Source organism: Schistocerca serialis, chromosome 4, assembly GCF_023864345.2.
Source record: "Schistocerca serialis cubense isolate TAMUIC-IGC-003099 chromosome 4, iqSchSeri2.2, whole genome shotgun sequence".
Lineage (NCBI taxonomy): Eukaryota > Metazoa > Arthropoda > Insecta > Orthoptera > Acrididae > Schistocerca > Schistocerca serialis.
Genome location: NC_064641.1, coordinates 579,663,294 through 579,807,472, shown reverse-complemented (window position 1 = coordinate 579,807,472; position 144,179 = coordinate 579,663,294). Strand labels below are relative to the sequence as shown.

At 41.6% G+C, this 144,179-nt stretch overlaps 1 protein-coding gene across 1 annotated transcript; it reads right to left on the bottom strand.

Moving 5' to 3' along the window:
- Positions 1 to 47,123: 47,123 nt before the first annotated feature.
- LOC126474030 (solute carrier family 22 member 7-like) lies at positions 47,124 to 142,698 on the bottom strand. Its single transcript, XM_050101437.1, has 9 exons — positions 142,569 to 142,698; positions 105,112 to 105,386; positions 104,630 to 104,857; positions 100,573 to 100,730; positions 93,363 to 93,531; positions 71,161 to 71,382; positions 63,087 to 63,301; positions 48,828 to 49,015; positions 47,124 to 47,405 (listed from the first exon to the last, which is right to left on the bottom strand). Exons 1-9 carry the CDS (start codon positions 142,590 to 142,592, stop codon positions 47,223 to 47,225), a joined length of 1,662 nt encoding a protein of 553 aa, XP_049957394.1. The 5' UTR covers positions 142,593 to 142,698; the 3' UTR covers positions 47,124 to 47,222.
- Between the last annotated feature and the right edge of the window lie 1,481 nt (positions 142,699 to 144,179).

The window sequence follows — 144,179 nt, the reverse complement described above, 5'->3', positions numbered from 1 at the left end:
TTTCCATTTTCAGTTTTTATAGCATCCAAAGGTCACCTCCCCCTTGGCAGCACACTCCTAGATATCCAGATGGGGAACTAATGAGGAATCTTGTGCCACTGGAAAGATCGTCATGATACCTTTTTAATTACAGACCAAATGTCCTACGAATACATTAAGCGTCTTTCATACATTTGTTTCCTTTGCCTTCTGCATCCACATGCCTCTGATCATCGCTGATTCTTCCACGTTCCAGGTGCATTTGCCTCTCGAAAGGCAAGAGGTTGCCCTGAAGCCTTGTCCGCTCCCCCACCCTCTTTGAGAAAGCCGTTGGCAGAACAAGGGTGATTTGGTATGTCGGTAATCTTCTGCCTGCACTGCTGATGATTTCTGAATCAAAACGTAATTAATGGCTGGAACCCAAGGCCACAGTGACGACCTTAATTTTATAGTCATGACAGCAATTTTATCATTTATTAAAAAATTCATAAATTTTTCATTTGTTGCAGAAAGCTTCTGTATGACTTTAATGTTCTCATTTGCAACAAAAATCTTATCCATAGCTATTGTTTCTTCCATTCATCACAAAATCCGTCCTGTGTTTCACTCATCTGAAAACTTATCACTTCCCAGTTTTCACATAATCCTGTTACTCTTTGTTCTCAATATGCCTTTATTTCTATCATTCATAATCAAGTTCTTATGACGTTAGATATTTTATGACCTGTAACAAGTCTGTAAACCAGTATTTTTAACCTATTTATTACCAAATTTAAGGAAAAAAATGGTTCAAATGTCTCTGAGCACTATGGGACTTAACTTCTAAGGTCATCAGTCCCCTAGAACTTAGAAGTAGTTAAACCTAACTAACCTAAGGACATCACACACTTCCATGCCCGAGGCAGGATTCGAACCTGCGACCGTAGCGGTCGCGCGCTTCCAGACTGTAGCGCCTAGAACCGCTCGGCCACCCCGGCCGGCATTTAAGGACAACTTGCATTAAGTATTCAGAAATGTAAAATCGTGCGCAGCACAAAATACAGAGAAGTAATATACTATGACTACAATATCACTCACTCACAATTACAGCGTATCAACCAATCTAAATAGGGTGAATGGGTAATGTGGCCACCCTAAGGAAATTTTATTTTGCTTTGACATCTACATACACTACATGATCTACATCTACATGATTACTCTGCAATTCACATTTAAGTACTTGGCAGAGGGTTCCTCGAACCACAATCATACTATCTCTCTACCATTCCACTCCCGAACAGCGAGCGGGAGAAACGAACACATAAACCTTTCTGTTCGAGCTCCGATTTCTCTTATTTTATTTTGATGATCATTCCTACCTATTTAGGTTTGGTTCAACAAAATATTTTCGCATTCGGAAGAGAAAATTGGTGACTGAAATTTCGTAAATAGATCTCGCCGCGATGAAAAACGTCTTTGCTTTAATGACTTTCACCCCAACTCGCGTATCATATCTGCCACACTCTCTCCCCTATTACGTGATAATACAAAACGAGCTGCCCTTTTTTGCACCCTTTCGATGTCCTCCGTCAATCCCACCTGGTAAGGATCCCACACCGCGCAGCAATATTCTAACAGAGGACGAACGAGTGTAGTGTAAGCTGCCTCTTTAGTGGACTTGTTGCATCTTCTAAGTGTCCTGCCAATGAAACGCAACCTTTGGATCGCCTTCCCCGCAATATTATCTATTTGGTCTTTTCAACTGAAGTTGTTCGTAATTTTAACACCCAGGTACTTAGTTGAATTGACAGCCTTGAGAATTGTACTATTTATCGAGTAATCGAATTCCAACGGATTTATTTTGGAACTCATGTGGATCACCTCACACTTTTCGTTATTTAGCGTCAACTGCCACCTGCCACACCATACAGCAATCTTTTCTAAATCGCTTTGCAACTTATACTGGTCTTCGGATGACCTTACTAGACGGTAAATTACAGCATCATCTGCGAACAACCTAAGAGAACTGCTCAGATTGTCACCCAGGTCATTTATATAGATCAGGAACAGCAGAGGTCCCAGGACGCTTCCCTGGGGAACACTTGATATCACCTCCGCTTTACTCGATGATTTGCCGTCTATTACTACGAACTGCGACTTTCCTGACAGGAAATTACGAATCCAGTCGCACAACTGAGACGATTTCCATAGGCGCGCAGCTTGATTAGAAGTCGCTTGCGAGGAACGGTGTCAAAAGCTTTCCGGAAATCTAGAAATACGGAATCACCTCATAGATAAGTATATGATATATATCTGTATAAACTGTACACATTCTGTAACTTTAAACCAATTGTATTGTTATTGAAATCCTTCTTTAGCAGTAGAAAAGTGAGTTTAAGTGAAAGTCTACAAAACGTCAGCTTTGGCCCTCAGGTAGAGCAAAGAGGCCAGAGACACAGAAAAGGGAAAGTAAGACTCAAAATAAATAGAATCTGGTTTCCTAAGTGTTATGTTTGGATATCTCTTGCTAATATGTGACACACAATCCTTGCCTACCAACTTTTTCTCTTTACTCCACTGATCAAGCTGAAATGACGGGTGTCTTAAATTAGTTACTGATATGCCATAATATCCTCGTTCAGTATCAAAAATATGGTTAGTGAGTTCTTTCTCGTGCTCGTGGTTGAACAGCCGTCTGAAGTTTGCAAGAACCTTCTTGTCTTCAGTAGCGTATCGGTTTTGTTTTAAGTGTTCTTCGTTCGTGATTGGTTCTTGAGACACTGAATTATTTGGCTGCTGTACCATGCGGCATCTTAGCTGTTCTTACAGCAACCAGTGCCTGTTGGATAGCTTGGGAATCTCATGGTTTCTGTAGCGATTTTATTAAAAAACTTGACGGCAACTAAAAGGAACCTCTGATAAGAGAACATAGCTTTTCACCAAGTTGTGAATACAATAATGTCGTAATACATTTATTTTATACAATACTCTTACCAATTCCGTTGTCCTGAAACTAGGTAGATGTTTTGCAAAATATATGTTAGGGAAAAGTGTCCAGTTTGTCCCGTCAGCAGAGTGGCCGCTATCTCCGACTGGACGCCAAGATGCTAAATGTTGTCTGAATACGAAATTACATAACTTAGAAAGTTCTTAAACTCGCGATTCTGAAGGCTGAAATACTATACCTCACCGGTATTGTACCAATGAAGTGCCGCAATAGACATTCTTTTAATACATGAAAATGGATTTTTTACTTGCCTTGCAACAGACGTACAGAAACACACAAAATATTTCACTGCAGAGGAGCGCTCGCAACTATTGACAAGAAAATTGTTAGCGAAACCAAAGAAATTTCTTTAAATAATTTTAAATGTTCGTCACTAGGCTGCAGAAATCTCCAAGAAAATAAAACGAAGAGGCCACTTTACCCTCCCTGGCCAGTAAAGCCGTCGTTATCCCACTTGCTATAAAATGTACTGTGATGCTGTAGTCAATGTATCTAACTCGTGAAACAACTATAAGATAACAGTGAATGATAGTGAGGCCATTCATTCGTATAATGATACCTTGCTTTCACCAATATTGTCCATATAACATTTTTCATAACACAATGTGAATCAAAATAATTACTAGCTTGATTTTTCTGGAGTAATTTCATGGACAAATAGTGTAAAAGTATTTTAACAGGATTAACACGTTCGCTGCCATCGGCGCACCAGCGCGCCCGGCCGATACTGGTGCACATGCCGTGGACACGCCTGCGCGGCGGCGAGAGACTCAGATGTTGCGAGGCACCACGGTGTAGTCGGGCACAGCCATTCGGTGTGGTTTATTGCGCATGCACTCTTAAGATCGTATTCTTTTCAGTTTTTACTGGAGCGGTTACCATTTTTTTCCCTAAAGTTTTTCTCTGTTGTGCGTCTGAAAATGGAAAACAATCGTGACACGGCGGGCCCTTCAGAACCAAAGAAACGTAAAATACGGGACACAATATACGTACAAAAACTAACGGATGCGGAATTATTATGAATGTCAGAAGAAAGCGATTCGAAAACGGAAATGACCAGTGTGAAGGACGGGTGGGAATCCAGTGAAGAGTCTGACGGAGCCGAATTTGCCTTAGATGAGGCTGTAGAAATGGCTATGAATCCAAGCGACAGGGAAAGGGCAGATGGGGTGGTAACAAGTGGTAACGTAGCTGATACAAGTGTTGCATGGGAAAGCGAGTCAGTTCGAATGGTAAATTGCCCGTTTATAAGATATGAGGGACTGCTAATTCAACCAACGCGAAACACTCCCTTAGAGTATTTTCATCTTTTGCTGACAGACGAATTTCCATTGAAAGTTGTAGAAGGAACAAATCGAAACGCAACTGAATTATTCCTTCCTGTGAGAACCAAAGAACAATCACGAATAAATTGTTGGAAAGATGTGACGGTTGGCGAATTGTTAGTGTTCTTGGGAGTTTTCCTGCACATGGGAAATGTTAAGATGAGAAAGTTGCAGGACTGTTGGAAAAAGGACCCTTTATTTCACGTGAAAGGAATTGCCGATAGTATTTTACGAAATAGTTTTCCTCTAATACTACGTACATTGCATTTTTCTGAAAATCCAAAACAGGGCGAACCAAAACCATCCGACAGGTTGTGTAAAATACGTTCAGTTATCAGTTTTTTCAATGAAAGGATGTGCCAAGTGTACTACCCTGGACGGAAACTGTCACTGGACGAATCAATGATCCTTTGAGGTGCAAGATTACTCTTCCGCCAATACATCAAAAATAAAAAGCACAAATATGGCATAAAACTATATATTTTGACAACTCCCACTCGAATGGTCCTAAAATTCGCGCTATACACTGGCATGCTGGACGATTTAGGAGGAAGAGGCCATGCGCAAAAAATTGTTCTTCATTTACTGGATGAAAAGTTGAATGCTTGTCACGACTCGTACATGGACAATTACTATAATAACTTCGCAGTTGCTCCCGGTTAAGAAGACTCACAGCACGGGAACTGCCGGCCGGGGTGACCGAGCGGTTCTAGGCGCTTCAGTCTGGAACAGCGCGACAGCTCGGTCGCAGGTTCGAATCCTGCCTCGGGCATGGATGTGTGTGATATCCGTAGGTTAGTTAGGTTTAAGTAGTTCCAAGTTCTGGGGGACTGATGACCTCAGCTGTTAAGTCCCATAGTTCTCAGAGCCATTTGAACCATTTTTTTGGACGGGAACTCTGAGGGCGAATAGGAAGGATACAGCCAAGGAACTACAGAAGGCAAAATTACGAAAAGGTGAAGCCGTTGCCAGATTTGCGGAAGTAGTTATGATAGGTAAATGACGTGATAAAAGGAAGGTTTGCTATATTTCTAAAGAATTTACAAATGAAATTGTTGAGGTTGAAAACAAAAAAGGCGAAGAAATTTAAGCCCTTGGCCATTGTAAACTACAATACATTTATGTCGGGAGTTGATCGGCACGATCAAATGTTATCATATTACCTCTCGGAACGAAAAACCATACGCTGGTACAAGAAACTTTTTATCCACGTTAAGGAAATGGTGCTGACAAGCACACATGCCCTACACAATAAATATTCTGGCGCAAAAATGCCCCTCCAAGGATTCAGAGTTAGTATTATAAGAGCACTATTGCCACAAAAGCAGGTAGAACGGCTAGTCAGAAATCCCTAACATGTTGTGGTAAGACGAAAATGAACTGGAAAATCGCCGGCCGGAGTGGCCGAGCGGTTCTAGGCGCTTAAGTCTGGAAGCGCGTGACTGCTACGGTTGCAGATTCGAATCCTGCCTCGGGCATGGATGTGTGTGATGTCCTTAGGTTAGTTAGGTTTAAGTAGTTCTAAGTTCTAGGGGACTGATGACCTCAGATGATAAGTCCCATAGTGCTCAGAGCCATTTCAACCACTTGAACTGGAAAATCAAAAACACCGAGAAAAATGTGCAGATCGTGCGGCACCTGAGGACAACGAACAAACACAATTTACGAGTTTCCAGATTGCCCAAATAAAGCAGGGCATTGTTTGAATTGTTGTGTTATTCACCACCTCTGAAGGCAGATAGCACTTTCGTTGTTCTTTCATTTTTCGACAGTTATGTGTAGGTACTATTCTTGAACTTTGTATTTATTTTATTTGTTTGAGTGTAATCGGTACAGTTCTTTTCTGAGATTTGACATACATTGTACGAGTATTTCAGAAGTTTCTCCAAGATCTTGTGTTTGTTTTTGAATGCTGTTTCTACTATATTTTTTGTTAAATAAATATGTCGTTTGTCAGTAGGGTGTTTCGTTTTGTTTTTGAATATAAAATAAAAATGTATTACTCTAAACTGTCACAATTTTCAGGAAAAATGAACGAGACGCACTAGCGCGTCCATGGACACCCGATACAGAATGCGGCCTGATATGTCACTGACGCATTAGTGCGCCCCCAAAAAAATTGATTCACGAAAGTAAATTTTATCTTATACTTATAAAATAAATACATTTTATATTACTTTTAGCAATACAGTTTGAGATTGTATTTAAAAAATAATTGGTTACGTAGCAACGCAAGGCCAATTACAGTGGCAGCGAACGTGTTAAATGAATTGTCTTGTGCACGTTTTTCCAGTTCATAGTACCATCGAAACGCGCACACAAAGATTTTTTAGATTCAGATTCACATATTAACTTGTGTTTATGATGAATCACTTGTCTTTGGCTTTGTATCTTATACCAGCAAAAACGGAAGTTTTCGTTTCGTTAATACGAGAGAGAGGGTTGTTTTGTGGAAAACTAGACAATAATTCGTACAAGCACTTTTCTTATAATTTTGCCTGTTGTCTAACTGCTGTGTGTCAGCTCCAGATAAAAAATATATTCTGCTCTATTTGTACTACTTCAAATAGAAGACTTACATATTTGACAAAAACAGTAAATGTAGGACAGAAACTTTTGGAAGCCGTTTCATAGTGCCAAAAATGATATGCCTTATCTATAGTTGTTCAATATTTCGCACGATTTTCATATTCTTCTTGTGCAGTATGAGAGGAGCTTTACTGCCAATTACATGCGGTACGACCTCAGCGATTTTAAGAAATTTTACAAACCGACACACTTCGTATCAAACATAGAATATGTAAAAAAGTTATACAAAACTGCAACCAGTCGCTTCTTTGAATAATTTTGTTTTTGAATAATTAAGTTACACCATTGATGTAACTTCCCGAAACCATCTGAAGATGAACCTGAAAAGGTTCGAAAACCAGTTCATGGAATAAAACATAATTATTCAAAAAAGTGACTGGTTGTATTTTTGTATAACTTATTTACGTTTAATATACAGTCACGGTTCTAAAATATCTGTAACGGATAAGCATAATCTAAGACGTAGAAAATGTTTACCTGGGCTGAAGCGGTTCCATTCTTGTAAAATTTGGTGAGTGAATTGCTAAATAACAATATCAGTTGGACAACACTTATCGAATCTGAACTGGTTGAGAAAGTATGTTGTTGTTGTAAAGGAAATAAACTATTAATGCAAGCCTTTATGTCACAAAATGTTCAAATGTGTCGGTCGCAGGTTCGAATCCTGCCTCGGGCATGGATGTGTGTGACGTCTGTAGGGGTGTTAGGTTTAAGTAGTTCTAAGTTCTAGGGGACTGATGACCTCAGAAGTTGAGTCCCACAGTGCTCAGAGCCATTTGAACCATTTTTTTGTTCAAATGTGTGTGAATTACTATGGGAGCAAACTACTGAGGTAATCGGTCCCTAAGCTTACACCCTACTTTATCTAACTTAAACTAACTTACGCACACATACACCCGTGCCCGAAGGAGGACTCGAACCTCCGATGGGGGGAGCCGCATCGTGACAAGACGCCTTAGACCGCTCACCTACCCCTTGCTGCCTTTATGTGAAAAGAAAAAAAAAAAAATCAACACTTTTGACAATTTTCTTGTAAATTTGCTTAAGAACTGCATATTTACATCTCCAGGCAGAGACGTTAAGTATTTGCAAAATGACTCTTTTTTTACATTACTTCAGCTCTTCATTAGGAGTACCATCAACTTTGTAGGACCTTTTATTTTTGGTAGAGTTTTTGTTCATTTTATTGAAACAGATTCGTGATAGTACCGGATGATCACTGAAATCCTTCACCTGTTGCCTCTAATAAGATTAAAAAATGATCATGAAAAGTGTTGAATAAAGCATTGGAGATTTGATCTCAGTTCCTGTGCTTGCAGAATAATAAAAACCAATTAAGGATGGCTCTGTCTTTATGCAAGTACATAAATTATTGGTTTGTTTCATCACAAAACCATTTTTCACCACTGTTGTGGCCTCCTCAATGGTTTTTTTCCTTATTATTTTCCTGAAATACATACATATAGTTTAATTTTATGATCAAGGAATATAATACATCACATTTTGTTGTCATTCAAATTTTACGTGCCCTTTACCTTTTATTTTGCATTGGTGTGACCTGTGGCTCCCACCCAAAATCAGCCACAGGTCTAAATTAGTACACCATGTCGTTTGGAAAAATGAGCGCGTTAGAAAATCTTCTGCAATTGATTTATTTTTTATCATCCAATCTTTAAAATGTATATATTTTATTATAATTCGTGCCATATGCTTGTTTTTGGCCTTCCCTCTCTAGTGTTTTGATAGTACTTAGCTGTGACTTATGTACGAAACATGGTTTCGTGTAATTGAACTTGAGGACATCGGTAAAAGTTTTATGAAATAGAGGCGTGGCGAACTGTTTCACGTTGTTTGTCATTGTTGGATTATATTTCATATTTTGGCGATGTTTACACCATTTCTCAAGCTCGTTTCCAAATAATGCGTCCTGTTACGTTGCTGTGGCTTGGACACATGTTTCACTGCACAAATTTACGTCTCTGACGCGGTTCCGACATAGTGTCATCCGATAATTCATTTAGAGCGTTGAATAGTCTTTTCTTTCTTCTCTTTCTGTAATAATATTTTCTATTGTTCTTTGAGTGGTATGTGTCTTTAGTTTGTGTTTGTGTCCCTTTTGGAGTAGTTCTCCTTCCTCTGCTGAGAATTTTACCTCATTTAAATTCGCACCTCTTTCGTAGAATATACAGGGTGGTCCATTGACCGTGACCGGGATAAATATCTCATGAAATAAGCGTCAAACGAAAAACCTACAAAGAACGAAACTTGTCTAGCTTGAAGGGGGAAACCAGATGGCGCTATGGTTGGCCCGCTAGATGGCGCTGCCATAGGTCAAACGGATATCAACTGCGTTTATTAAAACAGGAACCCCCATTTTTTATTATATACATTTAGTACGTAAAGAAACGTGAATGTTTTAGTTGGACAACTTTTTTCGCTTTGTGATAAATGGCGCTGTAATAGTCACTAACATATGGCTCACAATTTTAGACGAACAGTTGGTAACAGGTAGGTTTTTTAAATTAAAATACCGAACGTAGGTACGTTTGAACATTTTATTTCGGTTGTTCCAATGTGATACATCTACCTTTGTGAACTTATCATTTCTGAGAACGAATGCTGTTACAGCGTGATTACCTGTAAATAGGACGTTAATGCAATAAACGCTCAAAATGATGTCCGTCAATCACAATGTATTTGGCAATACGTGTAACGACCCTTTCAACAGCGAGTAGTTCACCTTCCGTAATGTTCGCACATGCATTGACAATCCGCTGACGCGTGTTGTCAGACGTTGTCGGTGGATCACGATAGCAAATATCCTTCAACTTTCTCCATAGAAAGAAATCCGGGGACGTTAGATCCGATGAACGTGCGGGCCATGGTATGATGCTCAGTTTCCATGCTTAGAGAAAAGTAATAAGGAATTATGGGTGGGTCCAGCTTTATGCAAGTTCACAAATTATTAGTTTGTTTTAACCATCAAACATGTTTCACCACAGTTATGGCATCCTCAGTACGTCTTTTTAGTGTTTTTCTTGATACATCAGAATTTGGGGTCATTTAAAATATATGTGCACTTTACCTTTATTATACACTCCTGGAAATTGAAATAAGAACACCGTGAATTCATTGTCGCAGGAAGAGGAAACTTTATTGATACATTCCTGGGGTCAGATACATCACATGATCACACTGACAGAACCACAGGCACATAGACACAGGCAACAGAGCATGCACAATGTCGGCACTAGTACAGTGTATATCCACCTTTCGCAGCAATGCAGGCTGCTATTCTCCCATGGAGACGATCGTAGAGATGCTGGATGTAGTCCTGTGGAACGGCTTGCCATGCCATTTCCACCTGGTGCCTCAGTTAGAGCAGCGTTCGTGCTGGACGTGCAGACCGCGTGAGACGACGCTTCATCCAGTTCCAAACATGCTCAATGGGGGACAGATCCGGAGATCTTGCTGGCCAGGGTAGTTGACTTACACCTTCTAGAGCACGTTGGGTGGCACGGGATACATGCGGACGTGCATTGTCCTGTTGGAACAGCAAGTTCCCTTGCCGGTCTAGGAATGGTAGAACGATGGGTTCGATGACGGTTTGGATGTACCGTGCACTATTCAGTGTCCCCTCGACTTTCACCAGTGGTGTATGGCCAATGTAGGAGATCGCTCCCCACACCATGATGCCGGGTGTTGGCCCTGTGTGCCTCGGTCGTATGCAGTCCTGATTGTGGCGCTCACCTGCACGGCGCCAAACACGCATACGACCATCATTGGCACCAAGGCAGAAGCGACTCTCATCGCTGATGACGATACGTCTCCATTCGTCCCTCCATTCACGCCTGTCGCGACACCACTGGAGGCGGGCTGCACGATGTTGGGGCGTGAGCGGAAGACGGCCTAACGGTGTGCGGGACCGTAGCCCAGCTTCATGGAGACGGTTGCGAATGGTCCTCGCCGATACCCCAGGAGCAACAGTGTCCCTAATTTGCTGGGAAGTGGCGGTGCGGTCCCCTATGGCACTGCGTAGGATCCTACGGTCTTGGCGTGCATCCGTGCGTCGCTGCGGTCCGGTCCCAGGTCGATGGGCACGTGCACCTTCCGCCGACCACTGGCGACAACATTGATGTACTGTGGAGACCTCACGCCCCACGTGTTGAGCAATTCGGCGGTACGTCCACCCGGCCTCCCGCATGCCCACTATACGCCCTGGCTCAAAGTCCGTCAACTGCACATACGGTTCACGTCCACGCTGTCGCGGCATGCTACCAGTGTTAAAGACTGCGATGGAGCTCCGTATGCCACGGCAAACTGGCTGACACTGACGGCGGCGGTGCACAAATGCTGCGCAGCTAGCGCCATTCGACGGCCAACACCGCGGTTCCTGGTGTGTCTGCTGTGCCGTGCGTGTGATCATTGCTTGTACAGCCCTCTCGCAGTGTCCGGAGCAAGTATGGTGGGTCTGACACACCGGTGTCAATGTGTTCTTTTTTCCATTTCCAGGAGTGTACGTTGTGTGTGTCTCGTGACTGCCAACCAAGATTAGCCACAGGTCTAAATTAATGCACCAAGAGACTACAAAGGAAATGTTGCTCCAGGGATAACCAGAGAACTAATAGCAAGAGCTACCAAAGAACATCACACCTACCCTCTCAAAAAGTCAAGTAAAAAGAACGACATAAAAGAACCCCAGGGCACTCACACTCAGAACTGTAGCAAAGATTTAAAAGACTGATACTCCAAACAGGCCTGTGATGGATTTCACAACTGCACCACCGCGTCATTTAGCCAGGCACACGCATATATTTCTATAAAAACACATAGAACAGCAAACACCATGAGGCAACAAGGTATAATGTGGCATATAAAACAAACAACATTCTGCAGAAAAGAGCAAAAATACGTAAATCACTATAGAAAAATTAAAAAAAGGACTATTCAACACTCTAAAAGAATTATTGAACAACACAAAATAAAACACACACACACACAGAATGGAAACAGACGGAACAGATTCAAAGTTCGCTGATGTCAAACCAAAACAAAACAGTAAACGTACGACAATCGGAAGAGCATCAGAGACGTAAATTTGTGCAGTGAAACTTGTGTCCACAGCCGCAGAAAATAACAGGACGCAGTATTTACAAACGAACACGAGAAAACGTGTGTAAAGCCTGTCAAAATATGGAACATAATCGATAAATAACAAACTACACGAAATAGTTCTTCATACCGCAGCATCACAAAACTTTTACCAAATTCTTTAGGTTCATATCATCCACACATAATCGCATTTGGCACGTAAAAACAAACTTGTTAGAGGTAAGGACTACCAAATACCTCAATTATAAGGCCAAAACCGCTCATATGCCACGAATAATACCAGAATATTCATTTTAAAGATCAGATAATAAACAAAAGATTCTATGCAGACAATTTTCTAACACCCTCACGTTTGCAAATGTCCTGGGTACTAATTTAGATTTTGGTTGGGAGTCACTGGACACACACAGTATAAAACAAAGGGTAAAGTGCACATACAATTTATATGACAACAAATCTGGTCTCAGATTTCTTAATCACTAAATTAACATGTATATATGCATTTCAAGAAAATAACAAAACACCCAGTCAGATAGCTGCAAAAACAAACCAGTAATTTGTTTATTTGCAGAAAGGCAGACACATCCTTAATTCATTAATACTGAATATGTCTATTTAACATTTACAAATTTCGATACCTTATATTGTGATCTGCTTTTCTACGTCCAAATCCAGAACTGAAATTCTCAAGTCTACTTATAAAGTGTGTTGAAGTTACTTGTGAACCACTGTCTTGTTCCTTTCCCCCACCCCCCTTCCCCCCATTTCGCGTGGTGTAGCCATGCGGTCTAGGTCGCCTAGCCATGGTTCGTGCGGCTACTCCTGTCGGAGTTTCGATTCCTCCCTCAGGCACGGGCGTGTGTGTCGTCCTTAGCTTAAGTTAGATGAAGTAGTGTGTAAGCCTAGGGATCGATGACCTCAGCAGTCTGGCCCCATATGAACTTACCACAAATTTCCTCCCCCTCCCATTTCATTTCCCTGATCCATTCGCAAATGGGGCCAGGGGATAACAGGTGCTGGTAGGCCTCAGTATGAGAACTCATGTCTCTGGTTCTCTAGTCTTGGTCACATCGTGAGACGTAATTGAGAGGTAGTGATATGTTGTGTACTCTACAATGAATGAATGCTCTGTGAAATTGAATAGTCAACCTCTCTGTGATGGGCAAAATTTCCATTGTATTGTTTACTACTAGAGCTCTTCGTCGACTCTTTGAGGATTTCCTGATTACTAAACCTACGCCATTATTGGGTATTTTCTATTTGTTCTGTAAATCAGCCTGTAAGGATCCCAGACTGACAGGCAACACTCAAGATTAAATCCAATGAATGTTTTATGAGACATTTCGTGTCTATATTTCTTAAAAGTATTCCTATAAATCTCCGCTTCACATATGATTTCTCTGCGATAAGTGTTATGTGATAGTTCCACTTTAGTCATTCTGGACAGTTACTTCTCGGTACATTATAGCTGTTATTGTTTCCAGTGATTTACCGTGAATACAGTGATCAACTGGTTAGAAGGCAGCTAAGAGGAGGAGATATTCGAACAGATGTACTTCGTGTAACACCAATAGATTTGACCATTTGTCAGAGTTTAAAGGAGAGGAGCCTCTTGTAGCTGTAGGTGTAGGAAACATGCAGCAGACCTCAGGACTTAGGAAGAGTAAGTCAGTTGCAAATTCTAATAGAAAGAAGAAAGCCCTGCTAGGTAGTTCCCATGACAGGGGTGAAGGATAGAAGTTGCAAGAAGTTTTGGGGAGTGAGTACCATGCATTACCGTATAGGATAGGGAAAGTTAGTTTTGTGCAACATTTTGAGCAAAAGTTACAGCTAGGTGCATGCCGGATTGCAGTAAGTTTCGCATGCCAACAGTTGCGAAGTAGAACTGAGGCCACAGGGCCATCAAATTGCTGAAAGAGTAAACATATGGTTTTGCATGTTGCAAATCACAGACAGAAGGGGCTCACTGGCCAACCTAGCATGTTATGAGTACGTGACATAAAGCAGTGCATATGGCAAAACAGAGGCGCACAGCCATGTATAAATAGGTGCGGGTTTCTAACGACATTCATTCAAGTGTGGCAGCTCTCCTGGATGGCGGGATGTGTCACACCACCAGCTACACACAGCAACAGATGGGGCACCACTGTCCCAGTCCACGGCGGGTCGTTGGTTCGACCCTCTGTGGGCGACATGGGGTCTGTAGGCAGTGAGCCAACAGTGGGCCACTCTTCAGCTCACTACCGCGGGCAGTGTCCCGGGCTCCAACACGCACTGGTGGTCCAGGGCGAGGGTCGCTAATTCGGCTGCAGATCACGGGCACTTGTTGTCGCCGTATCCTAAACCACTCTTAGGAGGGAACACGGCGCAGACCATCTTGCAGTTGTCAGCAGGCCGCTCGGCGGCTCCTCGGAGTGGTGCGGAGGCAACTAGGATGGTGACAGCTGAGCCTGCAGCCGGCGCATCCTGACGCCATCAGAAATCCGCGGCTGGCCAAGGCTGGCCCGACACAGCATTGCATTGGACAGGCCGCTGGGGTGCTTCTTCAGCATTGCGGGGCCCTGTGACGCAGACCAAGGTGTTCGAGGGAACTGTGGTTGGAAACAATAAATCATTTGGAAAGCTGAGACGAGTCTTAATACAGTGCCTTATACCTCTTCCCACTACATTTGGCCATCCTGATACATTCGGTGGCAGATGTTGCCACTACATTTGGTGTCAGAATAGTGGACGTCGTCTGTGCAGCATGATGTTCGAGCCCACCACCTGCGTTACATTCATATGATGTGCTGAGTTTTGACCAATGTTGTTTTGAGTATTGGATGTTTTCCTGCCTTTTTTGTTTTTGAGTATGACTCATGGCAGGCCATTTTAGATGCTTTGCGTGGGCATAGTATTTTTTTGTCAGAATAAGTGTTAGTGTACTTGGGGTAGTAAGATTTATCATTTTCTGTGGCATTTAATTACTTTTGTATTGGTCTGAGCATGATGTTACTGAGTATGATGATACTGAGGTGTGGGGAGTTGGGTAATTCTTGTACTTAAATGTTTTGTTTCGGGGTTAACTGGGAACAAAAGCAACACAATGGCAGAGTCAGGGATGCAATGTGTGTCAGAAGCAGAAGTGGTACGGATTTTGTTGAAAAAAGTAGCACAATTGACAGCAGACAATATGCAGTTGAAAAATGAATTAACATCTAGAAGTGAGCGGGGAACTGCATCTGATCAGTTGTTGTTGCCTAGGGTGCAGGAGACTGATCCAGCTGCCACGAGTTTGATTATTGCGTCTTCTGGCAAGGCATCTGAAGTTGTACGTTCGTTTGTGGAGGACTTGGAGACTTCAGCGGTGATGAGTGGTCTGATGAGTAGTTAATGCATATAGCCAAGATTAGATTAACTGGTGAAGTGAAAACATATGTAAGGTGTTCTGAGGCCTTAAGGAAGGCAGGTCAGTTTAAGCAGTTAAAGGAAGTGCTTTTAAAAACATACAAAAAACAGAATAGTGCTCGGTACTTCAGAGAGAGGTTAAGTACAATGTCAAAGAGACAGGGGGAGACGATGGAGAAATTTGATGACAGGATAAGGGAAATTAATGAGTATACTTACGAGTTGAGTCAGAGGTATGAAGCGAATAGTGTTCTGTAGCAGGAGGCTGAGCAAAGGGCACTTGGTGTATTTTTGAGAGGGTTACCGGCGCGTATGTCACGGAAAGTGCTTTAAGGGACTGTGAAAGATTTGCATTCGGCCATTCAGATGGCATTTCAATGTGAGGAAATAGATGTGTCAACAGGGCTAAACGTAGTGTTGTGAAACATAGTGTTGTACGTGTACATGAGGGGAACGATGGGCGACTAGTTCCCGTGAACGTGAATAATTTTAGACCTGTAGACGCGAATATAAGGAAGGGAGTTCTAGTAGCAAATTTGGATGTGCCAGATGATGAAGACTGGTGTTCGAGAGATAGGCGAAGCGATTAACTACTAACTGCCGATAGAACTGCATTGTATGACAAAATTAAGCATTTGAAAGGAGGAGAAAGAGAGCATACAGAAGAATTGTTGTGGGAATTTAAGGATTTGTTTTTTCCACAAGGGCCATTACCAGCAACTCCATTAGTTCAACGTAGGATACCTACAGGGAATGAAGCACCTGTTACGGTAAACCATACCAAATACTGAGGCATTTGCAGCCGATTGTGGAGGATTTCACTGATCAGGAGCTTGCGGACGGTATTATGGAGCATAGTAATACACTCCTGGAAATTGAAATAAGAACACCGTGAATTCATTGTCCCAGGAAGGGGAAACTTTATTGACACATTCCTGGGGTCAGATACATCACATGATCACACTGACAGAACCACAGGCACATAGACACAGGCAACAGAGCATGCACAATGTCGGCACTAGTACAGTGTATATCCACCTTTCGCAGCAATGCAGGCTGCTATTCTCCCATGGAGACGATCGTAGAGATGCTGGATGTAGTCCTGTGGAACGGCTTGCCATGCCATTTCCACCTGGTGCCTCAGTTAGACCAGCGTTCGTGCTGGACGTGCAGACCGCGTGAGACGACGCTTCATCCAGTTCCAAACATGCTCAATGAGGGACAGATCCGGAGATCTTGCTGGCCAGGGTAGTTGACTTACACCTTCTAGAGCACGTTGGGTGGCACGGGATACATGCGGACGTGCATTGTCCTGTTGGAACAGCAAGTTCCCTTGCCGGTCTAGGAATGGTAGAACGATGGGTTCGATGACGGTTTGGAGGTACCGTGCACTATTCAGTGTCCCCTCGACGATCACCAGTGGTGTACGGCCTGTGTAGGAGATCGCTCCCCACACCATGATGCCGGGTGTTGGCCCTGTGTGCCTCGGTCGTATGCAGTCCTGATTGTGGCGCTCGCCTGCACGGCGCCAAACACGCATACGACCATCATTGGCACCAAGGCAGAAGCGACTCTCATCGCTGAAGACGACACGTCTCCATTCGTCCCTCCATTCACGCCTGTCGCGACACCACTGGAGGCGGGCTGCACGATGTTGGGGCGTGAGCGGAAGACGGCCTAACGGTGTGCGGGACCGTAGCCCAGCTTCATGGAGACGGTTGCGAATGGTCCTTGCCGATACCCCAGGAGCAACAGTGTCCCTAATTTGCTGGGAAGTGGCGGTGCGGTCCCCTACGGCACTGCGTAGGATCCTACGGTCTTGGCGTGCATCCGTGCGTCGCTGCGGTCCAGTTCCAGGTCGACGGGCACGTGCACCTTCCGCCGACCACTGGCGACAACATCGATGTACTGTGGAGACCTCACGCCCCACGTGTTGAGCAATTCGGTGGTACATCCACCCGGCCTCCCGCATGCCCACTATATGCCCTCGCTCAAAGTCCGTCAACTGCACATACGGTTCACGTCCACGCTGTCGCGGCATGCTACCAGTGTTAAAGACTGCGATGGAGCTCCGTATGCCACGGCAAACTGGCTGACACTGACGGCGGCGGTGCACAAATGCTGCGCAGCTAGCGCCATTCGAAGGCCAACACCGCGGTTCCTGGTGTGTCCGCTGTGCCGTGCGTGTGATCATTGCTTGTACAGCCCTCTCGCAGTGTCCGGAGCAAGTATGGTGGGTCTGACACACCGGTGTCAATGTGCTCTTTTTTCCATTTCCAGGAGTGTAGTTACTGGGAAGCGGGCATTGTCATTGTGCTTAAAAAATCTGTGGATGGAACTAAGAAATACAGGTTCTGTTGTGACTACCAATACCTCAATAATAAGACAGTAATGGACGCATACCCCATTCCAAACATATCGGAGACTTTGTATCACTTATAACAGTGCCAGTACTTTTCTACGATGGATTTGACAAGTGGTTATCATCAGTTAGAGGTAGCTCCAGAGGATTGTCCAAAAACTGCTTCTCTACTCCTGGAGGCCATTACCAGTACATTAGACTGCCATTCGGTTTGAAAAACGCTCCGGCAACGTTTCAGAAGTTGCTAGATAGTGCCTTGAGGGGTCTGAAACCACGGCAGTGTCTGGTCTATTTGGATGACGTTATACTGTTTTCAAGTAGTATGGAGCAACATAGACAGCGGTTAAGGGAAGTCTTTATGAGGGTAAGAGCAGCTCATTTGACTTTGAGCCTGGAGAAGTGTTACTTTGCATTAGAAGAAGTAATATATTTGGGTCATATTATCAGTGAGGATGGAGTGCGAACAGATCCGAATTTGGTACAGGCTGTAAGGGATTTTGGGGAACCGAAAACAGTTAAGAAGGTGCAGTCATTTATCAGAATTTGCAATTTCTATCGAAAGTTTCTGAAGGGTTTTGCAGATTTAACACAGTCGTTGACACGATTGTTACAGAAGGGTGTAAAATTTGAGTGGACAGAAGAGTGTCAGAAAACGTTTGACAAACAGTTTATACTAGAACGTGATGCATCGAATCAAGCATTAGGGTGTGTTCTTAGTCAAGAAATTGATGGGAAAGAACATCCTATAGCCTATGCGTCTAGACAGTTGAATGCAGCAGAGAGGAATTACTCAACAACTGAGAGGGAGATGCTTAGCGTATTCTATCGAATCACATATTCTAAAAGTTATTTATATGGGAGAAGATTTCGGGTAGTGACAGATCATGCTGCATTGAAGTGCATGTTTGGGTTGAAGGATCCATCCACTAGACTCGCTAGATGGGCTGTGAGGCTCAGTGAATTCGACTACGAGGTGATGCACAAGCCTGGGAAGAAGCACAGTAATGCAGATGCACTAAGTAGGAAGGTGGCAAAAGTTGAAGTAATAGGTTATGACCTAGCAGTATGGCAAGAATTACAGGACGCAGACAACGATTGTAAAGTGTATAGGACACAGCCACAATTTAATATGTACGATGGTCTACTGTGCAGGGAAGCGAAGTTAGAGCCAAGGATAGTAGTGCTAGTTGAGGGATGAGGTTTTAAAGGAAGCACATGATCACATGTTATCTGGTCATGGAGGGTGTAGAGTGACGAATAGGAGAGTGGCCGAGAGGTATTGGTGGAGAGGTAGGAAAGTAGATGTGGATCAGTATGTCAAGAATTGTGTACCATGTGTGCAGAGAGCAGATTTGAGATGGAAACAGATACAGCTACAATTACCAGAAGCGACATGTCCATTTTCTATGGTGGGGATTGGTGTCTTAGGACCTTTTAGGTGAACACCATTGGGGAACAGATTCGATCTGACAATAATAGACCATTTTTCGAGGTAAGTGGAGATGGTGGCTATGCCAAATCAACAGGCAGAAATTGTCATGCAATCGTTAGTAAACAATTGGATTTTGAAGTTTGGTGTAACAGAGACAATAATTTCTGACTAAGGTACCAACTTCATATCGGATTTAATGAAGGACCTGTGTAAATTGTTGAATGTAAAGAAGTTCGGGACGAGCGCATTGCATCCACAGGCCAATGTAAGGACAGAATGGGTACACAGAACAATCGGGAAGATGCTGAGTTTTTATGTGGATTCTCATCATCATCGGTGGTATGAGTATCTGAAGCATATTGTATGCGCGTACAATGCAAAAGTCCATACAAACACCGGTTTGTCTCCTTACGAGGTAGTGAACGGGTGAAAAATGCCGTATCCGTTTGATTTGGTGAGGCTACAGAAAGTAAGGACCTTGAATCTGTACCTCAATTCGCAAGGACAATTCGGGATATTGGGAAACGAGTACAAAAGGCGAATACAAAGGCTCTGGAAAGGCAGGAATAAGCAGTAAAGCGGAAAGGGAGTTTACCACAATATAGAGTGGGGCAGTGGGTAAAGCAGTCCACCCCTATATGCAAAAAGGGGAAACGAAGAAGTTTCTCACGAGGTATTAACGGCTATACCAAGCTGTTGAAGCCACATCCCCCATTAATGTTAAACTTCAGCTGCCAACTAGAACAACGATAGTACACATGGGCTGGTTACCGCCATTTAAGGGTTGTCCGGATGTGATTACAGGCATGTCATAGGAAGGAAAGAGGAAGAAAGAGAGAGTGAAGAGAGGTGCTACGCACAGAGAAAACCAGGAAGATGGAGTACAGCATGAAATAGCGTATGCTTTCGATTCAGAAAGTAGTAGAGTGTTGCAGATTTTTTTGTTTTGTTTTTGTGTCGTGAACCATTGGGTTTGCTTTGAGTAATTAGGTATTGTATTTTCATATGTTGGACATATTTTGGAATATAGCCTGCTGTGGACAGCAGTCCTTTTGAAGAGGAGGAAGGGTGATGGTGATCCTTGTCCTCAGGTCACTGGGAAGGGGAGCGTTCAGCAAGTTTGTGGAAGTGAAAAGTAAAGAGGTATTGCTGATCTCGACAACTACAAAACCGGAACGCCGAGATGGATCGGTTGGAATTACGAAGTTGCCATAGTGGGAAGGTAACGGTATGACCTGCCAGGGTGGTAAGTACCAATCCGGACACGTTCATGGTGCAGTTATTGTTAGCCAGGGGAAAGGAATACACTGTCCAAGGGAGATCGTGGAGCCAAAATTGAGCTTGCAATGTGTTGAAATGCATTGGATCTTCTCCACCTACGCCGGCCGTGGTGGCTGAGCGGTTCAAGGCGATTCAGTCCGGAACCCGCGCGACTGCTACTGTCGCAGGTTCGAATCCTGCCGCGGGCATGGATCTACGTGATGTCCCTAGGTTAGTTCTGTTTAAGTAGTTCTAGGGGACTGATGACCTCAGATGTTAAGTCCCATAGTGATCAGAGCCATTTGAATTTTCTCCACCTACGAGAATTTCGTAGTTGTAGCAAGTTGTTTTGAATGGGGAGTATTTGCAGAAGCGAAACATATAGAGCTCGAGGGGGGGTGGAATTTTAAACAATGGAACTAAATTTAACATAACAGGCTCAACCTTCCACCTGCCAGCGTCCATTTCAGGAGTCACGCAGCTGAATGCTACGCAGCCACAGCTGTACTGGCCAGAAGCCACTTTAGAGTTTTTGCCAAGGCAGAATCTGACCTTGTTAAATCAGACTCTGGTGCAAGTTCTGTTTAGATCCGTTAACCAGTTCATTTTAGAGCAAGAGGGGCGCATGTCAGCTGAACAGCTTGTGCAACATGTCGCTCAGTATAAGGAAAGGCAACGGAAAATGACGATCATTTTGAGCACCTCTGTGCCAAGTGTCATCACAGTCTTAACTTTGTTATGTGTTGTTTTCTTTCTGATCAGGCTGCGAGCTAATTCCAAGAGGGATCCAAGGTTAGTCCAGGTCCCAGTGGATTGGATGCCGAGGGTGTGAGACGAGTAGGTAAGGGGTTGGACGAGCAGTGGTCGTTCAGTAAGGAATGTATGCGTTTTGTCTCATGCCATGGTTTTAAGACGCACTAGATCACATTTCAGTTTTCTAGTAGTAGGGAAATATGGCATAGGTGCCGACCCAAACAAGTTAAGAGCTAGTTAAGGGTTGACCCGGGGACCGGATCTTTCCAGAAAGAGAAATAATGTAGTGGTACCATCTTTCATGATAGGGAGAGTTAGTTTATGCAATATTCTGAGCACAAGTTACAGACAGGTGTGGGCCTGATTGCAGTGAGTTACACATACCAACAGTTGCGAAGTAGAATAGAGGCCACAGGGCCGTCAAATTGCTGAAAGAGTATACGTAGAAGTTTTGCATGTCACAAAACATAGGCAGCCGGGGCCCACAGGACAACCTAACGTGTTATGAGCACATAACGCAAAGTGGCATGTATGGCAAAACAGAGGTGCACAGCCACGTATAAATAGTTGTCGGTTTCTAACGACATTCATTCAAATGTGGCAGCTCTCCTGGACGACGGGGTGTGTCACACCACCACCTACACACAGCAACCTATAGGGCGCCAGCGTTCCACTCCACGGCGGTTCATTGGTTCAACACTCTGAAGCCGATGCAGGGTCCAAAGGCAGTGAGCCAAAGGCAGGCCCCTCTTTGGATCACTACCATGGGCAGTCTTCCGGGCTCCAACACACACCGGTGATATCCGTGGCGAGGGTCGCAGATTCGGCTGCGGATTGCGGCCGCTTATTGTCACTGTGTCTTAAGTCACTCTGGCGTGGGAACACGGCACAGACTATCTTGCAGTTGTCGGTGGGCCGCTTGGCGGCTCCTTGGAGTGTTATGGAGGCAATGAGGACGGGGAGAGCTGTGTCGGCAGTCGGCGCATCCTGACGCCATCGGAAATCCGCGACTGGCCAAGGCCGGCTCGACACAGCATTGCATTGCACTGGCTGCTGGGGTGCTTCCTCAGCATTGTAGGGCCTGTGATGCAGACCAAGGTGTATGAGGGCACTGTGAGTGGAAACAATAAATCATTTGGAAAGCTTAGACAAGTCTTAATATGGTGTCTTCTACCTCTTCCCACTACATTTGGTCATCCTGATACATTCGGTGACTGAAGTTGCCACTGCACAGGTCACCAGCATAGTGTAACCTAGTCCAGGTTTGGCTCAAGTGACTTTTAAAGTAAGCGAGTTATGTAGGAATTTTACGAAAGAGGATCAAACAGTGATGGTGGGTGGAGCTGAGAACAGTCTTGATAGGGTTGGGGAGTATGGTGTAGGTGGTAATCTGGAAAAGATAGCTACTCTGATGGCGCAGATGTGCACTTCATGCAACCGTTTCAGAGTTATGATCAGCATCATCTTAATACTGCTGTTGAGTCTATTAACATGGGGCCTGAGAAGGCACTGGTGGCGGAGGGCATGGCTCACATTGCAGTGGTACTAGCTGAGTCTACCAACACACTGGGTTTCACTAGGCATGGCCTGTACCTCAATAGGCAATAGCTGTGGGAAGGTGGGTTACTACAGGCCATGGCATCTGACGGTAAAAATAAATAAATTTAACATAGTGTGCACAAATAAGCTAAAAGATCCATTACTTTTTATTTGCATTTATTTTTATTTTACAATCTGCTTCCTTAGGACCAAATTGAGGAGCAACTCTCCAAAATCATGGATCGTGTCAGTACATGAAACTACAACAGAAAAGTAATAACAGACAAAATAAAATGTGTATGAATCCGAGAAAACGACAAGCCATAGGTTTAGGTAAACGCAATCAACAATATAACATAGGAATCAGCCCAATTTTTCAAGGAAATCCTCGACAGAATAGGATTGATCCATGAGTAACCTCTACAATTTATATTTGAAAGTGATTGGTGTACTTCTAAGGTTTTTGAATTGTTGCGGTAACTTACTGAAAACGGATGCAGCAGTTGTACTGCACGCCTTTCTGCATAAGAGTCAGGGAAGTGCGATCCACATGCAGATTGGATTTTTGCCTACTATTGACTGAGTGAAAGCTCCTAATTCTTGAGAATAAGCTGATACTGTGCATGGGGGCTTAGTTATATTTTTGAAAATAATTTTTTTTATTTTTCGTCGCTGTATGTCCGATTACGCTGTGTCTCGTAAACGGTTGGCCCTGACTAGTATTTGAACGCAGTCTGACTGCATAGAATAACAACAAACAATGAAAGAAAATTTTCGTTAACACAATTAATTAATTAAGTCCCCAGCAACTATGAAACCTACGAAACCAAAGCACAAGTATAACTGTTCTGTATGTGGAAGTATGACTCAACGCACATCTGGCACGGTTCTTCTTCAACAAGACAAGAATTTTTAAATACAATTTTACTGACGTGATAAAAGAAAATTAGAAATACTATAATTGCGCAAGAATACCAGAATTACACTCTAATACAAGAACACACGCCAGATGCTTTGTTGGCTGAACCTGTAATGACGCATTATTTAGGACACTGAAATAATGAGAAAAAAAAGAAAAGTAGTTTGTTACCTTAATTTATATTGATGAAAAGCACTCTAATCATTACAATCTCTCCACACCGACTCGTTACTATCACATCTCAACCAGAACTCTCCAATATCACATCTCAGCAAGCACTGCCTACAAACACTCTCTGCTACGAGTTCTTAACAAGTACTGACTACTACGAGTTCTGCCCACGCACTGACTTCTACGAGTTCTCTCCAAGCACTGTGGAGGTGGCTTAATAATACTCTTTGGCGCAATCTCTGGCGCAGTGGCTCAGTGTAGCCACCTTTCATATGCCCCTCCTCCACAGGGCAGAATTTGATGGTATTTTTGCCAGCATTGGTGGTGAAAATACCACCAAATTAGTCCACAAAAATACAGACAAAAATAAAAGATAATATTAATATCTAAATATCACATAATTAGTTAAAATTTAGGCTTTGCACTGACCTTTCAATAACCTAATATATGAAATACAGTAAGCAATACAACTTCTTTTCATACATGTGACTTTACATAAGAGTTCACACAAAACACAAAAAATCAGTTTATACAAAAAAAAAACACCAACAGGTGACATCTTTTCAGTAGAAGCAATCCATCAGTGGCACCCAGCAATGTTGAGTAGGTGCAGACAGCAAGAAGTAACATCATTTCAGTAGAAACAGTTCTAACAGTGGCACCCAGTAGTGTTGAATAAGTGCAGACACCAACAAGTGACGTTATTTCAGTAGAATCAGTCCATTAGTGTCACCCAGCAATGTTGAGCAGGTGCAGACAGCAACAAGTGACATTATTTCAGTAGAAGCAGTTCATCAGTGGCACCCAGTAATGTTGAGCAGGTACACACACCAACAAGTGACATTATTTCAGTAGAAGCAGTTCATTAGTGGCGCCCAGCAGTGTTGAGTAAGTACACCCACCAACAAGTGACATTATTTCAGTATAAGCAGTTCCATTAGTGGCACCCAGTAATGCTGACAGGTGCAGACACCTACAAGTGACTTCTTTTCAGTAGAAGCAGTCTATCAGTGGCACCCAGCAATGTTGAGCAGGTGCAGACACCAACAAGTGACTTCATTTCAGTAGAAGCAGTTCATCAGTGGCACCCAGTAATGTTGAGCAGGTGCAGACACCAACAAGTGACTTCATTTCAGTAGAAGCAGTCCATCAGTGGCACCCAGCAATGTTGAGTAGGTGCAGACAGCAAGAAGTAACATAATTTCAGTAGAAACAGTTCTAACAGTGGCACCCAGCAATGTTGAGTAGGTGCAGACACCGACAAGTGACATCATTTCAATAGAAGTAGCTCCATCTGTGCACCCAGTAATGTTGAGCAGGTGCAGACACCAACAAGTGACATCATTTCAGCAGAAGCAGTACATCAGTTGCACCTAGCAATGTTGAGCAGGTCCAGAGAGCAGTCCATAATATTCACTATCACTGATCACACTGTTCATCAGAGTTTATAAGCAGAAATTAAACATGTCCTAGTGGCACCAATCATGTAGAAACAGTACAAGTAACAGTCCATAATATTCACTATCATAATCACACAGTTCATCAGCAGAAATTAATCATTTCTAAGTGGCACCCATTATGTTGAAAAAGTGCAGGTAACAGTCCATAATATTCACTATCACTAATCAGACAGTTCAGGCATGAATAATAGTTTGAATGCACATACAAATGCTTTTACACTAAATATTCAAATCATAACAAACACTCAAATGATGTCAGACAATTGTCATATTAACTATTACAAATACTCAAATATCAGTAAACCTATAATATTTATGGGTGTCAGTGCAAGCCACTACATACAAATAAAATAATATTTAGGAGATAGGTGGGTAGGATTAGGAAAGGAAAACACACAAAACACACTCACTCATCTTTCATCCACATTAAGTACTACTGTGTAATTGAATAGTGTTAACTGTGTAAATGCAATTCTGTCAAAATTTGACGTTCATCATGTGTATCAAGTAGTAGTGGCAGCAATGTATAACAGTCAATAATAGTTAAGTCAACGTCATAGTCATCATGTCAAGACCAATGTTTGCCAATCCAGATCAAAATGTACGGTTGCTGAACAACTGTCAGTGAGCCAAGATATGCGATTACTTCCTCTCTCCAAAAAAAGTATGTACTGCTTATTGATTTAACAAAGTGTGTGTAGACAATCTTCCTTCCACTTTAGTGTTCTAGTATGCTATCTTCATCCTCCTTGTTCCATATAGACCAAAAAAAAAAAAAAAAAAAAAATATGCTCCTCACTTACTTTACCTCTTATCCACCAAAACTCCAATAATCATCAGCATCACATAACCTCAATACTTCAATAATACCTCTTACGTCGATACATATAAACCTTATCATCAATATCATTTACCTTATCTTTTGTCCACAAAAACTCCAATAATCATCAACTTCATATAATCTCAATAATACCTCAATAATACCTCTTCAATACGTCGATACATATAAACCTTATTACCAATATCATTTCACTTCCATAACAACTCTTTCCTCTAGTCAGTCTCCTTGAACAAGTACAGATAAAATCCTAATGCAAACCTCATCATCCCATACAATCCGAAGACACATTGCCAACACACAACCTCTGTGTAGTCTATCTGACCCAAATCTTCTACTCAATATGAATTATAAACAAAAGAAATGCATACATGACCTCTAACAGACCCAGTTCGAATAACTCTCAGTAATTAAGTACGATTACGGAGTGTGAATGATCATAATATTTCACAGTGTGTACACCACTTCAAGAATTATGGCAAACAGAAGCAAACATGTGGAGTATTTCTTGTGTCAAGTGTCACTTCCTATTTCAATTGCTCACGAAAAATGCAGTGTAATGACTGTCAATGGTCTAAACCTAGTTTTGGTATGTCATGTCGTTAGCATTCTTCCTATTAGCATACATTTATACAGCTTTCATAAAACCTCCAGCTCATGTGACTTCTATGAAGTTTCTTGTACTAATGTCGTTGATGTCGAATTATAGCAGTTCATTTTCCTATCTTAAAAATATAAGGCACTGAGCGTAAGCAAAACAAGCAATAGCGAGCAAATACACCAGCAGAGAACAGAATGTCAACAAGTGGATGCAGCACAACTCCTACAACGAGGCTCCGCCAAGCGAACAATCTGTAACCTATACCATAGTGTAACCTAAACTCTATGTTCGTACACTGTACATCAGCATTGCTATATACCAAATTAAAGAGTAGTTGTGACGACAAACAGAAATGTATAAATATGCAATCCATACGCATAGCAGTAAACATATATCTTACGTAATAAACAGGTCATTAGCATCATATCAGCATAAGCAAATAAATGTTCATATGTCATCTTAATAAGTAAACATGAAGGCGCAAGCAGATAAATCACAAAGTATAACTTACATACCTAACCACATCAGCACAATTAATCAGGTGACAATTATAATTTAAATAAATAAGCACAGCAGGCACATAATAGAAAAATATGACATCAGTGAAAAAGCATTGCAGCCAAGCGATGCATAATATATACAAATAACAACCCTGTTCATTAATAAAACATTGACAAAAATCAGCAAATGTACGCAAGCACGTCGCTTCACAAGTAAATTCATAGAACATAAAATTAGCACAAAGTATAAATCACGTAATTGCGAGCAGCAAATTACGTCTAAAGTACGTACCTAAGTGGAAATATGTTACCTGAAAAATGAACTCAATTAATAGTTACCTTTTTTAGTTTATTAGTTTCTTCTTCGAAATTACATTCCTCCTGAAAATTTCTCGATAGCAAGTCGTCTTAACGTCGGACACGCACAGAATTTACCTGAAGTTCTTAAATATTTTATAGAACCGTATCCTGAAAAATACTGAATGTTAATAACATAATTCATCAAGTCACTATAGCTTTATACTGAATTTAATCGGAGAAATTAAACTGTGTATTTGTTTACGGCTGTCAGTGCATTCGCACTGAGCGCTCGATCAGCTGTAGGCGCGTGACGTAGGAAGCTATTGTTTGCGGTCAACGACTGCCTTGTGCGGCGCGCAGACTTGACTGTTGCTTTGAGTATATGCCTCCGCCAAAACACAGCGCGGTATCCTTGTATTCTCTGCATGTTTACATCTAGCTGTCAGTTTCTCTAAAGTATGTCACTCCACAAAAATTTTAACGTTTGATATATGATGTATTCCCTTGGAGCGTCGTGATTTAAGAGTTTCTACTTCAACAGTGTTATCATGAATAATTTTGCGAATTCTATATGGACCATTATAAAGCAGAAAAAAATTGCGACACAAGCCTTTTCCTTTGTGAGACAAACGATGAGACTTAATTAACACTTTTTGACCAACCGAAAAGTTTTTAAACGACCAGGACGTTTAGCTGATTTCTCTCTTCTAGCAGCCGCAGATTCAATATTTCGTAGAGCCAGGTTGACAACTTCAGAATGCCGCAGTTTCCGTGAAGGCGGAAAAGGAACGATTTCAGATATGCGATTTGTCGGTGCTTTGTTTTTTAATAACAGTATAGGCGGTAAAGAAGTTGAATCATTAGGAAGTTAAATCAGAATGTTTTGAAAAATATGAAGATACTGATCCCACGTTCTGTGATTCTGATGACAATAAAGAAGACACAATTTATTGATTTCCTTCATCCATCTCTCTGAAGCGTTGGATTGAGGGTGAAAAAGTGAAATGAAAATTGGTTTAATTTTTCGACGCTGTAGAGTACGAAGCCAAATTTTATAACGAAACTGTGATCCATTATCTGATATAACCTTATCAACATGACCCACTTCTTGAAGAAAATTTTTGATGGAAGCGTTAGATACTGAACGAGCTGTTGCTTTGCGTAAAGGTGTAAAACACACATATTTTGATGTCAACTCCACTGCTACGAAAATGTACGCAAAACCATTAGTAGAACGAACCACTGGACCGAACAAATCGACTGCAGCCATGTCCTTTAATTTCGCTGGAATGATAGGAAACAACGGTGCTCTGTGAGAAATTGTTGGCGGCTTAGCCTTTTGACATAATTTGCATTTGGCCAGAACAGATCGAATACGTTTTTCCATATTACTGTAATAACAATTTTCTCGTAATTTATGAAAGCATTTTCTGGGACCAAAGTGTGCATAACTGAAATGCGTATACCAAATCAGCTTATTAACCCACTCATCAGGAATACAAACTAACCAAACAGAGTTGTCGACCGATTTTCGTTTAAAAAGAATGTCATTGCGAACTAAATAATGCTGTCTAATCGCTACGCTTTCCTTTCTCCTCCACTTCTCCTTAATGTCCTTCCAGATTGGATCCTTATTTTGCTCCTTAGCGATGTCCTGGAGCGAAGACGAAATAAAGTTCTCAAACGCAACACCTTGAATATACATCAAACAATAATTGTTTTCTATGCAGTCCTCTTCAGCACTTTGTTTCAAACCCATAGGTGCACGTGATAAAGCATCAGCAACAATATTTGAAGAACCCTGTATGTAAACAATACTAAAATCAAACTCCTGTAGGTACAACGCCCATCGTGACAATCTGCCATGAGTTAATTTCGTCGACATAAATTCCAGAGCTCGATGATCGGTGTAAACCTTAGTATGTCTGCCAAACAAAAATGTGCGAAATTTTGTGAAAGCCCAAACAACCGCCAAAGCTTCAAGTTCCGTTATCGAATAATTCTTTTCTGATTTAGAGAGAACACGACTTCCAAATGCAATAGTCTTCTGTACTACAACGCCGTTTTCTTCTATCTCTTGAAATAAATGTGCACCTAGGCCTTTGTATGATGAGTCCGTCGCCAAACAAAAATCTTTAGATAAATCCGGATGTGAAAGAAGTGGAGCAGCAACTAAAGCATCACGGAGTTGTTCAAATTCTGACTGAGCTTCCTCATCCCAACACCAATTAGATTTCTTTCCAGATAGTTCACATAAACGAGGTGTGGCCAAATCGTCCAATCTAACAAAGCGTCTAAGAAAATTACAGACACCAAGAAAACTACGAACATCACGTTTTGTGGTAGGAACAGCATAATTACGAATAGCGTCAAGTTTTTCTGGATCAGGAAGAATACCTTCTGTAGAAATAATGTGACCGAGAAATTTCACCTGAGAACCACCAAATTCAGATTTTTCTAAGTTCACTGTAATGCCAACTCTTGCAAAAATACTTAATAATGAATCCAAAATTTTGTTGTGCTCACTCCAAGAACGTTTAGCAATAAGAATGTCGTCAACATATGAAGTAATATTGTCACGAAGATAAACAGGTAAAATTTCATTTAAGCTATGAATGAATGCTGCTGAAGATACAGTAAGTCCAAACGGTAATTTCCGAAACTGGTAACAGTTACCAAAGGCTAAAAAGGCAGTATATTTTCTACAATCAGGGTGGAGTTCTATTTGCCAAAAACTTGCGCGCATATCAATCGTGGATAAAACTTTAATTCCATGGAAATGTTGAAGAAGTTCGTCTAAATTTTGTGGACGGTCAGTTTCAGGAATGATGATATTATTTATCTGTCTGGAATCCAGAACCAAACGAATTGACCCATCCTTTTTAAGAACAACGTGTAATGGACTGGTATGAGGACTGACTGCTGGCTCAATAATGCGCTGATCTAACATGTATTGAAGTTCATTCTTAACCTTATCTCTGTAAGCCAAAGGAATAGCGTACGTTTTCCCGCGAAATGGTGTGTGTTCTTTTACTTTAAATAAATATTGTAAGCCTTGTATAGTTCCTGTGTGATGACTAAATACTGTAGCATGTGAAGTCAAAATGTGGTGCAGCTCTTCTCTTGCAACGTCATCTGGCACTTCAGCTTTCTTAACCTTTTCATTAATTAATTCTTCGCTATTAATTATATCATCCATCGCGTCTCTGTATCTATTGTCATTGTCATGAATAAACACATTGTCGTCATAATGCTCAACGAAAACATCAGAAGTAATAAACCTTAAACATTTTGTATCTGACTCAGATCTTATTAAACACTCGAAAAATTTCAAACTTTTCGGCATTCCGGCAACAGTCAAATTCACACCTCCTTCTTTAAAGTTCAAAATTGCCTTATGTGCGTTAAGAAACTCCATACCTAATATAATTTGTGTACTGAGTAATGGAACAATAATAAAATTAGCAGAAAATTCGTATCCTTGACAAATGAAATTTAAGTTGGTCTGTTGTTTGACTTCCACACTTTTTCCAGAAATCGCTCCTCGAATTGTAGTTTTAGAAATAGGTAACACAGGACAGGCAATAGTTCTTTCACATATACGAAAAACTGATTCACTAATGACGTTCAATGGGCTCCCAGAATCTAAAACTGCAGTGAACTTATTCTTACCGACACATACTTCAATAACAGGATGTAAAAATGCGTCTACATTATTTTCCTTTTGGTCTAGCAAAATGTCTCTCATGTCTTCCAGGCGTACGTAGTGTAAAGTCGTAGTGTCATTACTTTCTGAACCGTCTATATTGCTGCCAGAAGCCGAAGCTGCAAGTCATTGTCGATTGTTTGCGTCACGTCTCTGAGTATTCGCGTCCTTTCACGGATCAATTTCTTCAATTTGCACTTGTCTCTCTGAAGTTCTGTCACGTGGAGGATGCCAATTAGGTCCCTCCTGTCTGTTAGATGCAAATTCTTGGTTGCGTCTGTTATTAAAATTTCTGTTTTCCTGTCTGTCTGCATAACTACTTCTTGTGTAATTTCGACTGTCACTTCTGAAATTATTGTTGTATCTACTACCCTGGTTATTTCTGTAGTAAGAATTTCTATTACTGGATGAATAATTTCTGTCTTGATGATACCGATTACTGTTTCCGTATGAATGATCATTCCGGTACGAATTACCGTTATTATAATTGTCTGTGTAATTTCTGTTAGAACGTCTGTTATTGTCATAAGGCTGGTATCTATTGTCCTGTCTGTTACGTCTGTCATTCTCAAAGTTACCCATATAACACCCGTTCCGGTCACTATCTCTTTTCTCTGAAAATCTATTGTAAATACTGTTACTGAAAAAGTTACAAGAAGTCCCGTCGCCGTTGTCATACTCAAGTTCTTGTAGCAACGTCTTAAAAGTCTCAATGTCGTCTTTACATCTTCCGGCTAAAGCAATTTGTCTTATGGATTGTGGCAGCTTAGTTAACCCTGCTGTTCTGTTCGGGTCTATATGACCCGAAACGAATATGAACGTTATTTTACATTATGTAAATACCAATATATATTTATGAAACTTTGTGACTTTGTCTGAAAATGGATGAGCAGCATGTGTTTTAAAAGGTTTTAAAAAAGTTTAAGAAGTTTGGGCTTCAACTGTAATAGTTGCATATGTAATGTTCGGGTCATAATGACCCGACACAAATATGTTTAGTGTAACTCGTATTTATTTCTAAAATCTGGAAATGGCGAAAATTATTTTTGTTGTGTTGTGTGGGAATAGTGACTGCATCATTCCAACTTACTCTCAACAATCACCTAAAGCTCCATGCGTTCACAACAATGGGCTTGTTTGTTGCTTTCCCCAGGAAATAATAATTGGCAGTTCTCAATAATTGGAATGCTTTGTTTCTGCCCAGTTTGACTTGTGACACCATGGCGATGAGACCATTGAATGATCGTGAGTTGGAAGAAATAGTAAATGCCTCACCAGATGAAGGATCACTTTCTGAGTTTGAAGATCACATCAGCAATGCATCTGAAAGCGAGTGTTCCGATGACAGTTACGACAGTCCACAGCCCATACAAAATAGTGTAGAGACTTTTCTTTCTAAAAATGGGAATATAGAATGGCAGTTGCATCCACCAGCACAACATGGTCGCCTACCAGCTTCGAACATCATCAAGAGTACCCCAGGAGTTACCAGGTATGCAGTCAGCAGAATATCTGATGTAAAATGTTCATTTGAAGCAGTATTTCACACAGCGCTTCAAAATGAAATAATAGAGATGACAAATATTGAAGGGCAGCGAGTTTATGGTGAACAGTGGACAGATATTGATGGTTCTGTTTTCCATGCATACTTAGGACTCTTACTCCTAGCGGGTGTATATCGATCTCATGGGGAGTCTACAAAAAGTTTGTGGGATAAAGATACTGGGCGAAACATATTTCGAGCAACCATGTCTCATGAAACATTCTGTAAGATATCACGTGTCCTGCGATTTGACAAGAAATCTACTAGAGAGGAAAGACGACGTACTGACAAACTTGCCGCAATTCGTAGTATTTGGGAGAAGTGGGTAGAGGTCCTTCCTAAACTGTATAATCCAGGAGAAAATGTTACTGTTGACGAGCAGTTAGTAGCATTTAGAGGTCGCTGTCCATTCAAGCAGTATATCCCAAGTAAACCGGCAAAATATGGGATCAAAATATGGACCATGTGTGACAGCAAAACTTCATACGTACTGAAAGCCCAAATTTATACAGGAAAGGTGAGTGGAGCGGCACCAGAAAGAAATCAGGGAATGAGGGTGGTATCTGATCTCACTTCTGAGTTACGTGGTCAGAATATCACGTGTGACAACTTTTTTACGTCGTACAATTTGGGGCAGCTGCTTCTGAAAAGGAAATTGACTATGTTGGGAACTATACGGAAAAATAAGCCGGAGCTTCCACACAAAATGACCAACAAGGAGGTACACAGCTCTTCATTTTACTTCACAAATGACACTACTGTGGTTAATTATATTCCTAAGAGACACAAGAATGTTGTACTTATGAGCACTCTCCACCATGATGCGGAAATCAGTGACAGGGCTGATAAGAAGCCAAAAATGATTTTGGACTATAATTCAACCAAAGGTGCTGTAGACACGCTTGATCAGTTATTAGGTACATATACATGCAAACGAAAAAGTAATAGGTGGCCAATGATAGTTTTCTACAATATTCTTGATGTTTCTGCTTATAATGCATACGTTTTGTGGATTTCGGTTGACCCTAATTGGAATGCAAGCAAATTGACTAGAAGGAGAATATTCTTGGAGGAACTTGGAAAGTCACTGATAAAAGAACATATTGCATCAAGAACGCATTTCCCAAGAACAGAAGATTCTTTGAGAATGGTCACAAGCATCCAAAACCCGAATGATGTGGGTGGTGTGTCAGAATCGGTAACAACAAGAAAATCTACAAAACGTGCACGCTGTAAGTTCTGTCCATCAAGTAATGACAATAAAACAAACATGGTGTGTGGAAAATGTAGTAAACATATTTGCAAGAAACATGTAACCTACTTGTGTCCACAGTGCAAGCAGTAAGAAAAGAACTGTAGTATTTTATAAGATGATTGTATTGAAAATTCTGTTGTTTCAAATTTATGTGAATACTTGTGCCTAAACTACAATCAGTAAGAAGAGAGGATTCTAAAGTTGTAGTGCTTTCTATGTTGGAATGTAATAAAAAAACTGTAGTGTGTTCTGTACTGTAGTGTGCTCTAAGATGAATATCTGTAATGACAACTGTCTGTTGTTAGAAAATGTCAATACTTACGTCTAAACTGTCAACAATAAGAATAGAAGTATGGAAAAACTGTAGTGCTTTCTAAGTTGAATGCCTGTAATGGAAACTGTCTGTTGTTTCAAATTTATGTGCATATTTAAATGAAAAATATCCCTCAATAAAGTTGTATGCATTGTTATTATTATTATTATTACCATTATTATTATTATTATTATTATTATTATTATTACTAACAAGGTACTGGAATAGAACAACAATGTCGATAGCTAAAACTGTACCAAAATTTATGTTTCTAAAGCATTTTGATATGTCGGGTCATATTGACCCGAACAGTATATATGTCAAGTAAAAGTGAACAGAACAGCAGGGTTAAACAAATGCGAATTAATTCAGTCGGGTTATAAGGGTTGGACAGGAACTGATTCTTTCGAATGATGTCTTCAAAGTATTCTGCCGGCGTGCGGAACTCAGACTGTTTAAAATTACGCTGCATAATAAGACTATGTTTGACTCTGTCTTGTGTGTTTTCGGACCAATATGCCGATAGAAATGCATGATAAAAATCATTCAGATTATTACAATCTCTAATGAGTGCGCGCATCCGCGTCGCCGGTTCGTTTTCTAAATATCCACACATAAATTCCAGTTTGTGACTTAGTGGCCAATTTGGTGGAAGTGCGTACATAAATTGATCTAACCATGCACGTGGATGTATGTCATTCTTAGAATTGCGGAAGATCTTAAATTTCCGAACAGTCAAAAAGTGTTTATAGTCAAAGTTTTCGCCTCGTGGCGACAAAGACCTACCGCGTCTGTCCCAGTCCCAATGTTGATTATTGTCAAGTTCGCACGCCTGGCGCTCTCTTGTTGCTTCTCGTAAATGAAATAAATTACTTTCTTCAAACCCCTCTGCTATCTGTGATTCTAAATTTCTTCTACTGTCTTTTCCTACAATTTCGCCTTCGATTTGTTTGACTTGCTTTCGTAATGCCTCAACTTCCCTTTTAACGCGTTCATTAAATTTTCCCTGATTCTCAACATGCTTATTTATGTTCTGATACTCTTCGGTTTCTGCAAATGGTAATGGAGCTGTATCATCCGAATCTCTGTCCCCATGTAAACTAAGATTTGTCAATTTATCTGAAATCTCCTCAACTCTTTCCGATAAGTCACCTATTTGTTCTTTCTGTTTATTTACGTCTTCCGTAAGTGTCGTGACTCGGGTTTCAGTATTGACACATTTGGTAGTTAACTGTTCATATTGTTGTGTTAGGTTATTTAATCTGTCATTTGGTACGGATTCCTCGATTCTCTCAAATATTTCTTTCTTATCGTGTGCACGTTGTAAATTTAACTCTGAAAATTTCTGTACTATCACGCGATCTGTTTCCTCCTGTTCTCTATCCTGTTCCCTTTGTCTAATCTCTACAGCAATTAATCTATTATTGTGAGAATTCAAAATCGGTTTTACTTGTTCTCTGATTTCTTTCTTTAATTCATCTTTCATATTTTTGAAACATGTCCCTATTCGTGAATCTAACCGTGTTTCCAAAGTTCCCATCTCTGTTTTAATTGTTCCTATCTCCGTTTTAAATTCAGATCGAAACTGCTCCATTGTTCCCCTATCTGTTTTTAATTCAGATCTCAAAGTTCCCATCTCAGTTTTAATTGTTCCTATTTGTGATCCCACTGTTTTTAATTCAGATCCTAACTGCTCCATTGTTCCCATTTGTGAGTCTAACCGAGATCCCAAATTTAGTATTGCACCCATCAACTGCTCCATATGAACTAGTTCAAAATTCCTTTCGCCCCTAACATTTCTCGCAAAACTAACTTCCTTCTGCATAGCCATAAGGCTATCTGTGTTCGATACTAATCCAGAATCTTCTGTCGTTAATACGGATTCTGTGAATTTTCTGATTGAGAAAAATTTTGAAATGGTTCCGGACTATTTTCTCGACTGATTAAATTGTTTTCCACTTCATTATTCATGATACTGTTCTCCTGTGTTGGCGAGTTCACCATGTCAACAATTTCGTCATTCTGACTATCCATCATTTTTGCCTTTTTCATCGATCGCGTAATCATTTACAAAATATATAAAACTCGTCACTATATGAAAATTACACACAATGACACTTTATCATAAACAATATCATTCACACGAAATGTTTCCTTCAAACACGATTAACGAACAATTGAAATAATTGCACTAGATTGTCAAATGCGTATACAAGGCAATAAAAATTAAATTTTGAAAAATACCATTAGAAGAATGATAATTACCAAATCTACACATGCAAAATAGACTACAATTACTAAACTACAAATTACTACAACAACACTACTGTCTACTATTTTTATAATCAGAAGATTCCAAGGGACGATCCGAAGCAGCGGTCGCCACGTGCATGGGGGCTTAATTATATTTTTGAAAATAATTTTTTTTATTTTTCGTCGCTGTATGTCCGATTACGCTGTGTCTCGTAAACGGTTGGCCCTGACTAGTATTTGAACGCAATCTGACTGCATAGAATAATAACAAACAATGAAAGAAAATTTTCGTTAACACGATTAATTAATTAAGTCCCCAGCAACAATGAAACCTACGAAACCAAAGCACAAGTATAACTGTTCTGTATGTGGAAGTATGACTCAACGCACATCTGGCACGGTTCTTCTTCAACAAGACAAGAATTTTTAAATACCAATTTTACTGACGTGATAAAAGAAAATTAGAAATACTATAATTACGCAAGAATACCAGAATTACACTCTAATACAAGAACACACGCCAGATGCTTTGTTGACTGAACCTGTAATGACGCATTATTTAGGACACTGAAATAATGAGAAAAAAAAGAAAAGTAGTTTGTTACCTTAATTTATATTGATGAAAAGCACTCTAATCATTACAATCTCTCCACACCGACTCGTTACTATCACATCTCAACCAGAACTCTCCAATATCACATCTCAGCAAGCACTGCCTACAAACACTCTCTGCTACGAGTTCTTAACAAGTACTGACTACTACGAGTTCTGCCCACGCACTGACTTCTACGAGTTCTCTCCAAGCACTGTGGAGGCGGCTTAATAATACTCTTTGGCGCAATCTCTGGCGCAGTGGCTCAGTGTAGCCACCTTTCAACTGTTGACAAGAAAAGAGAGTAAAGAATACATGTATTGAGAGCCCAGTGTCAGAATACCCAGACTAATGAACAGTGGCGTACAAGAGGTTCGTGAAATTAAGCCGCTTACTGCGAGAACGACCGGTTTTTGAGCCAAAAGTATCCTCTCAGCATGGGTAGAGTTACTTCAAAATATAATACCATACGTCATAAGCGAATGAAAATCATGAAATCAGACTACTTTCCGTGTTGATCCATCACTTACTTCAGATGCCGTTCTAATCGCAAAAGTAGCAGCAATAAATCTTTGAACAAGATTCTGAACGAGGGCTTTCCACAACAGTCCGCTATCCATTTGAACACCTAGAAATCTGAAATGTTGGAATTTCACTAATTAGATGCCCAATCTGTGAAATTAAAAATTCTAGTTTTGTTGAATTGTGTGTTAGACGTTTTAAAAACTGAATCACTAGGCACTATGTCTTGAAGATGATTCCTTTGTTAGAGGTAGTTCCTTTAAGCAGGGATACCCATCAGCTGACTTCGATCCAAAAAAGCTGCAGCTAACACCACGTACAACGCCAACGGATACTAATCACTGTAAGTAAATCAAGAAAACCTATTTCATAATGTGAATAATTCCCGCAACACTCAGTGCTTACATGTTTCGTTTATATATTTTACCACATCTACACGACTCCCACACTGCTGCAAACAATTAATACACACTGAAGAACCGAAGAAAATTTGTACACCTGCCTAATATCTCGAAGGGCCCAGCACTGAAATCTGCAGCAATTTACGGAAGGGTTGCACTTCTGTCACGCTGAACGATTCTCTTCAGTCGTCGTTCGTCCCGTCCTTGCAAGATTTTTTTCCGGCCACAGCAGTGTTGGAGATTTGATGTTTTACCGGATTCCTGATATTCATGGTACACTCGTGAAATACTCGTACGGGAAAATCCCCACCTGATCGCTTATCTCGAAGATTCTGTGTCCCTTCGTTCGTGCTCCGACTATAACGTCACTTTCAAAAACACTTAAATCTTGATAACCTGTCATTGTAGCAGCAGTAACCGATCTAACAACTGAGTCAGACACTTGTTGTCTTATATAGGCGTTGACGACTGAAGCGCTGTATTCTGCCTGTTTGCATATCTGTGTATTTGAATACGCATGCCTTTACCAGTTTCTTTGGCGCTTTAGTGTATGTACCATCTGATGATCAATCGCTAGGAGATTCGAAACAGGTAAAGGAATAATAAAAATTGAATAACGAAACAAAAGGAGACTGGTTGCAGTAATTTCAAGAAAGCTATATTGGAGGAAGTTCCTTTTTCTTATTCGGAGGCTTCTACTATTGTGATTGTTAGGTTTCTTCCACATTTATTTCTAGAGTGTAGAATTATGTCTTCACTGCATCATTTTTTTACATTTTCTACTCATTTTTTGTGAGTATGTAGTACCCTTCATTTGCTTGTTATTTATTTCAGTTTTAATAGTCGGTATTCTACTAAATAGTCTTCTGCACATATTCTTCCTTTCAGCTAAGTGAATTGTGATTTAGAAAGGTTGATTAATAATTTATGAACGTTTTCTCAATGACAGTTCTAAATACTCCTATGTTTTCCAACATACGAGTTTACTACTATCTATCATCTATGGCAGTTATCGTAAAATTTCTTTGTCATAACTGTAACGAATATGTGATTTTCAATACTTTTCCGACGGGTCTGTTGTAAATACGTTTCTCGGGTTTACCTCCGTATCGTATTGTGCAACTGGCACAATATTTCTTCGGTGCAACTGTACGATATCATCGGGTGGTAGTAGCTGCTGCTGTCACTGCTGCAAAGCGTGAATAAAGATCATCGCGCGGCGGCGGCGTCGAAATTTATCATACCTGGAGCAGGCAATAGGAGTGCGCAGAAAGAAGCTCTTAGTTGGAGGAAAGCGGCGCTCCAAGTGCCCCTGCTGCGAGCCGCAGAAAGGCCGTCCTAGCGTGTGCTATGGGCAAGGATTCTGCTGCCGGACGCTCCAGTGGTTAAGGGCTGAATTAAATCTTAGTAGTTCGTTGCGTCGCGTGATGAATTGGAAGCTCTTGTTTTCCCTGTTGTGATTTAATGGCAGCCAGCGCTGGATTCCAGGCGGCGCTTAGTCGAAAACCTGCATCAGTGTTGATAATATTGTCCGCTGTACGGATATGTATGACCTCTTTAACAACGCAGTCCCAGAAATATGACGCTGGGGATAAAATTTCAGTCTTTTTGTGCCACATATGATGTCCCGTGTCCAGGCAATGCTCCGCTACTGAACATTTATCAGGTTGCCCCAGGCGCGTATGACGATAGTGTTCGACGCAACGTTCTTGCAGCGTTCGGCAAGTCTCCCAATAAAAGATTTTTCACATTGGCATGAGAATTTATACACGGCACATTTCCTAAGGCCAAGGTCGTATTTGACCGAGCACAATAATTTCCTCAATTTTGCTGGTGGCCGGAAAACACACATGACGTCGTATCTTTTGAGGATTCTTTTTATTCTTGAAGGCATGCCGCCAAAATAGGGCAAGAACGACGTTGTAGTGTGTGCCTCCACATCTTCATTTACGTCCCTGCTTCGAATATGCTTAGAACGGAGTGCATGGCGTATCTGCCTGTCGGGATTGCCATTCTGTTGAAAAACCGTTCTTAGGTGTTGTAGCTCTCCGGGTAGATTGTCGGCATCTGGGACTACATGTGCTCTATATACAAAGGAGCGCAAGAGACTAGCGCGTTGCGCAGGATGATGACAACTTGTGATCTGCGCGTAGCTCCGTATGAGTTGATTTGCGATGCACACTATGTTCCAGCTTTTCTTCTGACTATGAAGTCGAGGAATGGTAAAACACCATCCTTTTCCACTTCCATTGTGAATTGTGAATTGTAAATTGGGATGAAGCGAGTTCAGATGGCAGAGAAACACAGGTAATGTCTCTGTTCCGTGGGGGTCTCGCCACAGAAGTGTCGTCTACATACACTAGAAGCAGGAAGGTTTGAGACTTTCCAGCTGCTGCGCTTTTTCCTCAAAGTCTTCAATAAAATAAATGGCCACTGTGGGAGACAGAGGACTTACCATGGCGACAACCTCCACCTGTTCAAAATACTGATCACTGAATAAGAAATAAGTTGAGGTAAGCACATGTTTAAATAACGGCACAATGTCTTTCTCAAACTGGCTGCTGATAAGCTCTAACGAGTCCTACAGAGATACTTTCGTAAATAAAGATACAACGTCAAAACTAACTAAAATATCCGATGCTTGTAGCTTACGTGTCTTCAGGCGTCCTACGAACTCCTCTGATTCCGGATATGGCGATCACACTTGCCTATGAGAGGTCCCAAAAGTGTAGTAAGATGCTTGGCCAGAAAATAGCTAGGAGATCTAATGTTGCTCACTATTGGGCGAAGAGGAGTCGCGTCCTTATGTATCTTTGGCAGGTCCTACAGTCTTGGAGGAACTGCAGCCTATTGGCGTAGGCTCTTAGTCACTTTCGTCTTCTTGAGAAGACGTAATGGTTTTCTCTGGACTTTGCCAGTCGGATCCTCTCTTAGCTTGCGATAGACAGGATCGTGGAGCAGGGCCTCCATCTTGCTGTTGTATTCAACTCAGAAGCGCAGAGCCTTCCTTTCTGCTGAGCTGATTTTGAACTTTCTTGGTGGGGCTCGTGTTAAAATTCGGCAGGTGTCCTTCCTAATCTCTTCTGCAGCGTCACTGGGAAGCTACAAAATTGCCTGTTCTATGCCAGCTATGTTATCTCGGATTGGAGCTGTATGTGGTGTTGGTGCATAGTTCAAACCTCTCTCGAGCACTGCAACAGCTGCGTAGTTCAGGATTCTGTCCGTGAGATTAAACACGGTGCGTTGACGTGGTGCATTCCCTTGTAGCGGTTGGGCTTCGAGACGAGAATACTTTGACATTTGGCGAACCTTGGTTTGTTGTTGGGATCAGTCAACTGTCGCCCAGGTGGCGCTATCTACACAATCCCAGGATAACGCTGAGAATTTCGAAGAGATCTTCAGATGCAGAGATAGTAATTTTGTGGACACCATGTGCAGTTCCCGTCCTGTATAACGTGCCCTGTCTCTCACTAGGGCTGCACTCGCCCGCCGTAATTCTAAAAGAGGCTGCAGATACAATATGGCGTGTAAATCAAGCAAACGTTGGAACAGTTTACTTGTCATGACATCTCAATAAAAACGCCATAGTGCACAGCAGTTTACCTCTCTTATTAAGTAACTTGTCAGACTCGCGCATGTCGTTGGCCATCTCCTCCACGAAGAGGCACCAGATGTGACTTTTCATGGTTTCCCGACGGATCTGCTGCAAATACGGTCTCGGGTTTGCCGCCGCATCATATTGTGTAACTCGCGAAATATTTCATCTTTGCAACTGCTCGCCATCATCAGGTGGCGGTAGCTGCTGCTGTCACTGCTGCAAGACGCGACTGATGATAATCGTACGGCGGCGTCGAAATTTATCATCCTGGGAGCAGGCAATACGTGCGCACGGAAAGACGCACATTTTGGACGTGTTGTTGCTTTAAAAGGGAACTTATCAAAAATCCTATTGCGCTCAATTGTTAATGTCAGAGGTAAGTATGAAGCAACTTTGTTCAAGATGTCTGTAAACAGCACTTCGCTCGTGAACTGAAAAAAAAAGAAAAGAAAACAACACACCACAAGAATCTACGCAGTGAGCTGACCTTACCACACGAACTTCAATTAAACGTTTGTCGGATTGTGACGTACGTCCCTTGGAAAATTGAATACCACGACTAACTGTTTGAAGATGATTCTAATCAAACCAGTAAAAGCCCTGCAGACAACAACTTCAGACTTCTGATTACTTCACAAATGTATAAATGTGTTAAACCTGGTGTTAAGTGCGTAAGCGAGAAGAAATTTAGGAAAGATCTGAAACAATGTTTAAAGTTTGTTGGAAGTCGCTAAGTACTCTCATCATCAATCACACGATTCGTATACTCAAGATAATTTGCACTCCGATTTAAGCAAAATCCAATTTTTGACGCATCTGTTGAACTATATGTTGTAAAATGATGTAATTTTGCAGGTGTATTTAGTGGTATGTTCCGTTAACGTCTGAAAAATATTTTGTGAATAGAGTAAGTAGTAAAGAAGTAATGAATTAAAGCGTCCTATCTGATGACACACATCCCTGCATGAAGAGTGAAAGTTTTCTACGCAGTAAACGCTTCTCCCTTCATCATTTCGTGTGGGAATGTCAGCGAGTAAAATTTTTGTAAAAATCTGAAATTACGAGTATGTTTGAACAGCAAGTAACTGGTCTCTTTCTCTAGTAGAATATGAATATAATCTGTGTATTTGTGCACCCTGAGTTAAGGCTGTCTCAAGACGTGTAGATAGTTCTTCTCAGTGCTAAATCTTTAACTTACGGCTATATCTCTTACTGAGCAGATCATGACAGCATTTTAAATTTTTGAAAATGAAATCTTTGTTGTCCCTGAAAGCCGCTAGATAGGCACTCCGCACTTGAGATTGTGCATCATGAACCATGAACCATAAATTGGGTTAGAAGTTTAATTACATAGGGGGTGAATTTTGTCATTATGACTCTAACAGATGTAAGCAGCGTTTCCAGACAAAATTGCCTGAAATGCTCAGTGTCATATTAATCGACGCTATTATACCTGCCGAATGCCCCAGAAGTAGCTTTTTACTGCAGAACACCAGAACAGCTTACTAGGTGTGTGGTGTTGAGTACAACGACTGAACGAATCAAGACATTAATTTTTGATAAATGTCATTGGCGTAATGTATCTGAATTTTTTCCGATGTCTGACTATGCAGTCACTAAGTATTTGGTCAACAGTTTAACATTTACGTAGGTGGAGACATAACGACTACCTATGTGAGGCAAGGGACTATTTTGATGTAATTTTTGCGTTAGAGGTGGATTACGCAGAGAGCCTGTACTCCAGACACTGCAAATTCATCTGTTCCCATCGACGCGCAGGTCGCCGAAGTGGCGTCAAATCGAAAGACCTGCACCAGGCGAACGGTCTACCCGACGGGAGGCCCTAGCCACACGACATTTCCATTTATCTGTTCCCACACAGATAGTTTTGCTTTAATACACAGTGACATAGAAAAATGGGAACTTTTTGAAGTTTGCGATAAAAATAAAAAAAAGTCACAACAAAAATTACTGACAGAAATTTAACAACTGCATCTTGCCTTCTAAGAGACAGTAACCAAAATTACCAGTGTTCGAAAATTACGTCCTTTAGAGGCGTCCTGTTGTACTTATGCATTCCTCCACTCAGCTCTTAAAGTTCATCACGAGTGCTAAAACATTTCATCTGAGATACCACCGGTTTCGTCTCGAATTATTTGTTTCAGTTGATACAGTGATCTAGGCCGAGTCGTGTAGACACGATTCTTAAGGCAGCCCCAAAAGAAAAAAAATCACAGGTGGACGAAGCTGGTGATCTTCGGGGCCAGGAAACGTTAGCGAATCTTGTCATGTCAAGGTTACTGAACAACTCTCTCACAGATGCCACTGACTGCCTTGCAGTGAGCGATGTCGCACCGTACTGTTGAAGCCAGGTTTCGTGGTGTTGTGAAATAATGTTCAATGTAGGTGCTTCAAGAGATTGCAAGATCCCACCAATCCGAACCCAAGTGACAGTCATTTTGTTCTACTCTTCATTGTCGAAACGTTTTGGCCCGACGATCCCATATGACGAAACTGCAGACCTTGCCGTAAACGGCTAGCGTGTGAAGGTCATTTATAAACTTCATTAGGGTTGGTACTTCGTCTTATTCAGGTAACACGTGAGATGAGAGTGGACCTCCACTAACATCCATGGCTTGTCCCAGGAATTCCTTGTCCCCATTTTTGGTTGATATTATTTACTGACAGAATTCTAATCCCAGCTGGTAATAGTTCCTTTCCAGTTGTTGCACGATCTGGAGCTTGTATGGACGAAATTTTAAATGAAAATGGAGGATTCAACGAACGCCCTATGGGTACGCACTGACTGAAGCCGTTAGCCTAAGAAGTGAACGCCGTGGGCTCCGCAAGCCTGAAAAGCGAACAGATTAGATATTCTGTGGACTACGAGTACCACTCGATCGTTCTGTATGTTCCTTCTCTAAATCAAAGCCACACTCTTCAAAAGTTTTAATCCCACCCTATCGTGAAAAACGCCGGTATTCCCTTTGTGCACTTTCCAAACTATAGGAGGCAGTCAAATAAAAACGAGACATTGCAAAAAAGTAAGTGAACTGTTTGTTATTTCAAAAGTAATTAGCTTAACTAACATCTGTCGCACGGTGGGACAAGACGGTCAATACCTTCATGGAAAATTTTAACGGTTGCCTACGGAACTATGATTGTGCCCAGGCGTCCATTCTCTCGTCTGAAACAAACGGACGGCCATGAATGCCTTTATTCAGGGCTTCAAAAATATGTAAATTGTATGCGGAGAGGTTGCGACGGTATCTAGGATGAGTGAGGACATCCCAGAAAAAATTTCTACAGTGTGGTCGAAACAACCTCAGCGACATGTTGGACTGCCCGCATGCGATTTCCATATCTTTACAGCCCTGAAAAAAGATATTCGTAGCCGTCGATTTGCTTCTGGCGAAAATGTGGCGTAACCACGGTTCCGCTGCAACCGCAATAATTTTTTCATGAAGGCATAAAAATTCTTGTATCACACTGGGATAAATAAATTAACGGCTATGGCGATTACTTTTGAAATGATAAACATTTCACTTAATTTTTTCTGCCAAAAACACGTTGTTGACCGTTCGTCCGACCAGTGATTAGTAAATGGCGAGGTTATTCACAGCTCATGACCCCTGCTCCACAGTGCTGGCTGCCATTACGCATTTCAAAAGTTCAATTTTTTGTGTGTCACCCTGTAAGTTTTCATACATCTCAAAATTTACCTCAGCTAAAGATCCGAACAAAAAACTGGAAAGTAGCACAGGTCACATCAACACTCACGATAGGTAATCCGCTGAATTTCAGACCCACATCACTAACGTCGTTTAGCAGTAGTATTTTAGAGCATATACTGTGTTCAAACATTAAGAAGTACCTTGAAGGTAACTGTTTATTGGCACACCGTCAGCAAGGATTCAGAAAATACAGTTCTTGTGGAACACAAGTAGCTCTATTCGCAAGAAGAAATGAGTGCTATCGACAGGGGATCTCAGATGGATTCTGTATTTCTAGATTTCCAGGAGGATTTCTCACGAGAGATTTCTAATCAAATTGGATGCACATGGAGTATAGTCCCAATTGTGCTACTAGTTCCGGGATTTTCTCTCAGAAAGGTCATAGTACATAGCAATTGCTGGAAAGTCTTCGAGTAAAACAGAAGTGATACCGGCCCTCTGCCGTTCCTGTTCTATTTACACGATTTAGGAGATAATCTGAGCAGCCTTCTTAGATTGTTTGCACACGATGTTGTCATTTATCGTGTAGAAAAGTGATGGGAAGATGAAAACGAATTGCAAAACGACTTAGACATGATATCTCAATCGTGGGAGAAGTGGCAATTACCTCTCAATAAGAAAAAGTGTGAGGTCAGCCACATGAGCACAAAGAGATATCCTTTAAATTTCGATTACGTGATAAATCACACAAATTTAAGGGCTGTTAATTCGACTAAATTCCTAGGAATCACAATTATGAACACTTTAATCTGGGACGATCACGTAGTTAATACTGTGGGGAAGACAAACGAAAAATTACGTTTTATTGGCAAAACATTTAATAAGATGCCACAGGTCGACTGCCTACAGTACACTTGTTCGTCCTCTCCTTAACTATTGCTGTGAGGTAAGGGATTCTTACAACATGGGATTGACGGAGGCCATCTAAAAATTCAAAGAAGGGCAGCACATTTTATATTATCGTGAAATAGGAGAGGGAGTGTCACGGATATGATAAGCGAAAAGGGGTATCAATTAATAAGGGAAACGCGTCCTCGATTCGGCGATACATTTTCACGAAATTTCAGTCACCAACTTTCTCCTCCTGAGGTGAAAATATTTTACTGTCACCACCCGATATTGGGAGAAGTACCAATCATAAAAAAATAAGAGAAATCAGAAATCCTACAAAAGGATTTACGTCTTAATTTTGGCACGTGCTGTTAGAGAGTGGATTGGTAGGCAAACATTTTGGTGGTTCGAAGGGCCCTCTATCAGGCACATTGAATTGCAGAATAGTCACGTAGCTGTAGATATAGATGTTTACTCCATAAATGCGGCAAATTTCAGGAACGAATAGCTGGAAAGTAATACCTTCAAATTCCAAAATAATGGCATAGTATAATCCATTATTGTACTTCTCTGTGTTATTAGATCTATTTGTACGATGATGGTCGTCTGTGTGAATACTTTCATGTATATTCATACAGGAACTGTTCACTGTTCTTTTCTTTTTAAATTATTCACTTTTTCATTATTCTAGAGGGAAATGCGTTCGGCAACTTTAAAAGCGTGAGTAAAATTTTTTGGTCAGCCTCTGTGTGGTCTGATTTACTTTCAAGGTGCCACAACAAGGACGAGGAATACTGAACTGACTGTCTTACGGTAGTCTGGTATTCGATATTAAAGTTATTAAAGTGAATCAACACAAAGGTTAAAATTGAAAATAATTTAATGGAGTTGAATACAAGTTGGTAAATGGAATGATACGGTGTTGATATCGGCACGACATAAGAAACCCGATTAGAAGGTTTCAGCTCTTCGTAGACGACGGTAAACTCCAGTACTTCTGAGATGATCCGTAGTTGGTTGCGTCCTCCAGTGTCTCTGGCAGCTTCTCGTTGAGCGATTCGGGCAGAAACGAGGTGATAACGGCCGCCGATGCGAGGAGCGCTCCCAGTACGCCGTAGAGGCACCTGGAGTCCACTGCTGTCCCCTAGACACATGGAATACATTTCGTGTTACCTGTCGTCTAGCACCAGTTCACCTGTCTGTGGAGTGATCTGATAAGTCTGGTAAAGTTCCATGGAAGAATGGAACCTTGATATTGCGCTTTCGTGATTGGTAAGCTTGATTATTCCATGCATCACGTACATAATTTCAACAATGCACAGCGTAAAGATCATTTTTGATAGTCGTCTAAATTGGTGAGTGTGTCGACTGCGATTGAAAATGCAAAAAATCGAGTTTAGTTCTGTCACTGAACATATTCACTTGAAGGGCTGGACTACCACACAGATTTGGCTCCAGTTCTCGTGGACTGTATACTGTCACTGAAGGCCATTGCAGTCCAGTTGAAGTCACCAAAAGGAAACCATTGACAAAACCCATGATATGGAAATGCAAGACCTCCGAATAAAAATTCGTGACATTGCTGAGACTGTAGGCATCTCTACTGAGCTAGTGCATAAAATCCTGAGAGGAGAAACAGTTATGAGGGAGCTGTGTACAAGGTGTATGCTCTGATTGCTCACCGTCGACCAAAAGCGCATCCGGCACAACATTTCAACACAATGTCTGGGGACGTTTAATCACAATCCGAAAGACTTTTTGCGCCGATTTGTGACTGTTGATGAAATCTGGATCCATCATTACACACTAGAGCCCAAACGGTTGTCAAAATAATGGACAAAGTACACCGAAGAAAGCAAAAACCATTTCTTCAGCTGGCTACGTGGTAGCCACTGGTTTCTTATTCCCTAGAAGTAGTCCTCATATAATACTTGCAGAAAACCAGAATCATAAGTGGACTTTATTATGCTTCACTGTTCGATAGTTTGAAACTTGCGTTGGCTGAAAAAAGACATAGGCTGGCACGCTGAAAAGTCTCTGTCACCAAAATAACGCACCTAACCACACATCAGCAACAACAATGGATAAATTGCGTGGATTGTGCTTTGAACTGATTCCTCATTCGTCGTGTTCACCAGGCTTAGCCTCAAGTGGCTTCTTCTCGTTCCCTAATTTGAAACTTTGACTTGCTGGAAAGGAATTTTCGTCAAATGAGGAAATGATAGTCTCAGCCGGCGAACATTTTGCAGAGCTTGAGGAGCTATTATTTTTCCGATAGGATGAAAAAACTGCAGGATCACTGGACCAAGTGTACATCCCACGAAGTAAACTATGGCGAGAAGTAAGGTGGATTGTTTCCGAAACAAACATTTTTTATTACTTTTTTTACCAGACTTATCAAACCACTTTCGTACATTTGTCCTAATAGAAAGCAAGAATCATTGTTTCGTTCAGTGTTCATCATCATTACTTGATCGAAAGAATCGAGTAAAAATAAACAAGACTGGACAAATGTAAACAGTGATTTCCTGTCAGGCGGCAGTAAAGATGAGGTTGAATTACTTACCAAGTGTACAATGTATGGAGCAATTCCTATTACAGCTGCAACAAATGCCCACTCCACAGCTGAACCAATCTGCCTAATACACGTTGGATGGATCTCCATACTCTGAAGAACGTTGGTAAAGAGAGACATTACGCAGAAGAACTTGAGGAGCGTCACTCCACAAGCAACAACCCACGTCTGTCCGGAGACTAAAATAAAAACAAATAGAAATGTTTCATTTTAGCAAAAGTTTAGCAAATATTTTAAAATACGAAGCAAGTAATTATTTTAGAGCATTAAAATAAAATGTAAACGTGGGAACAAGTTTAAAAAGGCAGTTATGCTGGGAGATACCGTACATCACTGAATATGACATTCTTAGAGAAAGATTGCTTTTAGACACTTGTGCGAAACTGAGTCCAAGGAGAGAGAATAAAACATTTGAGAATTCGCACAACGAACCCGCTGGATAAATCGCGCTAAATGGAAATTAAAGCTCGAGTTTTTGAGGTTCTTAGCCATTAGACGAAATTCAACTTCTCCTAGTATCGAGGAGTGTCCACGGGTCTCAAAAATATTACCTTTAGACTCAATTTATTGAGTACTGAAATCCTTTATACGTTTTGTGTTAATTACTTTTATCTTGATAGCGGTTGATAATGATTGCTATAGTGGAAGACTCAGTAACTGCAATAAGAATTACACTACCTGATCAGAAATATCTATGTATAGAGCACGAGGTGTCACGAGATGCGGATCCGCCGGTAGAAGCCGGGAGTTTTGTGTTGCCAGAGAAGTATAAGTCACACCCGAATGGGTCTGTCAGGAGGCTCAGTAATTTAGAAATTGAACTAATCATAGCATGTCAGCCGAATAACTTATCAATCCGAGACATTTCAACAGACCACGCCGTCTGTTGCTAGTGTGACTGAAGTGGAAACGGGAACTACCAGCCACAGGTAAACGAAGAGCAGACAGACCTCATTTACTGAAGGGCAGTGACCGACGAGCTTTACGGAGGATGTGACTTCGTAGGCTTTCCCCGGCGTAATAAGTTTTGAAAGTCTCTTCGGGTTTGCTGCCGGATCCTAAAATCAACTTAACTCGATATTTCGGCGATCCAACTGGTCGCCATCTTCATGGAGAATGCTGCTTCTGCTGATTAGTCCTGCTGAGAACTGACGCCAGGCTGCAAATCGACGTCCTATATAGACCACCGTTCGGTACTCGGTGGCCTCTATAGGACGTCGATTTGCAGCCTGGCTTCAGTTCTCAGCGGGAGGCAGAAGCAGCATTCTCCACGAAGATAGCGACCAGTTGGATCGCCGAAATATCAAGTCAAATTGATTTTAGGATCCGGCAGCAAACCCGAAGAGACTTTTACGGAGGATGGTTGTGAAATAACGCGTGAAACCAGCAGATTGGATCATTCATAAGTTCCAAAGTCCTACCAGGAGCGCTGGGAGTTAAAGAGAACGTTGTACAGCGGTAAAGCTGCTCCTCACATACCATACAACTCTGTAGTCACTGCTAAGCAACGCTTAAGGTGGTGCAAAGGGTCACACCATTGAAAAGTGGATAACTGGAAACAATTGATTCGGAATTATGAATCGCACTATAGATTATGACAATTCGATGGAAGGGTAGGGACTGGCCGAATGCACGGAGAACGTGCCATCAGGTGTGGTGTCAACAGTGGAGGCATGACGGTGTTTTCCGTTGTTAGGGCGTGATCATCTTATGACGCTTAAGAGCTCGTTAAATACAGACGTATATGAACACATTTATAGCGTTGTATTCTTCCTACAACAGAGGACCAGAAACGATGATTGTTTATATCAGTTTCGCATTGCACCTTGTCACAAAGTAGGCAATAGTTTGCGAACAATAACGTTTCTGAAAGGGACTGGCCTGCCAAGACTCCCGACCTGAACCCAATGGAAAATCTCAGGGATGAATTGGAACGACTTCGCTTTCGATCCCAGCGTTTCTGGTTTAAACTCTTGAGGAAAAATTGGCTGCCGTTCCTCCACAGACCCTGACACGCTTCTCCGAATACATCCTATTCAGGGTTCAAACTGTTATGAAGGCGAAGTCTGCACATACAGCATATTACGTCCACTAATAGATTTCCGCGCTACTTTTTGTCAGATAACATATTTGTATACCGATGCATGGGATCTTCTTCCTTCTCAGTGAAACAAGCGATATGGTAAGATCTTCCACCTCATTCTCATTTGCACCGCTCTTCTAAGACAGCAAGTCTGTAACCCGACAGATATGGCACTTATTCCAGTCTGTGTCTCCCATCCCAGTGACATCCTTTCTCATTGAGGAAGAACGACTGAAAATACACTGATGCGCCAAAGAAACTGGTATAGACATGCATCCTCAAATACAGAGATACGTAAACAGGGAGAATACGGCGCTACGGTCGTCAACGCCTATATAAGACACCAAGCGTCTGGCGCAGTTGTTAGATCGGTTACTGCTGCTACAATGACAAGTTATCAAGACCTATAGTCTGGGAGACGAGTCTTTGGTATTGACAGCTCGGCAGCGTCTTTCCGTTGCCTAGCGACCGCAGGCAGGCAGCCAATGACGGCCTGACTTTGAGCGGGTAGCAAGGGCCACGTTGCCGCTCTGAAACCCGGCCGCGCGCGCTTATGAAACTTACCAGTGTCTCGCGTGCAGGCGGTGCGGTCGTTCGTCGTTTGTCTGAAGTTGAATTGGCAGTTTATTTCGTTTTTGTTGTTTTTAGTGTTTCTTTGTTTATGTTTCGTTGTAAACAATGTCTAGTGCGGCGGGTAGTACCAGTCCAACACAAGAAGTGAAGCGGAGGAAGAAAAGTGTGCTACACACCCAGGCCCGTGAATTCGTGTGCTCTGTGAGGGATTACTTTGAGAAAGAAAAGGACAAAGGTGGGCCCTTAATTCCTGTTGTTCAGGTTGTGAAGAGAACTGCAGCAGCATTGAAAATAAGTAAGAACACTGTAGTAAAGATAGGGAAAGAACAGTATAGTGTAGATTGTGACGAGAGTGGCACAACTAAGCTGCACACACCAGGAAAGAAGCGACCGAGAAATAAGCAGGTGACAGCTTTGGACGATTTTCAGAAAGACGCTATTCGTCGTCATATATACAGCTATTATAAGAGAAGGGAACATCCCACTCTATCTAAATTACTGGTGTCGCTTCGGAAAGACGATCTTTTTAAAGGGAGCAAATTTTCATTGCGTACAGTGTTGAAAGACATAGGCTTCAGCTATTCACTGTTTAACGGACGCAAAATATTAATGGAAAGGACAGATGTAGTTGCATGGCGGTGCAGATTTCTGCGCAGGATCATGGGTGTGGAATTTGAAAGTATAGTGTGGTTAGATGAAATGCCAGCCATCCTTTACGTAGAGGCTGGAATGATTGAACGCCCGAGGGGACAATGGCAGTGCCTGTTGGCAAAGGAGGGCGTATTATTGTCTTACATGCAGGAACATCGAAAGGTTCTGTGCCAAACTGCTTGAAAATGTTTCGGTCAAAAAAGACGGGAGATTACCATGAAGAAATGACCAGTGTAGTATTTCAAGAATGGTTCGAGACATCGCTTATGACGAATCTGACAAGTCCATCAGTGATTGTTATGGACAATGCGCTTTATCATTCCGTTGTTCACGATAAGGCACCAACCTTGGCAACAAAAAAAGACGATATCATTCAGTGGTTGAAACGGCGAAAAGTAGATTTCAGAGAAGATTTAAGGAAGGCGGAACTGCTCGAAATTGTGGCACAAAAGAAACCCCAATTTCCAACATATGTAATTGACGAGATTGCTAAAAGACACGGGCATGAAATCGTTCGGCTTCCTCCATACCACTGTCACTTCAATGCAATTCAAGGAGTGTGGGCGCAGATAAAAAATTACATTGCTGCAAACAATAAAAAATTCACGATCTCTGAAGTGGAAACTCTCCTTCCAGCAGCTATCAATAAAGTGACAAGCGAGACGTGGGCTAAAATTGTAAACAGCACTGCAAGTGCCTCAGAGAGGTGGCCAAAACCGAAGGGGTTGTGGAAGAATGCATCGAAAATTTAATTATACATCTGGGAGAGAGCAGTGATAGTTCGAGTAGTGCTGAGGAAGACTACGTCAAATCAGATTCTGACAGTGATGTGAGTGGTGTTTTTCCATTACAGTAACTACAACGTATTCAGGAATGTAAGGAGGGAGTTTGCTATCGATCTACAACCGGATCATCATATTGTGAGTACTTTCTTCAGATTATAGCTCTTAATACACTGACCAATTATTCTGTAGCTTGTAGTAGAACAAATTAATAATGCTTATACTTAACAATGTAAACCAAAACTGCTAATGTTCAACAACTTGCGAAAATAGTTTTCATTTCAGTTGTGAAGTTTAACAAATAACTTTTTTATGTTTCAGCATCTTAGATACTTGTACTAAATAGCTCTTATCAGTTTTCGAGTTAAGATATTTCAAGCATCAACTTTAAATAAATTCACGCGTACCAATACGACTCGTATTTTGTCTCGCTTTTATTTCTGCTGCTAGAGAATGCGTGTAGCAGACAGGGCGCCGCGTGCTGTGAGCCGCGTTTGGCAACAGCGCCGTCTGCCCGCCGGAACTGTCAGTACCAATCACTCGTCTCACGGACTATAACTTACTTTGCACGTGGTGCTATAGCCGGCGCGCGAGTGATGGGACACAGCATCTACGAGGTAGCGATGAAGTGGGGATTTTCCTGTACGATTATTTCACGAGTGTACCATGAATATGAGGAATCCGGTAAAACATCAAATCTCCAACACTGCTGCGGCCGGAAAAAGATCTTGCAAGGATGGGACCAACGACGACTGAAAAGAATCGTTCAGTGTGATAGAAGTGCAATCCTTCCGTAAATTGCTGCAGATTTCGGTGCTGGGCCATCAACAAATGTCACCGTGCGAATCATTCAACCAAACACCATCGATACGGGCTTTCGGAGCTGAAGGCCTACTCGCGTACCCTTGATGACTGCACGACACAAGGCTTTAAGCATCGCCTGGGCCCGTGAACACCGACATTGGACTGTTGATGACTGGAAACATGTTGCCTGGTCGGACGAATCTCGTTTCAAATAATATTGAGCTGATGGTTGTGTAAGGGGAAGGAGCCAACCTCATGAATCCATGGACCCCGCCTGTCAGCAGGGGACTGTTCAAGCTGGTGGCTCTTTAATGATGTGGGTGTGTGCAGTTTGAGTGATAAGGGACCCCTGGTATGTCTAGAAACGACAAGTGACATGTGCATAAGAATCCTGTCTATCGCCTGCATCCATTCATGTCCATTGTGCATTCCGACAGACTTGGGCAATTCCAGTAGAACAATGCGACACCGCACACGTCCAGAATTGCTACAGAGTGGCTCCAGGAACACTCTTCTAATTTCAAACATTTCCGCTGGCCACCAAACTCTCCAGACATGAACATTATTGAGCATATCTCGGCTACCTTACATCGTTCTGTTCAGAAGAGACCTTTACCCCCTCGTACGGGAATTTATGGACAGTCCTGGAGGATTCTGGGTGTCCATTCCCTCCAGCACTACTTCAGACATTGGTCGAGTCCATGTCACGTCGTGTTGTGGAACTTCTGCGTGCCCGCGGGAGCCCTACGCGATATTAGGGTAGGTGTACCAGTTTCTTTGGCTCTTCAGCATATATCTTCCATGTTACAAAGCACATGCAAAATGTACAATGTTGACGAATGCCACACTTCTGTGTACTTTTTGTGTGCTGGGGCATTTCGTGGTAACAACACTGGACGTGGGAACAGTAAATGTAGCACACATAGGATGATTTCCGAAGGATCATTTCCCTGACATCCTCTGGATTCAAAATAAATTATTTTCCCGTGAGCGCAGCAATTCTGGTTTATAACTGAGGCGCTGTGAACCATAAGGGAAGGCCTAAAGTAGACCGTTGTCCAGTCCACATTTAAGTGAATATCAGGGAAACCGGCGAGACAGCTTTTCGTGAATGTTCGTATATACCATGTGGGCTGACAGCACAGATAAACCTGACTCACTATAAGATCAGCAGATGTCAGAAGCGAATAAATGGTGCAGCCGCAGAACCGACGATGATGTGCTTTATGCCCTTATTGTTCTCAGCGCATCAGTTTATGCCAAAATTCGGTAAAAGTAGTTTAATCCACAACGTACAGCAGATATGCAAAGTAGCAGTTCGACGACGGTGATGTATTTGTGCAACCAATAAGTATAGTGTGGAAGTGACTTGTTCGGAAGAAGGATATCGGGAACCGGAGGCAACTGTTGATTGCCATGCGCTTAAGACAGTAATACTTAATACAAGCTTGTAATCACTCCACTGATTGATTTGATGATGACAGACTACATTGTTTCGGAAATGTATCAATTCGAGATACGAAAACGGACCGAGAAACGACTGAGGAGAGCTACAAGCAAAGTGGGAAAGTCTCAAATTTACCGTTCATCTTGAGACTAAGATAATAATGCAAATATATATCTTATGTAATAATTTTATTTATATGCACATCTCCACAAATTGTTCAAAGTGGCGTCTCAGAGATTGTATGCAGTCATGACATCCATACCTATTATCTATTACTAATAATAAAATCTTAAAACCATCGTATAAGTCTGTTTGAACAGGCTATTCTCCAAAACCCAAGACGAATTTTCATGGCATTTTCACAGGTAACTTGAGTATACCTTGGGCCAAAATATAGACTTTCTTACATAAAAATCATACAACGAAAAAAAGATATCGTTATTTATAGTTTTATCGTAAACCGTAATTTCTATCTGTTTGAACACGCTAATCTTAAACTGCTAGAAGAATTTCATACGGTTTTCATCGACAATTTGAACGTAGCTTGGGATCACTTTTAAGCTTTATTTCATCAAAATCGTATCGAAAGGAAATGACATCGTAATTTAAAATTTAACCTAAAATCGTCTGCTCAGCTTAGTAGTCCGTATGTTTACCTCAGTGACACGATCACCAAGTTGTAGTACATCAAAGCACCAACAGATGACGCTATAAGTACATCAAAAAAGCAATAGATGGCTCTGTCAGTTTTTCTTTTTTTTTTCTTTTTTAGCTCAGTGACACAAGCAATTTCGGAAGTTTACTTCAGTGATGGAATTTAACTCACCGAAACTGTGTAATGAAACGACGCTTGAAGATACTTCTCCCCAACGTTAACATCGTAAAAGTGGAATTGTGGACGAGAAGTGGCACGGGCGAGGGAAGTTTTACCGTCTCGCTTTCAACGTATTGAGTTCTCGATGAGCTTATACAGGGTGATTCAAAAAGAATACCACAACTTTAAAAATGTGTATTTAATGAAAGAAACATAATATAACCTTCTGTTATACATCATTACAAAGAGATTTAAAAAGGTTTTTCTTTCACTCAAAAACAAGTTCAGAGATGTTCAATATGGCCCCCTCCAGACACTCGAGCAATATCAACCCGATACTCCAACTCGTTCCACACTCTCTATAGCATATCAGGTGTAACAGTTTGGATAGCTGCTGTTATTTCTCGTTTCAAATCATCAATGGTGGCTGGGAGAGGTGGCCGAAACACCATATCCTTAACATACCCCCATAAGAAAAAATCGCAGGGGGTAAGATCAGGGCTTCTTGGAGGCCAGTGATGAAGTGCTCTGTCACGGGCTGCCTGGCGGCCGATCCATCGCCTCGGGTAGTTGACATTCAGGTAGTTACGGACAGAAAAGTGCCAATGTGGACTCTCCATACAGTTGATTGTGGAATTTGCAGCTCTCTGCTAGCTCTGCGAGTCGATTTTCCTGGGCTGCGAACAAATGCTTGCTGGATGCGTGCTATATTTTCATCACTCGTTCTCGGCCGTCCAGAACTTTTCCCTTTGCACAAACACCCATTCCCTGTAAACTGCTTATACCAACGTTTAATACACCACCTATCAGGAGGTTTAACACCATACTTCGTTCGAAATGCACGCTGAACAACTGTCGTCGATTCACTTCTGCCGTACTCAATAACACAAAAAGCTTTCTGTTGAGCGGTCGCCATCTTAGCATCAACTGACGCTGACGCCTGGTCAACAGCGCCTCAAGCGAACAAATGTACAACTAAATGAAACTTTATAGCTCCTTTAATTCGCCGACAGATAGTGCTTAGCTCTGCCTTTTGTCGTTGCAGAGTTTTAAATTCCTAAAAGTGTAGTATTCTTTTTGAATCACCCTGTACAATGCCATGACCAGACACAAAGCATCAGGCCAGATTCAGCGTATTTCTGTCGTAGACCTCAGTGTTTGCTACTTCTCGCCCGGTCAGTTCTACGTGGCTTTCCTCTTATTGAAGCACACCGACAAAGGTATTTTGAATGTCAAAAATAAATTCCGCCCATACAATGTCTCGGGCACAGCTATAAATGAACACCCGGGCAACGTCGTGTTTCTCAACGACGTTTCTAATAAAATGTTACTTTGTATCAGATAGGAAAATTAAGTTCTTTAAATGATGTCATTTTCCGCGTTGTTAAGTCCGCCCCACGCTGGCTGGCTTGTTGCAGCTACAGTTGTATTTCAACCTCTGTGTAAATAACGAAAGTTTACGCATAGTGTTACTCATATTACTGATAACAGTTGCTGACTATTCCTTTCAAGGGTGACACAATCCTACGAGTATGGTGGCAACTTGAAATTGATTCTATGCCATAATATGACATCGAATCTTATTAGTGTTTGATAAAGGCACAGAGGCACAATAAACAAAATTACATAAAACACAGGAGATGACGTCATTTAAAGAATTAGTAGAGGCCGTAGGATAGCATCAAAAGAAATTAATAAATTCTCATCTTGTTCGTAAGTATCACAGACAGCGAGAATTCTTGCCATTAAAGCCTTTTTAAGTCTCCATGGCTCTTGCCAAGAGAGCCTTTTTTCAGTCTCTACGGCGCTCGCACGCAAAATGTTTTACATCGTCCCACAATTACAAATTAAATGGCATCTGATATAGTTGCAAAACATGCTGGGCGCTTTAAAAAGGAGGGTGTAACCAAAATATTAAAACTAGAAGCAATCTGCCACGTGGCTGACTCATCCATCGACTGACAATCTTTAATAGGCTAATTAGTCATAATAATTATTGTAAAATTGGCACAGCACGTAATTAGTTCACTAAGTGTCCACTACTACTCCTCCGGTATTTTAAACGTGACATAGATTAAACACTTATTTAAAATGTGACTAATGAAATTCATGAATCACAAAAGGAGGAGGTGTAGTTGGAAAAGGCCGGGAGATACGGAAAGATTTCAGTTACATTACGTCATGGACAGGCAGATACTGGATTGTTAGGCGTACTCAACAGCAGGCACAGACTCAGGTTACAATTCAGTGAAGAGCCTACTGAATTTTAAAGGACAAGTCAAGAAGAATAAATGTGCAAAGAAGTGGGTACGGAAGAACTAAGAATTGAAGATAAATGCTTGATTTTCTCCAAGGCTATAGATACTGCGATACCGAATAGCTTAGTAGGCATTTCAGTTGAAGGGGAATGGACCTCTCTAAAAATGGAAAACACAGAAATTCTAAAGAAAACTTAGGTACAAAGATGGTAAACGCGCAGATACCATGAGTAACAGAAGAAATCCACCAGTTGATTGATGAAAGAAGGAAACATAAAAATGTCCAGGGAAATTCTTGAACGCAGTAATGCAAGTCGTTTAGGAATGAAATAAACAGGAATTGCAAGGAAGCTAAGACGAAATGGCTGCATGAAATATGTGAAGACATAGAAAAAGAAACGGTTGTCGAAAGGACTGACTCAGAATATAGAAAAGGCAAAACAACCTTCTGTGACGTTAAAAGCAAGGGTGGTAACATTAAAAGTGCATTGGGAATCCCACTATGAAATGCAAAGGAGAGAGCTCTATGAGGGAGATGAGTTGTCTGATGTGTTAGAAGAAGAAACAAGAGTCGACAGGGATGAGATAGGGGATCCATTATTATAATGAGAATTTGAAAGAGCATTGGAAGACTTAAGATCAAATAAGGCAGAATGGGTAGATAACATTCTATCAAAATTTCTAAAATCACTGGGGGAAATGGCAACAAAAGAACTAATAACGTAGGTGAGTAGAACGTATGACTCTGGTGATAAAGCATCTAGTTTTGGGAAAAATTTCATCCATGCATTTCCGGAGAATGCAAGAGCTGCTGAATGCGAGAATTATCACACAATCAGCTTTACAGTTCAATAATCCAAGTTGCTGACAAGAATACAACTCAGACGAATGGAAAAGAAAACTTGAGTATGTGTCACCTGACGGTCAATTTTGCTTTAGGAAAGGTAAAGGCACCAGAGAAGCAATTCTGACGTTGCGGTTGATAATGTAAGCAAGACTAAAGAAAACTCCAGACGCGTTCATACGATTTGTCGACTTGGAAAGAGCGCTCAAGAGTGTCAAGCACTGCAAGATGTTTGAAATTCTGAGAAAAATAGTGGTAAGCTATAGGGGGAGAAGGGTAACGTACACCATATACAAGAGCCAAAAGGGACTAATAAGAGTGGAAGACCAAGAACGGAGAGCTCGGATTAAAAAAGACGTAAGACAGGGGTGTAGTCTTCCGCCCCTCCTGTTGAATCTGTACATCGAAGAAACAATGATGGAAATAAAATTAAAATTTAAGGTGAAAGAATGTCATTGATATCAGTGGTAAGATTCGCTCATTACATTGCTATCATCAGTGAAATTTTGAAGAAGAATTACAAGATCTGCTGAACGGGATGAACTGTCTACTTAGTACAGAAATGGGTTGAGAGTAAACCAAAGGAAAATGAAAGTAGTCAAACGCAGCAGGAATGAGGACTGATGGCCACGAAGCAGAAAAAGTTAAGGAATGCTGCTACGTAAGTTGTAAAATCCCAATACCAACGGAGCAAGGAGGACATCAAAAGCAGACTATCACTGGCAAAAAGGGCATTCGTGGCCAAGAGTAGCCTACCAGTATCAAACGGAGGCCTTAATTTGAGGAAGAAATTTGTGACAATGTACGTTTGGAGCACAGCATTGTATGCTAGTCACCATGGTGCGTGGGAACACTTGAACAGAAGATATTCGAAGCATTTAAGACATGGTGCTACAGACGAATGTTGAAAATTAGGTGGATTGGTAAGGTTTGGAATAAGGAGGTCCTTATACTGGTATTTCAGGACCTTACACGTATTGCACTAAGTGCAGCAAAGCTCCGAATTTTGCCTACAGTATTCAGTTTACGTATTACTTCACGCATGGGACAAACGCATGTCTGTTGTAATAATTCATATAATTGCTGTAGCAGCTTCGAGAATCAATTTCTAATACCGACCAACATTTTATATAAGCGTAACATGAAAAACTGATAAGGTTTCGAAGATCAACTGAAAAGCAATTAATGTTTTATTCTTTTAGGTTGTAACACGATCTGTCTGCAACAACGCACAACGGAAGGTTCATGCCTAACATTGAATTCATGTTACACAATAAGAAGCCCCTTTATATCCCACGAGAGACAAATAATGTCCGCGAGAGAAACCGTCGCTGCTGCCCCATACCGCAAAGTGTGCAGCCGGCAGAAAAAATGAACAGTTATGGGTTATATGCTTCCGCCAAGTGGAAGACAATTACTTTTTAGTATCCGAAAGGGACAGCCTTAGTCCCTATTTATTATATCATTACAGATTGAAATTTAAATCAATGCCTTTCACACACCAGCCCTATAGTGATATAGTGTCTTCGGTTAGTCAGCGCTCCACTCTGCAGATTTCTCTGATTGCAGTAATCCTGTATCGCAATGGCTCTCACTCTAAATACGTCTTAGAATCATCTGGTCCGTATTCGTCTGCCCGCGACGTCAAGGGGAGTCTGGAAACACTGGAATTCCACAGTCCAGGATCAGCTGCAATCGAACCACGGAGAGCTCCAATACTCTCTCTGACACAAAACACACTACTAATAAAACACTTTTTAAAAATTCTTTCTGACTGCGAATCAACGCTATCCATATGTGGTAAGGAAACAAATGACGTGCGTATGTTTTCATTGGTTCCTCTAGATCGGATGAAATTGTAAACTCGTAAACACGACTAACCTGTCGGTCAATATAGACGTTCTGCTTGAACACAATCTTAAGGGGACTCATATGAGAATAGCTGTCAAAAAATTGATTTTTTAAAATTTTTGTCTTAAAAAATCCTCTGTAGTTTTCTGAACGAGAAAAAGTTTACTTCCAGCGAAATTGACCACAGAAAGTACCAAAATTAGAGGAATTCAAAAGTGGCTGCAACCAGCACGACGTTGTCATGACACACAACAGCTGTGTTAAAAATAAAGTTTTGTTCCCATCTGTTTCGTTTTTATGACTTTTTAGTCCACTAAGTCGCTTATCTTTTGTTTATACAGAGAGTTTAGTCGTTGTATGCTGTTATTTTGGCGCGAATATTTTGTTTACAGCGAAGTGATTGTGTGTGTGAGAGTTTCTTATTGTGTGCATGACTTTCTTATTCCACTTGAAAATGACACTGAGGGAATGAAAAAGGCAGTATGGGCTACCTTCTTTCATAAATCCTTCACAGATGACAACCCATGTCATGCAATCTGCCCACCTGGCTACAAGAGGGCTGCTACTCAAGGTGAGACCTACAACCATAAACATTCTTTGCCATTTGCTATAATAGAAGTTGAAAAATCTGTATATAATGATCTTAGTGAAAAAAGGTTTTTAGAGAAATGTTCACATGATAGGACTCAAAATCCAAATGAAAGTTTCAACAATCGTATATGGGAAAGAATACCAAAACTTTTCTAGTAGGACTAAAAACATTGAAAACAGATGCGCTAGAAGCTGTTCTATGTTTTAATAACGGTACAGCGTCAAGGCTTAATGTTATGGAACTGATGGGAGGGTCCGGTGGACTAGATATGCATAGAGCTCTAATAGCCACTGACCGACGGGGACTCTCTGAAGCAGAAAAATCAGTGTTGGAAGCCACCGAAGAAGCAAAAATAAAAAGGAGAGATAGTGTGAAAAGAGAAGAGAGGAAAACAACACAGGAAACAAGATGAATATAAACCTGGGATGCATTACTGCCATGCAAGTTTAATAGAAAAAGCAAGTTTTAACTTAAACTTGAATTTTTCAAAAGTTAAATTACTTCATGTTCTGGTAAAGTTTCGCTAAAAACTATTAAAGAGCTGTGGCCAAGCGGCTCTAGGCGCTTCAGTCCGGAACCGTGCTGGTGCTACGGTCGCAGGTTCGCATCCTGCCTCGGGCATGGATGTGTGTGACGTCCTTAGGTTAGTTAGGTTTAAGTAGTTCTAAGTTCTAGGGGACTGATGACCTCAGAAGTTAAGTCCCATAGTGCTCAGAGCCATTTGAACCATTTGAACTATTAAAGATAGCTGAAATTTTGTATACTGTCTTAAAACTTGTTTAACTAATAAGTAGTCGACTCTTATGATTTAATTTTGAAGATAAAAAGCTTTTTTGAGGAAAAACCCTGAATTTATTTCCTAAATTTTTGATACTCATACTTAAAATTTCTTTGTACCACAATTTATGGCAGCACCATTTGCAAGAACAGACTATACTTTGCTCTTTTTTCCCATAGATTGATACGATAGATACTTGAATGTTTTTAAAAAATCAGGAGTCTCTGTTTAAGAGGTGTTTAAGTTATTCGATCTTGAGGTAACATTCCAGCAATTGCAGAATATCAATTTACATTTCATTAATTCAGTAGAAACTAAAATGTACCACAAATACGTCGCACAAATGAACGGCCACACGTATCGCAGTTCCCGAGGTAGACGCTGTTCCTTAGCGAGCCAATAGCATCACAGAAGACTTACTGCCCAACCTTATTTTCTACGGTCTTTGGTGTCATTCTTACCGCATTTAAGCCTTCTTACCCAATTTTCCGCTGCTTTATATAATGTGGAACAGTACAAGAAGTGACAAACGGCAGGCCGAAATATCTTACCCCGCGTAATGTGCAAGCTGCCAGAACTATTTCAAATATGCAGGTAACGTTCAGCTCCACACATCCAAAGACGGTCAGTCGATTGTCACACTATGATAGGTCATTATTTCCGAACCGTTGATATCTGCTAGAGCTGCTCACAGAACTATCCTACTGTTGTTAACATCCAATACCGCTCTCAAATACATAAGAGATCAGCAATTATAACAATATTACGCTTACCTGTTATTGCAAAAATAATAACAATAGAAACGAAGGTAGCTGTCAGCAGCGACAACGCCTCTGTGAACCTCCGACCAAACTTGTTGCCCAGGAAATGCGCTGCCAAATGCGCCGGGGCGTCGACGACACCTTGAGCTATGAAGGCCAGGAACGGATTGCCGCCCAGGTTTCCGACGTTAAAGCGAATGCAGCTCGTGGTCAGGATGCATACACACCTGTGGAAATAGGGTGACAGATGAGCCACCAGAAACATTCGAGTTCGAACGATTGGTGAAAATAAGTGGTTTCCGCTCCTAAAATATGTATTTCATGTTAGATTATTTCGATATCAGAATGCGAATCCACACATGAATCTACCACTCTACTGGGAGGTATCAGAACTCAGACCTCGCATCACCTGAGACGTAAAGCAGTGACGGTAGACTATTACGAAGCTGGATATTGTCGAAAAATCGTGGTTTTACAAGCCTTAATTTTCAAGTCTTTTAGTGTGCTTGTAAGGCTTTAATATCTGAAGTCGAGTAGCTGTTGCAACAATATTCATACGATTATAAACTTCGGAAAGTACTCTTTCATTCGCTATACTTAATAGTCCTTCAAACCGAGAAGCGTAACTAGTGTGCGAGGTTTCTGGCGTGAGATGGTTCTTTCCTAATATGCGGTAGCACGCTATCTCTTATTAGGGTAATTTCACCTTGTCACCTAGTGGCTGGCTGCAGACTCAAGTTATTAATATGTCGTTTGATTATTTGTCATTATTTTCCGATTTCCGCCGTTCCTTAGTTGTTTCAAAATTCATGCAGGTATATTCCGTCTTTGCAGCTGAATGAAAGGCAGATTGTTTTTTGCCATATGCTTTTCGCTTCTTCAGTGGCCTGTAATACATGTGTTTTTACGCAGTAATTACAAACGTGTTACGTTTTCTCAAGTAGCTCTCTTGTTATTCAGGTTAGAAAAACTTTTTCAGCTCAAATTTCCTGAGGTTAGATTATCGTTTCGTGTTAAATATATAATGTTGTTAGTTGATGTGTGTCAGGCTCGAAATGTGTTTACTTGGTGTCCAGACACCAGGTGACCGGTTAACGGCGTTTTGTCGCCCACATTTATCGCAACACATCACTTAGAAGTTTCATTGTATGTTAAATGTGTGTGGTTAAAATGTTTAGTGTTGCCAATTGTCGCTGTGTGTCTATCTTTCGTCTTTTGTTTGTGTTGTCTATGTGAGGATAGATACTTGTTCATTTGTTGCGTGCTTGTATTTTTCGGTTTCTTTCTTTTTTTTTGCAAGAAAGTACAAACACCAATCACCACAAATTCCACCTAAAGCTAATAAACCTCGCAGACAGAGAATTAATAGCAAAAGAAACACAACTAAGAGAAAAAAGGGCTCTAATGCAATCTCGGTACGAAGATAAACAGCCACTACATAGAAAATCTGATTGTAGATTAAAAATGCAATCTTGTAGAGGAAGAGAAACAAGAACACAGCACAATAAATGTTGGACTAACATGAGAACTAGTGAAGGAGGAAATAAGTATAATCACCAGATCGAAGAAAGAGCAAAATAGGAAACTTCAAAAAGAAAAGAACACGACTAGGGAATTAAAAGAAAAACTGCACTCTAATAGCATCATAATTACAAGAGCTGATCTGAGAATCACCTCAGTGCTGATCAATAAAGAACAATATATGTAAAAAACCAAAGATTTTATCTTCCAAGGGAACAGCGCAGTGCTGATGAATAAAGAACAATAAACAGAACGATTTCATCTCCTCTAACAACATTACAAAACTGAAATCTAATGCTATAGCATGTTTCCAGACAAACATAAAAAACTACCTCAAAGACATCAGCCATAGACTGCTAAACAAGCAAAAACAGTATATCGCACAGAAGAACCCGAGAGCACTACTTGGAAGACAACCCAAAGACCTCAGTCCACTTATTCCAGCGAGGCATGTTATAAATTTCATCAATGCTCTGTCATACCATGTGGTGAAACACATGAACATAATCATGACACAACGCTATGGAATGTAGAATCGCAGGACAGTGAAAAACACTAATAAACTCATTACACATATAAGAGACTTACATATTCCACAAAGAGCGTCACTCAACATAGAAAAAATGTACACCTCCACAGTAAAACTGACTGAAAATCTACTGACAAGCAACATACTACCTGCAGATAATATTAGAGAAATAACGAAAACCCTTAAAATAATCACATCTCAAAATCACTTCGAGACTGAAAAGGAATTTTACTCACAAAAAAGGCTTCCAATCGGATCCCCAATATCAGAAACATTGCCAAACATATTCATCAACCACATAGAAAGCACAATCTATGATGCAGTCATCATAAATAAAGGAAACGAAATTGTCTCCTGGTACAAGTATGTGGATAATGTAATCTCTATGGTAGATGAACCATCAGATATAACAGATAAACTGCGTAAAGACGAAAACAACATACATAAAAAAATTGAATTAACCATTGAAAAAGAAATACTAAAGAAAATACATGTCTTGGATATAACGGTAAAGTGAGACAGAAATAAAGACACATTGGACAGCTCCAGGAACCCAACAGCCACTGACACAAATTATTATACATGCCGCGTCCAAACAACCACAAAATCAAAAATCAGTGACCCTATGACATATGTTACACTGACTAAATAGTGTTCCACCCAGAAAAGAAAATTATGAAAAAGAATTACAGACAGCACAACTCATAGCCACAAACAATGGTTATAACAACCATATAGTACAAAGTCTCAGTCATAAAATCAAAACAGAACTAAAGAAAAATGAAAACAAGTAGAGAACATGATACTGACAGAACCCCACAAACAATAAAGAAATCACAGCATACATAGAAACACAAAACAGTAACATAACGTGAATAACGGAAAGAAATGCTACACTTTAATAGCTGGTCGGAGTGGCCGAGCGGTTCTAGGCGCTACAGTCTGGAACCGCGCGACCGCTACGCTCGCAGGTTCGAATCCTGACTCGTGCATGGATGCGTGTGACGTCCTTAGGTTAGTTAGGTTTAAGTAGTTCTAAGTTATAGGGGACTGATGACCTCAGATGTTAAGTCCCATAGTGCTCAGAGCCATTTGAACCATTTGAACACTTTAATATACAATCATACATCAACACACAGAGCAGCAAATATACAAGAGAAAAGAAGGATTACACATTGCTTACAGAACAAGAAAACCACTCCCGTCACGTCTACAAACAACTACAGAAAAACTAGATAAATACCAAGGAACAGGTATATACCAATCTCAAGAACCTAAATCAATGTATCGGGGAATGACAGGCAGGAATTTACAACTAGTTGTTCAGAACATACAACATGCTGGAAGTATGAAAATAGATATTCCACCTTCGCTGAACGCCTGATGAAACATGGACATGAACCATCCAGCATAGAACAAGACAGCATAGAACATGACATTACAGGAAAGTATTCCTATACGAAGAGTCCTTGCAATGAAACAGAATGTAATTAATGAGGAAATTAACATAATCAATAACTCACTGATCATCTTAGGCACGAAAACAATAATGAGCTGATAAATAAAACATAAGCAGACTAAATAATTAACTAATCCCTTCTCTTCTCTCACACTTTCTGTCTCCCTCTCTTTCTTTCTTTCTCTCTCTCTCTCTCTCTTATACACACACACACACACACACACACACACACACACACAGACACAAACACACACACACACACATACACACACACACACACGCGCACAAAGAGTAAAAACAGATACAACAAATTAACACATATAAAACAGCACATGGGCGTGTACATGCAAACAAAAGACGAAATATGGACATACAGTGATAGTTGAAAACGCTACAAACTGTAAACGCATACAAATTCAATTTACAGTGAAAAGTGCGAGTGAAGTGTTGTAATAAATGTAGGCGATAAAACGCCGGGAACCGGACATTTGGAGTATGGACACAGAGTAAACGTACCTCAAGGACGACACACATGAACTAACAATATTGGATTAGTAAAGTAAGACTAAAAGGTAATATACCCTCGTGTACTGCAGAAGTGGTTTCTAATCTGAAAAACAAGAGTGTAACGTGAGCAAAGTACAGTATTAAATAATTGTAATTAAGTCATGAAAAGATATATATATTACAAGCCACTGAAGATACTTAATAAACAAAATGCGTAATGCTAAAACCAAACTACCATTCATTTAGTTGAAATGACGGTAGCCGTCCGATGTGGCCGAGCTGTTCTGGGCGCTTCAGTCCTGAACCGCGCTCCTGCTACGGTCGCAGGTTCGAACGCTGCCTCGGGCATGGATGTGTGTGATGTCCTTAGGTTTAAGTAGTTCTAAGTCTAGAGAACTGATGACCTTAGGTGTTAAGTCCCATAGTGCTTATAACCATTTCTACCATTGTTGAAATGACGGAACATTACTCCGTGAAAGTTTGACAATTTTTGGAAATTTGTGAAGCTATCTGTTTGGTAATCTTGTTCTGCTAGCTCTTCATGGCCGTCGTATCATATTGGTGTGAAGCCAAAGCAATATAAAACTGTGCCCATATCGTCTGTTTATTACGACAATCCACGCATAAGGTATAGCCTCTTGTGTGGAATACATTGCACCGTTTAAAACGCATTATCCTCAAGAAATAGAAATCTGGTGAGCAAGTAACCCAGATCATTAAGAGATTATCTGGAGTGGCCTACTTCAGAGCAGTAACAATGGAAAATGCTATAAACTGTCCCTCGAATAATGGACTCTTCTCACGTAATAGTCATATATATATATATATATATACACTCCTGGAAATTGAAATAAGAACACCGTGAATTCATTGTCCCAGGAAGGGGAAACTTTATTGACACATTCCTGGGGTCAGATACATCACATGATCACACTGACAGAACCACAGGCACAAAGACACAGGCAACAGAGCATGCACAATGTCGGCACTAGTACAGTGTATATCCACCTTTCGCAGCAATGCAGGCTGCTATTCTCCCATGGAGACAATCGTAGAGATGCTGGATGTAGTCCTGTGGAACGGCTTGCCATGCCATTTCCACCTGGCGCCTCAGTTGGACCAGCGTTCGTGCTGGACGTGCAGACCGCGTGAGACGACGCTTCATCCAGTCCCAAACATGCTCAATGGGGGACAGATCCGGAGATCTTGCTGGCCAGGGTAGTAGACTTACACCTTCTAGAGCACGTTGGGTGGCACGGGATACATGAGGACGTGCATTGTCCTGTTGGAACAGCAAGTTCCCTTGCCGGTCTAGCAATGGAAGAACGATGGGTTCGATGACGGTTTGGATGTACCGTGCACTATTCAGTGTCCCCTCGACGATCACCAGTGGTGTACGGCCAGTGTAGGAGATCGCTCCCCACACCATGATGCCGGGTGTTGGCCCTGTGTGCCTCGGTCGTATGCAGTCCTGATTGTGGCGCTCACCTGCACGGCGCCAAACACGCATACGACCATCATTGGCACCAAGGCAGAAGCGACTCTGATCGCTGAAGACGACACGTCTCCATTCGTCCCTCCATTCACGCCTGTCGCGACACCACTGGAGGCGGGCTGCACGATGTTGGGGCGTGAGCGGAAGACGGCCTAACGGTGTGCGGGACCGTAGCCCAGCTTCATGGAGACGGTTGCGAATGGTCCTCGCCGATACCCCAGGAGCAACAGTGTCCCTAATTTGCTGGGAAGTGGCGGTGCGGTCCCCTACGGCACTGCGTAGGATCCTACGGTCTTGGCGTGCATCCGTGCGTCGCTGCGGTCCGGTCCCAGGTCGACGGGCACGTGCACCTTCCGCCGACCACTGGCGACAACATCGATGTACTGTGGAGACCTCACGCCCCACGTGTTGAGCAATTCGGCGGTACGTCCACCTGGCCTCCCGCATGCCCACTATACGCCCTCGCTCAAAGTCCGTCAACTGCACATACGGTTCACGTCCACGCTGTCGCGGCATGCTACCAGTGTTAAAGACTGCGATGGAGCTCCGTATGCCACGGCAAACTGGCTGACACTGACGGCGGCGGTGCACAAATGCTGCGCAGCTAGCGCCATTCGACGGCCAACAACGCGGTTCCTGGTGTGTCCGCTGTGCCGTGCGTGTGATCATTGTTTGTACAGCCCTCTCGCAGTGTCCGGAGCAAGTATGGTGGGTCTGACACACCGGTGTCAATGTGTTCTTTTTTCCATTTCCAGGAGTGTATATATATATATATATATATATATATGCAGAGAACTAAATTATTTCTAGCCAGCTCCCAAAATCATAAAGAGTCACCTGTTCTAGAATAATCATTACTTTCTGAATCTGTTGTGTAGCTAACCTCATCTACACATGGAGAACATTTCAAATGGTAGTAAAATAAATAAATAAAGAAAAGAGAGAGAGAGAGAGAGAGAGACAGAGAGATGAAAGCTGTTCTGTTGCGAGATCGAAGGAGACAGAAGCGAAAGTTTTATTCTTGAAAAGAAAAAAGTGAGGACAGAGCTTCAGATATGCAATCTGAAGAAGAAGCCAAGGAACGCACCTTCTGGAGTGGTTCTTTTCTTTGAAGACTAATATAGAGAAATGAGCACAGTCCATGGAATGCTGTACTTGAACTCCCGAAGAATGTCAGCTTGACAGAGAGCTTTTGTTTTCCCTTACTGCAGTTCTTTTGGAAAATGGTTCAAATGGCTCTGAGCACTATGCGACTTAACTTCTGAGGTCGTCAGTCGCCTAGAACTTAGAACTAATTAAACCTAACTAACCTAAGGACATCACACATATCCATGCCCGAGGCAGGATTCGAACCTGCGACCGTAGCGGTCGCTCGGTTCCAGACTGTAGCTCCTAGAACCGCACGGCCACTCAGGCCGGCTCTTTTGCACAACAAAGGATTTAAATGTAGGATGGGCAGTAAGGAACACAATATTATTATTTTAGGGTGCACCTGTTTTTAGTTTGATCGGTGTTAAATGTTTTATCTGACTGTCTCGTATTAGGACACAATTTCAGTTTCTTTCCAGGCTGACTTGTTTGAGCTTGTTGCATTTGGTCTGGCGTTGTCATGCTGAAGGAGATGGTGCTCCATGTGTGGACGAACTCTTCGAAACTCGATTACAACACGCTGTTGTCGCGCACGACATAATTACCAAGCTACACACAATATTTTGGCGCCCTGTAACACCAGAGGGATGCAAAGATGCAGAAATGAGGAGTAAAGATGTAGAATGTTGATGACGTTTGTTTTATTTATAAAAAAAGATTTTTCACACAAAAATTCGAAGGCATTACCTTTCAGCATGCCCTGGTATAGTTGGATTGACAGATTCAAGAGTGATATAACGATGGGACTTGTTATACTTGTCACAGAAGACAAATGAAGTAACAGTAAGTACGTTTTATGTGAATGCTGCAGTATCCGCAACTGTGAAACATTATACGTTTATTGAAGTAGGATCACTACTGCTGTCAGCTGCAGCGGGACATTTAGCGGAATCAGCGGACCGGAATTCGAACCCGGGATCTTCTACTTACTAGGCACGTGCGGTAACCTGTGCGCCATTCGGGACACAGCGTTGTCGCAGCTACACGGACTGCAAATTTTCTCTCGTCGCCGCTGATTCCGCTTAATTTCCCTCTGCAGCTGACAACAGTGATCCCTCTGCAATTTACATGTAAGTGGCACTCTTGCCAGAATTTGCCAGATTAAACAGCTATCGAATTACAAGCTCTTCAAAAGGTATATATTTTGTTAATAATATTATGAATATGCCAAGCATAAGTTCAAAAGTGAACAGAAATTAAGTTTTTTTTAATGTGTTGTTCTCAGAAAATAAAATGGACCACTGAAGATGGTGAAACATCTCCGAATCATGTACGTATGTAAACTGTTCGTTCAAGACTGAATAATTTCTCCATACGGAAATTATTCAGGCTGTGAAATGACTGAGCGTACTTGAAACAAGTTGATCTATCGACTGTACTAAACCAAGTTGGCCTTTTTGATGATAAGATGATTCACTCCACCCACCTGCCGAAGATCAGTATGAGAGTGTTCCTGAACAGGCTCCTGTTGGTGACGAGGCTCAGCACTCCCATCTTGGGCGACCGCCGCTTCGTGATTGTGTTGAGCATAGCGAGCGTGTCGTCAGGGATGGGCTTCTCGTTGGTTTCGGCGATCCTGCTGACGACGCGGAACGCCTTCTTCGTGTGTCCTTTATTTAGCAGCCAGCGTGGAGACTCCGGCAGAAAGCTGTGACATTTGAGGCGCGTAATATAATTTAATTTACGAGAATAGGAGCATTTGTAGTGGGTTGTTACAGAAGAATACTGAAGATCAGATGGACAGATCGAGTAACTAATGAACAAGTACTGAATCGAAATGGGGTGAAAGGACCTTCAGGGCACAATTTGACTAAAGTAAGGGGTGGGTTGAGAGGAAAAATACTGAGGTATTAAGAAAAAGTTGATTTGGTAATTGAGGGAAGTGTTGGGGATAAAAACTCTAGAAGGAGACGAAGGCTTTACCGCAGTAAGACAATTCTCGTGGCTCTAAGTCGCATTAGTAATGCAGACATTGACAGTGTTGCACAGAACAGACCAGCGTGGAGTGTTGCATCAAACAAGTCTTCAGACTGAAATTGTAACGTTCTTTAATTAAATAAAATAGGATACTTAGTAATATTATTCTGATTTGTATGGAATACAAAACTGGACACGTAATTCTAATTATCGTGTAGCGTGTTGTAACTGCAAGTGGTGTGCTTACTCTGTGCTATTGTTAGCAAACATTATACGAACTGATTGGGCAAAGCAACTCCCAATACCAATAAACAAATACAGTCATTCCAAAAGTCATTCAGCCCCTTAGGCACTGAATCCTCTGGCCCTGTTCAAAACTGATAACCCTGGTCCCTGTGCACATAACAATAAATTAAATTGTCTTACCTCTAAAGCAGCAACGGTGGAACACGATACACTCTGGTCTCTCACAAAAAAAGGGAAAAAACGAAATGCTACCTAGAGACTCAGCAGTGCGCAATGCTGGCCATAATAGTTTGAAATGCACATGATGTCCTTTTGGCTTATAAATGAAATGACTTGTTTGTCTGAAAAACATATGACCTGGACAGGGAGGTGGTACTGATTATGGTGAAATACTAACACTGATTGTTTTTTTAGAAAAATTATGTTGCAAGTTAATGTTGTCTTTGCAGAAACATTTGAAAATTGAAGTTAGATTGGTTACAGTAATATACTATATTTATTAACTGATTCACGAACAATGAGATTTATGTAGCAAATATTATCTAACATCATTAAACCAGCATAAATGCAGATCATCAAATTACATATAGCTCTGCTAACAAATCATAGAAACATTAAAAAAGTGAAATACGTAACTAGCCTTTCTATCAGATCAGTTTACGTACATTCTGGGGTTACTCAACAATTGACAATTATCAGCCAACTCATCTATACTAACGTACTGGCAAAATGAAAATCATAATTATTTAACATCTTTACTTTGCTTGTGAGATGACTTCTGCTTACATGTTCTCGTAGTTCTTATATTAATCTAACACTTGGTGGCTTCACGGAGTACATTACATCGTCTTTCGCTAACAGACAGCTACCTACGACTGTGCGCCTAGCACTCTCTTACTCTAACACTACTATCTCAAACCAGTAGCAGTATTTTTTGCTCTGCCGTCATGCACAGTCAGCGATCCGCTTTATAAAACCTATCAGAGACACACATCGTTTATGAAATCATAGTCCATTTTCGTTTACATTAATATTATTATCATATTCGGGTGCCACATAGGAGTGCAACCCAGTAGACTCCTTTCAGTGTATACACTATGTGATCAAAAGTATACGGATACCCCCAAAAACATATGTTTTTCATATTAGATGCATTGTGCTGCCGCCTACTGCCAGGTACTCCATATCAGCGACCTCAGTAGTCATTAAACATCGTGATAGAACAGAATGGGGCCCTCCGCTGAATTTACGGACTTCGAACGTGGTCAGTTGATTGGGTGTCACTTGTGTCATACGTCTGTACACGAGATTTCCACAATCCTAAACATCCCTAGGTCCGCTGTTTCCGATGTGACAATGAGGTGGAAACGTGAAGGGACACGTACAGCACAAAAGCGTACAGGCTGACCTCGTATGTTGACTAACAAAGACCGCCGACAGTTGAAGAGGGCCGGCCTGAGTGGCCGCGCGGTTCTAGGCGCTACAGTCTGGAGCCGAGCGACCGCTACGGTCGCAGGTTCGAATCCTGCCTCGGGCATGGATGTTTGTGATGTCCTTAGGTTAGTTAGGTTTAATTAGTTCTAAGTTCTAGGCGACTGATGACCTCAGAAGTTAAGTCGCATAGTGCTCAGAGCCATTTGAACCATTTAGTTGAAGAGGGTCAAAATGTGTAATAGGTAAATATCTATCCAGACCATCTCACAGGAATTCCGAACTGCATCAGTATCCACGGCATGTATTATGACAGTTAGGCGGGAAGGGAGAAAACTTGGATTTCATGGTATAGCGGCTGCTCGTAAGCCACACATCACGCCGATAAATGCCAAACGACGCCTTGTTTGATGTAAGGAGCGTAAACATTGGACGATTGAACAGTGGAAAAACGTGTGGAGTGAGGAATCACGGAACACAATGTGGCGATCCTATGGTAGAGGGTATGGGTATGGCGAATGCCCTGTTAACGTCATTTACCGGCGTGTGTAGTGCCTAAAGTAAATTTCGAAGGCGGTGTTGTTACAGTGTGGTCGTGTTTTTCATGGAGGGGGCTTGCACCCTTCGTTGTTTTTCGTGGCACTAATACAGCACAGGCCTACACTGATGTTTTAAGCACCTTCTTGCTTCCCGCTGTTGAAGAGCAATTAGGGGATGGCGATTGCATCTTTCAACACGATCGAGCACCTTTTCATAATGCATGGCTTGCGGCGGAGTGGTTACACGACAATAACATACCTCTAATGGACTGGCCTGCACGGAGTCCTGATCTGAATCCTATAGAACACTTTTGGGATGTTTTGGAACGCCGAATTCGTGCCAGGCCTCACCGACCAACATCGATACGTCTCCTCAGTGCAGCACTCCGTGATGAATGGGCTGCCGTTCCGCAAGAAACCTTCCAGTATCTGATTGAACGTATGTCTGCGAGAGTGGAAGCTGTCATCAACGCTAAGGGTGGGTCAACACAATATTTAATTCCAACAATACCGATGGAGGGCGCCACGAACTTGTAAGTCATTTTCAGACAGGTGTCCAGATATTTTTGATCATACAGTGTATCTGTAAAAGACTTGTACCCCGTCCTAGCGTTCCTACAGCTATTACGGTAGTGAGAGGGTGCTGCACTTCGCTGTTTAATTACAACCGACAGTTACGGTCAAAGCGGCAATCAACAACAGCACAAGCGCCACATAGTTCACGTACCTCAACGCCCTCACCTTCAGAACTAGCTACCCCACAAGCTCCTATCCACTACCCGATAGGTACCGCGACATCGCTTTATCTACCATTCATAATATGATGATCAGTAGACATATACATAATCCCCGTCCATAATTCGGAGTACATCGTTGTTCCACAGATAAAAGACTAGAATTCCTCTTAGAAAATGAATATATTTGAGAACCCCGTCAAGCAGATGACGTCATTCTGCCAATACAAGTTATAATTCCAAGCGACGTCACCCGTCTAATGACAAGCTTGAAGGCCACTATAAAGGAGACAGACTTCGTTCCAGACAAAAAGCCAACGAATAACGAAGAAGATGGCTATTATCTCGGAATTCTCGAATTTTGACTCCGATTTGAAGAGGTAGAATGGCGTTTACAGTTGACCAGTATCTAGTAAATCAGCATCGAAATATAATAAAACGAATAGCATGCATTTCAGGTTAGAAGAAAAAAATAGCGTTGCCCCATCCAACAAGCGAAAAATTTTGATAGATGGTTATCATTGTCGCGGCCATATACTTGTGTTGATAGTGTCTAAAGCCAGTAAATTGCCATCGTTTCACAAAAGTAACAATTTAGTTTATTTGCTTTCTGAGTAAAGGAGAAACGTGTGAGCTAGAAATGATATCTAGCGGTCCGTCAAGTAATTGCTGTTAATATGACAGCTGGCAGGTGGCAACCGATCCGTACCACATGATTCATTTACTTTTATTCAGTAGTAATTAGTCTGAAGATTAGATTCGTCGAATGTAGATCATTTTAAATTTTTTTTTGTCTTCTATGATTTATATTTGACGGTAGCCATGGACGTATTTTTAAATGTAACTGCAATACGTGATATATCAAATGTATCCTGCAACTATGAAGGCTCCTGACGGTTTTTACTCCCGTTATCTCCTTAACTGGCGGTTAATTTTAACGAATCGGTCCAGGAGTGACGTGTTTGTGATAAATTTTCAACACATCGTTTTCTTGAAACGGCACATTGTCGCAACGCTTGCTAGCTACATTACAACAACGAAGTACTGACGACGAAATTCAGTACACCGTCTCCAAACCTCACCATTCGCCAACTGCTATCGAGTTTGATGTTCGCATCGAGTTTTATGGGAGACACATTCTGATCTCGCTTCCAAGTAAGCTTAAGGTAACTCTAGCGTCTCCCGACATGTTAAATGGAAAAACAGGAAGTATGACGAGACAGTTATTTGAACTACAGTTTTATCGTGTACTGCTGTCGGAAATGAAGAAGTTAAATAAATGACAAAACAAAGAAAAACTTTCACTAAACATGCTTTAATTCCTACAAAAGCTCTTCTTTCATCTATCACAGTTGCCTGCAGTGAATCAAGAGCAAGAAACCTCAGACCACAGCGGAAGACCTTATTTTAGCAGCCAATGTGCGCAATTATTTACTAAGATAGCCGAGCTCAGCTGTCACGCAACTGAAAACTGTTTCTTTCCAGGTGACATTACTAGTCGTCGAATACTCGGTAAGGCTAACGACATTAATGATCAGTTGGCGGAAAAAAACAAAGGTCATCGTGATTTCGTAACTCAGTAGGATGAAGCTACAGATAACCAAACGAGCAGGTTAGACAAGGCAAGAAATGTCATGAGGATTTTTTTTTCTTCAGGAAAATTGCTTTTGGAACAAAAGCAACAGAGCTATTCGAAACACTTCATCTACATCTACATTTATACACTGCCAGTTATGTGAAGCGCATGGCAGAGGGCATTATTAGCGTTTCCTCCTGTTCCATTCATGTATGGAGCGCGGAAAGAATGATTATTTGAATTCATCCGTGAGTGCAGTAATTGTTCTAATCTTTTCATCACGATCCCTATGTGAGCGATACGTAGGGGGTTGTAGTATACTCCTAGAGTAGTCGTTTAAACAAGGTTATTTAAAATTTATTAACAGACTTTCTCGGGATAGTTTATGTCTATCTTCAAGAGCCTTCCAGTGCATTTCCTTCAGTGTCCCTGTGTCACTCTCCCACAGATCAAACTAACCTGTGACCATTCGTTTTGCCCTTCTCTGTCTACGTTCAGTATCCCCTTTTATTCCTACTTGGTACGGGTCTCACAAACTTAAACCGGTCGCATGAGTGATTTGTAAGCTGTCTCCTCTGACGGCACTTCCCCAGGACTCTATCAAGAAACCAAAGTCTGCCGGCCGGTGTGCCCTAGCGGTTCTAGGTGCTTCAGTATGGAACTGCGCGACCGCCGCGGTCGCAGGTTCGTATCCTGCCTCGGTCATGGATGTGTGTGATGTTCTTAGGTTAGTTCGGTTTAAGTAGTTCTAAGTTCTAGGGGACTGATGACCTCAGATGTTAAGTCCCATAGTGCTCAGAGCTATTTGAACCAAAGGCTACTGCGTCCTTTACAAACGACTGAGCCGATCTCATCATTCCAAATGGTTCAAATGGCTCTGAGCACTGTGGGACTTGACATCTGAGGTCATCAGTCCCCTAGAACTTAGAACTACTGAAACCTAACTAACCTAAGGACATCACAAAGATCCATGCCCGAGGCAGAATTCGAACCTGCGACCGCAGCAGCAGCGCGGCTCCTGACTGAAGCGCCTAGAACCGCTCGGCCACAGCTGTCGGTTCATCATTCCATTTCATACTCGTACAATGTGTTGCAACGTTGCACCAAGGTATTTATATGAGTTGACAAATTCCAAAAGTGACTCACTGATGTTATGGTTACAGGACACTGTTTTTTCGTATCGTGAAGTGCACAATTTTACATTTCTGAACATGTAAGGGAAGTTTCCAATCTTTGCACTACTTTGGAACTTATCAAGGTCTGACTGAATATTTATGCATCTTCATTCAGACAGTACTTTATTATATATAACTGCATAATCCGCAAAAGTCTGTGGTTATTATTAATACTGTCTGCAAGGTAATTAATATGCCACATGCACGATAAGGGTTCCAACACACCCTGGACCATACTGGCAGTTACTTCTACATCTGATGATGACTTCCATCCAATAGCCGGCCGCTGTGTCCGAGCAGTTCTAGACGCTTCAGTCCGGAACCGCGCTGCTGCTACGGTCGCAGGTTTGAATCCTGCCTCGGGCAGGAATGTGTGTGATGTCCTTAGGTTAGTTTGATTTAAGTAGTTATAAGTCTAGGGGACTGATGACCTCGGATGTTAAGTCCCATAAAGCTTAGAGCCATTTGAACTACACTCCTGGAAATTGAAATAAGAACACCGTGAATTCATTGTCCCAGGAAGGGGAAACTTTATTGACACTTTCCTGGGGTCAGATACATCACATGATCACACTGACAGAACCACAGGCACATAGACACAGGCAACAGAGCATGCACAATGTCGGCACTAGTACAGTGTATATCCACCTTTCGCAGCAATGCAGGCTGCTATTCTCCCATGGAGACGATCGTAGAGATGCTGGATGTAGTCCTGTGGAACGGCTTGCCATGCCATTTCCACCTGGCGCCTCAGTTGGACCAGCGTTCGTGCTGGACGTGCAGACCGCGTGAGACGACGCTTCATCCAGTCCCAAACATGCTCAATGGGGGACAGATCCGGAGATCTTGCTGGCCAGGGTAGTTGACTTACACCTTCTAGAGCACGTTGGGTGGCACGGGATACATGCGGACGTGCATTGTCCTGTTGGAACAGCAAGTTCCCTTGCCGGTCTAGGAATGGTAGAACGATGGGTTCGATGACGGTTTGGATGTACCGTGCACTATTCAGTGTCCCCTCGACGATCACCAGTGGTGTATGGCCAGTATAGGAGATCGCTCCCCACACCATGATGCCGGGTGTTGGCCCTGTGTGCCTCGGTCGTATGCAGTCCTGATTGTGGCGCTCACCTGCACGGCGCCAAACACGCATACGACCATCATTGGCACCAAGGCAGAAGCGACTCTCATCGCTGAACACGACACGTCTCCATTCGTCCCTCCATTCACGCCTGTCGCGACACCACTGGAGGCGGGCTGCACGATGTTGGGGCGTGAGCAGAAGACGGCCTAACGGTGTGCGGGACCGTAGCCCAGCTTCATGGAGACGGTTGCGAATGGTCCTCGCCGATACCCCAGGAGCAACAGTGTCCCTAATTTGCTGGGAAGTGGCGGTGCGGTCCCCTACGGCACTGCGTAGGATCCTACGGTCTTGGCGTGCATCCGTGCGTCGCTGCGGTCCGGTCCCAGGTCGACGGGCACGTGCACCTTCCGCCGACCACTGGTGACAACATCGATGTACTGTGGAGACCTCACGCCCCACATGTTGAGCGATTCGGCGGTACGTCCACCCGGCCTCCCGCATGCCCACTATACGCCCTCGCTCAAAGTCCGTCAACTGCACATACGGTTCACGTCCACGCTGTCGCGGCATGCTACCAGTGTTAAAGACTGCGATGGAGCTCCGTATGCCACGGCAAACTGGCTGACACTGACGGCGGCGGTGCACAAATGCTGCGCAGCTAGCGCCATTCGACGGCCAACACCGCGGTTCCTGGTGTGTCCGCTGTGCCGTGCGTGTGATCATTGCTTGTACAGCCCTCTCTCAGTGTCCGGAGCAAGTATGGTGGGTCTGACACACCGGTGTCAATGTGTTCTTTTTTCCATTTCCAGGAGTGTATTTTTCCATTCTTGATAAGACGCTGCGTCCTCCCTACCAAAAAGTCCTCAATCCAGTCACAAATTTCACTTGATACCCCATATGATCGTACATTGACAATAAGAGTAGGTGTAGTATGGAGTCAAATGCTTTCCAGAAAGCGGAAACTACTGCAATTACCAAGCAAAATTTCAGCATTCAGGAAGAAATTACTATTGTGAAGAAAAAGTTGGATGATAAGGATGAACCTTGCGTTTTCTCTTTTCATCATGCAGTTTTAAAAGGCAATGGACTGAGTGAAAAACCGAAGCCAGTGTTTGTGGATCATTAAACTTAACTATGTGATTACTTTCTAAAGTACTTTTCAAAAGAAGTTGATAAACACAACTGGATCACAGATTATTTTAGTACAGATCTTCGTTCATCACTTACCATTGAAGGATAAAAGCGTTTTATTAATATTTTTTCAGAGTCCCCATTGAAATCGAAGATCGTTTCCTCACCACTGCTTGAGATTTCGAGTGTAGTGAAGCAGAAGCAGGGGCAAGTAGATAACAAAGCACTACTTAGGTGACGTAGGTTTTGTAGCAATGGTAGTCATCAATGCGAAGTATAGATCACGTATGACTGAAGAGAAGTAGATATGCGTCGTGATTTCCAATACTATGCCGAGGTTTGAAGAACTGATGATCAAGAAACAAGCTCATCCTTTCCAGTGATTTCTTTCAAGGATAAAATGTAATATTAGAAGTTGATTAAAATGTGTAACATAGTTAATACTATACTTAAATTTACCCCGCCCGTAGAATGAGATGTCATGTTTAAAAGGATCCTCGGCTCGTCATGTTCAGCCGAAAAAGTCAGAAAAGCACTGCTGTATTCTAGTCCTATATCGTTCTAAGCTGTACAGTTTCTTCCAGTGACGCTAGTTCCACTACATTATGACAGAGCTTCTGTATAATTTGAAAGGTTCGTAGAATACCTTGCGACAAACTGAACCTTTATTGGACACATGAGAATAGGTCGCGGAATGCCCCTATTAGCGCCTTTCTCGCTATAAGGAGCTGAGAGCTTGGATCGTTGGTCTCGAACACATGCTTTATTTTACATAGATGATCATCTAGTTATTTCATTTACCTTTCTTCACAAGCACCATCTCTACTATTTCAACAACACTATCCCGATAACGTATCCACATTAATTGCAGCATTTCCACCAGTATTATTAGCACAGACTTACGACACGTAGTTGTTACCTCACCCAGATGGAACAATATTATTGCTTTGCACCTAAAATATTGTCTTTCATGCTGATCTTTTCATTCGGCCAAACAAATTCCCCTCTTGCTACCACAGGTATTGCTCAACGATTTTAGTAACGGTTCGACACACAAATTTAACTTAATTTGCACTGGCCATCCGCGTTCATTCTTCAAGCTGTAATAGAACTGGTCAGTGGACCTTCTCTCGTCAGGTACTCGAGTACTTGATTCTTGAGATAAAATCACGACAAAATCATATAAAGTTCAAATTGTAATCCTGGAATTCGAATAGTTTTAACAATATTGATAAATAGTTTTACACAACTTTGTAAATGATATGTGTTCAGACATTAATCAGAAATAATGGTTTTATTATTTTTCGAAGAACTAATTATTTTTCGTATAATGTATGTATTTCAATTACAAGTCATTGACATCGAAATCGTTAGTTATAAACTTTCAAAATAAGTCGCAAAATGATAAACAATTATTTCTTGTCTAAAAGATTTTGTTGAGATTTACGTATGATCTATGTTCTTATTGGTTTGTTGTTGAAAGTTGTATGTCAGTGGGAGTGAGATTTAGTTGTTGGCGCATTCTGCCATGTTGAACAGTTGTAATTTTATGATTTTACACCGGAAAATTAATTGAAATTGTTCTATGTGATGAGAAAATTGCGAGCGTAATTGCGCATTGATGTGTTGGTTTACTAACATAAGCGCTTTTCCTGAAAAGATAACGTACCTTTCTATTTCTGGAGCTATTGTAACTGACTATAATGAAGACGTCCTAATTCTGAAGGCGATGTGGAAACATTGTAATGAAACGAAGGAAATATATGAACAGATGAATGCATTTTAGCCACACATTGTCCTTCTCTGAAACTCAGAATCTAAATCATGCTACCAAACGCAAATCAATCTTTCATCTAGCCACGATTTCGTCGATGAGCCCTAAGGAGAAGGTGAGTAATAAAACTTTTACCGTACGAGCTTCCTTTTCAGACATTTCTCGCTGGACTAGACTAACCTTGCCATTTCTAAGTAAGTGCATGTGATTTAACGACAATTAAAGACGTTTTTACAGTCTGTACGTTTAACTGGGTTGTGCGTCAATAGAAGGAGGGTCACCTCACAGTCCAGATAACCAGGCAGTATAAAGGCTTTTATGGGAACAATACATAACCTATGAGACTGCTTAGAACACTGTCCACGCTCCTGCTGCGACATACTTTACTAACCTTCAGCATTCTGAGAATTGAAGCAACCTGTTTCAATTCTTATCCTCACACGTCCACAACTGCAGAACCTGTCCACACCACTCCACACGCTTTCCAAAGAAAACCGGTTATGGTACGCATTTACAAACGCTACATCTAAAAATTCACAAACTAATAGTTAGAGTAGCTGACACTCATGAACAGTGCATTTCACTACGCACGCATCTGTCAAACTAAAGCCACCATCGACATTTTGTAAGAGATCCTATGCAATGACAACAGTGTCTATATTGTTCTGCCAGTTGGTGATTCTATAAATCTTTTGAATTCAAATTGGAAGGTCTATACATTTCAAATTCGTCTAAAAGGTTTCATCTTGTAGTCCTTGTAATTGGTTGTTGTTGTTGTTGTGGTCTTCAGTCCTGAGACTGGTTTGATGCAGCTCTCCATGCTGCTCTATCCTGTGCAAGCTTCTTCATCTCCCAGTACCTACTGCAACCTACATACTTCTGAATCTGCTTAGTGTGTTCATCTCTTGGTCTCCCTCTACGATTTTTACCCTCCACGCTGCCCTCCAATACTAAATTGGTGATCCCTTGATGCCTCAGAGTATGCCCTACCAACCGATCCCTTCTTCTAGTCAGGTTGTGCCACAAACTCCTCTTCTCCCCAGTTCTATTCAATACCTCCTCATTAGTTATGTGATCTACCCACCCAATCATCAGCATTCTTCTGTAGCACCACATTTCGAAAGCTTCTACTGTCTTCTTGTCTAAACTATTTATCGACCATGTTTCACTTCCATAGATGGCCACACTCCATACAAGTACTTTCAGAAACGACTTCCTGATACTTAAATCAATACTCGATGTTAACAAATTTCTCTTCTTCAGAAACGCTTTACTTGCCATTGCCAGTCTACATTTTATATCCTGTCTACTTCGACCATCATCAGTTATTTTGCTAACCCAAATAGCAAAACTCCTTTACTACTTTAAGTGTCTCATTTCCTAATCTAATTCCCTCAGCATCACCCGACTTAATTCGACTAGTCCTTGTCATCTACATGCAAAATTTCCACGTTAAGCGAGGCTGGAGGAAGATGACAGTGTTTCTTGATCTTTGGATGTTTTGTAAAAGTAGCCTTATAGGATTTGCCACCGACTTTGTTGAGCATGTTCTAATTCTGAAGACAATGTGGAAACATTGTAATGAAACAAAGGAAATGTATGAACAGAACCACACACTGTCCTTCTCTGAGACTCAGAATCTAAATCATACTACCAAATGCAAATTAATCTTTCATCTAGCCACGATTCCGTAGATGAGCCCTAAGGAGAAGGGGAGTAATAAAACATTTACTATGCGACCAGAGATACTGAATTTAATTGATGAAAGGAGAAAATACAAAAATGCAGTAAATGGTGCAGGCAAAAAGGAATACAAACGTCTCAAAAATGAGATCGACAGGAAGTGCAAAATGGCTAAGCAGGGATGGCTAGAGGACAAATGTAAGGATTGAAGGTCTATATCACTAGGAGTAAGATAGATACTGCCTACAGGAACATTAAAGAGACCTTTGAAGAAAAGAGAACCCTTTGCATGAATATCAAGAGCTCAGATGGAAACTCAGTTCTAAGCAAAGACAGGAAAGCAGAAAGGTGGAAGGAGTATATAGAGGGTCTATACAAGGGCGATGTTCTTGAGGACAAAACTATAGGAATGGAAGAGGACGTAGATGAAGATGAAATGGGAGATATGATACTTCGTGAAGAGTTTGACAGAGCACTGAAAGACCTAAGTCGAAACAAGGCCCCGGGAGTAGACAAAATTCCATTAGAACTACTGATAGCCTGCCTTGACAAAACTCTACCACCCTGGTGAGCAAGATGTATGAGACAGGAGAAATACCCTCAGACTTCAAGAAGAATATAATAATGCCAATCCCAAAGAAAGCAGGTGTTGACAGATGTGAAAATTACCGAACCATTAGTTTAATAAACCATGGCTGCAAAATACTAACATGAATTCTTTACAGACGAATGGAAAAACTGGTAGAAGTCGACCTCGAGGGAGATCAGTTTGGATTCCGTAGAAATGTTGAGGCAGTACTGACACTACGACCTATCTTAGAAAACAGATTAAGGAATGGCAAACCTACGTTTCCAGCATTTGTAGACTTAGAGATAACTTTTGGCAATGTTGACTGGAATACTCTCTTTCAAATTCTGAAGGTGGCAGGGAGCGAAAGGCTATTTACAATTTGTACAGAAACCAGATGGCAGTTATACGAGACGAGAGGCATAAAAGGGAAGCAATGGTTGTGAAGGGAGTGAGACAGGGTTGTAGCCCATACCCGATGTTATTGATCTGTATATTGAGCAACCAGTAGAGGAAACTAAAGAAAAATTCGGAGTAGGAATTAAAATCCATGGAGAAGGAATAAAAATTTTGAGGTTCGCCGATGACAGTGTAATTCTATCAGAGACAGCAAAGGACCTGAAAGAGCAGCTGAACGGAATGGACAGTGTCTTGAAAGGGGGATATAAGATGAACATCAACAAAAGCAAAATGAGGATAATGGAATGTAGTCGAATTAAATCAGGTGATGCTGAGGGTATTAGATTAGGAAATGAGACGCTTGAAGTAGTAAATGAGTTTTGGTATTTGGGGAGCGAAATAACTGATGATGGTCGAAGTAGAGAGGATATAAAATGTAGACTGGCAATGGCAAGGACAGCGTTTCTGAAGAAGAGAAATTTGTTAACATAGAGTATAGATTTAAGTGTCAGGAAGTCTTTTCTGAAAGTATTTGTATGGAGTGTAGCCATGTATGGAAGTGAAACGAGGACGATAAATAGTTTAGTCAAGAAGAGAATTGAAGCTTTCGAAATGTGGTGCTATAGAAGAATGCTGAAGATTAGATGGGTAGATCACATATCTAATGAGGCGGTATTGAATAGAATTTAGGAGAAGAGAAATTTGAGGCACAACTTGAATAGAAGAAGGGATCGGTTGGTAGGGCATATTCTGAGGCATCAAGGGATCACCAATTTAGTATTGGAGGGCAGCGTGGAGGGTAAAAATCGTAGAGGGAGACCAAGAGATGAATACACTAAACAGATTCAGAAGGCTGTAGGTTGCTGTAGGTACTGGGAGATGAAGAAGCTTGCACAGGATAGGGTAGCATGGAGAGCTGCATCGAACCAGTCTCTGGACTGAAGACCACAACAACAGCATCAGGATTTACTTCGTATAAAAGTGAAATCTAGATAACTATCATATGTAGTGTCATGTCTGTATACACCGCGTCTTTGTGATAATGGCTATCCCAACTCCTGTTTGCTTTTGGAATAAGGCATCTTTTTTAGCATACGATGCTAATACAGTTATTGTTGCAAGTGACTGAGAAAAGTTGCCTGTATAATACAGTCATGTATTCAGAACTTCTTGGATATCTTCGGTTGTTTTCTTTTGCCGTAGGAATACTGTCAGTGTACAGTATAGTCTCCATAAGGAATAATACAAAGAGAAAAACTTTAATAGAAGATAGTGTAGCATGTGATCACTGCTTTTCATTTGTGAGGCTACTAATTTGTGAATCATGAAACCACTTTTAATAACTTAATTAATACCTGCTGAGTGTGTGCCTACCAATTTGAGATGTACATGTATGAGTAGATGTATGACTGAGCATCCCTATTAACTTCTCACTGAGTATAAGATGGAAAATGTGAATACCATCAGTTTCAGTTTTATTTAAAACTTGGATGTCATATGGAAGAACAGTTAAGACGACCTATTATGCCTACTTTCTGTCCCGTCTTTAGTATGTGGTCATATTCTGAGGTAATTTGACAGCAACTAAGCGAGTTTTCATAATACAAGGAAACTGGACAAGAGCGACTTGGACTCGCGCCCATAGGGTTCAATATTGGTATATGTACATAGTTCATCTATCCTGGGAATCGAGAATCTCAACAATTTTTGCCTATTTTCGATATATATACTTGTAAGATATCGGTCAAAGGAATTCCAAGACCATGTCAAATCCGGCCGCTGTGGCCGAGCGGCTCTAGGCCCTTCAATCTGGAACCGCGCGACCGCTACTGTCGCAGGTTCGAATCATGCCTTGGGCATGAACGTGTGTAATGTCCTTAGGTTAGTTAGGTTTAAGTAGTTCTATGTTCTAGGGGACTGATGACCTCAGATGTTAAGTCCCATAGTGCTCAGAGCCATTTGAGCCATTTTTGAACCACGTCAAAACCTCTTCAGTAGTTTCTCAGACTAGCCCGGACATACATAAGGAAGTGAGCAGGCGACTTCAGGTATACAGATAGATATAGACGGCAAAAAGGAGGTTCGATGCTAAATGCTGCAGAAAAAGGAACACTGTTCTAAGAACGCTCCACAGATTAAGAAATCAGCACGACGATGAAACGTACAAACTGTACGCACAAGAGAGGAGAATCAACAAAAAACTAATAGAAGAGAAGAAAAAAGAATACATAGAAAGAGAGGCAAAAAGGTAAGCGGATGAAGCAGAGAAAGACCCATACATAGCAGCAAGACCAAGCAAAATGTCCCATACACCAAATATAGACATGAAGGAATGGGAGGACCCCTTCCGGAAGATACTGAACAAACGTGGAGTCAAAACACCCCCAAAGAAAGAGAAACAACATCAAACTAAGGAGAAAGACAATATATGGGAGACTATAAATGAAGAAGACGTGAAAGAAGTAATAAAAGCACTGAAGAACAAGAAAGCAGCAGGACCCAATAATATGTATAATGAACATATAAAAGATGCAAAAGAGGCCCTCCAACACGTATGGACCAAACTATTTAACAAATGCCTGGAACTTGGAAGAATTCCGACACAATGGAGACATTCGACAATAAAAGTTCTCTACAAAGGTAGAGGAGACCCAACGGACCCAAACAAGTACAGAGGCATAGCCCTGGAAAATACTCAAGTCAAGATGTTTTCAAAGATAATAACACAAAAAATCCAAGCCTCTGTGGACAGTCATCTCCCAGAACGACAAATGGGTTTCAGATCTGGAAGATCAACGCTTACGGCAGTCAGGCTTCTTCTAAACAACATCGACGAATTGCTACAAAAGAAAAAAATGTTCTACTCAGTGGTCATAGACTTCACCAAAGCATTTGACCTAATGCAAAGAGATCTCATAGTCCGAAAACTGGAAAACACAATGGGAGAAGATAGCGTATGGGCAAAAATAATCAAGTCAATCCTCGAATACAACTTAATCACAATATCAGACAACCTCTCTTTTTCGAACCCCGTTCTGCAATCGTACGGAGTCTTACAGGGTGGCCGGCCGGTGTGTCCGTGCGGTTCTAGGCGCTTCAGTCTGGAACCGCGTGACCGCTACGGTCGCAGGTTCGAATTCTGCCTCGGGCGTGGATGTGTGTGATGTCCTTAGGTTAGTTAGGTTTAAGTAGTTCTAAGTTCTAGGGGACTGATGACCACAAATGTTAAGTCCCATAGTGCTCAGAGCCATGTTACAGGGTGTCCCAATGAGCCCTCTGCTGTACATCCTTGCCACTGAAGGAGTACTCCGAATTGGAGAAAATGAAGAAGATGTATATGTACAGGGTGTTTCAAAAATGACCGGTATATTTGAAACGGCAATAAAAACTAAACGAGCAGCGATAGAAATACACCGTTTGTTGCAATATGCTTGGGATAACAGTACATTTTCAGGCAGACAAACTTTCGAAATTACAGTAGTTACAATTTTCAACAACAGATGGCGCTGCGGTCTGGGAAACTCTATAGTACGATATTTTCCACATATCCACCATGCGTAGCAATAATATGGCGTAGTCTCTGAATGAAATTACCCGAAACCTTTGACAACGTGTCTGGCGGAATGGATTCACATGCAGATGAGATGTACTGCTTCAGCTGTTCAATTGTTTCTGGATTCTGGCGGTACACCTGGTCTTTCAAGTGTCCCCACAGAAAGAAGTCACAGGGGTTCATGTCTGGCGAATAGGGAGGCCAATCCACGCCGCCTGCTGTATGTTTCGGATAGCCCAAAGCAATCACACGATCATCGAAATATTCATTCAGGAAATTAAAGACGTCGGCCGTGCGATGTGGCCGGGCACCATCTTGCATAAACCACGAGGTGTTCGCAGTGTCGTCTAAGGCAGTTTGTACCGCCACAAATTCTCGAAGAATGTCCAGATAGCGTGATGCAGTAATCGTTTCGGATCTGAAAAATGGGCCAATGATTCCTTTGGAAGAAATGGCGGCCCAGACCAGTACTTTTTGAGGATGCAGGGACGATGGGACTGCAACATGGGGCTTTTCGGTTCCCAATATGCTTCAGTTCTGTTTATTGACGAAGCCATCCAGGTAAAAATAAGCTTCGTCAGTAAACCAAGTGCTGCCCACATGCATATCGCCGTCATCAATCCTGTGCACTATATCGTTAGCGAATGTCTCTCGTGCAGCAATGGTAGCGGCGCTGAGGGGTTGCCGCATTTGAATTTTGTATGGGTAGAGGTGTAAAGTCTGGCGCATGAGACGATACGTGGACGTTGGCGTCATTTGGACCGCAGCTGCAACACGGCAAACGGAAACCCGAGGCCGCTGTAGGATCACCTGCTGCACTAGCTGCGCGTTGCCCTCTGTGGTTGCCGTACGCAGTTGCCCTACCTTTCCAGCACGTTCATCCGTCACGTACCAGTCCATTGAAATTTTTCAAAAAGATTCTTTATTGTATCGCTTTTCGGTCCTTTGGTTACATTAAACCTCCGTTGAAAACTTCGTCTTGTTGCAACAACACTGTGTTCTAGGCGGTGGAATTCCAACACCAGAAAAATCCTCTGTTGTAAGGAATAAACCATTTTGTCTACAGCACACTTGCACGTTATGAACAGCACACGCTTACAGCAGAAAGACGACGTACAGAATGGCGCACCCACAGACTGCGTTGTCTTCTATATCTTTCACATCACTTGCAGCGCCATCTGTTGTTGAAAATTGTAACTACTGTAATTTCGAATGTTTGTCCGCCTGAAAATGTACTGTTGTCCCAAGCATATTGCAACAAACGGTGTATTTCTATCGCTGCTCGTTTAGTTTTTATTGCCGTTTCAAATATACCGGTCATTTTTGAAACACCCTGTATATGCATACGCTGACGACATAGCCGTAGGTTCAACAGATATACAGAAGCTGCAGAGAATCATTGAGAAAATAGACAAATGGTGCAGTGAACACAAACTACACTTAAACATAACAAAGACAGAAATTGTAATTTTCAGAAAAGGAGGAAAAACTCCCAAGAATTCGGAAATCAGCATCAGAGGATAAAAAATAAAAATCTAATCAGACTTTAAATACCTAAGAGTGAATTGCAACCAACAGCCAAGTGCTTCACAAAACATACAACAGAACGTGCAGCCCAAGCAATAATAGCAATACAGGACATCAAAAACATCCGCCTACTCAATCTAGAAACAGCCATGAAATTATTCAACACAAAAATACTGCCAATCCTGGCCTATGGGATGGAGGTTATACGGGACCACCAGACAGAAAAAAATCTAGAAACACAAGAAAAGGTAAAATCGATTTATCTAAAAAGAACACAAGGTCTCTTAAAGACAACAAGATCTAGACTAGTGTACCTGCTAGCGAGAGAGACATTCCTAATTGAAGACATCAGACTTCGATATACACTCCTGGAAATGGAGAAAAGAACACATTGACACCGGTGTGTCAGACCCACCATACTTGCTCCGGACACTGCGAGAGGGCTGTACAAGCAATGATCACACGCACGGCACAGCGGACACACCAGGAACCGCGGTGTTGGCCGTCGAATGGCGCTAGCTGCGCAGCATTTGTGCACCGCCGCCGTCAGTGTTAGCCAGTTTGCCGTGGCATACGGAGCTCCATCGCAGTCTTTAACACTGGTAGCATGCCGCGACAGCGTGGACGTGAACCGTATGTGCAGTTGACGGACTTTGAGCGAGGGCGTATAGTGGGCATGCGGGAGGCCGGGTGGACGTACCGCCGAATTGCTCAACACGTGGGGCGTGAGGTCTCCACAGTACATCGATGTTGTCGCCAGTGGTCGGCGGAAGGTGCACGCGCCCGTCGACCTGGGACCGGACCGCAGCGACGCACGGATGCACGCCAAGACCGTAGGATCCTACGCAGTGCCGTAGGGGACCGCACCGCCACTTCCGAGCAAATTAGGGACACTGTTGCTCCTGGGGTATCGGCGAGGACCATTCGTAACCGTCTCCATGAAGCTGGGCTACGGTCCCGCACACCGTTAGGCCGTCTTCCGCTCACGCCCCAACATCGTGCAGCCCGCCTCCAGTAGTGTCGCGACAGGCGTGAATGGAGGGACGAATGGAGACGTGTCGTGTTCAGCGATGAGAGTCGCTTCTGCCTTGGTGCCAATGATGGTCGTATGCGTGTTTGGCGCCGTGCAGGTGAGCGCCACAATCAGGACTGCATACGACCGAGGCACACAGGGCCAACACCCGGCATCATGGTGTGGGGAGCGATCTCCTACACTGGCCGTACACCACTGGTGATCGTCGAGGGGACACTGAATAGTGCACGGTACATCCAAACCGTCATCGAACCCATCGTTCTACCATTCCTAGACCGGCAAGGGAACTTGCTGTTCCAACAGGACAATGCACGTCCGCATGTATCCCGTGCCACCCAACGTGCTCTAGAAGGTGTAAGTCAACTACCCTGGCCAGCAAGATCTCCGGATCTGTCCCCCATTGAGCATGTTTGGGACTGGATGAAGCGTCGTCTCACGCGGTCTGCACGTCCAGCACGAACGCTGGTCCAACTGAGGCGCCAGGTGGAAATGGCATGGCAAGCCGTTCCACAGGACTACATCCAGCATCTCTACGATCGTCTCCATGGGAGAATAGCAGCCTGCATTGCTGCGAAAGGTGGATATACACTGTACTAGTGCCGACATTGTGCATGCTCTGTTGCCTGTGTCTATGTGCCTGTGGTTCTGTCAGTGTGATCATGTGATGTATCTGACCCCAGGAAAGTGTCAATAAAGTTTCCCCTTCCTGGGACAATGAATTCACGGTGTTCTTATTTCAATTTCCAGGAGTGTATGATGCCACACACCAGGGCTTCCAGAAAGCAACTGAAGATCATGGAGGACAAACGAGAAAAAATATGGCCAGAGTTCTATGGCACCGAAGCAATGACGAACCGCACATGGACAGCATCAAACTTCGAACATTGACATGTCGTAACTAGATTTTCTATTCACGGCTTTCATCATCTAATCTGCCAAAACAAAACTTATCACGACCCAGCCACAACATGTGTATGTGAACTGTGTATCCAAGCCTGTGGACGATATCACATGCAGTAAAAGAGTGAAATCGATAACTGAATATGCAAAAATGTAAAATGAAAATGTAAAATGTTAAGCAAAGTAACTGTATATGGCTATTTGGCTGCAATTTTATTAAATAAAGATGGATATAGAAGAGTGATTGAAATGTTATTATTTATTTACTAAAACATGACTACATTTTATGTTTGCACGCAATAATTTTCATCTATTATGCTTCTGAAGGACGATGAATGCAATGTATATTCCAATGGCAAAACTATTTTTTTGTGTGATATAATTACAATTTAACAATTCTAAGATTTTTTCTGCTTGTACTATGAAACCTTGCTTCTTGCGTAATTTGATGATTCCAGGTCAACGGGAAGTGCGCGTAAGTTTTTATGAGTGGGTTTGCGAGTTTCAAAATACGTGACATAAATGGCCGAATCTTTTGATTGAATTAACTTAGCTTAAATGGCTTACACCACCATGGGACCACAGGGCTTAGTATGGGATACGAATTCGAACTTGATATACCAACTTTCGGTGTGAACTGTGCATTTTTCGCAAACTTCATGGTTGTAGGTCAACGTGAAGTATTCTATAAGTTTTGATGAGCGTGTTTCCGAGTATCGAAATATGTGGCATAGATGGAGATTCTCCTATCGCCAGGAGGACCATTGGCCTTAATATGCGACATAAATTTGATCTTGGTACATCAATCATTTCAAGAGGAAATGGGGTCATGACAGACGGAGAGACAAACAGACGGATAAAAAAGGCAGACAAGTATTTTTTGTGTTTTATAATGACAAATAAACTATTTTCGGATTTTTTCCTTTGCTTGTGCTGTGAAATGTTTCTTCTTGCCGAATTTCGTGATTCCAGATCAACCAGAAGTACCTTAAGGGTTCTGATGAGTGACTTTTCGAATATCAAAATATGTGACAGAAATGGCCGTATCCTTTTATTGCACTGACTCAGAAGTTTAAAAGCCTTACACCGACAAGGACAGTACATCTGAGTACGTGATATAAATTTGAACTCGGTAAGTCTATCTGTTCTTGGGGATAAGGGTTCTCAACTGTAGGAGAGACAGACAAAAGGACAACAAAGCAACCCTATAAGGATTCCGTTCTTGCAGATCGAGGTATCGAACTCTAAACAGGCCATTATAATCTTAAAGGATATAATCCAAGAGACTCCTGTAAGCGTCTGTTTAAGAGTTTACGTTTTCTACCTTTGACGTGTATCTACATTATGGAAACTGTCGTTTTTTTTTAACCAGCGGAATTGACAACGAATAGCAGACTAATTAAATGTTGATAATCATCACCATAAAAATGTTGCTGTTGTTGTTGTTATTTTTATCTTCAGTCCGAAGATTGGGTTGATGCAGCTCTCCACACTACTCTATTACGTGCGAGCCTCTTTACCTCCGAATAACTGCTGCAAACTACATCAGTTTGGACCTGCTCTCTGTAATACCATAAATAAAATAAGTAAATTCCAACAGAAAATATAAAACAACAAACCATAACAAAGAAAGAAAGCGAAATGAGAATATGCAAACGATATGGAAGTAGGCAAGCGATACAGACGTGTTAGCAGCTACTTTCGGAACGTCGAATGGCAGAACACGGGCAGTTAGGTATTTTCTGAAGGCAGTTAGGTATGGTCATGTGACGTCAATTTCCGGTTCGAAACGTCAGTGCAGCCAGGCGTTTTACTAGCGCGATACACTCCCGGTTTCCAGGTAGTTACTGTCGCTAAATTCTGGCGAGGTCTTCTTTCCTATGCCTGGACTCGCTAGTGCAGCGCCACCTGTCAAACCAGTGCGCGTTTAGCCGCTCCTGTCTAACGTGTCACCCTGTGCTTCGCATACCAGAAACCTCCAATTCAAAAACAGCACCTTACGGTCTAGCTTATGGCGCATACGTATTAATACAGTCAAAACAAGATAATCCTACACCATAACCTACGATAGCAGACGTGGGAGCCTTCTGTGCAAAGGCAAAAGGACGTTAAAGACAATCTGAGACATATATTTCACGGCGAAGTACAATGCAAGCAGTTTCTCGCAATCACGGCAACAAGTAATATAAGAAAACAATCGATTTTGTATTTTTAATCATGGTAGTGTTAACAATTAGACATTTAGGTTTTCAAAGAAAGCATTAACAAAACAGGTAATGGAAACAATGAGCTTTAGATCCAGAAAATAAGAGACGCTAGGACGTGGTAATCTACCCATCCTGTGCTTTGTTAAGGATTTACCTCTGACAGGAGACCAGAAGAAAACACGGCAGTGATGACACCAGCGTAAACGTTCTCCAGTCGCCAGCTGCCCATGCGGTGAGAGGGCTCAGTATTGAACCCACACTGTGCATTAAGGAGAACATGAAGTTCACTGTTGAGCGGAACATGACGTCCGACAATTCCAGTCCTGAAAAGGTTTGACTTGAGTCACTGATTTATATACTCTGTTACAATATAAACATTTACATTCTAATTAAATGCTCAAGAAAATGTACAACATGGTAAATGTCTTTCGTACATTGCTGTAACAGAAGTGTTTATACAATTGTTATCAAGTTTTAAGAGTAATTCTTCTCTCCAGTACATTTAAACTTATTTTAGTAATTATCATTGCAGTTATTTATTCAAGAAACTGTTCATGGCTTTATGCGTTTCTGAAAAACTATTATCACGCAGGTAATTCTAATGTTCTCATTACGTTGAAATACCAACTCTCCTCACAATATTCTTGCCGGATCAGCAGCTGGGTCATACGATCATCTCGCCACGGTATTTTAGCATATCATCCGGCTGCCGTCTCCAGGTGAGAACATTTTTTGCTGAATCTCGCTGAAACTGATTCCTGCCGTAAACAGCAACCCTTATGCACGGAAAAAAATCCACCACCAAAAGGAGTTGTGGGTGATAAAGGGCAGTTGCCAGGTGTGTTTCTACATCCGAAAGATGACATATCCAGATATAGCTCCAGAATGGTGTCAGTAGCACCACTACGAGAATGTAAACCAGGTTTGCCTTTAATATGCACTGTCACGGTCGTGAGCGTTAATTAACTTTGAGACTGGATATAGGGAATTTGTTTTATTCAAGAATGCCTTTAAGACGCCATTATACGACGAAAATGCCTTTATCAACAGCTCACTGAGTTTGAACGAGGTTGAGCAGCATGGCTACGAGAAACTGGATGTTCGTTCCGCGATAATGTAGAATGTAGCCGTCGTAATGATTGCTGGCAATGGTGATCACTGGAAGGTACTGTCGCAAGACGCCCATGTTTCGGACAGCCAAGTGGCATTGCCGACAGGGAAGACTTTCATGTTCGACGTATGGATCTGGCGCATCTTACTGCAGCAGGAATTTGAGCAGCACTGAACTGCTGCAAATCGGTTAAGTACAGCTCCGAGCAGCGTGCATTCCAATGACCCCAAACCACCACCATTTGCGACTTTAGTGGTGTCAAGTGAGAGCTCACTGGAGGACAGGGTGGGGGTCTGCTGTGTTTTCTGATGAAAACCGCTCCCGCTTCGGTGTCAGTAATGGCGATGTATTGGTTAGAATGAGGCCAGGGGAGCACCTGAAACAAACCTGCCTGCGTCCAAGACACACTGGACTTACATCTGAAGTTATGGTCTGGTCTCCAGTTTTGTGCAACAGCAGGACCACTCTCTTCACTCTCTTGGTTACCTCTCGAACCCTGTCTGTAAATTTGTACATTGGTCTGGTGATCCGACATTCATGAATAGCATGGCACTGGGTGTTTTCCAACAGGATAACATTCGTCCGTATACCGATGTTGTAACTCAACATACTCTGCAGAATGTCGACTAGTTGCCTTAGCCTTCTAGATCACCAGATCTGTCTCCAGTCGAGCACGTATGAGATGTCATTGGACAACAACTCCAGCGACATCCACAAACAGCATAAACTGTCCATATGTTGACCAACCAAGTGCTACAGACTTGGGAGTCTATCCCGCAGACTCTCATCCGACTCCTCTACGTCACAATGCATGCACATTTGCATTCTTGCATTCAACATTCTGGCGGTTACACATTACCTTTGGCTTTTCTCGCATTTACATTAACCTGTGACCTTGCAACTTTAACCACTTAAATATGTTACCTAGTAAATATAGTCTCAAAATTACATTACTCCACAATAATTATTTCTTGGCCTTCTGATTCTTATCCGTCGGTGTATATGCCGTGGGAAACTAACAACACCTGCGCCAAAATCCGCCACGGCTTTCCCCTGCCACCCCAGGGGTGGAACCTGAAAGGTACGATAAATCACTACCGGCTGTGTAGGTCAATACATTCTGCTGGGAGAGTTGAAGGCAGTTGACTTTTAATGACTGATGAAACAAGATTCCATATTTGACTCAAAGAATAATCATCGTCTCCATTTATCCCATTCCTATGAGTCATGATGCAACCAGCGAGAAGCAGGAAAGAGAATCTGCGTCTCGTCGTACGTCATTCTGTCTTCACTGGTTAGACAGTGTTCCGACGCCGAACTGTATAACATTGTGTGCCGCGCAAGGCTGCATATATGGACTTCGAACCTCGTGAGCGGGCTTCGACGCCAACGTCTTTGGGGCCATCCTTTGGCCGCGAGGCGGAGTGACCACGAGTTCATTGCGAATTAGCGCCTGGACAGGATATGATTTGGCAAGCAAAGCACGAAGACTAGCAGTAGAAACTCTCGCCGTGTGCTGGCGGGGATTATCTGTTGAAATGTAAGCCCCGGATTTCAAGTCTGAAACAGATATCAAAATTCCTGCTGGGCTCAAATAGATCGTCATTGAGCGTGACTCTCATCTCCGATAGCTGTCGACCAGTATCTTTTTTCGACCACCTTTCATACGCCGTCTTACATGGCTGCAAGTGGTACACCACTCCTTATACACGTGTTTGGCGGTTCGCGTCGACACACCAAGTCGAGCAACTTCATTCATGTTTTGGTCTTCGGCAGGTCCAGGCACGATAATTTCCTTTTGCCAATCTGTCACGTCCCCACTGATGCCGCACAACTGACCAGCACATCACTGGTACGACTTTCGCCTGCCTTGGAGGGCCACGTGGTTACCTGGTACCGTTTGTAAAACGTCTACAGGGCTTCAAGGCGACAAAGTGTGTGCTCTTCTGAGGTTATGCCCAATTGCCTTATTATTGCCACGGTAGTATATTAACAAATTATTGTATGTCCATGTTGTTTACGATAGACTCAAAAAAAAAAAAAATCAGAAAAATTGGATGGTTTATTGGAAAGAAAGAGCTTCACAAACTTAGCAAGTCCTTAACTCTTTGGTCCACCTCTGGACGCTATGCGAGCTATTATTCGGTCTGGCATTAATTGATAGAGTTGTCCTCCTGAGGGATAGCGTGCTAAATGCTGTCCAATAGGTGCATTAGGCCGTCAATATCCCCAAGTGATTGGAAGGTCCTGTGCGTAATGCTCCAAACGTTCTTAATTCGAGAGAGATCCGGTGACTTTACTGGCCAAAGCATGGTTTGGCAAGCACGAAGACAAGCAGTAGAAACTCCCGAGTGTACCGAGGCGCATTATCTTCTTGAAATGTAAGCCTACGTTGGCTTGTCATGAAGGGCAGCAAAACAGGGAGTAGCATATCGTCGAAGTACCACTGTGCTATCACGTTGCTGATAGCTACTGCTATGAAAAGAAATGGCACCCCAGGCCATCATTTCTGGTTTTTGCGTCACATTGTGGGTGATAGTTACGTTGATGTCCCACCACTGTCCGGGGCGTCTCGTCATCGGTGCTCAGTTCGAAGTGGGACTCATCACTGGGGACAATACTACTCGAGCCAGTGAGATTCTAAGCCGTAAACGTGTCTGAGACGCCCCAGACAGCAGTCGGACACCAGCGTAACTGCCACCCGCAAACGTCCTGACAGTCATGAGTGATGGCCTGGTTGCTATTTTATTTCATAGCGGGACCCTTTTGGTTCTCATCTGCGGCACCCTTGCAGTGCAGCGGTACGTCCACGACATTTTGCACCCTACTTTTGTTGCCCTTCATGGCAAGCCGCCCTGGGATTAAATTTCAGCAAATTAATACCCGCCCGCACATGGCGAAGTTTCTACTACATGTCTTCGTGCTTGCCAAACCTTGTCTTGGTCAGAATGGTCGCCGGATCTCTTCCTAATTGAGATCGCTCAGAGCATTATGTGCAGGACCCACGAACACGCTGGGGATTTTGTCTATCTAACTCGTCAGTTGGACATCATTTGGTAGCATATCTTTTCAGGAGCACATCCAGCATCTCTGTCAATGAGTGCCAAGCCAATAACTGGTTTCACAAGGGTCGGGGTTGGATCGACGCCTTACTGTCTTGCTCAGTTTGCGAAGTTCTTGCACTTGAATAAATCACCCAATTTTTCTGAAACTGTAATCAATTTATTGCTGTACATGTACATCACATCTACCGATTTCCGTCACATTCGTGGTGCTTTTCTTTTTTTGTCTTGGCGTGAATTTGTAAAACGAAAGACATAGCGCTGCACTTTCACGTTTGCGAGGGTGATGATACAGATCTCCATCAGGTCATCCTGATTTTCCGGTCATCTTGCTAACATTGTTCAAAGCATGCACCGAGAGAGTTATTTTGAAAAAGACATGGTAAATTTCCTTCCGCATCTTTACCGATAGTACGAGAGCCTAGGACCAACACCAAGTCTCATCGGTTTACGTAGAAAAATCGTTAGCGTAGATGATCCTGAACCCAACTGGGTAGACAGTAAAGGTCAAAAGCGTCACAGCTGCACAGCGGTCCATTTCCGCTACGTGAAACAAAATTTGCGGATGGTATTACTACAACAAGTCAGCTATTAAAATTGTTGACAGATTCTGTCGTTCCAGTACGAAAATTTTTGTATTCAGACACATTACGCGTTGCATCTGGCTTGAGAGCATTTTCTAAATCGCCGATAAAGTTTACCGGACTGGACCATAGCCACATGGTTACTTTTTTTTTTCAAGAATTTTGAATGGCTATAATGATTACCGAAAACTGTTTTTAGGCATTTTTGGTGACACATATACTTCCAAAAACGAAAAAAACATTCCAGCGCTTGTTACCCCCGTGGTCTTGTCTTAAACCGCTTTTTACTTGATACGCCCTTGGCCCTCGAAACACATCTCACGAACGCAACAAATTTTACCTTCGGATTTCGCAAAAGAATTGAAAAATATTAAATTTAAAAAAGCTGTTGCAGACTTTTTGGTTAACAGTTGGTCACAACAGGAATTGGCGCAAATTATCGCGAACAAAACTATCCATGTGCTGTGAATATTGGGTTGATCAAGGTACTGTTAATCAAGCAATTAATGAAGATATAATTTGTCAAGAACACAAGATGGCAGATACTAAAATTGTTTACCATGTCTGTCAAATTAGTTAACAAGGTCGAGTATCTGTTCAATATTCAACACTGACTTTTTAATTGTAATGTTTGGTAACCTGGAATTTGTAAAATGTCCCTAACAGATTTGGTTGAATATTAGCGTTGTTAATTCCTTCCGTTGCATTGAAGTTTCGCGTTTGCTTGAAACAATCGGTTCCTCTAGCAATATTTTTACCTGCTTTTCATTGTATTGCAGGCTGGGATTAATATCCCGCGTTCTATCGCAAGGCGAAATAGTGACCGCAGACAAATTCTATATACTATCAAAAGGCTGTCATAGATGCCGGTGGATTTGCTTCTGACTATGGAAATGTATTGAACGTCTTAAAAGAGCTCACGTACAAATTATACAGCGAAAAACAATTAATAATGTCGATTCGGTTAAATTCAACATTCTTACACAAACATAAAAAATGAAAAGTAAACATTCTTCTAAAGATCAAAATCTGGATTTATCTAATTTTGACGTCTGCAGTCTACTGCACGTAAAACAGAATTGGAATAGCACTTATTGAAAACAAGACATATTTCGCCAATATGGAGCAACGCTCATACGAAAAATATGACAGATCTTGACTGCATAGATTTCTGATTGTAAGACGACGAGGGATGTAACGATTTTTCATGTTTCTCAGGTAGCCAAATACCAGAAATGAGCGACCTTATTTTAAACGAAGAATCAAAATCCACAAAAAGTGTAGTTAATATGAATTTCACTTTAATACTTTTATATAGATATGAGTGACACTGATTAATTAAATTTGTTTTCCAATAGAAGACATTGCAGAAATTGGCTGTGAACTGAAAGGAGATTTTGATTATGACGATATTGTTGATGAGTCCAACAATGATTAAAAACGTTCACATTTTTATACTTAAATAAAATGTAGTTTTTGAACCCCATCCCAATTTTTTTTTTTTTTTTTTTTTGCAATTCATTTAAAACATCGTTCAATGTGATGGTTTCTAGTAAGCTAGTTGTTAATATAGGAATTTAAAGGTTGCATCTTATTCCTCGGCTTGCAACATACGCCTCAACACGACCTTGTAAGAATTTTCGAATATCGAAAAGTTGTCTGATTAATAAGGTACTGCAGTAAACTTGTTTAATATCAATTTTTTATGCATCTGGGCAACGTATTTTATCGTCTGGCAAGATTTTTTAAAGTTTTCATAACGATCTCGAAATGGAAAATGCTCGTATTTCCTTCTGAAAAATGATTCTGGCGCTTTAATTGACTAAAATCTGCTAATAAAACAGACTTCCAGACTGTTTCCTATGATTTTATTGTTTATTGTTCCACAGTTTTCCGCCACCCCACAGGCGTCTGAAAAACGTGTTTTTCGAATCTTAAATCTATCATTCAACTGCATTCTCAAAATCAGACATATTGCTATGATAAATTTCAGTAATATTTGTTGACATTTTGGAACATTCGTCATCATATGTGATGCAATATTTTTTTAAATTAGCAATTTTTCGTTTAGGGTAATCGAATCTGTTGATTTTATACTGTTTTAGCCGTACTGCTATGAGACAAAAAATTTGGTCGTAGGTTCTCGTAGTACGAGTTGAAGTTTGTGCTTCATCTCTGATGACCTCGGAGTCAACGGGACGCTAAACCTTACACTTCTCTCTTCCTTTACATAGACACCTCCATAGTGACACGATATGCTTTAGAAAGGATGTAAGAGAGTGATTATAAATCAAAGTCTCAATTAAGTATGAATCTATGATCTGCAGAAAAAAGAAAAATACACACATAATTCCTGATGAATATTGCTTGATGAAAACTGAATTTCCATAGTTAAAACATTCTGACAGTAGATTCTATAAAGTACACCAAAGATTTTTGTATCCACAATGATATTTTCCTGAAGTTTAATGTTAGCACAGAATAAATAAATGAGGGGAGCTGGGGAGCTTATTCAAGAATCTTCTAATGTTTTCTAGATCGAAATCTTAGAGCTAGCAGTGAAACGTTAGCATACAGGAGTATTTACACTTATTCATGGCAACTCACCAATAGAGACGGTTGCTTCTGTTGTCGAGCTGTCTGCTGCAGTCCCAATCACGGACAGCACAATAAATAAGGAATATATTGCTGTCGCTGGCACGCTAAGACTGCGGCAGGACGCTATCAAGATAAGAGATACAAAATACTGAATGCGACGGCCAAACCTGTAAACAGAATTTTACACTTATATGATTGCGTAGCGACTGTCAGAGTCAGGCTGAAGTACTAAGAAAAAACAAATGTGACGTAACTAGAAATTAAAACATTGTTCTAGAGTATTTCTTTGAGGACATACACCCTCTAAAAAAATAATAAAAAAGGAAAAAAAGTAAATAGCGCACCACAAGTGGATTATCGAAATATCCAAATGGGACGAAAGTCGATAGATCTGAGTTACGTGTACAGGCAAACAACGGATAACTGAAGTACGTGTACAGGCAAACAACGGATAACAGTTTCAGAAAAAATTGGTGATTTATGCAAGAGATAGAGCTTCACGAATTAAGCAACCGTATAATGCATTGAGCCACCTCCCGCCATAATGCAAGTATTTGTTCGGGTTACGTTGATTCACAGAATTGTTGGACGTCCTCCTGAGGGATATAGTGCAAAATTATGTCCAATTGGAGTGTTAGATCGTCAAAATCCTGAGATGTTTGAAGGGCCCTGCAAATGATTCAGAAAACGTTCTAAACTGGGGGAAATCCGGCGACCTTGGTGATCAAGGCAGTATTTGGCGAGAACGAAGACAAGCTGTAGAACCTCTTGCCGCGTGCGGGTGGGCATTATCTTCTTGAAATGTAAGCCAAGGTTGGCTTACCATGAAGGGCAACAGACGACGGGGAGTAGCATATCGTCGACGTACCGCTGTGCTCTAAGTGTGTTGTGTATGACAACCAAAGTGGTCCTGCTATGGAAAGAAATGGCAGCCCAGACCATAACTTCTGGTTGCAAGCCGTATGGTGGGTGACAGTCATGTTGAAATTCCACGACTGTCTGGGCCGTCTCAAGACACGTCGTCATTGGTCATCGAGGCTCGGTTCGAAGCGGCACTCATCACTGAAGACAATTCTACTCCAGTGGATGAGATTCCAGATCAAGGACGTATCTGAAAATGCCTAGGACAGCGGTGGGAAAGATGTACATCACGTCTACTTATTTCCGTCCCATTCGTACGAGTACAACTCATTTGTGGTTCGTCATTTACTTCTCTTTTGTTTACAGTGTGTTTTCGATTTTGTGTGCATCTTTTCTGTACCACAAAAATCGTTTTCTCTATACAATGTAAGCGTTAACGTAATAACTAAACTACTGTAGCTGACATAACGAAACCAGGCAACTCAAGGTCGCACGTTTCACCCCGATACTCCCACCCTGCTTCACTCCTGGCCTTGTATTGTTGCCATGTAAAGTACCGACTGGTCACGCGTCACAGTTCGCTGCTTCCGAGTATTCTGTTTCGCTGTGGTCCATGAATTCATTGTGTTTTGAAGATAAGAGTGATACAGGAAAACTACATTTGTGCATACCATAGTTGGTAGTCCGCGTCTTTTTTGTGGACGCCCGTACTAAATCGACGTTAGGAAACAAATAAAACATGTAATATCTATTGCCTAAGGGTTTTTGACAAACTTGATCGTGACGGAAAAGAGAGACGAAACATTAGCATCGGTTGAGCACAAAAACTGATGGCAGAAGCATGTGAAGTCTCCTCAGAAAGAACAGAACAATGTTTTAGCGTCACCGAAACTTCTCCGAAGGTTGTAGGCGTGTGTGCTGTCTTCTATTCGCCATGACAAAGATTTAAACGGGAAAGTAGGTTTATTCAAACGGACTGACTATCTTAATGAAGTGGTCCGCAGGAATGTCTTAGAATTTTATAATTCAGCACCTTACAGCCAGCAAACTTAGTGTCCAGCTACGACACGAAGTCGAGTACCACACGAGAGCTTAGAAACGTCAGTTTTTTGCTTTCTAAAAGGCAACGGTTTTTAGCACAGGAAATATAAAGATGGACGCAAATTTCTTGTGTAACGAAGGGATGTTGCTCCCTCGAGAGTTACATTTTGGGGACTGTTCATTTATTGCATACGGTGGACAATAGGCCATTGTTATGAAGCGTCTGTAACAGCTGCTATAATGTAATCGCTTCGGGAGGAAGGTAATATTTTCGGTCTTTTCAAGACAAGCCTTTGGAGCAAAATTCCTGGTGCTCGGATTCTTTAGTAAATAAATTGTTCTCAGAGGTGTGGCGATACACCAAAAACTTGGCAGATTTTACCAAAATTAATTTCATAGTTTTCTTAACAACTTTCTGGCTGGAAGTATCTACTAGATCCACCAGAAGGCAAATTCAACAGAGACGACATTTCACACCGCTTTCGGTATTTTATTTCCTATCTCACAATACTTTAATGTTATATTCCATATTAAGAAATACACATATCTATTATTTTTCCGGAATGTTTATTAACATTTGAAATTATTACCAACTGACGATGTTCTAAGTGGGATAGATGACCTTGACCTGTTCAGTTTGGTGATGGTCACTACAAATAACATTCTAGAAGCATATTTTAAGTATTTCTCAATAAAGAATGAAATTTAAAGCCACCTTGTGCAGAGCTGCTGAGTCTCGCGGCGGTAATATTGAATGCAATGTGCTCCGACCTCCAGCTGCGTTTAGTAATTAAAATACGACGAGCCTTTGACCAAACACTACTCGACCGCTGCCAGTGACAATGACATTTTAAACATTTAACACGGTTGCAAGCCCGAGTACATTTTATTCAAGAGCCTAATTGCTTACTTTTACTAGCAGTACTGTGACGAGAAACTGATTACAACATTACAACTTTGATTAAAGTATTCATGTAAAACAACTGGGGGTCACTCACAATTTGATTCATTGTTACCAATTTTTATCATCAGTCGTGAGCATCATCAGATAATTTTTGACCTGGGGTTGAAAACACAGCTGGTCTGAGGAGAGAAATGGTTGCTGTGTCACCGGCAGGCCATGAATGCATTTCCTAACTTTGATTAAAGATACAAATTCTGTATAAAAGCAGTATATTGAAAGACGTCACTACTTCCGTGGGATAATACATATTTTATAGAACAGTATTTGAATTACAGTTGGGCATTTTCGACTAATCGGTATTTTCTTGTTGCGGGAGTCTGCGCGAGTGCAATAACACATCTCAACTATTCAAGACATCTCCTGCAACGAATCGCACACTATATAAATATGTAAGAATGGGCCCCCACAAACGAAAACTGAAAAGAATTGAAAAATCGAAGATGTAAATACTAAAATTCTAATATACTGAATATTGCTTCATTAGAGGATGTATAGGTAGATTCCGAGTTACTAAATAACAAATTTTGAAATAAGAAATTAGAAATGATTTGAGGCCATGATAGACAAATGATTATACTTTTAAACAAAGAATAAGGTTTTGGTTTATGCATCTATTGCCAATTAAATAAGGGAGTATCACTGAATTCTGAAAGGAGTTATTACAGAAGTTACAGCTTCGTTCCTTATCTCAAATGTTGACGTTGACAGATAGTGGCATTTGGATGGGTCTGTGCCGTCCCATCAAACCAGGACCATCCCAATAAACGAAACACTTTAAAAAATGAATTTACAAGAATTTCACTTTACGGACGGAACAGTGATGAGTCATGAACATCGAGTCAGCTCATTCGCACAGCTACTGATGCTTTCACTCTCAAGAAAAGGGGAGATACGAGAAATTACAGAAATGTCTCCTAACTCGTTTAAATTCAAAGTTAGCTAAATAAAATCATCTGCTTATTTTCGTAAAGCCATTATTTTCATCTCTGTCTTATTTTTGTCAGTTTCTCGATGGTACTCCGTAACTAATTGACTTCGCAATGGAATGGTCTTTGACCCATCAGTTTGCTTTGTTTGTTATTGGTAATGTCAGCTGAGTAGTGATGGGTTTCTATTGTTCATTTAGTCTGAAATGCTAGTAGTAAAAAGAAGGAAGTTATGTAGCCAACAAAAAACATACGTAAGGTAAAACCTACTTACCTGTCTCCTACGTAACAGAGGGCAAGGCCCACGATGACGGAAAGACCTTGAACAGTTGCCATAGTGTGACTGACTACCATTTTCTTCCCACAAACCCAGTTTTCTTGAGATGGCAGAGTCGACGAAAACCATGTCTCATCATAGTCCCAACCGTACTGGCACGGTATTGTTTCATTAGTTTGGTTCAGACTTGTAAACATAAGGCATTTGCTGTAGGTGCCATTCTCCCTATAAACATACAGACTGTGATCACCTGGAAACACTCAGTGATTGCAATGTAGCTCAGTAATAACATATTTTATCACAGGTCGCTCTAACTCTGAGTGGAGACTGTACTTTTTCGTTTTGCTTCAGTAGATGAAAAATTTGAAGGTTAACATTGATATTGAAATATCAGCGCTAAATGTAATGCCATAGATTATATAGTCCATAATCACTGAGCAACTTGGAAAGAAGAAAAACGCACTACAGATATTGTCTACCTGGGAATTGTTATGCTCTTCCATTCTTCGATACTGACATTAGCTGATGCTCTCCCAGGAACGTGGCACCAATGGTCAGGCACCATCATTGAAATTACAAACATCTGACTCGGAACAGAGCATACAAGAACAGAAAGGCCAACATAAATAAGATTCAGCCGAATTTGGAACTTGCCGCGGCTCCCAATTTTCTCGAGAATGCCTTCAAATGTCACTTCATGATGATTCACAGTATTTAATCTCTCCGTTCCATCTTCTTTGTTCTTGGCAGTCATCTGCAACATAAAAAAATAGCTGGAATAAAACATATGAATACATGAAACCATCGAATTATTAAACAGCCTTTTATGAAAATTTGAAATGTTGTAAATATTCAGAACGGAAAAAATATCGACTGTTAAAAGACGATTAGTCTCACTGCAGGAGAGACAAACGCATAGGGAGGCAGTTCTGACCTACTGCTGGATATTGGTGACAAGAGAAATCAAGACATGGACATAAGATTCTGTCGATCTAAAACAACTTTACCACTGTAAAAAAGAATTCTCATGAATATAGGAATATAGTGTAAGCTACAGGAAAGGTCTGTCAGTATATAATATGTCCAAGAACAAAAAGGGAAAAATAGGAACGGAAGACCAAGAACACGAACAAATTAAGAGAGTGTAAGATAGAGTTGCAGGATTCAGACTCTACTGTTCTATCCATATACCGAGATGCAATAATGGAAATGAAGGTACAGAAGTGTGATTAAAATTAAGGCTGAAAGAGTGTCAACAATAAAAGTGTCTGATGACACTGCTATCTTCAATGAAAGTGAGGAAGAATTGCAGGACCTTCTGAGTGGGGAGTCTAGTGAGCAAACATTATGGACCGGGAGTAAACTGAAGAAAGACGAAAATAATGAGGAGTACCAGAAATTAGATTAGCGATAAATTTAACATCAAAACTCGGGACCACGAAGTAGACAGATAGAAAATAACGAAAGGAGGACGAAGCAAGCACGGCGTAAGAAGAACAATAACGTAGATCAAGAGGGCATTCCTGACCAAAAGAAATCTACTAGTTTCAACATGAGCCTTATCTTGCCAATGTTCGTTTAGAGCACAGCATTGTTTGGAAGTGAATCACGGATTGTGAAAGATGGGAATCGAAGCGTTATAGATATGGTTTTATAGAAGGGTGTTGAAAATTAGGTGGACTAATAAGAAATGAGCAGGATCTTCACTAAATCGGTGGAGAAAGGATCGTATGGAAAACACTGAGAAGAATAAGAGATAGTGTGAAGGAGAATCTACCACGTTACTTGAGGGAGCTTTAGAAAATAAAAACTGTAGGTTATGACAAATGTGACAAATGGCCGGTTATCGAAGATACCAATAATCTACCTATCGAGAAAAAAAGAGAGAGTCCCGTGTCGAAAGGAACCAGTATGCTGACTCTTTCATTTAATCATAATTTTTTGCCCTTTTCAGGAAACGTAGTATTTATTTACAACTATCTCTGAAATATTGACTTAATCAGTTTCAATATACAGTGGCACATGCTGATGGAGAGCTATCTTTTTGAACAGTGTGTACAACATCCAAAATGATCGGTAAGTTTATTCCAATTTGTATTCAGTGGTAATATACGTTCTATCGTTCTAGGTTAGTCAAACCGTCCATTTGCACTAGTCCTCACGCAGTTATACTTCAGCTACTCACATACTTTTTGTTATATGCACAATTCTTAAGTATTAAAGATGCAAGTTCTGTTTTCTATGAATGGTACTGGATTATTTTTCCACTATAGAGGCTTGGTTTGTGAAATGGATTCTCATCAGATGATGGTAATTCGTGTCGAAGCTTATGAGAAACTATACATTTATTGACTTGTGTTGCATAGTGATTTACTAGAAAGGTCATTCCTTCTATTAATGTTTTGATTAATGTGCCTCAAACAGAGCACCGACATCTTGTTTTCGTGATCTTAGACGAAGAGAAGACTGAAGTGAGAGTCATTCTGATGATTAACTTTACACTTAGTGAGCCATTATTGGAGGCTAACTACAAAATTACGTACAAACTTATTGCATACTAGTTACATTTTCAGGAAATGAACAAGGTAAGAACAATGTACTGGACGAAACTTCCTGGCAGATTAAAAATGTGTTCCGGACCGAGACTCGAACTTGGGACCCTTGCCTTTCGCGGGCAAGTGCTCTACCAACTGAACTACCCAAGCACGACTCACGCCCCGTCCTCGCAGCTTTTCTTCTGCCAGTACCTCGTCTCCTACCTTACAAACTTTACAGAAGCTCTCCTGCGAACCTTGCAGAACTAGCACTCCTGACAGAAAGGATATTGCGGAGACATGGCTTAGCCACAGCCTGGGGGATGTTTCTAATGTACTGGACCTTTATTAAGCGATTTTTCAGGTGGTTAGTTACTGAATTCACTCTGAACTGTTGGGTACATGACAGGGGAAACTGCCGCATAGCACAACAGATTGTTATAAGAGGTAAATTGACACATGTCGGTACAACTTAGTGCTTTTGCAAAAATCATTCACTTAGACACTCTGTGTTATTTTTAGATATGCAGGCCCTTATCATCAGTCGTGCTTATGTAAAATAATGAAATTAGGCGCTACTAGCTATTAGCTATACACACACAAACACACACACCTTTCATTTTAGTATGATAATGCCAGGATTTTTTCATTCCTGTGAATTTTATCATAAGTTATTTGCTACAGTTTATTTCATGTAATGACTTTTCTTTTCTGATATGATGAAACTTCCAGTTTTGGAAAATATTTCCAAGAAAGTATTTCCTGACATTTTCTGGTAGTAAACGGCTTTTCTGAACACTTTCACCGATTGTGACGTCTATCACTGTTTTACCCCACCTTTAGAATATTTCACTTTCTTGCGAGTTTAGGTCATTTTGCACACAGAGATAGCTTTATATATTTGCAATATATTCGCTTTTGTACTTGTGGAATCCAGGAGTTAAACATATTGCTCACAATATAGTGATAACAGTTCAGTGATGCTACTGTGAATGCAGTTTATTTCTATTTAATTTCTGATTTGGACTATCATTTATGTTAGTAAAACATAAGATATTAAACTATTTGGTGGCATTAGGTAGTGCGCAAAATATTTCTTTTGAAGTCAAAAACACAGTAAAATTGTTATCTTTTATTTGAGAAATAGGAAAGAGTGCAGATTGTGATACATAGGGAGGCATTATCTGAGTTTTGTGGCAGGGCAGTGACATATTTTCTCTGAATTTCTCGCAGTCATATCGCTCTAATTTGTGTTCTGGGGAAACATTAATTCGTGCTGCTAAGATTTCTTCTGAAACGTTAATGTTATATTTTTTATCTTATATTTTTTATCCGTTCTGTATCGTCTAGAAGGTAAATCGTCATATCTTTGTCTTTATGTACCAAACGTTTCACTTGTTGATTGGGGATGTTGTGTATTTCATTAGATTCCAGCAGAAAACGGTTATTACAGGACATTATAACCAGCAATTGTTAGGCATAATACGTAGATTGGTGGTATTAATGAGCAATTTGGAATGTAGTTCTTCTTAAAAAATAAAAATTTTTGATTGAAACAGTGAACTGAAAGCTTCAACCCACCTAATTTCCCTCCTCTCACTCGATTAGCTTGCTAAGTGAATTTGGTTACAGATCTGATTGATGAATCATTTCCACATAATTCCAACATTCTAAATATGCTGAGCAAGTTATAATGTATGTCACCTGATTATTTATTTGCTGATTTTGGCAAATTTATCTGCGCTTTGGAGTGTTGTGGATCATACATGGTATTAGGTGAGGTTCAATACAATGAAAGATTGTTGAAAGTATTTAGGTTCTTGTGGATGACTGGACAGTGCTTTTGGTAAACACTTTTCACAGAATTTTTGAGTGGTTCAATCTTAAATTAATGTTTTACCCAAATTTCAGCTCTTATTGTAGTAAATATTTTTGTTGTGCTTCTATTTTGGATGCTCACTGATTTTAGTGAAATGACAGTTTGAGATTTATTCTTCACTGTGGGTATAATTACGTGGTTTGTGGTGAGTTCGTGGATTCTTCATCATTTCTTGCGAGGGGAGTTAGTCTTGTGAAAATTTTTAGCTGCTTGGTATCTTGTGAGATCAGTATGAGACGGTTTATTGGTTTATCGACGTATTTATTTTCTTTGTATGATGGACAAGTCCACAGTAAATATGAGATAGAGACAAGAAGCACTGATTTACTATTGTTTTATGTCATTACTTTGTCCTTTTGAATAGAAATTATGGCATCACAGTGGCAAATTGTTTTTCTCTTGGTGTCAATTATTTGACTTGTGAATACTGTATTTGTGTGATTTAGTGTAATCTTGTAAGGCTAGTCAACAATTTTATTGTTTGTTTTAATTGTTGTGACAGAATGAAAAATAATGAAAACAAGAAAGGTAAGAAAGCTGAGGTAACGGAATATTCTGATCATGGTGTCTTGTGCAGGGCTGCTACTCAGAGAGATCATAATATATTTAATTGTGAGTCAGTTATTATATCTGGAAGTCAAGGAGTGTATGCTGTCGTCAGTGATGTAGATATTGAACTTCAGGAGACTAGTAGTATTAATATGGGCAACGGCCTTGCCGCAGTGGATACACCAGTTCCCATGAGATCACCGAAGTTAAGCGCTGTTGGGCGTGGCTGGCACTTGGATGGGTGACCATCCAGCCACAATGCACTGTTGCCATTTCTCGGGGTGCACTCAGCCTCGTGATACCAATTGAGGAGCTACTCGACCTTATAGTAGCGGCTTCAGTCAAGAATACCATCATAACGACTGGGAGAGCAGTGTGCTGACCCCACACCCTCCTATCCGCATCCTCCTCTGAGGATGACATGGCTATCGGATGGTCCCGGTAGGCCACTCGTGGCCTGAAGACGGAGTGCTAGTGGAGTAGTATTACGATGAATGAGAGTGTAGCTCGGTCTGATGAGATTCAACCACGAGTCCATTGGCAGTTGTGGTGCATCAGGAGGTCCTTCTACTGCTTCTACAGCCAATTCCGTTCAGGTTGAATAACAGTATAATAATTCAGTTTCTTCATTTACTTTTTACCAGCGTTTTCTTAAAGCATTAGTTGCATCTTTAACCGAGACCTTATGGCCTAGTAATGAGTACAGCGTAAAGTTAAGAAGTAACAGGAAACGACTCAGTGAGAATTTGGAATCTAGTACAAGTGAACAGCAGGTATATGTGAGATGACTTAATGAGAACAAGTAAAGAGGGGCTTGTGAGAGATTAGGGGATAGAAAAGAAACTAGTGAAAGGGAATTGATTGATAAATTGCAGGCTAATGTTACCAATCTAGAAGAACACATCCATGGTTTAGAACGAAATGCGAACTAATTATTGTAGAAATTACAGGGAAATTTACGGAACTGAATACACAACTAAGAGAGAACTTGTATGCAGACTTCTCTGGGAAGATTTGTAGTACTGAGGGTAAACTTGTTAATGTTGAAGGGAGTCAAAATCAATTTCAAATGGTTGTTACTGAACAAGTTAAGAAAGTTTTTGTAAATTTAAGGGAGTAATTCGAAAAGAATAAAACGGATTAATTAGGAATGTTTCTACTGATGGGCAATCAAGAAGTTGTTAATCTAACTCAAGAACAAATGCCACATGCTATATTATTACCAGAGCTAGAAAATAGCTCTGAGGAGTTGAAGGTCAGTGTAGAGAAGGGATGGTGAAATATTGAAGACGATATTAAGCATACATTTAAGGTGGATGATTGCTGTGGTTGATACAATCGTGATGAAGTATCTTGTTTTGATAATTATGTTTCTCATGTGTAAAAAAGTTTCAAGTGATCAGCAGTACATCAAATGGCATCCATTTTTGTTCTTGCCTGGAGCAATATGATTTTTCACGTCCAGTAACTTGCTTTGGCGATGTAAGATACAATTTGTGCGTCTTTACCTGGGGCTCCAATGTGTGTTTGTGCATTGGCGAATCATATGACGAATTTAGACATCTATTTTCGTCTACGTATATGTTCTTTGGGAGTATGATGTTAAAAAATCTGTTCTTGAACAACGCCTACAGTCCAAATGAATTGATACGTCTTTGGCTTATGAAACTTCTTCCATATATATGTCCAATTATTCTTGCGGGCCAGTGTGAAGATGATCTAGGGCGTTTCCAAAGATTATTGCGAGAGATGGAGTCTGAGAGTCATGGTGAAGGGAATGGTCGCTCAGTTTTGTCACTTTGCCCCACACCCACAGGGATACAGAAAGTATGATTGTGACAACATGACTCACATAAGGGTCTGCCAAAATTAACACCCTCATTTCTATTGCGGACATCCTTCTGATGATTTCACCTGTTATTGTCACAAGGGTCGATAGGGCAATAACAGATAGAGTCTTCGGAGGGATATCCTAGATAGGAATGACTGTTAATTTAGGAGAGAGAAAAGTGAGTATAATTTGAGAAAAATATATGGGAGCACCAGACTTCCTTTTGCTATTGAGTTACTCAATGTGCAATAGATTGTGTTTTTTTACAAAAGAAAACACGGCCTATTGTAGGCTGTATATTACTGTTCTTAATTTAATTTGTGCAATTAGCTAATTTCAGCTTTGTGTCATTTGCAGGTACTTGAATTTGAAATATACCAACTTAGAAGAGAATAACATTGTGTTCATACATCGCTACATAGGTAACAACATTACACAAATCGAAATGGCACATTATAGTGTGGTAAACCTTCTTAAATGTATGCCATAAACTTAAGTACATCACATTTTACATTGTGTGGGTATTGGAAACGTCTTACACATATGTGATCGTACGCCATAAACCATAAATACATGTGGACAGATTCCAGATCGTAATGGTACACTGTCACATGTCACATAATAGTAACTGAAACAACAAGTACTGCAGCCTGACAACTGCAAATAGCTACATGATTCTGTCAAAGATACTTACAGCTAACGCCGCAGAACCATCTATAGCAAACATAAAAGGAGTACATTGCATTAATAGATGGTATATTGGTTTATGCTCATGTATTGTAATCAGTGAGAGAAAGATGTACAAACAATTTTGTCATAATTTTTGTACAATACGTTCGAAGTAGTTCTCAAACTAGCTACAGGTTTTGTAAACTATTTACAAGAAAAGTATTGAAATTTCATGCAGCGCAATAACTCATAAAAATATATTTCATAAACTGTTTTAAGGTTAAATGCTGTAAGTCATAATTCATGTCTATGTTATAATTCATGTTGGCATGATCTGACATAATTGTTATTTATTATTTATTGTAAAACTATGTGCACTGCGTTTCATTCAAGAATCAAGTCTGTTATAATCATGTCATAATTTCACATTTAGAACGGGCCTGAAATTGTAATAAATCTGAAATTACACACATCAAAAAAAGTATTGCATCACCCTAGTTCTTTGAGCTCCTGAAGACGGATGTTGAATGTGGATACTGTATCACTGACACAGTCCCTTTGGCTGTTCATATATGTCACTAAACACGCCCAAAGATGTAAACAACCATGCATGAGCAGCGCCTATTGGAGGGAGGGGGTCAGACAGCCGATCAGTTCCAGTCATTCGACCAGGAAGGAGATACACGCCTCGTGTTACCTGTAGTTTAACCATGCCTAGACAGTCAATACCACTGTTCGATCGCGTCCGGATTGTTACATTGTGCCAGGAAGGGCTCTCAACAAGGGAAGTATCCAGGCGTCTCGGAGTGAACCAAAGCGATGTAGGTCGGACATGGTGGAGACGCAGAGAGACAGGAACTGTCATTGACATGCCTCTCTCAGGTTGCCCAAGGGCTACTACTGCGGTGGATGACCGCTACCTACGGATTATGGCTCGGAGGAATTCTGACAGTACCACCACCATGTTGAATAATGCTTTTTGTTGAGCCACAGGACGTCGTGTTACGACTCAAACTGTGCATGATAGGCTGCATGATGCTCAACTTCACTCCCGACGTCCTTGGTGAGGTACAACTTTGCAACCACGACACCATGCAGCGCGGTACAGATAGGCCCAACAACATGCCAAATGGACTGCTCAGGATTGGCATCACGTTCTCTTCACCGATGAGTGTCGCTTATGCCTTCAACCAGACAACCGTCGGAGATGTGTTTGGAGACAACCTGGTCAGGCTGAACACCATAGAGATACTGTCCAGCGAGTGCAGCATGGTGGAGGTTCCCTGCCGTTTTGGGGTGGCGTTATGTGGGGCCGACGTACGCCGCTGGTGGTCATTGGAGGCGCCGTAACGCTGTAGGATAAGTGAATACCATCCTCCAACTGATGGTGCAACCATATCGGCAGTTTATTGGCGAGGCATTCGTCTTCATGGACGACAATTCGCGCCTCCATCGTGCACATCTTGAAAATGACTTCCTTCAGGATAATGACATCGCTCGACTAGAGTGGCCAGAATGTTCTGCAGACATGAACCGCATCGAACATGCCTGGGATAGATTGAAAAGGGCTATTTATGCACGGCATGTCCCACTAACCACTTTGAGGGATCTACGCCGAATCACGATTGAGGAGTGGCACAATTTGGGCCAACAGTGCGTTGATGAACTTGTGGATACAGGATACAGGCATGCATCAACGCAAGAGGACGTGCACGTGGTATTAGAGTTACCGGCGTGTACAGCGATCTGGACTACCACCTCTGAAGTCAAGATGATGTACTCAGTAATGAAACAAAGCAGTAGTCTCTGCCAGAAATATCGATTCTTAGACAATGTGTCTAATAGTTTATTTTAATACGACAGTATGCCATCTTAGGCAATTTATAACACTTAAAACACTTCAGAATGGCACTCCGAAATCATGATTGTGTAAGAGTAAATGTAACACTGTAAATAAACAACAGTCTAACGGTGGTACTGACTTTAAAGAAACCTCTGAAGGTCTCGTTGTATGGTAGTACAACATGCAATGTGTGGTTTTCTTGGGCAATAATAAGGGCGGAAATGATATTTACGTTGATCTCTATTCCAGTTTTCTGTGCAGGTTCCAGAACGCTCGGAACCGAATTGATGCAAAACTTTTTTTGATGTTTGTATATTTCCCATGAAGAGCAAGTAAAAAGTCATGACATAGGACAATCTATAACAAACAAATATGTGTCTATTTGTCTCTCTTATAATTTAAAAAGATCTCAACTGTTAGAGCCCGATGGAGTTGCATTACATTCATTGTACAGTGCCTTGAAGTATTACGACGTGTCCGGTTTCAGAGCTGTATCTGAGCAGCCATGCTACTCTGATAAAATCGCATATACTGATGGAGAGCCATCGTTCTGAACAGGCTGTACGACGTATAAGATAACCGATGAGATCATTTTAATTTATTTTCAATGCTAAAATACGCTGTTTAAGGTTAATCAGGTAGTTCATTCGTATATCCTCGCGTCGATCTACTTCCGAGTATTCATGTGCAGCTGCGTAGGCTCATAGAGACTGCAACTTATTAAGTAGTGGGAGGCTGGTTGGTGCGTCGCTTTAAGATCATTTCCATCTGTTACGTCTTCATTTTTTAGATGTTAAAGATGCAAGAAATGCGAGTTCTCTTTTGTATGGATGACATTAGTGGCTTCGTTTTTGTAGAGAGTATTGAGAGTAGGATTGTCATCACGAGATTGAAATCTGTGTCCACACTTAAGAGGAGTAATACATTTATGATCAACGAAATGTGTTGCGTCGTGATTTACAAGAAAGATCATTCCTTCTCTTCACGCTATACTTAACATGAATCATACATAGGGTGTCACCATCTTGTTGTCGTGACCGTAGCTAGACATAAATCTGTGTTGAAAGTCATTCTGATGATTAAATTTACGGGCAGTGACCCATGGTTGGAGCCCAACTATAGAATTAAGTGCAACTCTTTACACGCTAGTTAGTTTTTCTGGAAATCGATATGGTAAGACGATGCATGTTCCTATGTTCTCGGTTGCTGGCGTGTTTGTGTGGTATCTCTTCGACACGGATTAATTGTCATTTAACGTACAAGACATACTGGAGCACTATTAAATGATTTTTCAAATAATTATTTACTGTATTCGCTGTGAGTTGATACATCATGATTGGGGAAATTCCCTCATAACAGAACAGATGACTATAAGTAGAAGCTAACACGTGTTAGCCATTATGGTGCTTCCACTAAACTATTCACTTACGAACTCAGTGTTATCTTCAAATATGCAAGCCCTTACCATCCTGTTGTGTTATGCATGAAAATGAGTATTGGGTGACTAGTTGAGAGGTATTTATTTGAGTCAGCGTTATGAAATATTTCATGGCCATTATTTTGCGTATCACTTGGCTATTGAGGCTTGCTAATCACAAGATATGAGAGTGGTAGAAGCTTTTTCAAAAATTCACACACGAACACACACACACACACACACACACACACACACACACACACACACACGTATACACATACACATTTCAGGATTAAGTTCCACAGATACAGATGTTATAATTAATTTCACGTAAACAGTACAATTTTTATTCATATTTTGACAAAAAATTGGAGAAAACACACTGAATCTCCTTTTGAGCAAGATTCGTATGCCGTTTATGTGCAGCACGAACACTCATGCATTTCCGAGCATTAGTTTGGCCTATGGTGTTTCGCCCTGCGTTCTAAGTAAACCGTTATAGTTTCAACCTGGATTGTTGCTTAATTGTGTCATAATGTCTTTAGACTGAACATCAGCTTCACCATCGTCGATGTCTGCAGATGGTAAAAGCCTTATAATTTCGTCATCAGAAATCGTACCACAATCAGCCTGATATTCATTTCGCATAGTCATTTACTCCATTAACAACTATATCTGAGCTGCCTATAAAGTTTGTAGATGAGTCAATGAGCTGTATAGTACCCATACATACCACAAAAATGGATGTACGTATTTTTAAACGTATGTAATAATGTGTGTATTTAAGTATGTTCCATAACTTCTCCTAAACCAGCTGACGAGTTAAACCAAAATTGGTACACATATCACTTAGACTCACCGTGTAAGTGTAAGTGTGCGAGTAGGAAACAACTTACTCTCAAAGGGGTGTGCCCCACGACGTGCTAATACACATATTTTATTGATCCAGTATTCAAGTGTGAGAGCAGGTAGTGATTTGGAGCAAACGTTACACATAATTTCAATCCTTTACGAAACTTTGCCTCCCTGATATTCCCCATAAAACGACGAAACGGAAAAAGTTAATTCCGTTACCACGCTGTCGCTCTTTATGCTCTGAAACTGCTGCATGAGCCTCGAGGTTTCAATTTTTTTACCTCTTCGATACTAAGTGTATTCGCAACACTAGACATATTCACGTATACCTCAGGATGTAAATGCAAAATTATATCATTGTACAGCACATAGTTCAGGTGTTATGACGTTATAAAGATTGCACTGTTTGGAAATGAAACTGCAGAACAAAATTCGACATACATACAGTTGGGATATATGTACAGTGACTCGTGAAATATTTTAAATATACGACATTCGTGTAAACCGTCAAATCTACGGGTAAAGAGCCCCTTCTAAACATTAGGGTCGCTTTTAACCAGATTTAATAGACGTATTACTGCTATCTGAGGGTAAGAACTAGCAACCTCCTGTTGGGATGGAGCTGATAATGCAGACACAAAAGAGGAAGGACGAGATGGCAATACACAGAGGAGGAAGAAGAAAATGGACACAGAAAGGGGAAGGAGAAGATGGCTAGAGAGAGGGTAGAGGAGCAGAGGAAGGAAAGAGAAGCTGGACAGAGACCTAAGGTGGAGTGGGGGTAAGATGGACAGAAAGAGGCGGACGAGGGGGATTGGTCTGTGACAGCGGAGAGGAGGGGGTGGAGATAGAAAGAAAAGAGGAGAGAATAGACAGGGGGAAGACGGAGTTGGGCATAGAGAGAGGGAAGAGGAGAGGGCAGGATGAGATGGACAAAGAGTGGGGTTGGAGGAGGTGGACAGAGAGAGCGGTGAAAGAGATGGACTGAGAGGAGGGAAAGGAAGAGATAGGTAGAAGACTGGAATGAAAACATACGCTTGCAACTCTGGGTACTTAACTGGTCTGTACGAAAGAAGACGATCTGGATGAGCCGGAGATCCAGATTAATGAGGGAATGATAAATGAGGATCTACCGTAGCTCCTGTAGCCCGATTGAAAGTTTGTGGCTTTTGACAGCGAGCCGGTCAGGCGCTGCCGCCACCGGTCAGCCAAGTCCGCCTGCGTCAGTGTAACGCCAGTGCTCTCGGATTCCACTGTGCTGCCACGCCCGTTGTGCAAAGAATTGTGTCTGTCAATTGTGAAGTATGCCACTGTCTAAGCACCACAAATTTCCCTGTTTCAAGAAAAACACGGCTCCTGCCATAAACGAACTTTCTTTAATAATTTAAATTCAGACACGTTAAACACTAAGTTTCAGGTGGTCGGAAGTCATACGAATATATTTTTCGTTACTGTTCACCAATGAAAATAATAAATGGCCATGTTTGTGTACATTGCGCAAATCAGGTTTATGAGAGTAACCATGGTGCAATACTATAAAGAAACCAAGAAATGTAAATAAAAGCAAAATTCAGCCACCAAGCATTGGTTTATATTAGTTACTGTAGAAGAAATCCAGGCACTATGAGCAAACTGCCACTTTATATTTTTTGTAAATACATATGGTTCGTCATTTGCAGTTTTTGATCCTTGCGCTTAGAAGAATTGCTACATTCAGTCTTTTTGCGGGGTAATGGTCTTTTCTACCCACCTTTGTATCCGGGGAACATCCGGAGAGTTCTATTCTCATCAATGGTCTCTCACGCTTCCTTTGCAAAATTCGAAGCTTTATAGTTGTTATTACAAATGAAGCCTTCCATTCCACTTTTTCCGTGCCTCTTTTGAAAGGACTCCATACATTTACTAGTGAAACATTATAAACATGAAAAGAAATAATGCTTCTTGCTCTTCATAGTGTGCCACCATCCTGTCAGTCATGTCTACCTCACCCATAAAATTATTGTATCACACTATCGCATATAGGCTCTGTTTTTAAGCGAGCGTGGCGCTTCATTTCCCATCTTTCGACAGTGATGAAATTTTCGGTCTGCAGCGGATTGTGCGCTGATGAAACGTCCTAGCAAATTAAAATTGTGAAGTAAGGGCGTGACTCGTTTGTTTGGTAACTCAGTTGCTAGAGCACTTGCCCGCGACAGGGAAAGCTCCCAGGTTCGTGTCTCGGTCTGGCGCACATTTTTAATGTGCCAGGAAGTTTAGATATCAGTTGATGTACTCCAATAGAGGTAGATTCCACGTGGACAATATTCATGTCCACCCGTCGCACAATTGTTACACTTTCATTAATAGTAGCAATAGACATAGGAACTCGGCCTGATTTTACTGGAGCTTTGCTGTTAGTCAATTTACTCTCTGCAGGCTGTTCCATGTTATGTTTCTCAATACAAGAATTTCCTTTTCCTTCCGATTTGAATGCAGTGGTATTTCTGTGAGTAGATTTAAAGAATTAGATTGTGAAATTTTCCTTCTAGCACCTGGGAAATTCTTACTACAGTGTTCCCAATAGTACCGAAGTTAAAGCATGAGGTGACATTCTGTTCTGCCTTCTTCCTTGGTACATTTGAATTAATATCGCGTATCCATCTCATCTGGAGTATACCTATAATTTGAAACGACGCTTTTTCTCTGTATACTTTGTATATTGTTTTGACCTGCTTCTAGCTTTGAAGGGTATAATCATTTCACCTGCAGACTGATACTCCATACAATTTACAGTCGTTCAAAGGACAGAATAACAAATCATTGTAGCGAAATTCTCCTGCAAGATAATATAAATTACGATCTGAAATGTACATCTACAGGCAGTCACTAACTGTCCTCAGTCTCAAAATATATCTCTTTCCATAAGAGCTGACGATCGAAATCTGGGAACTGGGTAGCCAGCTTATGGGAGCACAAGGGCCACAAATGATCCCTGAAGAGGTTCAAATGTAGAACATATTTCTGATGTCATTATTGGCATTACATTGTTTTTGTAGGAGATATAGGAGATAGAGACCTTAAAAAGATTCTCTATCTTCGAAAAGAGCGTAGAGCAGCAGCGGCTACCTGTACACAGAACGTGTCGCGACAAAGTCGCAACTTCAAACTTTCAGCATCAGGGGACAACTAATGTAAGTTCTCCATAGTGCTGTTACTCTCAATGAGAGCAAACACCTTTTATGAATTAGTGTTTAAGCCTGTTCCGACTGGTCGACTGCTGCCTACAAGGCACTACGATGAGCGATCTGTGATCTTAGACATGTGTAATCAAAGTATGCCGCCAATCCTTCCGGCCGCTACAGCCAGATGATCAATCTTGATGATGCCACTACTTCTTTATACGAGCAGCTCCTAATCTGGCTTCACGAGGCTGAGTGAATCCCTTTCCAGGTCTTCCTACCACAGGAAAAAAAAAAAAAACCGGGGAGGTACCGGTCATCGAACCCGGGTCCTTCCCCGCCGAAAGTTCTACAGTATATTGTGGCAGCAATGCGTGAGGAGGGTGGTGATTTCTGTCTTTGCAGCGTCCTCTCCTTGTGATAGAATGTGTGCTGGCAAAAGGTTGCATCATCGGATCCCTGCATTTCTCTCCATAAGTGCCTCAAGAAAGAGTTTACATATTTGTATACTCTACTTGGGTTGTGATGGTAGAGGATATGACGAGGACAGATGCACGGTTTGCTTTTTTAATATTTATTTGTTATTGTGAATGTATACATTTCTCCCAGTTTGTGAAGTGATCATACAAGCTAGTGGCAGTTTGTGATGCGAGATCCGACCAAAACAGATGCGTGTTTTACATTTTTTTCTGTATACGTCACTGAGAATGCAATTATTTTTTTTTCAAATTATTAAGTCCACGTAGGAGTTAATTCTGGTCAGTATCGTATCTAGATGTTCAGGGGTCCCACATCACCCCAACTGCACACGTCCCACGCCTCCACCAGCTTGAACAGTCCTCTGCTGACACGCAGGGTCCATGGATTCATGAGGTTGCCCCTTGTAGACGTCCATCAGCTCGATAAAATTAGAAACGAGACTCGTCCGACCAGGCATCTTTACAGTTATCAACAGTCCAATGTCGGTGTTGAGGGTCCCAGGGGAGGCGCAAAGCTTTGTGTCGTGCAGTCATCAAGTGTACATGAGTGGGCCTTCTGCTTCAAAAACCCATATCGATGATGTTTCGTTGAACGTTTCGCACGCTGACACTTGCTGATGGCCCAACACTGACAACTGCAGTAGTTTGCGGTGGGTTGCACTTCTGTCACGTTGGACGATCATTTCCCGTCATCGTTGGTCCCGTTCTTGTTGGATTTTTTGCCAGCCGCAGCATGTCGGAGATTTGATGTTTTACCAGGTTCCTGATATTCACGGTACACCGGTGAAATGGTCGTATATGCCACCTTTTCGGTATCAAAGAAATGTACTTCAAAACACTAATTGGATAACGATTTGTCGTTGGAAGTAGTAAAAGTTTTGTGTACTTCTTGTCGAATTTAGTTTTTGGTGAACGACATGATTTGTAACATACCGATACATTTACATGTAAAACTCCGATTCTGGAATATTACTCACTCTTGGAAAAATTTCTGTGGGTGCCCATGGGGCCTGTTGCTGGGGTTAGACAAAAATATGGAAACACTAAGGGAATGCGTTCTTGAAGACATATGGAAATACAGGATTCGGCTGCATTTTGTACTGTTGTATTTGACCACAGAGACACCTGTTCAGTACAGATTCAGATTCTGTATTTGCCGTTGACCACATACAAGCTTTCTCAATAATAGCAGGTTGCAGTTACAATCAACATATTAAAATTAATGTTCACATTACATGTAAAAATTTAAGTGTCTTACATACAGCTATAATCTTAGATATTACAATCAACATTGTCCAGACCATATAACTCTTTTATATTGTAACATGAATTTGTTTCTGTCAGTCATATTTTAATTTTGATTTTTTTTATGGATCAAGCAGCGAGAAGAAACTTGTTAAAGGCTTTGAGGGTACTGAGTTTATGGGAATTTCCTGTTGTTGTTATCCTGTGCCTTGCAATGCCAATCTTTGGCTTATTACTAGTGTCATGATTGTGAAATGTTTTTCTTATACCACACTCTTAAATGTTTTTCCTGACAAAAAAGTGCAGACATAGAGTTATAGTCTCACCGTTGTTAGTATGCTAAGGCTGGTACACAGAGGGTCACAGTGCTGTATAGTACCAGCCGTGCATATTGCATGAACGGTTTTTTGGTCTTTTAAGGAATTACTGATTAGAGGAGAATGTCCTCAATTGAGTGGACCATATGTGATATGTGACTGAAAGAGCTTGTAATATATCATATGAAGATAATTGTTAACGACCATATTTCTTAGTTTCCGCATGATGTGGGACACTCATGCGATACAGAGCGGCCGACCGTTGTGCCCGAGCGGTTCCAGGCGCTTCAGTCCGGAACCGCGCTGCTGCTACGGTCGCAGGTTCATATCTTGCCTCAGGCATGGGTGTGGTTGATGTCCTTAGGTTAGTTAGGTTTGAGTAGTTCTACGTCTAGGGGACTGATGACCTCAGATGTTAAGTCCCATAGTGCTCAGAGCCATTTGAGCCATTTGATGCAGTTCGGAGTGGGCGCGCGGTTACAGGCGTCATGTCACGTATAGCGCGGCCAATCCCGCCGGAGGTTCGAGTCCTCCCTCGGGCAAGGGTGTGTGTGTTGCTCTTAGCGTAAGTTAAAGTAGTGTGTAAGTCTAAGGACCGATGACCTCAGCAGTGTGGTCCCTTAGGAATTCACACACATTTGAAATCATGCTCTTCCCAACTGACTTTGGCGTCAATATGTATTCCTAATAGTTGACATACTTATTTTCTACATTTGTGTGTGATCATGGGTCATTTCAGACGGACGAACGTGCCGGGAGGCGGCAGACCGTGCATACACCAGATATGGAGGACCGGGTTCTACGAACCGTAGTACAAGCTCAAAATCTGGTGTATGCACAGTCCTCCGCCTCCCTGCACGTTCGTCTGTCTACAAGGACCGATGATCACAGAAACGTCCAAAAAAGACGTGAAATGTTGCATGATGTGTTTAGTGTCTGTGAGGGTATTTGTTTTGGTACAGCCATGCTGCCTCTCTGCCGTTTCCATCTGATTGGTCGTACACAGACGCCATCTCGGCTTGTTAGCGACATGAATGCAGTAACATTCTGTTGCTTACAGTACCGTGCGTCAATCACACAGCTTGCAAGACAAAAGGAACAGGTGGCGCATCGTTAGAGGGACTGCCATTCGTCAACTCCATCTGCCGTGAAAACTACGCATTTCCGGACACATGTTCATAGGACTTTTTTCCTCTCCATTTCCAATCAGGGATCCTTCCCATGTTCTAGTCTTTGAATCTAACGAAACAGATAGCACACAGTAACTCAGAATGCACTATGGATTAGCACATATGGCAAGAAGCATTTTTTCTTCATGCATCACCCTTTGAAAGTGTTAACCAAAAAGCCTCGTAGATAATAGTGGAACTCTACAACATTCCGTAGCTTAGGCACCGTCTCGGTGATTTGCGGCTATTTCTCATTGGCTAACCAGGTGTCGAGTTCGGATATATGCGTCCACGCGGACGTTTCTCTGGCGATATAGCCAACAAGGCACACCTGGAAGATTTCCTGTTTTAAATCGCCACCGATTACTGTCCGTTCTCTCTGAACTGACTAAAGCGATCCAGGCCTGTCAGTTTAGTTTGAACAACTCTCGTTCGGATGGACTGAACGCGCTATACACTTTCAGATTAATCGATTGTGTCATTATGTTGTCACTCTCCCTGCCCCCCTCCCACTAACTGCTGAATATGCGATCGCAATTGATGTATTATCTGTGTTATCAGAGTAAGAGATGGAACAAATAACATAAGTTATGTTTGAAAGAGTAGTAACTGAAGAGACAAGCGTATTTGCACGTTAATTTACTCCAGGAACTGAAGTCAGCCACAAAACACAGGCAGAGTTGCCTTACAATGAGTAGAAGTACTATTGTCGTTGGAAGGACTGTTAATACGCTGATGAGAAATGTGATCTGTCCTAATTAGTTATTTACAGTAGCTCTGGGTTTGCTATCCACGAGGAGACATTTGGAGGACATCAAAGTTTCTACTATCATATCACCTCAGGTATCCTCAAACCTGTGGAGCAGGTTCTGCGTAGGCACCACATATAATTACATTGCATTACTGTCTACCTTAGCGTCATCCAGTACGTGTTATAAAAATCGATGTACTTATGGATGCCTGTTTATATGTACGCATGTATGTATGTTCTTCATCTTATCCTAATTCCGCAGCTCGTGGTCTAGCGGCTAGAGTTGCTGCCTCTGGATCACGGGGTCCCGGGTTCTATTCTCCGCCAGCTTGGAGATTTTCTCTGCCCGGGGACTGGATGTTTGTGTTATCCTCATCATTACATCATCATCATTCGTGCTGTGGATAGACTGGACTGCTAAAAAAAATGGACTGTGTAAAATTGGGTCTTTGTCATTTGTAGTGTACGGGCGCTGACGACCGCGCAGTTGAGCGCCCCACTAACCACACATCATCGTCTTCTCCTAAACCACTGGATAGATTTCAGCCAATCATATTACACATATCACCTACTGTCTGGAAAGACCTGCCTATCAAAGGGGTGGGGTGGGAGTAAAACAGCAGCGTAGCCCACAATACGAGAGCACCCAGACTTAATTCATCCAGTACTTTATCTCGTTGGCAACCCCCACAGTAGGATGAAACGGAAAAAAAACTTAGCCTTTAGTACATTTTCGCTGTTCATGCAGTGAAACTGCCGATTGAGGCAGGACGTTTAAATTTATTTCTTCTTCACTGCTAAATGGATTTGTGACACATTTTTCAGAGATTATTCACGTGTACCATTCAATGTAGCAGCAAAATTAAATCATTGTGCGACACATAGTTCAGGCGATATGTCATAAACACTGAGCTGCGTGGAAACTCCCGCATCATGCATGACGTTCAGATAGGTTACGTCTTTGCCACTAGCACTATTTGCAAGATATTTCGCAGACGGTATCCGCGTGTGCCTCTGAATGTACCTAGAAAAGTGTATCATTGTATGACACATAGTTTAGGAGATAGGACGCAAATACTGTTCATGACGTTTTAATTTATTACTTCTTTACTGCAACCTCTGTTCACTACACACTTCGCAGACAGTAGCTACATATGCCACTGAATGTACCTAGAAAAATATAGACCGAGAAAAATATATCATTAAACGGCACACGAATGAACTGGCGAACAGGGTGTCGCTCCGTGAAGAGGCCGACGACCGGTTGCAACACAAGTGGTTGATGAAATTTTTGTTGCTATGGCAGGCAACGCTGCGCGCAATTCCCGATCGTCAGGTAGTGCGCGTTCTGTGTACAGTTGAATATCCGATGGTCTACTGTATGGAAGGTGCTTCGAACCATTCTCAAATGGTAACCATACAAGATCCATATCGTACAGAAGCTTGCACCACAGGACCCACAACGTCGTGTAGACTCTTCTCGCCAGGGTTGAATTTAACGAAGGCTGGCCCTGGACCATCCTACTGACAAACGAAGCTCATTTTTTTCTGACGAGTGAGGTGTGCATACAGAACTGCCGAGTGTGGAGATCTTCATCATTGGCCCAATCTTTTTTAAACAGGTTGGCGCTCAAGGACCAAAGACGTGCAGTGTGACTGGCCAGCGTTGTTGCGATACGCAGGATGTCAGACCCACTCTACAGGAGAGAGACGCATTGAACCCAACAGTCTTTATGTAAGATTGGGCCCCGTTGCACATCGCTCGTGAAGTTCACCTGCTTCTCCGAAACACACTTGGAAACGATCGAATTATCAGCCAATAGTTTCCAAATGCTTGGCCGGCACGATCACCTGATCTCACTCCCTGTGATTTCTGGTTGTGGAGCTACCTGAAGGACAGCGATAACCATTCGAACATCCACGCATACCCTGATCTGAAGCGCAGCATATCAACAGAGGTAGCCAGCATATCTCTGGACATGCTTCGTTCTGCTGGGCGGAATGCAATTCTTCACTTTCGGACTGTTTGGAAACTGATGGGCGCCATATTGGGCCCCTCGATTCTGCATTATTTCTCTTCCCATGTGCTTGAAATTAATGCCACCAAGTTTAGTACTCGTATGGTACTTAATTTCCGTGTTATAACGTGTTAAATAGGGAAAGTTTAATTATGACACTTGTGCACAAGTAGGCAAAGCCACGGGTAAAAATCTCATCCTAAGACCCTGGAACGATTTCAGTGGAATCTGGTGCACATGTTAGTTACGATCTGGAAAGAATTACTGTGGGGTAAAAACCACAAGCCTCCTATTGAGATGGGGAGATAAAGTTCAGAGAGTACGGGGAACTAGCAGTTGCATGGAGAGAGGTGTAGGAGGATATGCATAGAAAGTGGGGGCGAAGGAGGTGGTCAGGGAAGTGGAGGAGGTAGGCAGTGAGAGGAAGAAGGAGAGGAGATGGGCAAATAGTAGGTGGAAGTAAATACGTATCTGAGTAACGCCGGGTACTCACATAGTTATAAATAAAGACAAATGCGAAATAGTTAAAATCGTTCTACGCAGACGTAGATGTGGAAAGCGCGTTACTGCCTCTTTGTTGCTGTTCGTTACTACAATAGTATTGGTTTAAGTTAGGGCGAGAAGATTCTGAACATACTGAGTTTGTCTGGCGTACTTTTCGCTGTGTGGTGGATTGTAAACTGCTCAAGATCGGAAAAGCGTAATACATGTTGCTGTAATGATGTGAAGGAACTGGAGAAATTTGCAATAATGAGTGGTTGTTACTTAGGTAATTGGTTAGTTTCATGTTGCATGAATCATTTGTGTGATAAATCTTAACGATGTGGAAGAAATCAATTTATACTCACATCACAAATTATTTTGTAAATATAACTACAAGGTTTATAAATTATAGAGTGCAGCAATCAGTCGTCCATTTTTAGATTTTATTACGCATATCCAGATTTCGGCTAGTGGCTAGCCATTCTCAATGCACCATATTCTATTCTCAATGCATGTAAGTCCCTGTTGTTCGGGCGTCAGTCACATTTTCTTCCGAATGGAAGGTAACCTGATGTGTAAAAGGTGATCATTTACAAGTGGTTTCTTTTGTTAAAAACAAAATAAAGACACGCAGATGTGAGTTAATAATTCATACTCACCACCTTTTACACATTACAATAAAATATAAATTCTTCTGTGGGAATAGAAGGATCTGTCAAGGAAAAACTTCTTCAGTTTATTTTCAGATTTTACTTTGCTGTTTGTCAGACATTTCATATCACTGGGTAAGTGACCAAAAGGTTTGGTTGCAGCACTGTGCACCCCTTTTTGTGCTAACCACAAACTTAAAGTGGCGTAACGAATGTAATTCTTTTCTTCTTGTATTGCAATTACGTACATCATTTGAAATGTAATGTACTACTTACGACAAATTCCATGAGGGAGTAAATATAATGCGAAGTAATAGCCAAAATACGTAACTCTTTAAACAGATGTCTATAAGATTATCGTGGGCGAGCACCACATGTTACTCTTACAGCGCGTTTCAGAGCAACGAAAACTTTCTTGCTTAAAGATTTGTTACACCAGAACATTATTCCGCCTCAAGTTATTAAATGAAAATATGCAAAATACATCACCATACTTATTTGTTTCTGCCAAGCTTTGCAGTGATTCTAAGTGCAAACGTGGGTGAACTCAATTGTTTCAGTAGTTCCAAAAAGTGCTTTTTCCCAATTTAAATTCCCAACAACATGCACACATAAGAATTTTAAAATTGCTCCCTATTTATTATTTCCTCACCACGTGTTACACTTAACATTGGTGTACTAACTCTTGATGCGCAGAACTGAATACGTTGTGCCGTTTTTAAATCTCGGGGTGGCACTATTCGGAGGAAGCCAGTCAATGATAATTTTAAGAACATTGTCTACAATTTCTACTGTTTCTCTATGTAGGCATGGACTGATTACAATACTAGTGTCATCTGCAATAAGAACTAACTCTACTTGTTATATATTAGACGGAAAATCGTTGACACATAAGAGGAACAGTAGCAGATATAACATTGAGCCTTGGGAAATCCCCCACGTGATTTCTCCTTAGCCAGAGTAACGTCCGCGAACTACATTGGCTGAATTACTAAATACTGCTTTCTGCGTTATTTTGGTTAGATATGACATTATCCATTGGGGCTATAACAAAAACGCATAAAGATCAGTTTATCTAAGAGAGGGACGCAAGGTGAACGAGTGTGTAGTTTCCATCCAAATTGCCATCTTTAGCTTATAACGACATGTCATTAATGCATTGCTCCCCACCCGCGGTTGGCTGGCATGTAAAACGCGGCGTTTCAGTTCGGTCACCTCGTCCAAACACACGAGCCCTATTGCGTTCTCCGGCAGCCAGACCAGTGGTACTGCACCGTGCACACCAGTCGCCCCCGACACTCGTTCCCTATGCCGGTCTTGCTACGGTATCTTCAGCCCTAAATGATAGGCCTACCGCAGCAACGTGTTTCAGGACCTTAAAAACTTCGCTTTAACGCACTTCGTATCACTTGGCGTCCTACTTGCTAGTCCAGTACGTCGACCATTTGCAGACACTACCTTTCACTGCGACCCAGAGACAGACAGTTGTCAAACCACGTACTCTTATTGAGTTTACAAGACACATTTCTCATCATTTTCCCTCACGGTGAAGAGAGGAGTTACATGAAGCAGCAAGTAACTGACATACTGGACAGAATCAAACCATGACTGTTAAAGAAGATATTGCAGCAGCCCGCACAATGCTCACAACACTATACTGGAAACGTCATATGGAAACAAGTTCGAAATTTTTTAACCTTGTTACATGACTATCTATGATACAATCAAATCTCACATACTGATTATTAGCTAATGCACTGGGAGGAACGATGATGCTACCGTCTATTACACGAATGAGCCGAAGGGATCGAAAGAAAGCGCTCCTGTCGGCATGAACAATTGAAAAACTCCGTATGTCACGTGAGTGAGCCAAGACCAGAGTTTGTAAAACGATATCCCAATAAAGCCTCTGGTTGGTGACAGGAGGCAGCGTCGGGACTTCATACATTTTCAGCCGTGTTCTAAACGCGATAATTATTTATATTCTTGTTTTTTGTTTTTCATTTATCTACTCACGTCTGTATTAAATTACTACACGAATGTTTTCCAGTGAATATTGAAAAGGCATTGTCTTGTTCGTCTACTAATTGTCTGTTTGGTGAATGAATTAACAAAAAAGAAAAAACAAACGAGTGAATTTTTTGAAACTGTTTTCGGTGAAATTCCTGTAGTATTTCTCGAGTCATAATCAGTCACAAACGTTAGTTTCCGGTAAAATGATTCATTATGCATGGTTTACCGCTAAATTATTGCATACGCGTAAAATCTTCAGCAATGTTAAAGACTTCCTGGCAGATTAAACTGTGTGCCCGACCGAGACTCGAACTCGGGACCTTTGCCTTTCGCGGGCAAGTGCTCTATCATCTGCCAGGAAGTTTCATATCAGCGCACACTCCGCTGCAGAGTGAAAATCTCATTCTGGAATCTTAAAGACATTTCTTCGCGCTATGATCGAGGTGTTCGGAGTTTCTACGTTTCCAATGCTTCTACGATCATTATCATCCAAGGGAATGCACCAAATGTTAGTGAAGAATGAACATTAAAATGGTAAGAACTGACTTTGACGATCTAACGGGAACCGGTGTTATGACTGCGGTAAGGCCGTTGGCAGAAGAAAGCATTACAGTGATGCGAAAAATGGAGAAACAAGAAAAGCGCTATAACAATTAGTTGTAAGGTTACGAGAATTTAAAAAGATTGTAACTCCTGAAAAATACCCAACACACTTACTCGTATATTATGTATTAAAGGTATGACACTTATTGTGGAAGCCAGCTATAATTTGATAATTAATTTTACAGCCTTGTATCGTCTGATCTGAAAACAAATGTTCGTTTAGTAATCTTCTACGGACAAGGGTAGATAAACGAAAGAAAACACTAATAAAACGAAATCAATAACTGGGTTTCGAACGCGAGCACACGGTGTGCAAAAGTAGGAAGCCGCATTCCCATTCACCGTGCCACCATTTCGGGTGAAGTGAATGCGATCTAAAAGGCGTATAAAATACGACGAAAAATTTGATGGCAGTTTTCTCAGAAAAACTCGGATAAGCCAATTCACGTTTTCTCTAATTTTGAGCACTCTTCCACGAAGAAAAGTTTCTGGGAAATCGGGCAATGGCACTTACCGTGTACCCCTCGCCAGCAGCGGACAGCAACACCCACCCATGATCGGTTCTCGGGAATAAATACGACGATGCTACCACACTGGCCTGGTACTACTATCGCATTCTTACTACTCCTAAAACATTAGAGGGATATTTTTGCGTTTCTAGGGTCATTACAGTAAAAATGGTAGCTCTTTTCTCGTATAATTTCACGCAGTTACCTGAAATTAGAAGTGTTGTTACGAATACTACTCGTGGTCTTGCGGTTGGCGTTGCTAACTCTGGCTCACAGCGTCCTGGGTTCGATTACCGCCTGAACGCAGATTTCCTGCAGTAGGAACTGTGTCTGTGTGTTTGTGTCTGTGCGCGGGCGTCTGCGTGTTTTTCTCATAATCATTACATCATGATCGACGGGCAACTTGCCGAAAGGGTGTCAAATGAGAACCATTGTACCAGGAGGCCTAATTCCCAGGGAAGGGGGTCCCCGCCAAAAATGCCATACACAGAAATCTTAATCTAATACACTACTGGCCATTAAAATTGCTACACCAAGAAGAAATGCAGATGATAAACGGGTATTCATTGGACAAATATATTATACTAGAACTGACAAGTGATTACATTTTCACGCAATTTGGGTGCATAGATCCTGAGAAATCAGTACCCAGAACAACCACCTCTGGTCGTAATAACGGTCTTGATACGCCTGGGCATTGAGTCAAGCAGAACTTGGATGGCGTGTGCAGCTACAGCTGCCCATGCAGCTTCAACACGATACCACAGTTCATCAAGAGTAGTGACTGGCGTATTGTGACGAGCCAGTTGCTCGGCCGCCATTGACCAGACGTTTCCAATTGGTGAGACAACTGGAGAATATGCTGGCCACGGTAGCAGTCGAACATTTTCTGTATCCAGAAAGGCCCGTACAGGACCTGCAACATACGGTCGTGCCTTGTCCTGCTGAAATGTAGGGTTTCGCAGGGATCAAATGAAGGGTAGAGTCTCGGGTTGTATAACACATCTGAAATGTAGCGTCCACTGTTCAAAATGCCGTCAACGCGAACAAGAGGTGACCGAGACGTCTAACCAGTGGCACCCCATGCCATCACGCCGGGTGATACGCCAGTACGACGATGACGAATACACGCTTCCAATGTGCGTTCACCGCGATGTCGCCAAACACGGATGCGACCATCATAATGCTGTAAACAGAACCTGCACTCATCCGAAAATATGACTATTTGCCATTCGTGCAACCAGGTTCGTCGTTGAGTACACCATCGCAGGCGCTCCTGTCGGTGATGCAGCATCAAGGGTAACCGCAGCCATGGTCTCCGAGCTGATAGTCCATGCTGCTGCAAACGTCGTCGAACTGTTCGTGCAGATGGTTGTTGTCTTTCAAATGTCCCCATCTGTTGACTCAGGGATCGAGACGTGACTGCACGATCCGTTACAGCAATGCAGATAAGATGCCAGTCATCTCGACTGCTAGTGATACGAGGCCGCTGGGATTTAGCACAGCGTTACGTATTACCCTCCTGAACCCACAGATTCCATTTCTGCTAACAGTCATTGGATCTCGACCAACGCGAGCAGCAGTGTCGCGATACGATAAACTGCAATCGCGATAGGCTCCAATCCGACCTTTATCAAAGTCGGAAACATGATAGTACGCATTTCTCCTCCTTAGACGAGGCATCACAACAACGTTTCACCAGGCAAAGCCGGTCAACTGCTGTTTGTGTATGAGAAATCGGTTGGAAACTTTCTTCATGTCAGTACGTTGTAGGTGTCGCCACCGGTGCCAGCCTTGTGTGAATGCTCTGAAAAGCTAATCGTTTGCATATCACAGCATCTTCTCCCTGTCGGTTAAATTTCGCGTCTGTAGCACGTCATCTTCTTGGTGTAGCAATATTAATGGCCAGTAGTGTAGTTAGCACATCCGGACCAGGACGATCAAATACACCTAAATCAAATCGCTACGAGTAAGTTGGTGCAGTGGGCAATGGTCTGCAGCCAGATTTCAGAGGAGTGGAATCGGATCCTTTTCTTAATCTGTAATCACAGTGGCAAAGACGACGCCTCTAAAGATCTCCCGATAACATCGTCCGACAATTGGCTATCAGTACATCCTGTATCCCCCCATGAACCATGGACCTTGCCGTTGGTGGGGAGGCTTTTCGTGCCTCAGCGATACAGATGGCCGTACCGTAGGTGCAACCACAACTGAGGGGTATCTGTTGAGAGGCCAGACAAACGTGAGGTTCCAGAAGAGGGGTAGCTGTCTGAATGATTGACTGATCTGGCCTTGTAACACTAACCAAAACGGCCTTGCTGTGCTGGTACTGCGAAGGGCTGAAAGCAAGGGGAAACTACAGCCGTAATTTTTCCCGAGGGCATACAGCTTTACTGTATGGTTAAATGATTATGGCGTCCTCTTGGGTAAAATATTCCGGATGTAAAATAGTCCCCCATTCGGATCTCCGGGCGGGGACTACTCAGGAGGACGTCATTATCAGGAGAAAGAAAACTGGCGTTCTGCGGATCGGAGCGTGGAATGTCAGATCCCTTAATCGGGCAGGTAGGTTAGGAAACTTGAAACGGGAAATGGATAGGTTAAAGTTAGATACAGTGGGAATTAGTGAAGTTCGGTGGCAGGAGGAACAAGAGATTTGGTCAGGTGAGTACAGGGTTATAAATACAAAATCAAATAGGGGTAATGCAGGAGTAGGTTTAATAATGAATTAAAAAAAAGGAGTGCGGGTATGCTACTACAAACAGCATAGTGAACGCATTATTGTGGCCAAGATAGGCACGAAGCCCACACCTACTACAGCAGTACAAGTTTATAAGCCAACTAGCTCTGCAGATGATGAAGAAATTGATGAAATGTATGATGAGATAAAATAAATTATTCAGGTAGTGAAGGGAGACGAAAATTTAATAGTCATGGGTGACTGGAATTCGAGAGTAGGAAAAGGGAGAGAAGGAAACATAGTAGGTGAATATGGATTGGGGGAAAGAAATGAAAGAGGAAGCAGTCTGGCAGAATTTTGCACAGAGCATAACTTAATCATAGCTAATACTTGGCTCAAGAATCACAAAAGAAGGTTGTATACATGGAAGAATCCTGCAAATACTAGAAGGTATCAGATAGATTATATAATCGTAAGACAGAGACTTAGAAACCAGGTATTGAATTGTAAGACATTTCCAGGGACAGATGTGGACTCTGAAAACAATCTATTGGTTATGAACTGTAGATTAAAACTGAAGAAACTGCAGAAGGGTGGGAATTTAAGGAGATGGGACCTGGACAAACTGATTAAACCTGAGGTTGTACAGAGTTTCAGGGAGAGCATAAGGCAACAATTGTCGCAAATGGGGGAAAGAAATACAATAGATGAAGAATGGGTAGCTCTGAGGGATGAAGTAGTGAAGGCAGCAGAGGATCAAGTAGGTAAAACGACGAGAGCTAGTAGAAATCCTTGGGTAACTGAAGAAATATTGAATTTAACTCATGAAAGGAGAAAATATAAAAATGCAGTAAATGAAACAGGCAAAAAGGAATACAAACGTCTCAAAAATGAGATCGACAGGAAGTGCAAAATGGCTAAGCAGGGATGGCTAGAGGACAAATGTAAGGATGTAGAGGCTTATCTCACTAGGGGTAAGATAGATACTGCCAACAGGAAAATTAAAGAGACCTTTGGAGAAAAGAGAACCACTTGTATGAATATCAAGAGCTCAGATGGAAACCCAGTTCTAAGCAAAGAAGGGAAAGAAGAGAGTTGGAAGGAGTATATAGAGGGTCTATACAAAGACGATGTACTTGAGGACAATATTCTGGAAATGGAAGAGAATGTAGATGAAGACGAAATGGGAGATACAATACTGCGTGAAGAGTTTGACAGAGCACTGAAAGACCTGAGTCGAAACAAGGCCCCGGGAGTAGACAACATTCCATTAAAACTACTGACAACCTTGGGAGATCCAGTCCTGACAAAACTATACCATCTGGTGAGCAAGATGTATGAGACAGGCGAAATACCCTCAGACTTCAAGAAGAATATAATAATTCCAATACTAAAGGAAGCAGGTGTTGACAGATGTGAAAATTACCGAACGATCAGTTTAATAAGTCACAGCTGCAAAATACTAACGCGAATTCTTTACAGACGAATGGAAAAACTAGTAGTAGCCGACCTCGGGGAAGATCAGTTTGGATTCCGTAGAAATACTGGAACACGTGAGACAATACTGACCTTACGACTTATCTTAGAAGAAAGATTAAGGAAAGGCAAACCTACGTTTCTAGCAACTGTAGACTTAGAGAAAGCTTTTGACAATGTTGACTGAAATACCCTCTTTCAAATTCTAATGGTGGCAGGGGTAAAATATAGGAAGCGAAAGACTATTTACAATTTGTACAGAAACCAGATGGCAGTTATAAGAGTCGAGGGACATGAAAGGGAATCAGTGGTTGGGAAGGGAGTGAGACAGGGTTGTAGCCTCTCCCCGATGTTATTCAATCTGTATATCGAGCAAGCAGTAAAGGAAACAAAAGAAAAATTCGGAGTAGGTATTAAAATCCATGGAGAAGAAATAAAAACTTTGAGGTTCGCCAATGACATTGTAATTCTGCCAGAGACAGCAAAGGACTTGGAAGAGCAGTTGAACGGAATGGACAGTGTCTTGAAAGGAGGATATAAGATGAACATCAACAAAAGCAAAACAAGGATAATGGAATGTAGTCGAATTAAGTCGGGTGATGCTGAGGGAATTAGATTAGGAAATGAGACACTTAAAGTAGTAAAGGAGTTTCGCTATTTGGGGAGCAAAATAACTGATGATGGTCGAAGTAGAGAGGATATAAAATGTTGACTGGCAATGGCAAGGAAAGTGTTTCTGAAGAAGAGAAATTTGTTAACATCGAGTATAGATTTAAGTGTCAGGAAGTCGTTTCTGAAAGTATTTGTATGGAGTGTACTCATGTATGGAGGTGAAACATGGACGATAACTAGTTTGGACAAGAAGAGAATAGAAGCTTTCGAAATGTGGTGCTACAGAAGAATGCTGAAGATTAGATGGGTAGATCACGTAACTAATGAGGAGGTGTTGAATAGAATTGGGGAGAAGGGGAGTTTATGGCACAACTTGACAAGAAGAAGGGACCGGTTGGTTGGACATGTTCTGAGGCATCAAGGGATCACAAATTTAGCATTGGAGGGCAGCGTGGAGGGTAATAGTCGTAGAGGGAGACCAAGAGATGATTACACAAAGCAGATTCAGAAGGATGTAGGTTGCAGTAAGTACTGGGAGATGAAGAAGCTTGCACAGGATAGAGTAGCATGGAGAGCTGCATCAAACCAGTCTCAGAACTGAATACCATAACAACAACAACTACATCCTATATCCTTCGCCAGTTTTTGGCGATAGCAAGGAGATTAGAGTTAGATCACCTCTGTCTCGCCATGGACTTGGCGAGTGCTGGAGTTTCTTTCCTTAGTTAGTTGAATAATCAGACAAGTTTCACGAAAATACACTGACTGAAAAAATCGTAGAACCAAAATATAATTAATGCAGAATGATGAAACCTCGGGAATATGTTTGTCTAGGTAACATATTTAAGTGATTGACATTGCAAGATCACATATTAAGGTAAGGGCTTGATAAGCCATTGCAAATGTTAAATGCTGGTACATTAATGACCTGTGTAACCGCCAGAACGCTGAATACAAGCATGTAAAGATGCATGCATTGTGTTGTACAGGTGCCGGTAGTTAGTGTGAGGGATGGAGTTCCATGCCTGTTGCACTTGGGCAATACAGGATCCGTTAATGCGTTTGGGGATGACGCTGGAGTTATCCATCGACGACAGATATGGCGATCAAACAGACCAAGGCAACATCTCGACACTCTGTAGAGCACGTTAGGTTGCAACAGCGGTATGTGGGCAACCGTTATCTTGTTGTAAAACACCCCCTGGATTGCTGTTCATGAATGGCAGCAAAGGGTGTCAAATCACCAGGTTCACATACGAATTTGCAGTTTGGGTGCGTGGAATAACCACGAGATTGCACCTGCTGTCATCCGAAATTGTCACCCAGACCACAACTCCAGGTGTAGGTCCAGTGCGTCTAACACGCGGACATGTTGGATGCAGGCGCTCAACTGGTCTCCTTCTAACAAACACACCGCAGTCACTGAGACCGCGACAGAGCTCTCGCTTGACACCACTCCAGTCGTTAATGGCGACGGTTTGGTAACAGGGGAATGCGCTCTATCGGGCGTCTGGCTCGTAGCTTTCAAGTAACCGTTTTGTGACAGTTCGTTGTGTCACTGTGGTGCCATCTACTGCTCAAATTGCTGCTACAGATGCAGAACGATGCGCCAGAGCCATGCGGCTATCACAATGGACTTCCCTTTCGGTAGTGCCACGTGGTCGTCTGGAGCCCGGTCTTCTTGCGCCCGTACATTCTCGAGACAAGCACTGCTAGCAATCATGTACAGTGGCTACATTCCTGCAAAGTATTTCTGCAGTATCGCAGAGGGAACATCCAGCTTGACATAGCCTTATTATATGACCTCGTTCAGACTCAGTGAGGTGCCGATAATGGTGTCTTGGTCGCCTTTAAGGCAGTCATATCTAACGTCAAGTCACAATGTCCAGTCTGAAAGATAACTAACGCTCACGACCGTTACAGTGTCTATTCAAAGCAAACCTGATTTGCATTCTCACAGTAGTGTTACTAACGCCACCCGTTTACAGATATAGAAAAACGCCTGCCGAGTTCCGTTTATGTCCTACAGCTCCTTCTTGGTGCTGAGATTTTTCCTCCGTGCCAGTTGACAAGACGTTATCCTTATTTCTCTATTAATTGTCTGTTTGGTGAACGAATTAAGGGGAAAAAATAAATAAATGATTCTTGTTGGCACTGTAAAGAAAGATTGCAAACCCTATGCGCAACTTCAAATAAAATAATCAGAACATACATATGTCCATTAACTTTCAATGACCGTCATTCAGCGTACGTGTGAAAGGCAAAAAGAAAATTAGATTAAGACTTAACAGCTAAAGCACTGGAAATTGGAACCACATAAGTCACATTTGATAACCACCTCATACAACGAAATCGCCGCTCTGCTGGCATAAAAACACCTGTTACTAGTACTTATAATTCGTAGACTGCTAATGCCCACCTGTCACAATAAATAAAATCCACTACAGTAACTTTTAAGTTTCGGAAACGACATGTGCCACCTTCTTCACTTGAACACATACTTTCTGAAGTTATAAACAAGGCCTACAACTTCTGTTACGGATTTAGCCTGCTTGACATACTGTGTTTTAAGTATAGACGCGATGCTGAAATGGCTGGACAGCCACAGAACACGCGTAATGTAATATAACGTTCTGTTAATTATATATATATATATATATATATATATATATATATATATATATATATATATTGATTTCAGACCTGAGGTTCGGAGACATAATCCTATTATTATATAACAGAGCGCCACAAATTCCTTCTTCCTTGTAGAAAACTTAAAACTTTCTCACGATCCGAAATTTGCGTGGTGGGACATCGACAGAAGAAAACGGATATGACTTCCGCCGATCTTCGTCAGAAGTCTGTACGTTCTTGAGTTGACGTTGGTTACGCTGGGATCCCGCAAGTACTGATTTGAAAAGATTGGCCGTACTCGGCCAATGTCGGGCGTAGGCAATATTTGTGGCACTGTGATCGCAGCTTTAGACTCAGATTTCGGTTTAACCTGATTTCTTTTATTCGGTGAACGCACAGGCTGGGAGGGATACCCATTTCAAAATTGTCCTTTATATCTGATGTGTCGACAGAAGTGCTGACACAGTGTGATTTGAGGGGACCGCAATGCACGCTATAAACACACGAAGGATAGCGTGAGGTCTGAAACAGGATACGTAATGAATGCTATAAAGAAAAGTACGTAGCTTTTGGAATACTTAACTTTAATCCATCCTTGTTGTATACATCGTTCTTGATGAGACATGCTTTATACGATAAGTATCAATTGCTATGTAAGGCTAATGGCGCCTTGCTAGGTCGTAGCCGTGGACTTAGCTGAAGGCTATTCTAACTATCTGCTCGGCAAAGGAGCGAGGCTTCGTCAGTGTAGTCGCTAGCAAAGTCGTCCGTACAACTGGGGCGAGTGCTAGTCCGTCTCTCGAGACCTGCCGTGTGGTGGCGCTCGGTCTGCGATCACTGACAGTGGCGACACACGGGTCCGACATGTACTAATGGACCGCGGCCGATTTAAAGCTACCACCTAGCAAGTGTGGTGGCTGGCGGTGGCACCACAATATCTAATGCCATTGTTGCCGCTCTTACCTCAAACGCTAAACAACCCATCCTTTTTTATGGTTCCGCGACTCAATCAGTAGAAACGAGTCCCTTATAGGATTATTTCGTTGTCATCTGTCTGTCTCTAAGGAACGGGTAGAGGAATCAAGGTGAATTATATGTCACCCTTGGAGGTGCGAAAAATTCAAGCTCCTAATCGAATGATACAGCCATTTTTGATTCAAACTCACTCATTAAAACCTATAGGATACTTCCTGTTGACCTACAATCAGGAAATTTGCCAAAATGCAAGATTTCACACAGTAGGTAAAGGAAAGAAACCCGAAAATTGTTAATTCGCAATTATATCGCTTAAAAATATTTTTATACGATTACAAACTTCCATAGCATTCCTGACCCGTCAAAAATCTTTGGAGCCGCTGTGGTGATTCTCATGTGGCTTTTAGTTGTAGGCTGGGCTACGTTGAAGACCCTTGTCGCTGTGAGAACAACGTACTTGCCATCTAGCAGTGATAGGAATACGGTCTGCCAACTACCACGCCACGACGGCGCTAGCATCGCGGTTACTTTACAAACTACTCATTCAACACCCAAACGTTCCTTGACAGTCAGTGCGAAGGACAAGTTCAGTGCCTGTAATATTTCATATCAAAGTAGTACTGATAACTGACACAGGATTAAACTTCCTCTGTTTGCTATGGGGTACCGATGTCCTATACAATACCAGTTGACCCAATTCGCAAAACAGTTCGATATTTACGTAACGGTCATTACCCTATGGCCAGCTTTACTGTTTTCTTCTCTGGAGACTTATGTTAAAACTTGCTAGTAATTGCAGCAGGGACGAGAGCAGACGAAGTCAACGCATCAGCAGTTGCCTTCTTAATCTAACTCCAGAATCAATAAAATAAATGAAAAATTAGGTAGTGAATGCAAAAATTACTTAAAAAATTCAAACTTGAATTAAAACATTTTCGGAAGACCTGAAAACCCCGGGACCGATATCTTGCCAGTATCGATATCGATCATCATCATCATCAGTTATCTGCTATATTAGCAGGTCCTTTGCCTCTCCATTTTCTGCGATCCATTGCTTCCTTCTTAAGGCTGCTGTATGTTGTACCGTCCATCATTTCATACAGTATCTGCAATCTCTTCCTTCCTCGCTTCCTTTTCCCTTCTACATTACCTTCTAAAACTGTTTTTATCAGTCCGTCATTCTTTCTTAATATATGCCCAATCCAATTTCTTTTTCTTCTCTTTATTACATCTAATAACTGCCTTTTCTCTCCCACTCTTCTCAGTACCTCTTCATTTTTTACTCTGTCCATCCAACTCTGACTGGAAATGGAAGAGAATGTAGATGAAGACGAAATGGGAGATACAATACTGCGTGAAGAGTTTGACAGAGCACTGAAAGACCTGAGTCGAAACAAGGCCCCGGGAGTAGACAACATTTCATTAAAACTACTGACGGCCTTGGGAGATCCAGTCCCACCTGCCCCATAAGTTGGATCGATATCGATAAGAAGCAAAAATCGTCGAGATTCTCGATTCCTTGGATGAACTATGCGGCAGCTCAGGCTGGAGTTGGCGGTCATGTGGGCATGAGGTGTGCTTCTTTGTGTGTATGAATGGTGTGTGTTTTTCTTTTGCTGAGGAAGGCTGTGGCCGAAAACTTTTAGGAAGTGCCTCGTAATTGCGTCTGTCTGTAACTTCATGTGTCTTCTTTACGGTAAGCATCACTCTACCTTTTCCTACATTGTTGACATTTGTACCTAGACTTTCCACTGTTTCACATTCATAATCAAGATTATACGGAACTCCCGGAGCGCGAGTCCTACTAGCATTTATGTATTATAACTAGAGACCGGATTATAGGCATCAGAAAACCCTTAAAATATGCATGAAGAGCGTTTAAAAATTCATGAAAAATGTCGAAATATGCAAGATCAAATAATAAAGAAACATAATAGCTACTGTGTGCATTACACCTGAAAGTCGAACCTGTGCTTATCAGTTACGAGGAAGAGCGCCTGCCACGCCAAAAATCGGTACATTTAGAATGCTGATATTTTCTGAATACTCTCTAGTAGAGGTTAGGAAGGGAGGCTTTCTGGGATTATTTTCTAAAAATTTGCAAAATGGGGGTACATACCGAGTTTCAAGAATTGTTCCTTCTTTGCCATTGTTGTCGGTAATAAGCGGATGCGATGCGATGTACAGAATCAACTGCGAGATATATCTCTCGCTGAGGGGCAATTTAAACTCCGGATTATTTTATTTAAAAAGCAACAAAAGTCACGATTTTTTTAACAGCATTAACTTTTAATTAGAACTATTGGACCAAAGTATTATTTACGATTTATTTTACATTTTTCTTCTATTGTAAACATAAACGACCAAGTACTGTTCCAAATGTTAGATAGTAAGATTGTGTCTTCGATCATTCTAAACATGTTTATAAGCAGAAAAGGATCGTTCTACATCAACTGTGGCAACTGGCCACTATTTGAATTTTTGTGCTATGTTGGCAGTTAATGTTTTTGGTTAATTTTCACCTGCCCCATTAATAAAACTATCAGTTTGACACATAGGTTCAAAGTATGGGCTATTGTTTAAAATTTTTTCAAACTTTTCTTCAAGTTTTCTTGAGAATACCGCCGGCAATGATGAGTTCACTAGAATAATTTTATTCATTGACTGAATAGATTCATTCAGTGCCAAACCTTGGGTTTCAAGGTTGTTAGTACTTTCAGGTGTATGGAAATGATGAGCGCTAATCACAGCAATGTCTTTTTTAATACCGGAATCATTAAAAGCTTCCTTGCACTGGCAGACTGCCAAAGCCTTTGCACTATCGAAGTCGTTTACTGCCTCTCCAATGGCCTCGAAATGTTAATTGTAAAACAACACAGCTTCGACCCACGTACCCAAACGAGTTACTACTGGTTCGGGAGGTAAAGGCACATTTCGTAGTTTTCCTTTGTAGGTCTTGAGGCGAGCAGGAGCCTTTAGAAACACTTTCTTTATGGATGAAATCGGTTTATTTACATTCACAAAGTGGAACTACTTCTTCAGCAAGGCGATGTACTCCATGAGCAAAGCACGTCACATGATTCAAGTTGGGATAAAATACTCAGAGAGTTTTTCTGCTTTGGTCATATAGGGAGCAGATCTAAAATAAACACAAACACCCTTTCATCTGCAGAAGATTTTCGAAATATTTTTCTGATACCCTCATTCACAACTCTGGCGATCGTAGAATGATTTACTTTTTCAAGTTCTTTGCAGGCTGCTAAATAGGAAGAAGAAGGCTCTTCCTTTAAAGTACTAACATTGTAGTTTGCAATGCAACGGCCACAAATGTCTGTAGTTTCGTCAACTGAAATCCAGGTAGTGCTGTCCTTGAGTTCATTGCGTATTTCTTCCAGAACATTTATGTAAACTGTCGGTATATAATTTTTACGGAATGTTGATTCATCTGGTATATTTTGGTTCAAACAATAGTTGCGTAGGAAAACTTTGAGGGTAGGGTTTGTAAGTTTGTGAAGAGGTATATATCCATGTGAAGCAGACTTATTTGGCTACCTTTGGACCAATCCCTGCTACTGCAACTTGCTATTGCCAGAGGTTGTTGTCGTGGTCCTTTCTTCTGCATTCGTGCGATATGATGACTTTTCTTGACATGGTGGTCTATTTGATGCTTTGTTTTGAACGTAACGTTTTTATCGCAAACTCGCAGTATAAAACAATTCTGACACATGTAAATGTTCCAGGATGGTCAGCTATACACGAAACGAGGTTTCTTTTTCCGTGCGGCATGGCGCACAACACGTTACATACTACACGTCGTAAAGACGTTCAGCTGTATACAAGTAAATAGAATGCTAAACTGAAACAATGGACGTGTGACTAAAAGCTTGCGTAGTTTAATTTAATTGTTGCCAACGCTTACGGTATGACAGCGGAGGGGATTAACCAGGGGCGCGTGCGCAGAAGCATTGACTCTTGTCTGCCTGTTCCTGTTCCTCTTCTCTAATGGCAGTGGCCTCTCGGTTAGCCATGGCAAGCAGTTCTAGGTCACGGTCAACCTGTGAGGCATCGCAGCTAGATGGAGCTGGAGACAGTCTTTTTAAATTTTTAAAATATTGTAAACATAGGGCGAAAGTGTGCATAGTCACTAGTTTTTAGTTTAAATATGACATAGAGCGCAAATGTGCATCGTCACTAGTTTTTAGTCCAAATATGCAATAATCGGTGAAAAGGAGCCAAATATGCAAATGCATATGCATCATGCAAATGCATATAATCTGGTCTCTGACTATAACCATTGCTTACGGAGCGCATTGTTGGATCCAGTAGTATCGAGGCCTCAAGTAAAACACTAAGCGTTACTTTTACTGAGCAGGGAATTCGAAGTACTTGTTCTTATAAAAACTTATAAATTTTTAAATCCCTTATCGTGCTATGTAAAAAAATAGGCGACAAATAAAATTGTGGAACAACAAAAAAAGGCTTCAGTTAGAGAGCAAAATCTGTTAAATTGAAATGAATTTGTAGTCACTCATAGAAATTGCATTCGAACTGGAGAAAAATACTCAAATGTGTGTAGGCAAAACATACCACTTCGACTCCTCCATGAACCATTGCCGTGAACCGACTGGAGTTCTGAATGCTAATGTGTGGCCTTAAAACGAACTGGTGCGTTGGAGAGATAGAGAAATCGGCGGCGCTTAGCCTAATGCGCCCGTCGTGCAAAATGGCCCTCGCGCTGACAAGAAAGACAGCAATCGTCAGTTTTCCAGCAAGAAGAAACCGTCAGAGAATGAGGAAGAGACACCTTAGTCACTCAAGAGATTCTTGGCATACTGGTTAGATAAGACTGACACAATAATTAGCGTTTATGAGTTCTCACTTCTTATTAGGTGTTACAGCGATTTGTTTCCTTTCCAGTCCATGAACCTCATTGACAGTGGAAAAAAGTAAAGCTTTTCGTCAGGATTTTTTCAGGTTTTGTATCCTGATTGTATTTATGTGGCCATTCTCATTAGATGGCAAGATAGAACTTACTATCTGGGGTATCCTACTTAGCTCAGGGAGTAGATATGAGATCGTGTGGCGGTTGGAATAAAAGGAATCTCTTTAAAGTACAAGAGATGAAAAATTGTTATTGAAAAATAGTCTAACTATTTGCAATACTTGTTAAAGTACAAGAGACAAAAAAAAATAACGACGTATTCTAACTATTCACAATACTTGTTTGTAAACAATATCTTTCATTTCTTTATCTGGGGTATTTGTATACAAACATTTTGACTTTCCTACTCGACAGCAAGCTATGTATAGTTGACTTTGAGAGAAACAGGAGTCTTCGTGGTTGATGTCGCAATATTTTGAGGTTTATCCTTGCGCTTTGTTAACTGTTAATCAGTAGGCTAATTTGATTGGAAATTAGCTATTTGACGATCATCCTAGTACCATTACATAGTTTTGGTGAGTTGAGATTTCTGAGTAGTATGCTCGGAGATTCAGTTTCAAGTCGAAGACAGTGTAATGGCTTTCTGGTACTTGCAAAGAGTTCAGAAATTCTGTACGGGAATTTTCTTCTGAATATTAATGTAATATCATCGGCAATATTATTTTAAGTTGCCAAAATTGTCCTTTCAAAGAGCCAGTCCGGATTGGTACAGTTGTGAACAATGTTTGGATAAATTTGGTCGATGAGACCGTTTTCAGCAGTGGCTGTTTTGTGGAAATCATTGTTGTGTTTAATGAGGCCGATCGTCAGGTTAGTAGGATATGTACCTTCACCTGTTTGTAAATGTTGTTGAGCAAAATATGCTTTTGTTTCGTCTTTCGATAGTTCAGCTCTCATATTTTTTGTTAATCACAGTGTTTGTGTGTTTGATCAAAGATATGATTCTTAAGCATGCATTGATCACTTCTGCTGGTGCTGAATTGGGAATAACTGGAAGTGTTTGTCGAAAATCTCCCGAGAGTATCATTAGACATCCTCCCATCGCTTCATAGTTTCCTCGCAGGTCTTGTAATGTTCTGTCCATGGCTCCGACTGATGTTTTATGTGCCATAATGAATTCGTCTCAGAAGATATCTTTACCTTGCTTTAGAAGTTCACCCCGTCCACATGCTCTTCCGGTGTTACGTGCCGAGAATTGTTCTTAGGCTGTACTCACCACTAGTTGTAGTGCGAAATCATCAGTTCGTCCTCCTTCC

What these genes read in the sequence shown, in the direction of transcription:
- LOC126474030 (XM_050101437.1), bottom strand. Translation starts at nt 142,592, where the DNA reads ATGGTTCATGGAGGAGTCGAAGTG. An exon ending in CTTCTGGTCTCCTGTCAGAG is followed by an intron (nt 71,383 to 93,362) that starts GTAAATCCTTAA and finishes CAAATGTCACAG; the next exon opens with CTTTCTGCCGGAGTCTCCAC. An exon ending in TATTATTTTTGCAATAACAG is followed by an intron (nt 49,016 to 63,086) that starts GTAAGCGTAATA and finishes TTTTTATTTTAG; the next exon opens with TCTCCGGACAGACGTGGGTT.